Source organism: Drosophila subpulchrella, unplaced genomic scaffold, assembly GCF_014743375.2.
Source record: "Drosophila subpulchrella strain 33 F10 #4 breed RU33 unplaced genomic scaffold, RU_Dsub_v1.1 Primary Assembly Seq30, whole genome shotgun sequence".
NCBI classification, from domain to species: Eukaryota; Metazoa; Arthropoda; class Insecta; order Diptera; family Drosophilidae; genus Drosophila; species Drosophila subpulchrella.
Window position 1 is genome coordinate 639,736 of NW_023665566.1, and position 144,179 is coordinate 783,914.

General features: G+C 37.6%; 2 protein-coding genes across 8 annotated transcripts; one reads left to right on the forward strand and one right to left on the reverse strand.

Annotated features, from left to right (window-relative positions):
* Positions 1-4,957: 4,957 nt before the first annotated feature.
* LOC119559665 (E3 SUMO-protein ligase ZBED1-like) lies at positions 4,958-7,077 on the reverse strand. The gene is made up of 4 exons (XM_037872721.1): positions 6,921-7,077; positions 6,786-6,854; positions 5,191-6,722; positions 4,958-5,125 (listed from the first exon to the last, which is right to left on the reverse strand). Exons 1-3 carry the CDS (start codon positions 7,012-7,014, stop codon positions 6,076-6,078), a joined length of 810 nt encoding a protein of 269 aa, XP_037728649.1. The 5' UTR covers positions 7,015-7,077; the 3' UTR covers positions 4,958-5,125; positions 5,191-6,075.
* A 60-nt stretch (positions 7,078-7,137) lies between these two features.
* LOC119559664 (rap guanine nucleotide exchange factor 2) lies at positions 7,138-89,047 on the forward strand. Of its 7 annotated transcripts, none has more exons than XM_037872714.1 (9): positions 7,138-7,159; positions 7,232-7,475; positions 32,356-32,444; positions 32,501-32,746; positions 48,391-52,129; positions 52,223-52,372; positions 59,171-59,602; positions 59,781-59,891; positions 60,651-61,941. In XM_037872714.1, exons 3-8 carry the CDS (start codon positions 32,415-32,417, stop codon positions 59,846-59,848), a joined length of 4,665 nt encoding a protein of 1,554 aa, XP_037728642.1. In that variant the 5' UTR covers positions 7,138-7,159; positions 7,232-7,475; positions 32,356-32,414; the 3' UTR covers positions 59,849-59,891; positions 60,651-61,941. The 7 variants fall into 7 exon arrangements, with proteins under 7 accessions (XP_037728642.1, XP_037728643.1, XP_037728645.1 ...); XM_037872715.1 differs by adding an exon at positions 20,891-21,108 and having other exon boundaries at positions 7,151-7,475; XM_037872717.1 differs by lacking the exon at positions 60,651-61,941 and adding an exon at positions 88,861-89,047 and having other exon boundaries at positions 7,151-7,475.
* Positions 89,048-144,179: the final 55,132 nt, after the last annotated feature.

A 144,179-nucleotide genomic window follows, 5' to 3' on the forward strand; every position in this document is an offset into this window, starting at 1 on the left:
TGCCAAAAAAATGTCTGCAAGTGTCTGTTAGTGAAGTTTTGTGTGGTTAATGCTTATGTAATAAATCATTACTTTGCTAATATCCAGCGCACCCCCCCCCCCCCCCCCCCATCCCCTCTTACGGGTAGGTTAGGTCGCCAACAGAAAGAAAATAATTGTAAGCAACAAAAGGGGGACAATCTTTAACTACACTGGAAACTACAAATTTTATTAGAATATGCAAAAAAAAACAAGGAAGAACGCTATAGTCGAGTACCTCGACTATCAGATACCCGTTACTTAGCTAAAGGGACCAAAGGGAAATGGAGATATGCAAGCAGCAAAGCGAGATTGAACTGCGCCACCTACCGGCGGTAGACAGACTTAAGCGTTATGGGCGTTAGAGTGGGCGTGGCAAATTATTTTTTTGATCAATCGATAGGTATTGACGAGACTAATACATTTCAGTTCTAATTATACCCGTTACTCGTAGAGTAAAAGGGTATACTAGATTCGTCGGAAAGTATGTAACAGGCAGAAGGAAGCGTTTCCGACCCCATAAAGTATATATATTCTTGATCAGGATCACTAGCCGAGTCGATCTAGCCATGTCCGTCTGTCCGTCTGTCTGTCTGTCCGGATGAACGCTGAGATCTTGGAAACTATGAGAGCTAGGCTATTGAGATTTGGCGAGCAGATTCCTGAGCTTCTTACGTAGCGCAAGTTTGTTTCAGTAGAGTGCCACGCCCACTCTAACGCCCACAAACCGCCCAAAACTGTGGCTTCTACAGTTTTGATGCTAGAGTAAAAATTTTAACTGAAATGAATTGTTCTCATCAATACCTATCGGTTGACCCAAAAAAAAGTTTGCCACGCCCACTTTAACGCCCACAAACCGCCCACAAACGTCAAAAAATCGTATGTATGAACGCGGATATCTCGGAAACTATCAAAGATAGAGTATTGGGATTTCAGATTTAGATTCCGTAGCCTTGTACGCAGCGCAAGTTTGTTATGCGAATATGCCACGCCCACTCTATCGCCCACAAACCGCCCAAGCCTGTGGCGCCCACAATTTTTATGCTAGATTAAAAATTTTAACTGAAATGTATTGGTCTCGTCAATGCCTATCGATTGATCCAAAAATTTGCCACGCCTACCCTAACGCCCACAATGCTTAAATCTGTCTTCCGCCGGTAGGTGGCGCATTTAAATCTCGCTTTGCTGCTTGCATATCTCCATTTCCCTTTGGTCCCTTTAGCTGAGTAACGGGTATCTGATAGTCGAGGTATTCGACTATAGCGTTCTTCCTTGTTTTTTATCTAGCATGAAAATTGTTGGCGCCACAGGCTTGGGCGGCTTGTGGGCGTTAGAGTGGGCGTGGCATATTTGCGTAACAAACTTGCGCTGCGTACAGGGCTACGGAATCTATATCTGAGATCCCAATTCTCTATCTTTGATAGTTTCCGAGATATTCACGTTCATACTTACGATTTTTTGAAGTTTGTGGGCGGTTTGTGGGCGTTAAAGTGGGCGTGGTAAACTTTTTTTTGGTTCAATCGATAGGTATTGCCGAGAGCAATACATTTCAATTAAAATTTCTTCTCTAGCATCAAAACTGTAGGAGCCACAGTTTTAAGCGGTTTGTGGGCGTTAAAGTGGGCGTGACACTCTGCTGAAACAAACTTGCGCTGCGTAAGAAGCTCAGGAATCTGCACGCCAAATCTCAATAGCCTAGCTCTTATAGTTTCCGAGATCTCAGCGTTCATCCGGACAGACAGACAGACGGACAGACGGACATGACTAGATCGACTCGACTAGTAATCCTGATCAAGAATATATAAACTCTATGGGGTCGCAAACGCTTCCTTCTGCCTGATACATACTTTCCGACGAATCTAGTATACCCTTTTACTCTACGAGTAACGGGTATAACTACATATACGCAGGAATACAAACGCTTATATGAAACCAATTGTCAAATAAATTAAGTAGACAAGAATATGGAGTAGAGAATTTTTAAATGGGGGAAATGTGAACCGGATAATGTTAAAGTGAATTGTGTGTGGGTATTAGACAAGGGCAGCTACAAAAAAAGAGATGCGAGCAGGCTGCAAGGTCGAAGGGCAATGAATGGTCTCCAGGACATCGGAGAGACCAAAGCGGTTGAAGTCAAATGAGTATGTTGCGAGTGGTTTTGTTTTTTTTTTTTAATTTAAATTGGAATGTGAACGTGCTGTTTACTGTGTTGTGTAATGTTGGTTTTCTGTTGAGAAATCGACGTTATATTTATTGTTATGTGTGCGGTGGGCAGGGTTCGGGGACTCACGGCCCTGAGATGAGCTAGCCCGGCGAAAAGCTCAAATACCATACAGGTTCTTGGAAGGATCATAACAATATCCTACATTTAAAGAAACAATTTTAAGAGATGGATGCGCCCTCAAATGGCTTCATCTTTGGATAAATATTGTATGTTTTAGTGCAACAGGTGCCGGGTCTTGCCAAGAAGGACATAAGCTGGAGGTTGGACATTTCCTTAAAAAAGTATAGTATTATTTCTTTTCAAGGTGAGATCAATTTTTAAATTCCAAGCCGTTGAAATACTCCTTGGTTCTGCAACAACATTTTCCTTATAACGTCGGTATTGTAGTTCAAATGCATTTCCTTCTCATAAAAACACCGAAACGCAAAGTACAAAAATCACTTAAACTCGTAAAAAATACTGTATAATACTGAAATACTGAATCGACATGAGTGTTTGGTCCCATTCTCCGCTGAAGCGAATTGATGCCACTTTTTTCCGTCTCTTTCAAGCACTTGTATTTCTTATGGAAGAAAATGTCGCTGAAGCGGGATTTGGTCGCTGTGTGAATAGGGTATAATTCCTTATCTGCGTCGCTCTTACTCACTGTTTGGTCCCATTCTCCGCTGAAGCGAATTGACGCGGCTATTTTCCGTCTCTTTCAAGCACGTGTATTTCTTATGGAAAAAAATTTCGCTGAAGCGGGATTTGGTCGCTGTGTGAATAGGGTATAATTCCTGTTTTGGTCTTGTATTTGAACCGCACCACTATTGCTGTTGCTTCGCACATGTTTGGTGTGTTGTAGGGATGTCGAAAATACATAAAAATATCGATATATCGATGAAAATAATATTATCATAGCGATATTTCGTTAGGCCGAAATACGGAATATCGATATTATTTGTAAATGATATTTTGATCCTTTCTAGTGGTTTTCGGGTTTTTTTGCACCCCTACAAATTGAAGAAAAACCCGAAAACACAATTTTTTGATTCTTAATAGGATATTTTTTAAAAATCCTTTTCTAGAAGACCGATTTCCTGGCCGATATCGTGATTATTGCATCAAAATACATAAAGAACCTAATCTTTCAATATAGCATTCTTTTATTTAATAAAAAACGTGAAATTGATTTGATAACATATTTCAATTTCTTGAATTTCTTTATATCTACCAGCCTGTGATGTCCACTCCCATTAAAATTAAAATTTTGAAAAAATAAAAAAAAATATCATAGATATATCGATATTTTAAATTGATATTTTCAAATATCATTATGATATTTTTTCAAAAACCAAATATCATCGATATGTTTATAAAAAATTCGAAAATCCTAGAGAAAGTAAAAAAAAGACCCCTCATGTTCCATATTCCAGCATTCCGCTTTCGTTGCTAACAGGGCGACGCAAAATTGTCAAACATCTAAAATTATGGCCCTTCGAATGCGATACCGTGCAAGTTGGCACAACCTCTGTGAGAGTTGTATGAATTAATTGAAGTTTGCATAGAAAATATTTATATTTTGATGGTTGATGTCACGGGAGCATACGCAGTATAGCTGGCCTGGACAGTGTGACCGCGTGGAAAAGCCATTATTGAAAAGACTTGAATTTCTCGAAAACTGGGTTAGAATTGCATGTAATTTATTCAGAAATTAGCTAAAATTAAGCCCCTTCGAATGCGAGAGAGAGTTGTATGAATTAATTAAAGTTTGCATAGAAAATTTTTAAATATTGGTTGATGTCATGGGTGCGGGTAGTCTAGCTGGCGTGGACAGTGGAAAATGACAAATTTAAAATTATTGTATGTACATATATCAATTTTCTCAAAAACTGTGGGATTAATTTGTATGAAATTTTCACGAAACGTGCTTAAGACGACCCCCAATGTACCCATATACCGTGCAGGTTGGCACAACCTGAAAACAACAGCATGAAAATAATGGGCGCTACAGGCTTAGGTGGTTGGTGGCAGTTACAAAGGGCGTGGCAAACTTTTTTTTATCAACCGATAGTAATTGACGAGCCTAATACATTTCAGTTAACATTTTTTATCTAGCATGAAAATTGTGGGCGCCACAGACTTGGGCGGTTTGTGGGCGTTAGAGTGGGCGTGGCGCGCTGCTGAAAGAAACTCGCGCTGCGCAAGAAGATCAGGAATCTTCTCCTTATAGTTTGCGAGATTTCAGCGTTCATCCGGACGGACAGACGGACATGGCTAGATCGACTCGGCTGGTGGTCCTGATGAAGAATATATATACTTTATGGGGTCGTAAACGCTTCTGCTAGTTACATACTTCCCAACGAATCTAGTATACCCTTTTACTCTACGAGTAACGGATATAAGTATAGCTGGAAAATCATCGATGTTTACCTACATCGATGTATCGATACATCAAATTTTTTTGGGTGTAATTTTGAAAAATGTTTTTACTCCATATATTACAAACGAATACCACAAATAAATCCAATGTGTAAGTAAAAAATTATGCTTTATTTGAGATGCATTGTTTTCTGTTTTTGTTTCCTGCAAATTCAATTTGAAACTTAAACTACTCGTTCAACACAAAAGTTAAAATTAAATCACAATTCAATTAAAAATAAAATAAAAAACAGTATAAAGTTCTACTCAAAAAAATAAGAAAAAAGTAACAACTAAAACTAAATTATCCAATCATTTTTTTTTTAGAAATAAAATCATATTGACATTTTTTGGTTTTAGCTAGCTTTTCTTCTCGCTAACAACTAGTCCAGCTTTACTGAACATCCTCTCACTTTCAGTAGAGGTGGCCGATACGCAGAAGTATTTAAAAACGCATGTTTTGAATCCGACGTCATTTGATATCTGTTGAAAGAAGAAATTGGATTTTTAAGTTGGTTACTAATTAAATTGATATTTTTTGTACCTACCAATAATCCAAAGGGTTTTGGGCAGGGTCCAAATTACTCTCATTCAAGTATTGTCGTAAAGCCAATATGGAATCCACGCGACCGCTTTGAATTTTTTGAGTTTGATTAGTTTGTAAAAAACTGAATAATAGGTTGGACTCTGCTGTAGATTCTGGTGTTGGCGGGCTTGAAAGTGCAGAAGATTTTGTTGGAGCATTTATGAGCGACAGTTCATCCTCTAAAGATTTAACCTCTTGGGAGGAATTAAATGGGTTCCAAAATCCCTTATTTTTGAAGCGAGGGTCTAAAATTGTGGTGATTCGTGTTCCCGTACGATTTTCATAGGGGACCAATCTTTTATTGACTCCTTGAAGTATGTCATTACAGACATCTTGACCCACCTTAGTCTGGAGTTTAGTTTTAATGGCTGCCAGATTGTGTAAAATACCACAAACAACCGGAATCACTAAAGACACTGTCACAGAAGTACTCGAAGATGTGTGTACCGTTTCATGCTCAAAAGGTGAAAGTATTGCATTTAAATCCTCCAGAATGGATATTTCATCAGATGTTAGCGGCATTAACCCTTTGGGCGTGTTTAGTTGCACACTTGCGATGGCAACCTTTGTGATCAAAATTCTGTCCACCATATAATAGGCGCTGTTCCATCTTGTAGGACATTCTTGCTTTAAACTATAAGGACGTTCGCATTCCTGGGCCTCTTTAAACATGGCATACGCAATTGTGCTACTTTTAAAAAACGAAACAATGCGCTTACACTTTTAAAGAATGGGCTTAACTTTTTCCGTAGCCAAACAGTCCTGGACAGTCAAATTGATTGAATGAGCAAAGCATGGAATATGTCTTATTCGCAGTATCTCACATGCTTTAATCATATTTTTGGCGTTATCTGTATGCATTGCAGTGACCTTTCCTTAAACTCTCCATTCCTCGAGTACTGTGCGTAGTGGAAAAAACAGCGTTGCGCAATTCGAAATCCTCTGTTATAGAATGGTAGGTCACAGTAACGTAGCACTCGTTGGCCCTGGAGGTCCAGCAATGTGAAGTGATTGCACAGTGCTTTACGTTTTTTAAAAAGGCGCACAACTTGGCCTTCTTTTCATTTGCCATCGAAACATTTCTTAAGGTGGTCCGTGAAGGCAATTCATACCTTGGATCAAGGAGGCTTACAAAATTGCGGAAGCCTTTATTTTCCACCACTGAAAAAGGGCGCAAGTCTGAGGTAATGTAGTAGCATAAGGCACTGTCCAATTGTTGTTTGCGGTTCGACGACGTTTCGTATTTTTTGTCAATGAATGACAGAATTGAGGGCGTCTGTCTTTGTGGCAATTCGCTTATTGTTAAAGTCGGATGAATGGCTTTTAGGTGGCAAGACAAGTTTGTCGTATTGCCACTTGTTTGGTAGGATTTACCACATTTAAGGCATTTGGCTGTCTTGCCATTAGCCGATTTGTCAAAATAGTTCCTTACAGCAGATTGCTCATATTTCTTCCGCTTATTTGGGACCATACCTTCTTCCTCTTGACAGGCAACTATATTGGACAAAAAAAAACATTACAAATCAAACACATTCATATTCTAATTACTCTAATTACCATTGCTGTTCTGCCTTTTCAAAGCTTTCTCTATATCGAAGCGCCGCCAACAACAATATTTGTGGAAATCTATACCAATTTGAACGTATATTTTAGTTTATTTTACTTAATTAATCAAAAATGTACTTAGCTTACCAAGATTCTTTCCTGCCAAGTAGTGATGGGTAAAGAGGAAACATCGAACATCGTTGTTTGAAAACGTCGATGTTTCCCGAGTTTTGAAAAACATCGATATATCGATACATCGCCGATGTTATTTCCAGCTCCAGATATAAGAAGAGCCCCATGTTTTTAAATTCCACCATTCCATTTTCGTTGCTAACAGGCCGACGCTAGTTTGACGGACATAAAATATTTTCGTATCGAAGAACTCGGTATACTTGCGAGGTCACACTGTAAGACGCGTCGGATTTTAGTTTTAATCTTTTTTTTCTTTATTAAAATAGCGTCAAAATATCATACATTAACAGCAGAAATATTGTCTACAAAGCAGAAAGGAAAGTTTGGCAAAACTGGCCGAGCTCCAGGAACTTTTCCTTTCAAAGTTGAGTTAGTGAATGAAATTTCAGCAGTGCGCAGCACAGAAAGAGGACGCACACAGGCTGCCTGAATTTATTTATGCAAAAGTATGTAAGCTAAAAAGGACAGGTGGGAAATTGCTGCTGCTGCTGTGATGTGTGCGTATAATTAGTAAGTACACCATTGATCTGCACTAACAAGCCCATGTATGATGTCTGTGTGAGATGCTGATTGTTCGTATGTGTATGATGCAGTGTAAATTACTTTTCGACTGAGCTACGCTCTAGCGGGATAATCGCCTACAATTCGTTTAATTTGTTTCTTATTATATTTGCACACGCACACAGAGAACACACCAGCAATTGCTTGCTTCCACGTATCGTATCCCTGCAAGCAGTTTGTATCGCTGAATACACTATTTAATAACGATCGTTTTAACTTTTGATACATTAGTTGTATTGACTCCCACAAAATGTTGTTGCTACATCTGCCACTTCGTGCTTTGCCGACGCGTTGGCGGCCAGACACCATTCCATGAAATTCCATTTATTAGCACATTGTGTTAGTACAGGCAAAATAAGTACGGGCGGAAAACTGAGCAACAAACAAAATAAAAACAAAAATTTATAAAATCTGCATTTTTCTATTGTTTAAGCGAAACAGATTTCAAAATTTTGTATAAGATATTGCATGTTTTTCTACCCAAAACGTAATTCAATAGGCTAAACTGAAAAAAAGAAGTTTATATTGAGGGAATAGAAAATTTGCACGGTGTTACAACAAAAATTCAGACAACGCTTTAGCCTCCTTTAATACCCGTTACTAATGTAAGGGAAGTGCGAGGGAAATAAATTATGCAAGAGCAAAGTGACTGTTTCTGAGATTGCAAACAAATAAGAGATAGTGATACCCCGGTAAAACATAGGAAACTTGCGCTTGCGTGCATAGGGGTTGAAAAAATGTGGCTTTTTCTACTTGCGACAGCTGCAAATTCATGTGATATTTTTTTTACACAACTGATTTTGAAATGCGAAAAACTAAACACATCAGATCAAAATCAGAAATTTTAAGACTTTTCGAAAACTAACAAGGAAGAACGCTATAGTCGAGTACCTAGACTATCAGATACCCGTTACTTAGCTAAAGGGACCAAAGGGAAATGGAGATATGCAAGCAGCAAAGCGAGATTTAAATACGCCACCTACCGGCGGTAGACAGATTTAAGCGTTCTGGGCGTTAGAGTGGGCGTGGCAAATTTGTTTTTGGATCAATCGATAGGTATTGACGAGATCAATACATTTCAGTTAAAATTTTTCATCTAGCATAACAATTGTGGACGCCACAGGTTTGGGCGGTTTGTGGGCGTTATAGAGGGCGTGGCATATTCGCGTGACAAAATTGCGCTGCGTACAAAGCTACAGAATCTAAATCTGAGATCCCGATTCTCTATCTTTGATAGTTTCCGAGATATCCACGTTCATACTTACGATTTTTTGAAGTTTGTGGGCGGTTTGTGGACGTTAAAGTGGGCGTGGCAAACTTTTTTTTGAGTCAATCGATAGGTATTGATGAGAACAATACATTTCAGTTAAAATTTTTATTCTAGCATCAAAACTGTAAGTGCCACAGTTTTGGGCGGTTTGTGGGCGTTAGAGTGGGCGTGGCACTCTACTGAAACAAACTTGCGCTGCGTAAGAAGCTCAGGAATCTGCACGCCAAATCTCAATAGCCTAGCTCTCATAGTTTCCAAGATCTCAGCGTTCATCCGGACGGACAGACAGACGGACAGACGGACATGGCTAGATCGACTCGGCTAGTGATCCTGATCAAGAATATATATACTTTATGGGGTCGGAAACGCTTCCTTTTGCCTGTTACATACTTTTCGACGAATCTAGTATACCCTTTTACTCTACGAGTAACGGGTATAAAAAGAACTACAGTGGTGCTCATAGACTTAAGCCACTGCCACTACCATAAACTGTTTACTTAATAACTTTTTTGAACATATTTATTTTGGCCTGCAATTTTTTGCATTTTGCAACACTGCTATTTAAGCAGCTGATCACAGTAAGAAATGACAAGTAGGAATTCGTGGGTTCCCAAAAAATTGAATAAAAGTCAAAAAGGAGTATTGCGCTCTGCTCATATACTTAAGCCACCTTGAGCTAAAATCGTCAAACTTGTGTTTTTTTCCGGAAAGTTGTGCTAGTTATTTTCTAAACTAAAATATTGAATATAAAATACGTTAAGAACGATAAGAAGACGGCTAAATGACTTCGGGTTATATGGACGCATAGCCCAAAAAAAACCATTGCTGTCCATTAAAAATGTTAAAAAGCGCCTTCAATTCGCCAGAGAGCATATTCAAAAAGGTCCCAATTTTTGGAACATGATTGTTTGGAGCGACGAATCCAAGTTTAATGTCTTTGGAAGTGATGGTAAACCATATGTACGACGTCCTCCCAACAAACAATTGGACCCCAAGTACACGAAAAAGACCGTTAAACATGGTGGCGCTTCGATTATGGTCTGGGGCTGTTTCACCGCATCGGGCGTAGGTCCCCTAGTGAAGATAGAAGGCATTATGAACGGCGAAATGTACAGGGACATCCTTATTAACAATTTATCTGGAGAATATGCCGATAATTTGCCACTTGCCTGGATATTTCAACAGGATAACGACCCGAAACACACCAGCAAGATAGTCAAGTCGTGGCTTACCCAAGAGGCAATCAATGTTTTGCAATGGCCACCGCAGAGCCCCGACTTAAACCCTATAGAGAACTTGTGGGGAATTCTTAAACAAGTCGTTGGCCAAAAAAAACCAGCAAATAAAAACGATTTGTGGCGATTTTACAAGAGTGGAAGAAAATCACCCCTTAACAGTGCACACGTCTTGTGGATTCAATGCCAAAGCGTTGCTCCGCTGTTCTTAAGCAGAAAGGTCATCCCACTCAATATTAAATTAAATTAATTAAAAGTATAAGGAATATTGGGTAAATTTTAACTTTTTCAACCATTTTTTTTCCAGGTGGCTTAAGTATGTGAGCAGGACATTTTGGAGATGGTCTCAGATTTTTTAAGTTTTTCGTTGAATTTATATTTTTATAACTTGGTTATTCTTCTATTAGAACACTGATACGTAGAACTTATGCGACACAAAAAATTGGAGCTGTGAAATAAAAACTTTTCTTATTTTTCCTTAAAATTCTTGGTTGAAGTCTTGTGGCTTAAGTATATGAGCACCACTGTACATAAGAAAATAAATAGTTATTAAAAACACAAGTGTGCCAAGACTTGTGCTGCTAAATCTGCTCATATTTTGTTTTTTTAATTTTTAAAATTTAGTTTTAAGAGATAATTTGATGAAACAAAATTAATTTTATTGATAAATATTCCCATTATCCAAAATAATTTTGTTGAATTTTATAACACATTTATAAAGGTAGAAAAGCGCACTTAAAGTTCAAGATACTAAGTGTGCCAACACTTAAGTTCGGCACTGTATGCAACCAAGAAATATGTACATGAAACAGGATTCTAAATTCGTAAATTTTGTCTTATTTTAATATTAAACAACACTAAACATTTTTCATTCGGAATCACTCTCTTCCTCTACGGCTCCTGCTTCGGGGTTTGCTTTTTACATTTTATTATTTTTTCTCACAGAAGCTAGTTCAATTAGGTTTAGTTAATAATTAACTCGCTTAAGAGCACCCAAATATAGTAAATTTTTTGATTGAAATATTTAAATAAAAAGGTGTAATTAATAATAACATGGAATGAAAATTAGGAAAATTATCAACTTAAGTCCACCCTAATAAGAAACAAAAGAAAAATAGAAAAAAAAATGCAGAGAAAAGAAAAATTACCTATTAGCCAAACGGAAATTTAAAGAGTTCCAAGTAGGTGCCATTTTTTATTTATTTGGCACTCTTAGAGCAAATTTAAATTATCTTTATTGTCACAAATTTGTGATTTGTATTTCAAGCACAATGTTCATTGTTTTGATTCATTGCAATTTATTTTATTAAATCTACTAGTTTTCTAGTATGTTGTACTATGTAATTTGTATTCGCACTTACAACCATGGTCATATAAAAAAAGCACAAAAAGTACGCTTTCTCTATTTGTGTGTATTGCACAGAAAACATGTTATTTAATGGACAAACTTGTTTCTAATTGTGTTCGATTATCATTTTTTCTTAATAAAAAAACATTTTATATTCTAAAGAAAATCCAATTTTTTGGCCCATATTTGTAAAATGACGTGTGCACCTAAATAGCACACATTGAACTTAAACTAGAAAATGTTGCTTCAACAATCTTTTTTTTTAAATATTTAGATTCTTGTAAAGACACTTATTTATGAAAAGTTTGGGCAAATGTGACTTGCCACAAAGCTACGAGCCATGTCTCTGGGTAGTTCAAAGTCACCATCCCAGCTAAAATCAGTTTTAAAACTTTAAAAGTACAGTGACACAGTGGGCTTCAGATTCTTCAAAATTTCCTTGAAATTACTGGTGTTGATAAATATAGACTGTTTAGGAGAAATCAAGTCGTTGCAAGAGTCGAGAAAAACCGCGGTCTTTGAATGTTTCCTTTTGTCTTTTCATTTGTTTGTCAAGAGTACAGTACCGAAAAAAGATCCTAAAAGCCGGCAAACTTTGGGTATAATTTTTGTTGTTTACATTTCTAGTAAAATGGATGCATAAAAGTTAAACACATCTAGAAAGCACCGCAATGCAACGGTGCTACCACGCAAATTTGCCATTACATGCGTGTCGTGTTTTGTAAAATGCGTTCTAGAACATTTTTTTTGGAATGTGTTACCGAACTTCCGACTGTGTTTTCCCTCCTGTATTTGGTCAATGGTTGCTGCGACTAACAGTCCGATAAACCCCGCGATGATTTAGATAAAAGAATATGTTTTGGCCGTTTTTAAAAGCAATTACTGGCAAACGGATGCTTGGTTCAGTAGCTTATCAAGAACATTGGCAAGTCCAACTATTTATTTTGAACCCTTTTGAATACACATATTTAGCATTTATCACTGCAGTCCATGAGCGCACCAGGAGAGATGGCGAAGGCGACTACTATATGTATGTTTGTCCCAAAACGTTTTTGCGTCCTGCAAATTGTATATGGCGCTAGACAGCTGTATAAAAGAACCTTTAGTTTTACCACTTTTGTTGGTTAGCGGGAAAACAGCTATAAATAGCTAAAAGGCGTTTAGTAAAGTAGGTTTTACTCGTAGAGTAAAAGGGTATATTGTGTTCGAGGAAAAGTATGTAACAGGTTGAAGGTAGCGTTTTCATGCCCTCAGTTTTCAAGCTAGAAAAAAATTTTTTTTACCGATTGACCTTTAAAAAGTTTGCCATGCCCACTCTAAGGTTCACAAACGACTATAACGCCTAAAAATGTCTGCCGTCCAGAGCATTACAGTCCCGCCTTTTTATACCCGATACTCGTAGAGTAAAAGGGTATATTGTGTTCGAGGAAAAGTATGTAACAGGTTGAAGGTAGCGTTTTCATGCCCTCAGTTTTCAAGCTAGAAAAAAATTTTTTTACCGATTGACCTTAAAAAAGCTTGCCATGCCCACTCTAAGGTTCACGACGACTATTGTACTGATTGACCTTAAAAAAGTTTTCCATGCCCAATCTAACGTCCACAAACGACCATAGCGCGTATATATGTCTGCCGCCCACATTACCATATACAGTTGCGGCAACAATAATAGCACCAATGTGTAGGCAATTCTTCTTTGAGCTACTAAATGGTCATTTTTTGGAATATTTTTATTCTGTTTGTAAGGGTAAGTAGGGTTACATATCTACTAACTAAAACAAAAGTGGTTACGCCCACAATGCGGATGGTTTTTAAAACTTCGATACATTTATCATAAAAGTAGCAAAATTATGCGGCAACAAAAATAGCACTATAAACGGTTTTCGTCTTAAAACTTCATTTGCTCAGATTTTTTGGAGGTTTTTCGTTTTGTTATATTAAGAATAAGTACTACTAAGTGAATTGGTAAAATAATGAATAAAATAGTGTTCCCAATGGATGATTAAGCGCACTGTAATGGTACAAATAGAAGGACATTCAAAAAGCCAATTTATAAGGGCAATGCAAATGATAAGTTTAGTTGAATCTTCGAATTCTTTAAAATAATGATTTGTAGTTACCTAAAACAAGAACACAAAAGAATAGCACGCAGTGCGAAAGCCGCAATGACCCCATAACTGTAAAAAAGTCATGTGCATGAATGCAAGTAGGACCCGTTTAAGCCGCCTATGAAGTTGCATTTTTTTTTTTTATTATTTGTAAGTACATAAAAAGTTGGATATAATGTACATAAACAAAAATGATGCGCTTGACGTCCAAAAAAAAAATCTCCCTAGACTGCAGAGCATGGGTGAATTTGAAATACGAGTCTTAAATAAGGCCCACAATTAAAGGAAAACTCTTTTATGGTCTGCCGGCGGAAAATTGCTTATGTTTAGATGAAAAAGGCTTAAAATACACCTCAGATAACCTACAAATCAAAAATTGAGTTCCCAATTCACATTTGCAAAGAATAATAATGGTGAAGCAAATATCATGGTATGGGCATATACTCGTACTATAATAATGGTACCATGTCATAATGTAAGCCCATACAGGATCAACATGTAAACTTTGATAGCTCAGAAATTATGATGCAATTATATTCGTAATACAAAATTATTTTATTTTGGAAGCTTTACCACGATTATAAACCAAAAAAAATCTGATAGAGAGTCGTCTAAAGTATCAAAACCCTTAAGCTAAATGGTATAATGGGGACCTTTTAAGCCCCAGAACTAAAATAAATCGAAAATCTTTGCAGAAATGTTAAAAAACTATGTTTTTAATGCAAAACTAAAGAAAAAAAACTGCCCTGGAGCTATTTTGAAAGAGTCAAACAACAATTTTGCCAAGGAAAGGTTCTGGTGTCTAGTGACGTCAGGTCGGTCGTTGTTGTTGTTGTTGTTGAAGCCCAAGCTTTAGAACAATATTTTTTTTACCTTAAGATGTATAAAATCATACATTTCAATCAAAAAAAATTTTCAAATCGCGGTTATTTTTAAGTTTTTTAAGCCTTTTCTTTAAGTGGTGCTATTTTTGTTGCCGCATAATTTAGCTACTTTTATGATAAATGTATCGAAGTTTTAAAAACCGTCCGCATTGTGGGCGTAACCACTTTTGTTTTAGTTAGTAGATATGTAACCCTACTTACCCTTACAAACAGAATAAAAATATTGCAAAAAATGACCATTTAGTAGCACAAAGAAGAATTGCCTACACATTGGTGCTATTTTTGTTGCCGCAGCTGTATTAAGATAGGTGGAGCATTACAGTCCCGCTTTTCTGCTTGCAATCTGCATTATCTGATACTCGACGCACTGGACTCTAGCGTTATCCCTTGTTTTTTTTTATTTTAATACGTGTGCTTTATTGGACCTTCTCCTGGAGACTAACAAAAAGTGTATCGAATTTCGAATTTCGACTGGAACTGACTTAAATGTAGACCATAATAATTATTGCTGAGCTGCAACATCGTTTCGTCGAAAACGGGTTCGGTTGGAAACCCGAGTTAAAGCCCTTGCCAAATGATTTTGGGGAGGAGTAAGCTTTGTGTGGTAGGGCGCCTGTTGCTTATATATTCGGTTGTCGAAAAAGTCCCGTGCTATTTTTATTGAATTTTCAATTGTTCATAAAATAGGTTACAATAATGCAATTCAAGTCAAATATGCGCCGTTTTGTTCGATAACGCGTTCTTAACGAGATGCCAACTTCATAATGCCCCTCTTATAGAAGCTCGCTTCCCTAATGGCAAAAAGCTCGGAGTGCCAATTTTCACAGGACTCTCTTTCTTTCTCTTGTGGCCAACTTCAGACTACCAAGCGCATTTGCCATGGTCAGAAACAGGTGGTAATCACTTGGTGCGAGATCCGGACTATACGGTGGATGCAAAAGAACCTCCCATCCGAGCTCCCGGAGCTTCTGGCGCGTCACCAAATATGTGTGTGGCCTGGCGTTTGCGTGATGGAAGACAATTTGGCCTCTGTTGATCAAAGATGGCGTCTTATGCATGAGTGCTTCCTTCAAGCGGTCCAGTTTTTGGCAGGTCCGAATTGAGCGTTTGGCCATAGCGGAGCAACTCATAGTGGATGATTCCCTGCCAATCCCACCAAACTCAGAAGAACTGGCCACTAATCCAGGCTTGGCCACCGTCTTGGCCGCTTTACCGCTTTTCGACTACGCCTTACGTTGTCGGAAGTGACCCACTTTTCATCGCCAGTCACCATACGCTTCAAATGCGGGTTGATTTTGTCGCGATTCAGAAGCGATTCGCATGCGTCGATGCGGTCAAAGTTCCTTTTTTTGCGTCAATTCGTGTGGCACCCATACATCGAGCTTCTTAGTGACTCCAAGGTTCTTTAAATGGTTTATAACGGTTTGATGACTCATGCCCAGCTCTTGGCCGATGCTACGGCTGCTACTATGCCGGTCTCTTTCGACCAATTCAACGATTTGATCGCAATTTTCGACCACAGGCCTTCCGTAGCGTGGCGCATCATTGACCACCTCTACACCAGAACGAAAACGTTGAAACATCGTTGTGCGGTGGAAATTGAAACTGTATCGGGTCCATAAACTGCACAAATTTCATTGGCGTATTTTCTCTTTATTTTGCTCCATGTTTGCGAAGCTATAACTCAAGACTAAAAAGAAATAACAATCAATCAAACACGTGTGAGCGCGTGAAGAGCTTTCCAAAAAGGTATAGCATGATGCGACGAATACAACTAGAAGTACGGGCTTGCAGCGACAACTAGCGAAAATACCCCAAGATTTTTTTTCCAAACTAATATTTCATCTTTTACTAATAGGATGCCAAGATGATCCCTGTGGATGATTTCGTTCCAAACATACCAAGGTGCCCCAGTGATTTTTGGGCATCTCGAGCAACTTAGGATCGCGGTGTCGTCAGCGAATGTAGATGTAGATAGCCGCGCGTCAGATGTGTATAGGACAAAATTGGTGCTTTGAATGCGCTTCTTTGTGGAACTTCAGCTTTTATATTCTAAACGCCGGAAGTAGTTGTACTTCATCTTACAGCGATCGATCGATTAGAGAGAGAAGACTCAAGTAACTTATGAGTGTGTTACCATCAAGCCAGACACGGTAGAATGCTTGTAAAAAGTCGAGAAATATTGCCCTGCAGTATTCGCGGTGTTCGAATGCACTACGGATCTTACTGGGTTAACTTGCTCGATAGTTCCACGATTTTCCAGGAAGCCAAATTGATGTGCTGCTATTATATTTTGTGCTCTGGGAAATGTCTCTATTCGGGTGAAAAGACATTTTTCGAACAGATTTGACAGACAGACATTAGGCCTACTGGCCTGTACAATGCTGAACTTGTAAGCTCTTTCTCTGGCTTCTCGCTCATTATAATGATTCCCCATTTTCATTTTGTTGGAAAATAATACAGTTTTGTGATACCATTAAAGAGTTTACAACTGACTTCAATAGCACAGATAGCTAGTAAGATGATCATTTTGTGTGTTATTAAATCACCTCCTAGGGGCTTTTTCGGACTTTTGCAACATCTTCTGGTCGGAACAATATTGACTATATCAGTTAGACTTCTAGTTCCCACCAAACTCAGAAGAACTGGCCACTAATCCAGGCTTGGCCACCGTCTTGGCCGCTTTACCGCTTTTCGACCACGCCTTACGTTGTCGGAAGTGACCCACTTTTCATCGCCAGTCACCATACGCTTCAAATGCGGGTTGATTTTGTCGCGATTCAGAAGCGATTCGCATGCGTCGATGCGGTCAAAGTTCCTTTTTTTGCGTCAATTCGTGTGGCACCCATACATCGAGCTTCTTAGTGACTCCAAGGTTCTTTAAATGGTTTATAACGGTTTGATGACTCATGCCCAGCTCTTGGCCGATGCTACGGCTGCTACTATGCCGGTCTCTTTCGACCAATTCAACGATTTGATCGCAATTTTCGACCACAGGCCTTCCGTAGCGTGGCGCATCATTGACCACCTCTACACCAGAACGAAAACGTTGAAACATCGTTGTGCGGTGGAAATTGAAACTGTATCGGGTCCATAAACTGCACAAATTTTATTGGCGTATTTTCTCTTTATTTTGCTCCATGTTTGCGAAGCTATAACTCACGACTAAAAAGAAATAACAATCAATCAAACACGTGTGAGCGCGTGAAGAGCTTTCCAAACTAATATTTCATCTTTTACTAATAGGATGCCAAGATGATCCCTGTGGATGATTTCGTTCCAAACATACCAAGGTGCCCCAGTGATTTTTGGGCATCTCGAGCAACTTAGGATCGCGGTGTCGTCAGCGAATGTAGATGTAGATAGCCGCGCGTCAGATGTGTATAGGACAAAATTGTTGCTTTGAATGCGCTTCTTTGTGGAACTTCAGCTTTTATATTCTAAACGCCGGAAGTTTTGCAACATCTTCTGGTCGGAACAATATTGACTATATCAGTTAGACTTCTAGTTGACGGTACAACAATTGAATTTGTTGCAGGGTTAGGCTGAAATACATTTCTAAGATGGAGTGCGAATTTTTCGGCTCTGTCTTCATCGTTTCGAGCCCAGTTTCCAGAAGAGGTTCTGATGGAAGTGACTGTTTCTATCGGAGAGCTTAGGCTTGGAAGGACCCTCCAAAAGGGTTGCTTTTTTCCTGGTTGTCGATAGCTTCTCGATGTACTGCCGTTGTGCATTCTTTTCTTCTCGTTTAGGATTAGTTTTAAGAAAGCTGCTTTCAGGAGTTTTTTTTTTAGTGTGGCGGGCTTGCCTAGCTCGTCGCAGGCGTCTCTTATGTGGTAGGTCTTCCCCTCCGTTCCTTGTGGTGTTAAGATCTTGGCCGCTGCCACGAGCTTTGATTGCAGAGCAGTCGGTGTCCGCCTCCGTGTTAAGGTGTGGCGTAAGTTTAATATGGGAACTTACATACTTTTTGTATTTGAACCAGTTGGTTCTGTGCAAAGTCAGCCTGAGAGGGTGGTCAATTATTTCAGGGCTTTGGTTTAGATTCGTTAAGGCAGACGATAGGTCCGATAATAGATCCTAAAGCGATGGGGTACTTATGAGATTGCGCGAGATGTTTTTGTCACGGCAAAATCAAGCTTTCTATGTTGTGGTCCCTGGCAAACGTAGTCCAGTTTATTGCTCAACCTAATGATTGCGTTGTACAGTTGTTTTCCTTTGGCGATAAATAGGTTCCCAAGTAAATTGTACAGTCAATGAAATGTTCTACGGAGATTTTGCAGCGGGCAGGCAGTAGACAGCGGTAATAGTAAGGTAGTCGCTTTCTGTTTGTACTTTAATAGAGGTGACTTGCATATAGGTTGTAGCAAACTATTGGTGAAAGAGGTGCTTGATGTCATCCCTATTCAAAATTCCAGAACCGCCGTGGGCTTTCCCATCGGGATGATCAGTATCTTAAAATGTGTAACCGTTTAATTTACAATTTGTATTACTTTGTGAGGTGCGTTTCTGGCTTCGATAAGATTTATATAGAGAAATTGGGCTAACTAGAGCTGATGCCGTGAGGCGCCGTAAGCGTGCCTGGCACGCCATCGATTATTTGGACTGTTGAGATGCGAGCAACTATGAAATGCCCTTGTATGTGTTTAACGGCCAAAATGAGGACCTATATGCTTTAGCAAAGAAGATATCAGGAGTTGCTTGAAAATGTAGGAGGATGTTTTGTCTATCTGATTCTATTCTGTAGCTCCTTATAAATTGGGCAACCCCTGTAGTTCGCTAGGGTCTTGTTTATTGGGTGGGCAAGGCTTGCAGTTGTGGTAGTCTTCACGAACTACTCAGGCTGAGCATACTCCTGGCATTTGATGCATTGCACAAGTTCCTTTCTTGTGTGCGGCTCTTCTACCTTATCCTGCGATGTAAAAGGAACTACAGATTGTAAATCCAGTGATTTCATTTTTCTTCATAGCTCTGGTACAAGCTCGACCTTGAAGATTGGTTGCGTCTTTTTTCCTGTTTATAATATTAGAGACATTTTTCGTAGGCGTCACGTCGGACTCTATTTTTTTAGTACTACCCCAATCCTTTCCTGCTTTTTAATGGTAAGTCAGCCAAGTAGTTTGTCACTGTTCGAAAATGCTCTTCAAGTTTCGTTTGAAGCTTAGTTCCATAAGTTTTTCCCTTAGTGACATAAAAATGATTGTGCCCAACTAGCGCAACAATTTTATTAACTAGGGCACTCAAAGTTGTTCCCCTAATATATATTGACGTGGGACTTTTCTTTGAACCTTTTGTCCATGTCCGGGTTGATTATTCTCAGACTTGGCCATATATTTTGTTGGATTCAACAAGTATATCGTTGCCTATGTTAATGCGGTTTATTTTTGGCTCCATACCACTCATTTTATTTTGAGGGCTAAGTTTCCGTTCCATTTTAAAGTGGTGATCCATCCCAGTCTGGGTAGTCGCTCCCGCTAGTTGATTTTGCTAATATTATTGCTGCCGGTCATGCCACTGCAATTTACAATAGGTGTTTTTGTTTTATTGGTCGGTGATGTTAGTAGTGCTGAAGTCTTCGCGTTGTTGGTCGCAGCGGTCGTTACTGTAGCTGTGGATGCAGAAAGTGCTGTTCATCTTCATGAATGTATGCCTTTGTCTACGATCCTGAAAGATCGATCACTTTTCAATTGCCAAGAGTTAAACGGGATATTATTACACCACAAAAGATGTTGAACTATCTTGTATGTATCACCATCGAAAGGAGATATTCTAACTGTAGCAGGTCCAGTAAGCTTAAATCTTATATTGCATGCAGCAACCTTAAGTTGTTTGACATTAGTAACACCCTTTATCACAAAGGCGGGAGGTCGGGGGTCAGATTTGGGTGCTTTAGTCAAAGAAGGAGCAGTACTAGAAATTTCCCTAGAATTTTGGGAAATTCCACCTCCATGGTAGATGTTATTGTACGATTACTAGTCACAGGGGGCAGGGGGTAGACTGGGTGTCCATACGATCATTAGGGAGGTGGGTACAAATAGTTCCGAGTTAACCTTGCGATGAAGAATACGAAACCGTTTTACAATTCGACCAAACGTGGAATCAATCGAAGCACCCTTACCGTAGTCAAGCTCGCTTCTCTTTCTTATGCGTTTAGCAGACTGGTATCGCAACTGCTCAGCCACTTTTTGACTGATGAAGCCTGGGGTTGTAGCAGTGGAGTGACCAGGTGTGATTATACCATGTATTCCATCATTAAAATGATCAAATCCATTGGAGAACTTGAATTCTCACTGTGAAACCCCGAATTTAAGAAAACAATGACTTTATTGATTAATTTAAACAAAATTACAAAGTCACTTAGCAAGCTAAAAGTCTTAATCGTGTTGTTGTTGCTTGACTACAACGCTCTCTTAAATTGCCATTCAGCATTCCACCTTGACGATGCTGGAGAAGTCACTCATTTCTGTTTATTTTGCCTGTTTTTCATGGCAAAATATTATTTCTGAATTTTGAATTTTTTTTTAGGCAAACGAGATCTGGGTTCCAAATAGTTCGGGCCGACAATGTACCGCCCTCCGAACCTCGTACGTCGCTGAACACCCCAGCTCCGTCGCCGATCATTACCAACGCATATATTCATACAGAAAATCGGCTGCTTTCGAAGTTTAATTAGCGCCACCTAGGTTTCACTTTGTGTGTGTGTGAAATCTTGTCAAAAGCCGATAGGTGGCACTTTTTGTCAGGTGAGTAACGGGTATCTGACAGTCGATACGTTTTCTCTTGTTTTTAGTTTACCAGTCTCTTTGTCTTGCCTGCCTGTGGTAATCATAGTATGTTATGGAACGAGTCCCACATTATTCCTCTTCATAAAAGTGGGTAACGAGTGAAAATTAAAAATTACCTTGGCATTGCCAAACTGTCAGCAATTCCTAAACTTCTGGAACACCTTATTACACATCAACTGTAACAACTATGCAGTTTCTTAATATCTATATATATATATATATTTAGGCATCGATCAACGACGACCAATCTTTTCGAGTTCTCATATTTGATTATCCGAGGCTTTCAGTACCGTCTACAAACAGACGTTACATTTACTGATTTTAAGCAAAGCTTTTAATTCGGTAAGCCATTAACTTCTACTACATAAACTGTCTTATCTGGGATTCCCAAATAACCTTTTTAACGAGCTTATGTTTGTGAATGAGATATCTAATATTGATAATATTACTTATGGTGTTCCTCAAGGCAGCCACCTTAGACCTTTACTTTTCATACTTTTTATAAACGATCTACCTCAAGTTATATCTTACTTTCGTATTTTTATGTACGCCGACGACTTTAAAATCTGTTTTTTTAACGAGCTTATGTTTGTGAATGAGATATCTAATATTGATAATATTACTTATGGTGTTCCTCAAGGCAGCCACCTTAGACCTTTACTTTTCATACTTTTTATAAACGATCTACCTCAAGTTATATCTTACTTTCGTATTTTTATGTACGCCGACGACTTTAAAATCAACGATTTTCAGAAGTGGTGCGTCAATAATCCCAGTTAGTTCCCCATCCAAGTTTGACGTAATTTAACGGACGCTTTTATACCACAGTTAGGCGATGTTTTTCGGTGCAACTCTAAAATCTTCTTTTTACAAGTGCAAATTTAAAAATTCATTACGAAAACGTAAACAATAATGCCAGGAAACATTTGTAAATGGAAGGCGCCGAAGCAACATGTTTGGTTTGATTACATGGTGGATGTGCTCTGTGGAAATCAAAATTACAAAAATTACAACCGTTTCCAACGGTTGTACTCTATGCGAAGAGGGTATAAGTCCCAAAAAAACGAGAAAATGAAAATTTCACCGTTCCTTAATCGCTGCTAATAGTCTATTCACGCATAGGGGTTTCCGCTTCAGCGTTTTTTTCTTCCATACGATATAAACCTGCTAGAAAGAGACGGGAAAAGTCGCTACAACTCGCTTCATCGGAAAATAGGAACGCAAATCAATTATTTATCTCAGTATTTTATTCAGTATTTTTTACGGGCTTAGGTAAGAGTAAAAGGGTATACTAGATTCGTCGGAAAGTATGTAACAGGCAGAAGGAAGCGTTTCCGACCCCATAAAGTATATATATTCTTGATCAGGATCACTAGCCGAGTCGATCTAGCCATGTCCGTCTGTCCGTCTGTCCGTCTGTCTGTCTGTCCGGATGAACGCTGAGATCTTGGAAACTATGAGAGCTAGGCTATTGAGATTTGGCGAGCAGATTCCTGAGCTTCTTACGCAGCGCAAGTTTGTTTCAGTAGAGTGCCGCGCCCACTCTAACGTCCACAAACCGCCCAAGCCTGTGGCGCCCACAATTTTTATGCTTGATACAACATTTTAACTTAAATGAAATGTATTGGTCTCGTCAAAACCTATCGATTGATCAAAAACTCACTCTAACGCCCATAACGCTTAAATCCGTCTACCGCCGGTAGACATATCTCATTTTCCCTTTGGTCCCTTTAGCTGAGTAACGGGTATCTGATAGTCGTTGCCAAGTTGCTGGTGATGGTGGAGTCCAGCGATTCCCCAATGGGAATGAAACGACGGGGTATAACCAGCGGATTCCGATATGCTCGTGTTCACTGCTAGCCTAATCTCCGTCCACTTCTCGTCCCAGTTTCTCTGGTCCTACGAACGGCGCTATCATGGTCTGTTTCGTCCTGATTGCTCTCTCTGTTGGATTTTCTTGGGGCGTAGCTCACGGTTCCTCTGGCGCTTTGTTAAACATTTAGCCAGCCTCCTGAATTTGATTCGGCTTGAATCTCATGCAAGATTTACATTTCCCTACATGGTCGTGCATCTCTATGCATAACTGGCCAGTAGTATGTATTGGGCTGCCAACCGTGCTATTTTCCCTCGGCTTCCTACGTGCCCCGCTGATGGTGCATCGTGGTTTTCCTTTATCACCGTTTCCCGTAGCGATTTTCAAACGCACATCTTTCATGATGCGATATCTTCGCTCCCCGCTCCGTGTGGAATGTTTACATATATAGTCTCGCCTTCCATCACGTAGTCCGGGTACTTTTGCAGGTTGATCCTTATCTATTCGCGCACTTATTGAATCCAATTTCATCCTACCGAGGCTTCCGCCGCAGATGTCTCCCATATTCTCCCATATATTGTAACGTTTTCGGTAAAGGCTGCCTTGACAAAGCGTCCGCCACGTTTAGCTGACCTTTCCTGCCGCTATCTCATACTCGTCCGATGCAACTCCAGAACTCATCTGCGACCCTTGCTGAAGGGCTTTCTATGCTGTTAAGCCAGTTCAGATCCATATGGTCGGTTACAGGTTAAAGTGGAAACCTTCCAGATACTGCTTCAACTTCCGGATCGCCCAGATAATTGGCAAATGCGTGAGGTGACACTTCCGGGCCAATTACTTAGTCCAAAACCCGCAGACGCCAAGTGGAGCCCAAAAGTCATTATCCTCCACTGGAATGAACCTTTGCCTTACACTGCAAAATCGTGTACTGCCCGATGCTTTCTTCCAGTGGGATTTGCCAGTATCCATCCTTCAGATTCAAGCTGCTGATGTACAGCGTTTCCCTTAGTTGGCTCAGGATATAGTTTATCCGGGGGCGTTGGCATCCCTTACAGTCTCTCTCTCACAGTCTCCACTATCCTGTCTTCCTTTTCACCATCACGATGATGAGCTCTATGAAACCCATTTGGTGTAGCTTTTCCATTTTTGCATTGATCTCCCTCCCCTTGGATTATAAGGTTTTTGGGAAAGTATCTCTGCTTGTCATCATTTTGATCTGTGATCTGTGTTGAAGTGTTCTAGCTCTGTCTCCAGGAATTTCGTAGTATCGTTCTCTTCGCTTGTCCGTTGAACGACTGCTACCAATAGCTTTTCCTTGAGCTATCCATTGTGTCTGTTCCTGGCTGGTATTATAATATTATATTGTCTATGCTATCTTTTCAAGATCAGGAAGATTGTCCGCCAGCTCTTCGCTAACGAAGCTTGTCGTTGCCCCGGTGTCGATTGTGGTTTCGTAAGTGTTTCCACCGTCACCGCTACGGACAACTGCTCCTCCTCGATAAGCTTGCCAGTTAGTTTGGAGAGGTAGCACCCTGCGATACTTGCTCGCCTCTGCGGCTGAGAACGCTGACCATTTTCCGATAGTTCGCAGCACTCGACGTTCCTGATCCCACTTTACCGCACATCCAGCAGGACAACAAGCGTGGATGTGGGTTGTTTTTCGTGGGTCTGTGATGTGGGTTGTTTTTCGTGGTCTCTGAGTGGTGTTTCGTGGCCACCATACGGTCTCTGCTGGCTCTGGTGTGGTGACCACTGGCCATTATTTGGAGCGTTTAATGACTGAAGCCACTGGCCTTGGTCCTGTGTCCATTGGTCATTCCCTCGTGGTTCGTGGTCGCCGGAGTCTTCGCACCTTTTACACGAGACTTGCATTGGGGCTGACGATTTGGTCCTAGGGAACTTATTCTCCTGTACGAACGCTTTCCGCTCCTTTTCCAGTTCTTCATACTCGTCGGCTAAGATTATTAGCGTATCCAGGTTCGCTCGGCTCCTTGTTGTGCTTGCTGTGAAACGGGATGTAACGTAGTCTTCGGCTCTCGGGGTCTCGGACGGGTGCCGTTCCGGGACTTCACCGGTAAAACCACTGTGTTCTCCGGATCATCGCTTCTTGAAACCACAATCGGTCGACCGCTCGCCCTTCCTGGCTTGTAGCGTGTTCTCTGGCACTCGAGCTTTCGGTCAGTTTCCTGGGAATTTGCCGGTAAAGCCGCTGAGCTCTCAAGGACAACGCCTTTTGAAACAACAGATCGATCAACCGCTCGTCCTTTCTGCCTAGTTGCACCAGGACCTGCCCAGTTCCCACTCGACGAAACGGGCGCACGCCGGGAAACGCCAAGGTAGTGCCTGGGCAAGACAGCTTCTTCTAGACACTTTCCCACCGAGCATACGGTTCCTACGGACCCGCGATGTGCGATGGTTTAATCGTGACAAGAGTGGCTCTTGACTTGAAGTTGATCACTCGATGCTGGTTAAATAAAAGACTTTGACTTTTATAGACTCCCACATAGTACTCTCTATAGGGCCTGCTGGAACCGTTACTTTCCTTTTGCGCACGGCCCACTGGTTCTCTCCACTCCAGGTCCAAAGTCCTTGGTCCCTGTTTGACCCCTTTGTCCTCTCCTTACGGCTTCTAACTCGAGTCCTTAGTCTGGCCGCCGTCCCGCAAATTATCTTGCGGCAAGTGAGTCGCATGCGCGCCACTCCGCTGCTGAGATGTGGCACGTATTATTCGGGTCCAAAGCTCACGGCAGAGTCCAAAGTCCGGTGCAACTGCTCCCCACACCATGACACTCCCACTACCATGCTTAACGGTCGGAATTATCACGATGGTGAGAGTGGGATGGGAGTGTCATGGTGTGGGGAGCAGTTGTAGCCTCGAGAGTAGGATATTGGTCGAAGGTATTATAGATCGTTTTCAATAGAAGTGTTTACGTCAAAAAAACGTTTAATTTCAGGAGGCAGATGTCTACATCTCGCGCGCTCGCACTGCCGTCCGCTTTCCCTCTCCATCTCTCCCCTAAGTCTTCGCTCCGCACTGGAGCGCTTAAGTTAAGTTAGGCTTAACTAGTTCTTATTTCAAAGTGTACCAATAAATACCTATGCCTACCCCCGTGTTTTCTGCTTACCCTTCGTTCTTGGGACTTAAACTATTTCAGCGATCAAGCCACCCCGCCCCAACATTTTGGTCCAATCGACCAAAGATTTTAAAATCTTTGGATTTTCCTCCCTTGAAGTTTTCTTTGATTTTTCCCAGCAGGCTTGAACCGCTCCAGATAAGTTCCACTTACTATATTTTTCCGGTCATACAACCAGTTTTTCCTACCCTATTTCGACTAACTTTCTGTTTGATATATTGTCTAAATCCAAAAGTGATTTATCCGACGCAACGGCAATTCCGTTATTTGTGCCCGACATTATTCCAGTAGATATTTCAGTGCTACTATTTAACTAAAATATGTCTCAAATATATTTATACCCGTTACTCGTAGAGTAAAAGGGTATACTAGATTCGTCGGAAAGTATGTAACAGGCAGAAGGAAGCGTTTCCGACCCCATAAAGTATATATATTCTTGATCAGGATCACTAGCCGAGTCGATCTAGCCATGTCCGTCTGTTGAACGTCCGTCCGGTTGAACGCTGAGATCTAAACTATGAGAGCTAGGCTATTGAGATTTGGCGTGCAGATTCCTGACCTTCTTACGCAGCGCAAGTTTGTTTCAGCAGAGTGCCACGCCCACTCTAACGCCCACAAACCGCCCAAAACTGTGGCTCCTACAGTTTTTATGCTAGAATAAAAATTTTAACTGAAATGTGTTGTTCTCATTAATACCTATCGATTGGACCAAAAAAAAGTTTGCCACGCCCACTTTAACGCCCACAAACTTCAAAAAAACGTAAATATGAACGCGGATATCTCGGAAAATATCAACGATAGATAAATGGGATTTCAGATTTAGATTCCGTAGGCTTAAACGCATCGCATGTTTATTACGCGGATATGCCACGCCCACTCTAACGCCCACAAACCGCCCAAGCCTGTGGCGCCCACAATTTGCATGCTAGATACAAAATTTTAACTGAAGTGTATTGGTCTCGTCAATACCTATCGATTGATCCAAAAAAAACTTTGCCACGCCCACTCTAACGCCCACATCGCTTAAATCTGTCTACCGCCGGTAGGTGGCGCATTTCAATCTCGCTTTGCTGCTTGCATATCTCCATTTCCCTTTGGTCCCTTAAGCTGAGTAACGGGTATCTGATAGTCGAGGTACTCGACAAAAGCGTTCCTTCTTGTTTCAATTCCAATTGTGTGTAAAATATAACTCAGCCACAATAATTATTTATAAAATTAAAAACAAAGCTACAATATCCACAAATTTACTCCAGCAAATCGTCTGCAATTTAGATGTGCAGTTGACAAACAAACGCACCCACAAACAAACATAAGCGAAGTCTTTACAAGTCTCGCAACGTCTCGCAACGCACATATTTACATATGTACAGTGTACATACATACGTATATCGATATTTTTGCCAGTGCAGTGGGTCAAGGGCTCACAATAAATGTTTCTTTCAAACAAACAAAATTAAAGTCGGTAATTCTTTACATAAGTCCGACCATCCGATATAATAAATATTTATTATTTATAACAATCTTGATTGGTACCTAAATTCCAATTGGATTCTATCCCGTTTCCTTACTTCTGAATTCAAAATTTTAAATTATTTTACGTCATGGCAACATCAGTGAAATCCGCTTTAACCCGATTTATGGCCACAGCTGACTGTCTGATCCACTTTGAGGCCACTTTGTGCTCCTACCCCAAGGTTATCTGCCTATAAAATACGATGCGATTCCTTGTGGCAAACGGTAAAGGCAGCATACGACATATACTCCGACTGTATTATAACTGCAGGCGAGGGCGCCGCAGACACGAAATCCATACTAAAATCCAAGTAATACCAAACGTACTCCACCTATGAAATGTTTGCCGCGCAGCTCATGGAACAAATCCAAAAAGACTCCTCCCAAAAACCTCAAGCTCCAGTAACTTTGCCCCAAAATTCCACGTCATGGCTTTCGGCTCCCTCCTATCGACACGGCTCCCTCCTATTCTCTGGCGATTATCTTCGCTGGCCGACTTTCCGGGACCTTTTCACGGCAATATACATAGACAATAAAGTTTAACGCCCTTTGAAAAATTATTCCACTTAAATTCAAAAACAAGTGGCGAAGCTCATTCCATAGTTTCGAGATCCCCACTCACCAATGATGGCATTTGCTCAGCCTGGAGAAACCTAACTGAGCGTTTCGAAAATAAACGATAGCAGGTGAATAGACACCTGAAAACCCTTTTTTATGTGCAATCCATAGCACAGAAGTCGGGAGCAGCCTTAAAGGTACTTCAACGCACTTTTCAAGATTGCTTATCATCCTTAAAATTGTCTGGTGGTAATATTGAGAATTGGGACCCTATCCTGGTTTATATGTGCTCGACAAAACTACCAAAGCTCACTCACTCATTATGGGACCAATCCATCTAAAATAAAGCCGAAATTCCTACGTGGCTTGAGCTTGATTCCTATTTGGCGGAGCGCCGTTGATTTCTTAAGGCTGTCGATAGCTTCCGATCTGCAAATTTCCTTCACGTCCAGTCCAAAGACACAAATCGAGTGGCAGAATTTCCAAAAATAAATTCCTTCAACACAAGGTTAGTTCCGATACCCAAAGGCTGCGATCTGTGTTCGAAAAAGAAACATCCCGTGCGTATATGTCCACGCTTCCTACAAATGACGGTAGACGATCGCCCAGCCTATATCCAAAGGAAGCAGTTGTGCTCCAATTGCTTTGCAAGCAGCCATCAATTCCGGGATTGCACAAGCGGTCACAACTGTCCCACTTGCCAAGATCGGCATCACATTGCAAGGCCAGTATCCGCCTCAGTTCCACACACCATTTCGTCGTATTTTGCTTAAGTTTTCGTACAAAAAGTCCCTCCTAAGAACACTCCATCCGAATATTGGGTTCCATACCCCGCCTGGGATGGCAGACGTACGTAAATCGTAAGGATCCATCCTCTACGGAAGTGCCACCACTTTCTACGGCTAAGCCCCCAGAATCGGCTCCAGGAAGTACATATCTAGAAGTACTGCTCCAATTGCTTGGCTCACAATCATTCCAAGGACTCCTGCCGCAGTGGTCATCACTGCCACAAGTGTGGAAAGGGCCACCAAACACTCCTACATACGGACGACCGATCTTCACTTCCAACATATTCCTGAGCCTACTATCCTGAGGTTCTTGCTACGGGTGTCCTCGCAAGGGGGGGGAGGGGGGTAATGTTTACGTCAAATTAAATTTCAGGAGGCAGTGTCGAGCGGCAGTTTTATCCAGATGTCTACATCTCGCGCGCTCGCTCTGTCGTCCGCTCTCCCTCTCCATCTCTCCTCTAAGTCTCCGCTCCGCTCTGGAGCGCTTAAGTTAAGTTGGGCTTAACGAGTTCTTATTTCCAGGTGTACCAATACCCTTCGTTCTTGGGACATAACTGACGTTATGTCTTACAACTTGCACCAAATTCTTACGTTCCCCAACACTGAAAATTTAAAGTAATGTTTAACGGCCGTTGCACCCGAATACTGAACTTAGGTATATACCTTTAAAAATCTGTAAAAAATCGATTTACCAACGGATTGTCGTGATCAATGGCGCATATTCTGCGTTAAGGTTCAGCATTCAAGAAAACAATATAAAACTAATTTTTTAGGCGTGTATTTTTAAAGAAGCCATTTATGCCAGCGTTTTTTCATTTTTTGCAACTTTGACGAATTGTAGCTTCTAAACTAATGAATGGATCTCAATGATGTGTATAAGAAAGTTAAAGGGCATTCTATTACCTGTAAAAAATGAGTCTTTGATGACCGAATTCGGCTTATTAAAAATTCGGCTTATTAGAATAAAAAAGTACGAAAAACGTTTTTTACACTTAAAAAAATTGGTACAATAGAAAAAATTTGAAGTGCCCTTTTCCTAATCATGGAGATGTACCTTACCTGAAAACAAAGGTTTTCTTGAAGGCGTATTTCATCAATTTTTTTTTTGTAAGCTGGTTTTATGGAGAAAAAAGTTCGAAAGTGCTATGGGACAAATCGTATGTTCACTTGTGTCAGGCCCGCTTTAAAGTTTTTTGTTTAAACTGAATAATTTTAAGTTGAACAAAATTTAAATTTCGGTTGTCGTATAGTAATAACATTTGAAACAAGGAAGAACGCTATAGTCGAGTACCTCGACTATCAGATACCCGTTACTCAGCTAAAGGGACCAAAGGGAAATGGAAATATGCTAGCAGCAAAGCGAGATTAAAATGCGCCACCTATCGGCGGTAGACAGATTTAAGCGTTATAGGCGTTAGACGAAACAAACTTGCGCTGCGCAGGAATCTCTAGAATCTGCATGCCTTTTTTTGGATCAATCAATAGGTATTGACGAGACCCATACATTTCAGTTACAATTTTTTATCTAGCATGAAAATTGTGGGCGTCATAGGTTTGGGCGGTTTGTGGGCGTAAGAGTGGGCGTGGCATATTCGCGTAACAAACTTTCACTGCGTACAAGGCTACGGAATCTAAATCTGAAATCCCCATTCTCTATCTTTGATAGTTTCCGAGATATCCGCGTTCATATTTACGATTTTTTGAAGTTTGTGGGCGGTTTGTGAGCGTTAAAGTGGGCGTGGCAAACTTTGTAGGAACCACAGTTTTGGGCGGCTTGTGGGCGTTAGAGTGGGCGTGGCACTCTTTTGAAACAATCTTACAAACTTGAATAGCATAGCAAAGGTAACGATATACTGCAAAAGTCTAAAGCGTTAGTGATTCAGAAGCTTAAAAATTATTGAACCATTTCTTCTGAACCATTTTCTAATAATTGTTGAAATACCTTTCTATCGGTGTATTACTCGTTATGATCGGACCATCACAGCAGATTTTACATTCTGCGCATATATAGCAACGTTTTGAGGCTAGAATGAATTTTTTTACTGAAACGTATTTGTTTCGTCATTTCCTATCGATTGAAAAATTTTTGACCAGCGCCCACACTTAGATTTTGTGAAGTGGCTAAGTCAGGTTTGTGGGCGTGGCATATTCGTGTAATAAACTTGCGCTGCGTACAAGGCTACGGAATCTAAGTCTGAAATCCCAATTCTCTATCTTTGATAGTTTCCGAGGTATCCGCATTCATACTTACGATTTTTTTAAGTTTGTGGGCGTTAGAGTGGGCGTAGCACACTAACGAAACAAACTTGCGCTGCGCAGGAATCTCTAGAATCTGCATGCCTAATCCCAATATTGCAGCTTTTATAGTTTCCAAAATCACAGCGTTCATACGGACAGACGGGCATGGCTAGATCGACTCGGCTAGTGATCCTGATCACGAGTATATATACTTTATGGGCTCGGAAACGCATTCTTCTACCTGTTATATACCTTCCTACAAATCTAGTATTCCCTTTTACTCTACGGGTAACGGATATAAACATCAACACTGCCATCCAGTTAACTTACAAAATAAGGAAAAACTTACAAATACGCAAATTTAGCTCCACAAGTCGTGATACACTTAACAGTTAACGCTAACTTTTCTAATCTGTTTTGATGTTTGTAACGGAACTTTATATACTCGTTATATAAGGGTATCTAGAGTATAAGGGTATCTTAGATTCGTCGGAAAGTATGTAACAGGAAGAAATAAGCGTTTCTGACCCTATAAGTTCTTCATCAGGATCACTAGCCGAGTCGAACTAGCCAGGTCAGTCTGTCTGTCCGTCCATATGAACACTGAGATTTTTGAACTATAAAGGCTAGTAAGTTCAGATTGGGCATGTAAATTCTTGATGTTCTTGCGCAAGTTTGTGCCATGCCCACTTTAACGCCCCTTTGATTATCAATATCTATATATCAATATCATATCTGATAGTCAAGGTCGACGACTACAGCGTTATCTCTTGTTTTTAAAGGTAGATGGTAAAAACTTGACTTGTACTGGTACTCTACTAGTGCCTTATTTTCTCGGCAGAGTGCCACGACCACTCTAAAGCCCACAGATTGCAAAAGTTTTCGATGCCCAAGAATTTTTTTAGTGTAAACTTTATTTTCCTGAATTTGTCAATATCTATCGACTGGCCAAAATTGTTTAAATCGGGCTCTTAGTTTATAAGTTAAATTAGTTAGCTGAGTAACGAACAAATGATAATCGAGGTACTCGATTTTAGCTTTCCTTCTTTTTAACCCCTTGTTTTTTACATTGTCAAGAGGTGTATTTGTTTGATTGTAAGTTTCAAGGAAGACGAAACGTTTTGTATTATGGTGTTCTTATGACCTTTCTTAACCTTTTCAGGGGTTGAAGGGGTGAAGTTGGCATGTATTAGGCAGCATCAATAGCAAAAGCTACGCCTCATGGATCCGTATTACCATATCAGACATCATGTGAGAGCTTTAAGATTTGTATATTGTATTTGAAATTAAGTGTCTTTTTTTAACAGTATCCTACTACAAGCACAGCCAGTTCGGGAGCGGCGGTAGGCACTTCGTCGACAATTAACCTTCCAGAACTGCACCAAAAATGCAACCGAGGTTCGCACTCCAGTGACACTAGTTCGGCGTACAGCGGCAGCGATACAATGGCTTCGAACTATGCCTCGTCGCTGGAGGCCGAGGAGATTGACCTTTCTGGTTTGGTGGAGTCCGTCGTCGACTCTGACGAGGAGGATCTGGCGGAAAGCATGGATGTAAGTTATCAGTTAAAAGGTATCTTTTGTGGACCAACGATTTATTGATGTTTGAAAAATTAATGAAGTTCAGCGGAGGAGAGGGGGTCGAAAATCAAAGAATGACGGACGATATGGACAACCCTAAGATGTACATATGTATGTACTTTTTTAAGAGAAAGGACAAGCCTTTAAAGAGAGAATACTATAGTTTATGTTGAGGCAGAGCATTCTGTAAGCGAAAACATTCAACCACAGTCTCGATAAATGAAAAAGCTCCCATAGCTACTGCCCCCAGCTATGCTACAAGAACGTTCTACGATAGGGGAGAGTCGGATAAGGGGCAGGGAGTTCTGCATGTTAGTACAGCTAGTGGTCAAGGTCGCGGTAACGGTTGCGCTCATGGTCGCTTGTCAACAATAAATGCTCCAGTTTTATGGCAAAGTTCTTCAAATTTGTCTAGGTTTAATTACTCTCAAATTGCGCAATACCAATCTTTTGCGGAACCTTGATATAGAATTAAAGCCAAAACCTCCGCAGCGATAGATTGCGCATGTTTTATGGGTTTGCTTTACAACTTCTTAATGGTTTTGACCTTCGCTGGACTGAAGGTCAGTACTTATAGTAGGGAACCGAGATCAATGAGATCTCGCTTTCGAGCAGCTATGCTGTGGGATTCTTTTTCTGGCCTCTTGTGACTTTTAATGAAAATGTTGTATTTGGACTTTCAAATTGTTTCCTTTTCGACTCTACTTTTCTTTCCTTTTCAAATAAATCCAAGCGATCTTGTCTATCAATAGTGAACTTATCCATTTTTTAATTGCATTTTTGGCAAAATATCCAACAATTTACGGAGAACATTCGCGCTTTCTCCTTTAATTTTTGCGAGACTGGATTCCTCAAATTAGGAATAAATCACTCTACAAGATGGTCCAAGACACTCACTAAACATTTTAACATTTTTTGTAAACCCTATTCAAATTAGGAATTTCTTTCAAAATTTCCAAATTTTCCTAAATGTATAATTTTTTTTTTACATACACAAAAAATAAGTAATATTAATTTTAACATTTAGAACACATATGCAGAATAAATATCCATTTCAAATTTTAAGGACTTACGTTTTGTCGTTCAAGAGATATTCATTTCAGTTTTCACTAAAAAATTAGGCTCAAAATAAACACCTACTGTTCGCTTGCAGCAGCTGAGTTTAACATATGTTATTTTAACAGTGGCCTGTTAAGTTAACATTACCGGCTTGTAACATTACATTTTGATCTGTTCTTAATTTGATAACATCAACTTTTCGCAATTTTGAATACTTGTGAAAAAAAATGATGCAAAAAAAAGACAAGACTTCGCTATTTTTGAAAGGGCTGATTCATTATTAGGAAAAGAAAGAAAGATTTAAGCCTTTTCCGCAGATGAAGAGACTGCAGTTACAGAAGCTTTTTATGATGATCCCTCTGGTCCTGCTTCTCAAATTCTGCCTGTTCATTCAGAATAAGTTAAAGACCAAATTAAGCGACTAAAGTCGGGAAAGTGCCTAAAGCTCTGCAGGTGGCAGTTATTTCGTTCCTTACACGTGTCTTCAATGCTATGATTGTTCTTTCATATTATCCGGAGCAGGTCACTTTTGGAAATTTGACCAATACTTATGGCCAAAATTAATAATTTAAGAACGGAGCAAGATATTTAATTTATGTTTTTGCATCGGGTTAAATTGGTTAATATATATTAGAAATATGAAAAAAGAGAGCGTGGCACCGTCCCTTATTATTATAATAGTTTTTGGCTTGACACCCCTTTAGGAAGGTTTTAAGGATGAAAGTAATATACAGCGCGTTCATCTAATGCCTAATTTGAGGACAAAGCTTCGGACCTTTTGATCGGTGCCATAATTGCTTGGCGCATATAGTTAAGTATTTCGGAGCATATTGAACGAAGCTTGAGAATACTGGCAAGATCAGCTTGGTTTTATTTTTTTTTGCAGCAATGCTTGCTGCATAAATACCCAAACTTACATTTCGTGCTTTTGCTGGTTCTGCAGTGCGAGATCTGCTACCCTTCGCGTTATAAGGCAGTAACACTATAGATTAATCTATTGTGAATACATTGCTATAAGAATTGTTTTAATTTTTCGCCCATAAGCCCACTGCCAACCTTGTACCAGATTTTTAAGAGAATCTTACTAAAAAGGCTTTTAAGTGTTCAACTATTCCAGGACGCAAGTCCGAGTCATCAGTTTGGTTTTAGAAGTCAGCAAAACGCTACTGAGCAAATGCATCGGGTGGTCCCATAAAGTATTCTTGATCAGCATCACTAGACGGGTCGATCTAGCCATGTGCGTCTGTCCGTCCATTTCTACGCAAACTAGTCCCTCAGTTTTAAAGCTATCGGGCTAAAACTTTCCCAAAAGTCTTCTTTCTTTTGCAGGTAGTATATAAGATGGAACCAGCCGGATCGGACAATTATATCTTATAGCTCCCATAGGAATAATCGTCTAGTGATGCTGATCAAGAATATATATACTTTATGGGGTCGGAAACGTCTCCTTCACTGCCTTGCAAACTTCTGACTGAAATCAATATACCCTCTGCAAGGGTATAAAAGAATGTAAACAAACTATATCTTTGGTGTTTTAAACATATAACCTCCTACGCTTGGAAATAACATTTTTTAATTAGTAATGAAATTTCGAATTAAATTTTATCAAAATCGGACGACTATATCATATAGCTGCCATAGGAACGATCGTAAAATCGGTGGGAAAATAATATGAAACAAATTATAACTTCGGTGTTTTTTAACATATAACCTCCTATGCTTGGAAATAACATTTTTTAATTAGTTCTGAATTTCGAATTTAATTTTATCAAAGTCGGACGACTATATCATATAGCTGCCATAGGAACGATCGGAAAAGTGGTAAGAAAATAATATGAAACAAATTATAGCTTCGGTGTTTTTTAACATGAAACCTCCTACGCTTGGAAATAACATTTTTTAATTCGTTCTGAATTTTAAATTTTTATTTTATCAAAATCGGACGACTATATCATATAGCTGCCATAGGACCGATCGGAAAAATGGTGGGAAAATAATATAAAACAAATTATAGCTTCGGCGTTTTTTAAAATATTATCTTATACTGTTAGAAATATCTTTTTTTGTATTTTGAAGAATTTGGAATTAAATTTAATAATTATAACTGCAAGGGTATACAACCTTCGCCTTGCCGAAGCTAACTTCCTTTCTTGCTGTGGGTGTTATTTTGATACCAATTCAAATTGTTATTTTCTTAACGAAACATATCTTTCACTTATAGAGAAAGAGGATATATTAGATTCGACGGATAGTATTTAGCAGGTAAAAGAATGCTTTTTTGACCCCATAAAGTACATCTATTTTTGTTCAGGATCACTGTCCGCATGACCGTTGTGATCTCGGAAACTATACGAGGGCTGCTATTTGAGTTTCTGTAATAGGTCACTTCTCGCCTTGGACCAATTGGCCTTTTCCCAAAATGGTTTTGATTTTTATCGAGAAAAGCTTCTACAACTTTTTCATCTGGGATTACGTTTAATGAATCGTAGCCGAAGCTCGCTCGAAGTCGAAGGTCGTTCAAAAATAGTCTTTGTACCAGAGAACATTGCGTAAACTGATAATGCAAGATCGTATGTGACATGCCGTGAGATAGAGGCATTCTCGCGCATTTCTGCCACCAGCATTCATTCGATATTGCATGAACACGTGGCCGTTGGAACCCGCACAATTTTACAATCGTTCAAACAAGTCTCGTGTGGATTGGTGCATAGAAAATTAAGAAAAATACAATCGCAGTGTTTCAATTGACGTTTAGGAGCCAGAAACAAAAAAGGAATCAACCGCATGAGTCCTCGAAAACGAGCCAAATCCAACGAAAGTTGTTCGTAGAAGAAGCTTTCAAAACAAATGTTGCCAAGTGTGTATAAATCTTGCTAGATTATTATCTTTGAAAAATAATAAAACCATTTTAAATGATAAAATTCGCATTTTCAATATTAGCCCAGAAATATATATTGCAACCCTTGTAAAAGCTACAAAGTTAGCAGCGCGGCGCAATTTTGTGCCCAAAACGGCGCCTGCAGTTTTAATTCTAGAACAAACGTTTTAACTGAAATGTATTGTTCTGTTCATACCTTTCAATTGACTCAAAAAATAAATGTGGCTACGCCCGCAATGTAAACCAATCTCCGTATGAAATCTGATATATCGGAAACTATAAAAGCTAGATAGTTGGGATTAAGCATGTAGATTCTAGAGATTATTGCGCATCGCATGTATAATACAACAAGGTGCCACGCTCACAAACTGCCTAAAACGATGGCCCAAACATTTTTAAAAATATTGCAATTTAAAATACATTTTATTTTATTCCGCTTTTCAATACCTACCGGCACGCCGAAAATGGTTAAAATCGGACCATTAGTTAATAGTTATTATTTTACGCCCGTAACTAGCAAGAACATCGTCAGACAGTAGATATAAGTAACAATAAAGGAAATTAACTTCGACAAACCGAGAATTAATATACCCTTGCAGGCCCTTTCTATAGGAGCAATGTAGTTATATACAGGACTTTCCGATTTTTAGAAATTCATTCATTCATTTTGAGATTCATCCTATGGCAGCTATTTGATATAGTAGTTTGATTCCTATCTTATTTTATTCGTAGTTCTGAAATAATAAAAAAAGTGAAATCTCGGAGTAGAAGATAATATAATCAAACATAACGAAAATATAATAATTTTCCCATTAACTATCCAATTGTTCCTATGGCCGATATACGATATAGATGTCCGATTTTTTTTTTTTAATTTTGCTCGAAATACTGAAATTTTAAAAGAATGATGTTCTTAACGGTATAAATTGATAAGTCAAAAAACAAAAAAGTTATAATATTTTTTAAATATTATATTAATTATTCCTATGGGAGCTATAGGATATAGTAGTTCGATCCTGCTCGTTTTGACTTATGTATATGTAATATAAATATGGCTTTTCAAACGGACTGGCAGAGAGACGAACATGGCTAGATTTACTCGGTTAGTAATCCTTATCAAGAAAATATATATATATACATGTTAAATACTTACCAACGAATATATTGGTTTCGTAAATACCTGTCAATTGACCAAAAACATATACGCGCCCACTATATAGCCCATAAACCCCCCAATACGCCTACGGTTTTGATGCTAGAATAAAAACTTCAACATAAATATCTTGGTTTCGTCAAAACCTATCGAACCAACCTAACGCCCATAACATCTGGCGCCCACATATTCAAAGATTTTGTAAAAGTGAAATTGAAATTTCTTTTTATCAATATCTATCTTCAAGTTTTGTAATAGCCGCTAGTTGGTGCCCTGCAGTCTAGGAAAAGCAGCATTGCTCCTTGTATATCGCCATCTCTCTTGTGCCCCCCTTAGCAGAGTAACGGGATTGTCGAGACACTCGACTAAAGCGTTCTCCCTTGTTTTTTGATCCCGTTCTTTGTAGAGTAAAAGCGTATAGTCAGCGTTTCCGCCCTTTTAGGATCACTAGCCATGTCGAACTAAGCCATGTTCATCCGTCCATATGATCGATGATATCGCGGAAACTATAAAAGCTAGAAACTTGGGATTAGGCATGTGACTCTAAAGATTTTATCAGAGAGCCACCACCACTCTAACGCCCATAACGCGTAAACCTGTCTAGCGCCCACATTTCTAAACATTTTGTAAAAGTGTATATGGGAATTTGTTTTGATTATCAATATCCATATACATGACATTAAACAATTATGGACAGTCACTTTTCTTCTTCCATATACCCATTTTCCTCGACCTCCCCTTAGCTAAGAAACGGGTACCTGATAGTTGAGATCTTCCACTTAGCGCTTCTGCTTGTTCTGTAATGTTTTAGTGACAAAACGTGTAGTAAAAGAATTATAAACCAAGTCAATTCAGACTTAAATTATGACAACTATACAAGTTTATTCACTGGTTTTAAATTCTATAAAACTCAGAGCTCCCAAAACGTGTCTTAATTTTACTAGGTGTCAGAAAAAGATCAGTTACCTCACAACCCTAAGAAAAATGGAATCCTAAGACTAAGACACTCTCAATGTGTTATTTGTTTCAAAGTGTCTCGCTCAGACACTGGGCATTTCTGTTTGCTCTATTTGAGATCCTATTTTTCTGTGACACTTCGCTTTATAGAATCTGGCAAGAGTGTATTTTCATATTAACTGTATCACCAGTTTACAAAAAAAAATTGATGAAATACGCACTTCAGGAAACCTTTGTTTTCCGGTAAGATACATCTCCCTGATTAAGAAAAGGGCATTTAAAATTTTTTCTATGGTACCAATTTTTTTTAAAGTGTAAAAAACGTTTTTCGCACTTTTTTATTTTCTAGCTCGAGTTGTGATAAACCGAATTCGGTCATTAAAGACTCATTTTACAGGTAATAGAATGCCCTTTAACTTTCTTATACACATCATTGAGTTCCATTCATTAGTTTAAAAGCTACACTTCGTCAAAGTTGAAAAAGTTGGAAAAAATGCAAAAACGCTGGCATAAATTGCTTCTTTAAAAATACACGCCTAAAAACCGAAATTAGTTTTATGTTGTTTTCTTAAAGGCTGAACTTTAACGGAGAATATAAGCCATTGATCACGACAATCCGTTGGTAAATCGATTTTTTACAGATTTTTAAACGTATATACTCAAGTTCAGTGTTCGGGAGCAGCGGCCGTTAAACATTATTTTAAATTTTCAGTGTTGGGGAACGTAAGATTTTGGTGCAAGTAGTTATGCATAACGTCAGTTTCTTTGCTATTAGTGCTGGGCAAGCTAAAAAGTATGCGATTGCAGTTACAAGGATATCATTTTCATATATTTTTAGCAAGGAAACTGACGTTATGCACTAGAACTTGCACCAAATTCTTACGTTCCCCAACACTGAAAATTTAAAATAATGTTTAACGGCCGCTGCTCCCGAACACTGAACTTGAGTATATACGTTTAAAAATCTGTAAAAAATCGATTTACCAACGGATTGTCTTGATCAATGGCTTATATTCTCCGTTAAAGTTCAGCCTTTAAGAAAACAACATAAAACTAATTTCGGTTTTTAGGCGTGTATTTTTAAAGAAGCAATTTATGCCAGCGTTCTTGCATTTTTTCCAACTTTTTCAACTTTGACGAAGTGTAGCTTCTAAACTAATGAATGGAACTCAATGATGTGTATAAGAAAGTTAAAGGGCATTCCATTACCTGTAAAATGAGTCTTTAATGACCGAATTCGGTTTATCACAACTCGAGCTAGAAAATAAAAAAGTGCGAAAAACGTTTTTTACACTTTAAAAAAAATTGGTACCATAGAAAAAATTTTAAATGCCCTTTTCTTAATCAGGGAGATGTATCTTACCGGAAAACAAAGGTTTCCTGAAGTGCGTATTTCATCAATTTTTTTTTGTAAACTGGTGTATTTGGACTCTACTTTTTCATACAAAGTGAACAAGTTTTTACAACTATATCTTACTTATGGTTTGTTTTACATGCCGATGAAACGTCTGAATCCCTATATACTCCCTATACTGTTTTCGTAATTCAGAGTTGTCAGTGAGAGTTCCTGTTTGTACCCTTCGGTATAACAAACTCACCAGCAGTGTTTTCCAGGTTTATCATGGCAGTTTTGCGTGATTCGATTAAAAACGAGGATGCGGTTGTATACATGGACGATGCTATCATTGCGAGTAAGAGTATTGATGAGGGCGTGCAGAAATTGAAGCGAGTTTTGGAAGTTTTACAAGGAAATGGATTGCCCATAAATTGGAGTAAATGTCAGGTGTTGAAGCGCAAAGTAAACTTCTTCGGCTGTGTCGTAGAAAATGATGGTGATGAAAAAATTCGAGCAGTTGCTGATTTTACGATCCCGCGCGACATGAAAGAAGTCTAAATATTCTTAGGATTGATGTCGCACTTTCGTAGGCTTTTAGAAGGATATGCCGTAATTTCCAAACCGGTGTCTGACATGTTGCGCAAAGAGGTAAGTTCGAGTCTCAAGACCAGCATGTAGCAGAATTTAAAGAGCTAAAAGAAGCATTGATAATTATAAAGCTTCAGAACTGGTCAACTGAGTTCTGAAGCTTTATAATTATTCGTTTAAAACGGAAGTTTCATACCGATGCATCCAAGTTAGAATTTGGAGCCGTTTTGCTTTAACGATATTCCGGTAATAACATGTGGCATCCAATTTTCTACATGAAAAATATCATTCCTAGGAACCTCAAGTACTTGCGGTTATAAGGGCCTTCTAGGTTCTAGGGAAGAAGTTTAAGATTGTTACGGACTATAACGCTTTTACCATAACCATAAAGAAGAAGGAGAGTGTCTAGATGGGCGATGTATTTACAAGATTTTGACTTCGAAATTGAACACAGGCCATGCGTTGAGTAGGGTGTCATGTTATACGTTAAACAAAAGTTAGCTTTGTCCAAGAGTTTCTAGTGTTTCCTTTACTCATGGAAACCAAAATTATCCGAAACAGTTACAGACAAGGACATTTCTCATCCAAGCAAACTCAGGATTTGATCGAAAGTCAAATTATATTCCGAAGATAAAAAATAAAGTAGCGTGGGTGTTAGCTGCGTCCTTTTTAATGCGTAGGCAAGAAGGCTTCCATACACTGCTCGTCGCATACCATGTTAATCATGTTGACTCGATGGAGTTGAAAAAAAAGCGCAACCAAATCATGGAAGATACGAAGTTGAAAGGCTAGGACAAGGTGAAAGGCAGTGTAAAACATCAACCGTCGCAGAGTACATGACGGATCCTTCTTCCCCTATTCGTTTTTCGAATTTCTCCGAAGACTTCAGGCAAACAAATTGTGGTGTACCACTCAGATTTGACCATTCTACGTTGCTCAAGCGGAACAGTCGCCACATGACCAGTTTTACCGAAGAAACAGGCGACCATTTGCTTTGAAGAGCTTCTTCCACGAACAACTTTGAATTTGGCTCGTCTTTGAAGACTCACGGTCGATTCCTGTTTTTTTTTTGGCTCCTAAGCGTATATTCACCAATCCAATCTTTTTTGAGCGATTGACAACTTGTGCGGGATTCAACGAGAACATACCTTTTTTACGGGTGTTCATGCAATATCGAATGGATGCTGGTGGAAGAATTGCTCGAGAATGCCTCTATCTCACGCCATGTCACAGACGATCTCGCATTATCAGTTTGCGCACGGCATCAATGTTCTCTGGCACAACAACTGTTTTTGGACGACTTTCGTCTTCGAGCGAGCGTCGGCCACGATTGAATTCAGTTATTCATTAAAGAAATCCCTTTATATTCTTATGTATACAAATTTATGTATTACCCAATGTTAACGCTATTGATGTCTGTACTTATTAGGATTTTCCGAATTTAAAAACGTGCTGCTCCGATCAGCTTAAGATGTTGGTAAAAGTTTTAGCTTGCAAATATATCCAAAATTAAAAAAAAATTTTTTTTTTCATTTTTATGTTTTACTATGTCGAAATCTTTGAATTTTTGACAAGCTGCTGATTTATAAAACAAAAAACCTTAATTTTTTCTCTGCATGGCATGTGTTATATGTATGAACTCAGTATATTCATTATAATACTGAGCCTACCGTTTCAAAAACAGAAATTCACATTTCTTTCAAAGGGCTAAACTAATTTAAAACAAGGAAGAACGCTATAGTCGAGTACCTCGACTATCAGATACCCGTTACTCAGCTAATAGGACCAAAGGGAAATGGAGATGTGCAAGCAGTAAAGCGAGAATGAAGTGCGCCACCTACCCGCGATATCAATAAATGGTTATGTGGGCGGTAGACAGACGGTAGTGCGTTATGGGCGTTAGAGTGGGCCTGGCAAACTTTTTTTTAGATCAATCGATAGGTTTTGACGAGACCAATACATTTCAGTTAAAATTTTCTATCTAGCATGAAAATTGTGGGCGCCACAGGTTTGGTCGGTATGTGGGCGTTAGAGTGGGCGTGGCACTCTGCTGAAACAAACTTGCGCTGTTCAGGAATCTCAGGAATCTGCATGCATGTATTGTAGCTCTTATAGTTTCAGAGATCTCAGCATTCATACGGACAGACGGACATGGCTAGATCGACTCGGCTGGTGATCCTGGTCAAGAATATATATACTTTATGGGGTCGGAAACGCTTCCTTCTGCCTGTTACATACTTTCCGACGAATCTAGTATACCCTTTTACTCAACGAGTAACGGGTATAATTACAAGCTAATTTTGTTATTCACCATCATAAACACTTAAGAAACTTACAAAATTAAAAATAAATTTATTGAAACAAAGTTTGTGATCATTTTAGTCCAGGTGGAAAATTAACGTTATCTAAAATACTGAAGACAAGATATCAATGCTAAAATGCGATTAAATAGAAATTTAATTTTCTTAATGTCTTCTTTTAAATTAGGCAAAAATCCAAAGCATTTCCTTCTAAACTCCCCCTTAGCCAAATTGATAAGTGCATAAAGTTACCTTTGCTTAAAAAGAATAACCCGGTATAAATGGTTTTAAAATTGCAACTTTGTTGTAATTTAATTTACAGAATTAAGTTTATACAAGATAATCAATTGGGAATGCTTATATGCGATTACATTTTGAAACGATTTCTTTAATGAAATTGAAATCACAATGTTGAACCTTTAAGCTAACTGGACTAAATTTTTTGCATTAATACTCAGGTTTATGAAGCCTGTTCAAGAGTTAGCTCCTCTGACTCTTTTGTTATTCTTGCATCAGAGGGAAACTCCAATAAATTGTTTATAGGGAGGTCTTACAGAGATTGTTAAATAAAATATGATTATTTTAAAGCCACAAGTAACATCAAAAAGCAAAGAAGCTCACTGAGGTGTTTTCCTTTTTTGTGTATGTCGGTCCTGTGCTTGACTTTTGATTATAAAAAACAATCGTGCTCTCTAGTCCTTAACAAAGTCCCTAATAGTTACCTGCCCAAAAAAGTTAAAGAACATATAATCTTGTCAAAAAAGCAAGTCAGTTTTCTCGACTTACTTTATCTAAACGAGAAGCAGTGACAAAGTGCTATTGATCACAAAATTGAGCTGTAAAGCTCCAACACAGGGCTTTCTTTGTTTATTGCATCCGCTGTTAGGTTATGCTTATGTTTATTAAAAATTTTTACCTAAGTAGGCTTTGTAAAATCTGGAGTCATTTTATAGTCACAAATTATTTAGAAGGGGGTCTGAGAGCCTGTTAAAGTTAGTTCTCACATTGACGACCGAGAAAACTAAATATCGTTATCTGGGACTGAATCTGTCCAAGAAATGTTAGTCGGCACTGGTAAAATTGATCCTTACTTATTTTTAAACCCGTTACTCGCAGAGAAAACTATGTAACAGATAGGAGGCGTTTGCGACCTGAATAAGTATACATATTCTTGATCAGCAAAAAAAAAACTTTGCCATCGCCCAAAAACTTCAAAAAATCGTCCATATGAACGCTGATATCTCCGAACATATACCAGCTAGAGAGTTGTGATTTGGATTAAATTTCTTAGCTTCTAACGCAACGCAAGTTTACTACGCTAATGTGTTACGCTCACTCTAACGCCACAACCAGCCCGAAACCGGCTCCTACAGTTTTAGTGCTAGGAACAAAAATTGTTACTGATATATATATTGATTTTGTCAATACCTATCGATTGACCTAAAAAAAATGTTGCCTCGCCCACAAACCGCCCAAAATTGGCGCTCACAGTATTGATGCTATAATAAAAATTTAACTGAAATATATTGGACTCGTCAATGCCTATCGGGATGAAACCTTCCCAAAAGTCATTTCTATTGCAGGTCTTTTTCCTCTCACTCTCATTTTTTCTACGTCTTCCCCTCACGTCTTTCGTCAAAAACCGCCAAACTGAGATTGATTTTAGTTCGGAATACTAAAACCGACATCGCTTCCGTCATGAAACCGAGAAGAAAAATGTGAGAAGACAATACTAAAACCGAGAAGAACCGATCTCGGTTTTTTCCGTTCTCAATTTTTCTGGGTGTAGGTACAGCTGTACAGTTCAAAACTTTTACATAACGCAGAGCGTTACACAATTTCGGTTGCCAAGCCGAGCTTATTGCCCTTTGCTTTCGGTTACGTTCTACCCTCAAATTCTATCCCCACTTTTCACTGGCTTTAATCAAGTGCATCGAAATTCGTGTAGTCACTACACGTATACTCTACCGAAAAATAATTCGAAATGGGGGAAAATAATAAAATATCAACCGAGCTTGTGCAACATGCACCAGATAACGAAGATTTGTATCGGGCAAAGGCAAGCTCCGTGGTACGCCAGCTGGCCAATTTCGACGAAAGTGAGTTGCAGGTGCGGTTGGATTTAATCGAGCGAATGAATTCCGTCTTCGACTGCCCTCAACTTATCCTCGACCTGCTGGTGATCAAGGAGATGAAATGCGATGCGCGTATTACATTTACGACAGCATATTGTACCCAATAACTACGGCGGCAAAAATATATACAGCTGCCAAAAAAAAAACACCACCTACTCGAGCAATGTTTGGATAGCCACCCTACCTATATTTTTAGCTCTGTCAAAACATGCAATACCTTTTTGGAATCGATTTGCAACATAGAATCAGAAAGTGAAAATAATGTAATTTTTTTTTTAGTTTTTAAATTATTTAAGAAACTTTATAAAAACTCGACAAACTTAACGAAAAAAACAAGGGAGAACGCTATAGTCAAGTACCTCGACTATCAGATACCCGTTACTCAGCTTAAGGGACCAAAGGGAAATGGAGATATGCAAGCAGCAAAGCGATATTTAAATGCGCCATCTATCGGCGGAAGGCAGATTTAAGCGTTATGGGCGTTAGAGTGGGCGTGGGTCCATCGATAGGTATTGACGAGACCAATACAGTTCAGTTAAAATTTTGTATCTAGCATGAAAATTGTGGGCGTCACAGGCTTGGGCGGTTTGTGGGCGTGGCATATTTGCGTGACAAACTTGCGCTGCGTACAAGGCTACGGAATCTAAATATTAGATCCCAATTCTCTATCCTTGATAGTTTCCGAGATATCCACGTTCATATTTACGATTTTTTGAATTTTGTGGGTGGTTTGTGGGCGTAAAAGTGGGCGTGGCAAACTTGTTTTTTTATCAATCGATAGGTATTGATGAGAACAATACATTTCAGTTAAAATTTTTATTCTAGCATCAAAACTGTAGGAGCCACAGTTTTGGGCGGTTTGTGGGCGTTAGAGTGGGCGTGGCACTCTACTGAAATAAACTTGCGCTGCGTAAGAAGCTCAGGAATCTGCACGCCAAATCTCAATAGCCTTGCTCTTATAGTTTCCGAGATCTCAGCGTTCATCCGGACAGACAGACGGACAGACGGACAGACGGACATGGCTAGATCGACTCGGCTAGTGATCCTGATCAAGAATATATATACTTTATGGGGTCGGAAACGCTTCCTTCTGCCTGTTACATACTTTCCGACGAATCTAGTATACCCTTTTACTCTACGAGTAACGGGTATAATAATAGCACCACTTTTTAAAAAGGGGTTTAAAATTATAGGAATTACCAATATTCATGAGATAACAATATTGAACTATTATATCGGTGTTTATATTCTTCATTTAATATTTTGTGGAGTATCCTTCATTGGAAATAACAGCTGCGCAGCGTCTTGAGATGGAGTCAACTAGGTTCTGGCATCGCTTTATGGAAATTTGAGTCCAGGACTCCTTAATTACTCCCCGATCCGATGGATGTTGGCTTTGATGCAGCGACTGCCTTCTTGACGTCCGACCACAGATTCTCTATTGGATTAAGGTCTGGAGACTGCGGAGGCCACTCCATAACCATTTCTTTGCCTTCTTGCTGGTATTTGGTCATTATCTTGTTCGAAGACCCACACGAGCGGCATTTCATACTCTGCGAAAGGTAGCATAATGGTATCCATGATATCCACGTATATGTGCTGATCCATGATGGCCTTGATCCACTGTATCGGGCCTACTCCGTAATAGGAAAAGCAGGCCCTTACCATCACACTTCGCCCTACATGCTTTATGGTCTTTGTGGTGTACTGGGGCTTAAACTCCGAGTTCTTTGGACGTCTGACATACGATCTGGATCCTTTTCCACCAAACATAATCACCTTGCTCTGACCTGACCATAAAATATTCGTCCACTGTTTGGGTGACCAATTTGCATGACTCTTGGCAAACTTCATTCGCCTAGAAATATGTCTGGCATTTAAAAGTGGTACCTTTCTCGGGCTGCAGGCTTTTAGGTTATGTTCCCTGAGATATGTACGCACAGTTTGCACCGTCGCATTTATTTTAAACTCCTTTTTAAGCTCAGTAGCAGACTTAAAAGGATCCTTCTTGTGCTGACCAATCAATCGATTGACGTGAAGGGAGGTCATAGATTGTTTTTGTCCTCGTATTTCAGGTTTTTCTTTAAAGTATAGAGCGTTCTTAATCATTTTATTTAAACATCCGACCAATCGACCAACTTATCTGTACGATTTTCCATCCCATTTCAATGGTATTATCAAACTTTTTATGTTCAAAATATTGAAATTATAGATATATCTAATTGCACGGGTATTAAGGCTATTCGGCAAAATATGGGGATTTTGCTAATAAATGTGGTAGTGGTGCTATTTTATTTTTCTCAATTTTTTGGGCTTTTTTTATTAAAGCACTTAACAATAAATTTATAGGAAGGATTTAAAAACAGGGTAACACATTTTTTGGTTAGAAAAAATTACAAAAAATTGTGTGTTGGAAAAAAACAATCACTGAAAACAATTTTATGTTACCCAGAAGAAAATGTATTGAAGTGGTGCTATTATTTTTTTCGCCACTGTAAGTCGGAACGAGACGACTCGGACAACTGTAAAAATAATATTTATTCAAAAAATTTAAAAAAAATATATAACTTTGGTGGTTTTTTAGTCTTGCGAATATCAATCTTTTATTATTTCAGAATTTCAAATACAATTTTTAAAAATTCGTACAACTTTATCATATAGTTGCCATAAAAACGATCGGATAATTAATGTCAAAATAACATAAAGAGCGATAAATTTCATTTTTGGTAGTAAAGTAAAATGGGACATTATCTTAACGTTTCTGTAATTAGTATTTAGTTTTCTAAAAATCGGAAAGCTCTGAACATAAAACGCTCCCACGGGGACGACATAAAGGGTATAAAAACTTCAACATGCCGAGGTTAGCTTTCTTTCTTGTTTGATCTAGTATCCTCATAATTTCCTTGTTAAAGGTAGATCTAGACACACACAAGTTAACTTAGTAAAATCCGCGTTAACTCGAATGGTTTAGTTGTTATTAGGCCGTAAAATTGCGTAAAACCCGAAAATTTGGTACTTTGACCAATTTTCTGGAAACTGTGACGTGATGAAAAGTTTCTAAGTTGGGTAACGTAGTCCAAAGGTAAAACCTTTTTAGATCGTATAGCGTTCAGTCTGGGGCGATTTTGTTGTCGACCTGTATAATTAGGACCCACTCATGGCAATCTTTCCATTTTAATCGATATCCCCATTATCTTTTACATCGATGTAGAGTCTAACTGTTCGCGATGCAGTGCGTGATTGTCTGGAAAAGGACCCGGCGGAGCGTAGCGAGGAGGACGTGGAAGTGCTGCTTGAGTTTACGCAGGGCTTGAAGGCGTTTACAAATATCACTTTGGCGGTACGACGAGCGCTCTGTTCCGTGATGGTATTTGCCGTTGTGGACAAGGCAGGAACCGTAGTCATGTCAGATGGTGAAGAACTAGACTCATGGTCGGTGCTAATTAACGGGGCGGTGGAAATCGAACATGCGAATGGCAGCCATGAAGAACTGCAGATGGGAGACTCCTTTGGCATCCTTCCCACGATGGACAAGCTGTACCACCGAGGTGTGATGAGAACCAAGTGCGACGACTGTCAGTTTGTGTGCATCACGCAAACGGATTACTACCGTATTCAGCATCAAGGTGAGGAGAATACACGCCGGCATGAAGACGAGCATGGGCTCGTGGTTATGGTCACGGAGCTCCGAACCATCGGAGTCGGCTGTGACTCTGCTGGCGGTGGCGAATCGGCAACAGAAATTTCGGCTTCGTTACACATGAAACGCGGTCACGTGGTTATTCGTGGAACTCCGGATCGACTGCTACAGCAGCTGGTCGAAGAAAACTCAATGACCGACCCCACGTACGTGGAGGACTTTTTGCTCACACACCGCATTTTTATTCGTAACCCGCAAGAGGTGACCAGCAAGTTATTGCACTGGTTTGACCTAGATGAGGTGGACGCGCACAAGACGCAAGAACTGCGGGATCGCGTAACTCGCGTGGTGCTTCTCTGGGTGAACAACCACTTTACCGACTTTGAGGCGGACTATGAGATGATGGAGTTTTTAGAAGTCTTTGAAACTCTTCTCGAGCGAAAGAAGTTGTTAAGTCAACTACGCCTTTTGCACATAGCCTGCGCCGCGAAGGCCCGAATGCGCAACTGTACCCTTACTCGATCTTCACGTGAAGAGCCGCTTAACTTCTGCATTGTAGGCGGCTATGAGCTTCGAGGCGTAGCCGTAGCTACCGGAAGCGCAACAGTGGGCATATACATTTCACACGTTGAATCGGGTTCCAAGGCCCAAGATGTTGGACTTAAGCGTGGCGATCAGATTCACGAAGTAAATGGACAGTCGCTGGACCATGTGACTAGCAAGCGAGCCCTCGATATCCTCACGAGCACCACCCACTTGAGTATCAGCGTGAAAAGCAATCTGCTTGGTTTCAAGGAGATAATGCAGGCTTTGGAACATGGTGTATCCGCTGGATCTGGAAGTATTTCCGCAAGCAGCGGCAGCTTCAAGTCTTTGCGAAGCCCACGCCGGATCTGTGTCAATGATATTGCTAGGCTGCACGGTCGCTCGGAAAGCACCAGCGACGAATTTTCCAGCGCTAGCGCGTCAAGTCGAGCGCACATGGTACGCTTAAGTTCGGTGGATATGCTACTTGACCAGCCAGACTGCGCTCCACCGCAAACACCGCCTGTGAGTTGGAGCGGAAATATGGCCTCCAACTTCATGCAGCAGCTCCTGCAAACCGTTAACAACAGCTCTTCTAAAAAGTCGTCGGGATCCTGTACCCCCTCAAATTCGGATCAGCAGGACACAAAGGGGGGTTTTATGACTTTGGCGCCCAAACGGCGTTTGCAGAAGGCCCTGGCAAAAATAAATATGCTGAATAAACAACATCACGAAAACAGCCTAAATGATTCCCCGGATACGCTGCAAAACAATCGCAAGTCAAAACTCTCTGCAATCACCTCATCGACTAATGGCTGCACTATCAATGGGAGTGGCCGACTCTACCAATCGCAATCAAATCCGGATTTAACTAGCCTCGATTATGAAGGAGGCAGTGAAGCGCTAGGAAGTGGGCGCGGAAAGGGACAGGTAGTAAACAACTTGGGTGCCTACAATAATCGGCCGTCTGTATGCAGTACTTTAACCACAAACTCGACACAGTCTCACCACCTTCCCGACTACCCGGAACACGTGCTAAAGGTTTATAAGGCAGACCAGACATGCAAGTACGTGCTCATCTACAAGGAAACAACGGCCCACGAGGTTGTAATGCTGACACTGCAGGAGTTTGGAATACACGACCCCAGTTCAAATTTTTCGCTATGCGAAGTCAGTGTAGGCGATGGAGGGATGGTAAAGCAGCGCCGGCTCCCCGATCAGCTGCAGAATTTGGCGGAAAGAATCAGCTTTTCGGCACGTTACTACCTCAAACTAAACGATAGTACCGAGCCGTTGGTTCTGGACGAACTGGCGTTAGAGCTAGTTCGCGAGTCTAGTGTGCACCTCCTGCAGCTTAACGCGTATGAACTAGCCATTCAACTGACTCTACAGGACTTCGCTAACTTTCGCCAGATCGAGTCCACTGAATATGTGGACGAATTGTTCGAGTTAAGGTCTCGCTACGGAGTGCCCATGCTTAGCAAATTTGCTGAACTAGTCAATCGTGAAATGTTTTGGGTGGTGAGTGAGATTTGCGCCGAGCACAACATTGTTCGCCGCATGAAGATAGTCAAGCAATTCATCAAGATTGCGCGCCACTGCAAGGAATGCCGAAACTTCAACTCTATGTTTGCAATTATTTCCGGCTTGGGACACGGCGCTGTGTCACGGCTGCGTCAAACGTGGGAAAAGTTGCCTTCCAAGTACCAGAGGTTGTTTAACGACCTGCAAGACCTGATGGATCCTTCGCGTAACATGAGCAAGTATCGGCAACTAGTGTCCGCCGAATTGTTGGCTCAGCACCCCATCATCCCGTTCTATCCAATAGTCAAAAAGGATCTTACCTTTATCCACCTGGGAAATGATACAACAGTGGAAGGTCTAATCAACTTCGAGAAGCTGCGAATGCTGGCCAAGGAGGTACGTCTGCTTACCCACATGTGCAGTTCACCGTACGATCTACTGTCCATCCTTGAGCTAAAAGGACAATCTCCATCTAACGCCCTATTCTCGTTGAACCAAATGACTGCCTCGCAGAGCAACGCTGCCTCCGGCACAGTTATCTCGTCCAATGCCGGCCAGGCAACTATAAGGCGGCGCAAGAAGTCTGCGGCGGCGCCCAACCCCAAGAAGATGTTTGAGGAAGCACAGATGGTGCGTCGGGTAAAGGCATACCTCAACAGTCTCAAAATACTTAGTGACGAGGACTTTTTGCACAAATGTTCTTTAGAATGCGAACCGGCGCACGGATCCAATTACTCGGGCAGTATCTCGCAAGGCAACACCTCACACCGAAGCGGAGGTGGAGGCAGCATCAGCGCCAGTGGAGGTGGCGGAGGCAGCTTCAACCTCAATGCCGGCGATCAACTGAGCATTTACTCGCATACCAGCTCCAGTTCGGCACCAAATTCCTCACTCTCGTTGCGCAAGAGGCATCCAAGTTCGCCTACTCTTTCGACTACAAGTTCGGCGAGTTCCACTAGCGACCATCAAAGGTTACAGACTAACAACAACGGTCCAAAGTTCGGCACAGCATCGCCGCAGGCAGTCAAGAAGATGCTATCCTTGTCAGAATCCTCAAAAATCCGCCCACACCAGCCGTTTGTGCCGCGATACGGATCCGCTATGGGTGCAGTTATTCCGCCTCTACATCATATGCATCCCGCGCATGGTTTCAGTGCACTGTCGGCTGGGGGAGTGATTTCGCCAGCGTCAAGTGTCGTGACAAGTTCGCAGTGCACTTCGAGTCCTAGTCCCTGTTCCCATAGACGTCTAGCATCGGGAGGTAGGTGGATAAACAAATATTTTCCATAGATTTTATTCTTTAGACTGGCTTATCATTGTCTTATAATTTTTTGGTTATTTATCCCGGTCGCAGGCAACATATTACCCGCTCGCGCAGTCCATGAGCGCTCGCACTCGGATACTCCGGTCCCGCCGCCGCCACTACCCTCGGTTGATCTCTCTCTCGAGAGCAGTAGTGTAACTACATTTCGCGATATACCGTTGCGCAAATCTAGAACTTCCGGTAAGTGTCCTGCATTAAAACAGTAGTTAAATAGCAACTAAATTTATGGTATTACCAGCTACTAAACCCGTATACTAAATATGCTTAAAGAGTACGTTATTTTTTACTGAATACTTAGCCATTTTTAAACCGCAATTTCAGGCGAACGGATTTTTGGTTTGTTACTTAGTAAAAACACACACTAAGTGTAACTCTTTGTCTTTCGAACCCGAAACTCCAAATAATTCTGGGATTGTTTTTCAACAGAGTCTTGGCCTAACGAAGACATCGTAATAGACAGCTGCGGTCAAAATAAAAATAGTGCCACCGCCTCTACAGGGTGGCCCGTCTAGCTGTGGCTTTTTTAACCACCTATTATTTCGACTTTTACAGCTCGAATGTCATTGCCAATGTGCAATGATTTGGGGCTTACGAAATGGTTAAGTTTTCCCTCGAAAAAATTTGGAGGTACTGAAAATGAACTTCCAAAGTGGTGAATCTTCAACCCAAAGTGCAAATCAAATGTGCACAACATTAGGAAGATATGTGATTTATATGGATGCATTATTCTTTGTGGGGTCGTCAAGAATAAGTGTTACCCAACTATCCAGAGACATTTGACAACTTAAAGCACTGGATTAAAGTCGCAGCTGAGGATCATATCGAAAATGCAAGGCCTCCCTGGGCCTGTCATTATTTCGCCTCCATTGAAAAATTCTTAGTTTTTGGAGTTTGGGTTTCCAAAAATAAAGAGTTTTGACTAACTAATCCAATAATTTCATTTTGATACGGTGCAGGAAACCAATAAGTTGTAATACTTTGATAAGAAATGCATTATATTTTAATCTGGCTTAAGCTACAGTCAGACGATCTAATTTTTTAAACAAATCTTATTTGATTGCCCCTGCGAAGGGCAATACTTTAGTTTATGTTCATCAACCCCCGAATTTCTAGAAAAAATTATTCTTATCGGACCGCTAGTACTTAAATCAACCATGATTCTCTTGTAATCGATTTTCAAAGTTGGGGGTTGTGCTACGACTGGTAACAAAAATAGAAATTGGCACTTGAAATCAAAACAAAAAGCCATTATATAGTCTTATTAATTTGAGGAATACAGCGACAAAATATGCAACGTGCAACGAGACTTTAGGGAGCTTCCCAAATGTGGAAGCTCTTTTCCGTTTTGTACAAATTTTCGATGACAAGGACCTGTCCTTACTTAAAACCTACACCACGTTAAGTTACAACATCTTCACTAGGTTTTCCGAATTATATAATCTAAAGAAAAACACAGAAGAACGCTATAGTCGAGTACCTCGACTATCAGATACCCGTTACTCAGCTAAAGGGACCAAAGGGAAATGAAGATATGCAAGCAGCAAAGCGAGATTGAAATGCGCCACCTACCGGCGGTAGATAGATTTAAGCGTTATGGGCGTTAGAGTGGGCGTGGCAATTTTATTTTGGATCAATCGGTAGGCATTGACGAGACCAATACATTTCAGTTACAATTTTTTTATCTAGCATGAAAATTGTGGGCGCCACAGGCTTGGGCGGTTTGTGGGCGTGGCATATTCGCGTAAAAAAATTTGCGGTGTGCGGTTTGTGACCGTTAGCGGGGGCGTGTCACGCTGCTAAAACAAACTTGCGCTGTGTAAGAAGCTCAGGAATCTACACGCCAAATCCCAATAGCCTAGCTCTTATAGTTTCCGAGATCTCAGCGTTCATCCGGACATGGCTAGATCGACTCGGCTAGTGATCCTGGTCAAGAATATATATATCTTATGGGGTCGGAAACGCTTCCTTCTGCCTGTTACATACTTTCCGACGAATCTAGTATACCCTAGGTATAACAAGGAAGAACGCTAAAGTCGAGTACCTCGACTATCAGATACCCGTTACTCAGCTGAAGGGACCAAAGAAAAATGGAGATATGCAAGCAGCAAAGCGAGATTGAAATGCGCCACCTACCGGTGGTATGTTTAAAAAGGAAACTAAAAAACTAAACTAAAAAATCATTAAAATCATTTAATGAAGAAACAGAATATGACTGACATAAACATAAATATAAATGTAATAAATAAATTTTGGATGTTTAGACAGCTGTTTTATGACAGTATTGTTTAATTATCACAACTACGACTGCAAAGTTCTAAAGAAAAACTGGTTGTTGAAGTCGAATCTTACCGTCGTAAAACAAACACAACGGAGTTTGTTGTGAATTCTGCGTAACATTTCAGATTCCGAAAGGAATTCTCAACGGAGGCGGCGGATATAGAAAAAATGTTGATAATTTAAAATCTAAATAAAAAATTGATTTAATTATACATTTAATGTAAAGTTAAGTCCAAGTTACAACTATAAGAAAACACTTTCATATATCCCCTAAATTTATAGTAATATATTTTGCCGAAAGCGGTTTATCCAAAAGCGGTATGTAAAACGAGTAAAATAAGTTTGTTTCTGATCGTCAAATTTGAAAATATACTTTTGATAATGTAAAGGAATGAATAAACCGTAATCCTTAATTATAATTAATTTAATTAAGCGAATACGACCACAGGCCAAACCGCAAGAGCAAGAGCAGCCAAATGTTTACTAAACATTTCAAGGGGGCCTAGGTGCCCGCTAAGATTCGATTCCTTAAATGTTTATATTATCGCGGTTTTTTTTTAAAGAAATTTAGTTTATAAAAATAAAAAATTATAAACCAAAAAAAATGTTAAAACCCTCATAAATTGGCAAAAAAAAAACTTAAAACAAAATTTGTAATTAAAACATTTACACCGTTTGTCCGATCAAGATAATTTTTTGATCTCTGCTATATCTATAGCCCACATCTATGAGTTAAAGAGAGCGGAAACAAAGAGAGCGAGAGGAATTACAACAACTTACAAGATGGGTTTGCCTTCGTATTTCGCCGAAGTGATGACAAGAGGGGTTGCAAGGAAAGAGGAGGGGCAGTTAAAGCTAAAAACATTTGTTTGTTTTGTTTTTAAGATGAAGAAGACAAAAAAGGAAGCTACCTTCGACAAGCAGAAATTTCAATACCCTTGAAGGTCGGAAACGTCGTCTTCACAGAAGAAGGGAAACTATTAAGAACCATTTAAGGGATGGCGAAATATTTTAAAGTTATTTATAAACTATAATTTTTTACCAAGTCCAGGAATTTAAATTGATAAAGCAAACAAAACCAAAATCATTACAAAAACACATGTGTTTAAAAATCTTTTTTATTTGTATTTTGCTTTTATGGTGTGTGTGTATGTTTGTATTAATATAGGAATACGGTTAGAATATTAGTAAAAAAAAATTCAACAAAATTACTAAAAAGTTGCATAAATTGAATGCGTAAAAAAAGACACTGCCGAATTCATTCGTTTATTATACCCGTTACTCGTAGAGTAAAAGGGTATACTAGATTCGTCGGAAAGTCTGTAACAGGAAGAAGTTATTTCGGACCCTTTAAATTATATATATTCTTGATCAGCCGAGTCGATCTAGCTACGTCCGTCTGTCAGAACGCTGAGATTTTGGAAACTATAAAAGCTAGAGTGTTGGGACTTGGCATGCAGATTCAAACGACTACAACACTAAAACCCGTCTAGCGCCCACATTTTTAAATATCTACCTACATGACAAAAATTATTGAAATCGGACCACTTCTTAAAAAGTTATATCCAAAGAATAATCCATATTTTGCAATTCAATCGAGCATATCTCCAACCCTCTCGCCATCCCTTAAGCTGAGTAAAGGGTATCTAACAGTCGAGGCCATCAACTATAGCGATTTCTCTTGTTTTTTCTTCAGCTGATAGAGATGTCAGATAGCAAAAAACAGGTGTATGTCTTCTTTGCTTTGAGCACTTTTTTAATCTCAATCGTTAAAATAAAATACGAAAACTAAACTGGATTGCCGCTAAGTGGAAAGCACCTGTTAAATAAGTTGTGAAATGTCTGGCTTCATTGCTTACAGCATTTCATTTCATAAAATGAATTACGAAAACTAATTTTGATTGCTGGCTAGTAAAACAAGAAAGGAAGTTAACTTCGGCAAGCCGAAGTTTGTATACCCTTGCAGTTGTAGTTATTAAATGTAATTCGAAATTCTTAAAAATACAAATAATGATATTCCCAATAGTATAAGATAATATGTCAAAAAGCACCGAAGCTATAATTCGTTTCATATTATTTTAGCACCAGTTTTCCGATCGTTCCCATAGCAGCTATATGATATTGTCGTCCGATTTTGATAAAATTAAATTCGAAATTCAGAACTAATTAAAAAAGGTTATTTCCAAGCGTAGGAGGTTATATGTTAAAAAAAACCGAAGCTATAATTTGTTTCATATTATTTTCCCACCAATTTTCCGATTGTTCCTATGGCAGCTATATGATATAGTCGTCCAATTTTGATAAAATTTAATTCGAATTTCAAAACTAATTCAAAAATGTAATTTCCAAGCTTAGAAGGTTATATGTTAAAAAAAACCAAAGATATAATTTTTTTATATTTTTTTTTCCGATTATTCCTATGGGAGCTATAAGATAAGATATAGTAGTCCGATCCGGCTGGTTCCAACTTATATACTACCTGCAAAAGATATTAGACTTTTGGGAAAGTTTCAGCCCGATAGCTTCAAAACTGAGAGACTAGTTTGAGTAGAAACGGACGGACAGACGGACAACGCTAGATCGACTCGTCTAGTCGTGCTGATCAAGAATATACATACTTTATGGGGTCGGAACGCGTTGCAAACTTCTGACTGAAATAAATATACCCTCTGCAAGGGTATAAAAAAAGGGCAAGGCGAATTCGTTTACTTTTTGCGATTGGCGTTGCTACCTTATTTGCGAGTGTGTATTTGTGGGTATTTTTTTTAAAACGGAAAACGGTTTGATTCCAATTCCAAATTTACTTGGCTGCAAAGTGCATTTAAAATGCTTAAATCAATTGAAAAGAAATGTATACCTAACTCACTGGTTTTCCTCAGACATGTCCATAAATAATTATAATTTAAATCGTTTTAAAAAGGACGATAATAACGACTGGGAACAGGGACAATGGTGTAATATTGCAAAGGAGGTGAAATGGAATAAACGAAATGGGGTAACGGGATTACGGTGAAAAGGGGTAAGTGATAATGTGGGAAAAGAGGCAAATAAATATTATTGGTTAATTTAGTGTTAAATCCGCGGAATTAAAAATTGTACATTTTTTTTAATTATTTAAATTTTTTATATTAATTTTATGAAAACAAAATGGTGTTAAAATCTTTCCTACCACTTTTAAGAACAGTTTCTTAAGCGCGGACAAAGTCGCGGCGGGAAAGCTATTAATTTCATAAAGTTACCGACTATCATAAAGGGATCAAAAATCGTAGTCGAGTGTTTCTTTTTCTGTTTAAATCGAGACAGCTTAATGAAGATGAGCCGAGTAATATGAAATTTTATAGATTGGAATCATTTGACCCCCCATTAAGCCACGTTTGCCAACATTTTAGTTTTCCTTTGACCACGTCCAGTTTCAATAAGAAAGGAAGCAAACTTCGGCAAGCCGATGTTTATACCCTTCAGGTCGTTCCTATGGAAGCAATTCCGATTTTTAGAAAAATAAAATATAATAATAGAACTATTAGAATAATACTCCATTTCAATTTATTTGCGCATATATTGTCATATATTGTCAAATTTGTATACCCGTTACACGTAGAGTAAAATATTCGTCGGAAAGTGCGTAACAGGTAAAAGAAATCGTTTCCGACCCTATAACATATATAAGTTCAGAGATGGATTAAATCTTTGTTTACTTAGGTTTACCAATTGTTATTTATAACTGCGCGTCGCTCCATCGCTGTCTCTGTCCCTGGCGATGTTGTCGATTCCATATAAATGAGGTCATTACCATTTAAAATAGACCCGTTACTCAGCTAAAGGGACTAAAGGGAGATAAAGATATGGAAGCAGGAAAGCGAGATTATAATGTGTATTTAATCGTTATGGGCGTTTGAGTGGGCGTTGCAAACTTGGTGTTGACGAGAGTAATACATTTCAGCTAAAAATTGTTTACTAGCATCAAAATTGTGGGCGCCACATACTAGGCTACGGAATCTAAATCTAAAATTCAATTCTCTATCTATGATAGTTTCCGAGATACCAGCGTTCAAATTTGCGATAGATAGTATTAGTAGTAGTATTTATTTATTTATTTATATAAAGCTAGCTTAAAGTTAAAACTATAGGCTAACTAGAATTAGGAGCTCTAGCAGCTAAGGCCTTCAGCTCATCTGAGATGTGGAATTAACAACATTTTTATATACATTTAAATTTTAAACTTAATTTGGGCTTTTTCAAGAAATGATATGATTTGTATGATGTTGTCGGGGGTTGGGTTTGAGATGGTGTTGATGAGGTTAAGTGATAGGAAGGATTCTGATCTGGGTTGGGATAAGGAAGTGCAGTGTATAATGATATGTTGATTAGTAGTAGTATAGTTATAAGCGGTATTTTCAATGAAGTGCAACTACATTTAATGGCAAGTCTTATCGGGGTCTCATATATATTCTGTGTCCTTACTTTCGTCGACAAACATTTATACATCGATAATTGCACTAAAGACTCCGTTCCCTGCTTGCATTTGAAAAAATATAGTTTTGGTGGTTGGATTTGGTTTGGTTGGTTGTCGGCTGTATAAACGCGCACGCTTAAACACAGGCACACTCGCGCCTCGTGGAGCCATGAAATTAATCCTGAAAAACGGTCACCATTTCACGGCCGTCTGAGACATATTGTTTACCGTAATTTCACACCCAACAGGTTCCATCTCGTCTTGTGACAGCGGTTACGTGCATCAGCAGCATCATTATCACTTGCAGTACCAGCAGCCACAGTTCAGCTCGCAACACGAGCCATCCCCACCGGTCTATACTGCAGCCGACTGCCGGTTGCTGCAGCAAATATCAAAAAACGCGGTCACCCTCAACATGAGCAGTCCCTGTCAGGGCATAAGTACTCCTCCCAGCACACTCACACCCCCACCGACCCAGCCCATAGCTACCATTCAGTTTTCTAGACCGCCGACGGCAACAGCATGCATGCACGTACGCAGCCAATATCAGCAGCTCCAGCAACAACAGTTATTGGCCATGCCACCTCCGCCTCCACCGCTATACAATTTGCCTCCCCTGGCTTATCTCTACAGCCACCACCACGACAATACTGGCAGTAGACACCTAAACCACATGCATGGTAAGCTGAACTGAAACCAATACCAGATCGGTATCCAGTAAAAAAGCAAATGCAAAGCGGGAGTCGAGTCAGGTCTTTCTAAAATGGGCGATGCTGGGACTTGGGATATTTTTCACAAATTGACCTCGAAAAGGCTAATGATCAACACCACCATTTTATTCTCTTATTTGTTTTACAGATAGCCCGCCAAATTTTATGGATAGCACCAAGTGTACCACATGCCCCATGCCACCCATGAATCAATAATAAATGAACATGATTGAACTACGTCATGCTTATTTAATTAAATGTAAGTACGCTGATTTCATTTCACAGGGTTTTATAACACTGCATTATGTTTTGAGTAACAGTAAAAAGAGTTCTATGTTTTATTGAATACTATTTTGTGTGCATCTAAAAACTTGAAAAACCTGATTTTAGGAATAAATATAATTTCAGAGTCGAACGATTTTTTACCAGATACTCGTAGATTAAAAGGGTGTAAGCATACACATTCTAGGGAATCCAGGAAGTTTGTTTGTTTGTTCCATGTAATCTGGTATAATCTGGCTGGCGTCCACATTTTAAAAGATTTTTTCAGTGTACATTTGAAACATTATTCATCATATCATCGAAACATTACTCAATAAATTATATTGATAAGAAACCGGTTTATGTACCTATGATATTTGATATTTGTCATATACATAATTTGTGTTTCTAAATAAATAGACACTAAAATAATTTTTTTTTTAAGTTTCGTTAAATTTTTACTCATTATAGAGGATCAAAGTATTATCTCTGCGAAAAGATAGCCCCCGCATTTATGATCCCCTTTAAGGACTTACCGTTAATTTTTCCAAATATAGTATATTTATTTTATTTATTTTTCGGCTATTTGTATTGTTTCACAATCATTAGGCTCCATCGATTTGTTCCGTTTTCAATGGCCCAACTTAACCTGGATTTTTTTTAATAAAAAATCGATTACTCCAGGTTTAGGGGATTTTAAACCTTTAGAAAAAGCTAGCAAATGTGACTTTAATTAAATTTATTTATTTACTTTCAGCATATAGAGTGATCAAAACTTGTTAATCGTTCTGGTTTTCAATTTAACCAGCAATAAAACACGGCCAGTCCAATCACGATTTACCATTCAGTGGAGCAGCAAAAAAAAACACTTTGATTTGCGTATATGACTAAACTTAATTGAGGGTGTAGCAAAAATGTCATCGGACGAAATTCGGGGCAAATGTATATAAGCATCAATACAAGTAATCACCCGAATTTCCCCCAATGAGATTTTTGTGACATTACAATTCAGAGATTTATATTTTAATTTAGCTGAATTATTTTTACACATTTTCCCCCAGCGTAGGAGTGGCTTTTTCTCTTAAAAGAAAACGTCTGCAGGCAGACTTCCTATGCAATTAAAGAATTTTCGTCGGTATTTACAAAAGTAAGATCAGAACAAAATAATTGTAGTGCCCAGCACAACAACGAGACGAGCCATTGATAATTAAACACAAAAAGAATCAACTCAAAGCTTTCTTTAATTCCATATAGGTAAACCTCTCTTTATCCTTGTATACAAGTAAGTTCTACTATTTTCATAATACTTTACTCTCTACATAAAACGAGAAACCTTCGCTCTAATTCCAAATATATATTTTTAAAGCGCAAAATAAAGAAAGACAAAGAATGTATTTGAAAACATTTTTTTTAACATTTGTACTCAGCAAAAAAAAAAAAAACAAGAGTTTCAAACCAATCCAAACAATTATACAAAACCTAGTAATATCTAGATTAGCCTAAAAAAATGAATATAAATCATCAAAGTACAATTTTACGAAAGACAAATAAGTTTGTAAAAGACAAACCTGAGACATGCGAAAATTATAAATAATCACTTATTAATCTCATTTTGATCAAACTAAGAGAAACTCAGACATAAATATTTATGTGTATAATTACAGCTTAAACATACAAACTATATACAAAAAATCTATGTATATACATACAAATCCAAACAAAAATTTCAATACGGAAATCAATTTATGTTTTACGAAATGCAAGAAAAATACACTTTAGATCAAACGATTTGCAAAATATATGTACACTGTGTTTTTTTTATTTCTAAGTTAGTCTAAACACCAAATTGTTTTTTAGGCTTTGATGTAAAATATATAAATTTAAATTGTAAACTGTTAAACAATAAAAACAGTGTATTTTGTTTGATTATTTTGTTAATTTATTGAAGCGAAAATAAGCTTTGTTTCTCGGAAAACTTCAAAAAAGTTCATAAGTATCGATACTTCATAACCTTCGCCAAAAAATAAAAATTCATTATACTTTTGATACGTAATGGTGTACCATGAATACCGATTGTAAAATTAAATTTTAAATTTTTATTAAGCCTAAGCCTGTGCATTTGTTACTGTAATTTTTTGCTGTTCGTGCAGTTTGTTGTTGTTTCCCATAGCTCTATGTGGTCTCTCTCCCGTTTTCTTTCGTTAAAACTGTTGTCGTGTGTATTTTGTTTGTGTTTCGCAAGCCACGCTCAGTCGATAGCTACCGTACCGCGCTCTCTTGCTTTTGCAATCTCTATCCGCTCTTATACTTTTGTACATTCTTATTTTTTGATCCCAGTGTCAAATTGAGTGAGGTATTTACAATTCTTTCGATTTTTTATTTTATAAATAACTTTTGACATTTTAAATATATAAATTTAAAAACTTAAAAAAAATGGGTCTTTTGTTCAAGAAAAGATTGTCAGCTTGCATCGTAACTTAATGACGTTTTTATTTACTGTCGTCTTTGCAACTCAGTCATACATTCTAAGTGCACTGGACTTGTTAGCATTGTTGTTATATTGATCCGCGCGTTGGTTTTTCGTGGACTTGTGCCTCTTGCGTTGTAATACAAGGTGAGTTCCAAAGTAAACAGGACTTTTTATACCCGTTACTCGTAGAGTAAAAGGGTATACTAGATTCGTCGGAAAGTATGTAACAGGTAGAAGGAAGCGTTTCCGACCCCATAAAGTATATATATTCTTGGTCAGGATCACTAGCCGAGTAGATCTAGCCATGTCCGTCTGTCTGTCCGTCCGGATGAACGCTGAGATCTTGGAACCTATAAGAGCTAGGCTATTGAGATATGGCGTGCAGATTCCTGAGCTTCTTACGCAGCGCAAGTTTATTTCAGCAGAGTGCCACGCCCACAAACCGCCCACAAACTTCAAAAAATCGCAAATATGAACGTGGATATCTCGGAAAATATCAAAGGTAGAGAAATGGTATTTCAGATTTAGATTCCGTAGGCTTGAGCGAAGCGCAAGTTTGTCACGCGAATATGCCACGCCCACTCTAACGCCCACTAACCGCCCAAGCCTGTGGCGCCCACAATATTCATGCTAGATACAAAATTTAAACTGAAATGTATTGGTCTAGTCAATACCTATCGATTGATCCAAAAAAAACTTTGCCACGCCCACTCTAACGCCCACAACGCTTAAATCTGTCTACCGCCGGTAGGTGGCGCATTTCAACCTCGCTTTGCTGCATATCTCCATTTTCCTTTGGTCCTTTTAGCTGAGTAACGGGTATCTGATAGTCGAGGTACTCGACTATAGCGTTCTTCCTTGTTGAATCTAGCTCCCTCTAGTGGCGCCATCTATATATCAACTGGTGCGTTAGAATCTGCTATCGTTTATCGACTTTCAGTAAAAATTTCATGACATTCATCTATTGGAAGTGAGGTTATTGCGTTTTAAATGTCAGTATGTTTTTGTCATCGGTGCGAAAATGAGCTTCAAACAAAGAGCCAACATTAAATTTTGTTTTAAAATTGGTAAAACTTTTACCGAAACTTTTCAATTGATGAAACAAGTTTATGGCGATGATTGCCTATCCCGTAGCAGAGTGCACGAGTGGTTTCAACGTTTTCAAAGTGGTCGTGAGGAAATAAATGACGGACGAGCCGAAAACCAAATAATCGCGCCTGGAGAAGTCAAAAGTGAAGACAATGCTGATTTGTTTTTATGATTCCAAGGGTATTGTCCACAAAGAAGTTGTTCCACCCGGCCAAAACGTTAATGCGGTATTCTACCTTGGAGTTTTGAAGCGTTTGGTGCGCCGTATTCGACGTGTTCGGCCCGAATATCGCGAAGATGGAAGTTGGCGTTTTTGTTGCACGATAATGCGCCGTCTCATCGATCGACGCTTGTGTCCGACTATTTGACCAAAAATCACATTTTTACCATCAACCACTCCCCGTATTCACGTGATATGGCACCGTGCGACTTCTACATTTTCGGAAAAATGCATTTGCCGATGAAAGGAAAGCGTTATGCAGACGTAGAGGCCATTCAAAAGGCTTGCACCGGCATACTGGCGGCCATACCGGGCAACGGACTAAAACACTCGTTCGACATGCTTTTGGACCGTGCAAAACGCTGTATTAAAGCAGAAAGAGACTATTTTGAATAAAATAAATTGATTTTGCCGAAAAAACTATTTGTTCTGTCTTTTTTTAAAAGTGCTGTTTACTTTGGAACTCACCTTGTAGACCGTAATTTGGATGTCTACGTGGCGCTGACCAATGATCGTTTTAAGAAACTTTTGGATAAGCTTAAACGTAATTGCTGATTTCAAAGAGTTTAAGGCCGACCTTGATAATAAAAAATGTCAGTTGGGTAACCTAAACGCAAAAAGACAGCTCCTTTAAAATCTGTGGGAGTAAAGGCATCAGTCCCGAATCCCAATTTAGTTTCAAGTATTTTTAACCAATCGTTCACGGCAGCTATGTCGGCATCCACCGGCGTTGGGGGGCCTAGTTCTTTGCTGCCGGCAGTACCCATAGGTACCGAAAGCTCTGGTGAAGTCCCTGTTCCCGCTAGTCAGCCTAAGTTAGCTCTATAGGAGTCAATGGTCTCGAACGATGTTCAGATTGTTGGTGGCGGATGAAAGATACTCTCGGTTGTTCCATATAAGAATCAATTTTTGGTGTATCGTTTAACCCCTGAAACCACATCTGCAGATGTTTTGTAATTTATACATCAGGAATTTCCATCTCAAAGCATTACAGTGGAAGAGTTTAAATTTCCTTATGTTCGTAGGATATCTTTATTTAAAATATCTGCTCTTCCTGAAGTATTTAATGTACTAAATTCTAAAAAATTTTGGCTTAATGATGAATTGGTCATTAAAGAATTTGTTCACAACAGACAGAGAACTAATAATATGCCTTCTACGGTAGTACCTGCGCCAAAAAACTGAGCAGTTTGTTTTTGGCCTATCAAAATGTTAGGGGATTTCATATGAAGCTACCTCAGCTTTATGCTGACTCCTCTGCTTTTTCTGAAGACATTCTGGCCTTTACCCTGCAGTTCTGTGCAACAATTTTAATATGTATAGAACTGATCGCTCTCCTAATTTCCGTTACCTTTACTTCAACATTGGGGAGAATATACTTTCTTATTCGTTGGTGTTAAACAGAGCTCGCAAATAACAGTTGACCGTTTCTTGCAGTCACCAAAAAACTTTTTTGCGCACCACTTGCTCAAAAAGTCAGACAAGAACCGTTCACCAGTGTCTCTTGAACGATCCAAAAACCAATTTCGTGTTTCCTTTATGCTCTGCTTATTCGCTGTCCGTTTTGCAACGAGCGAAGAAAATAAAAGTCTTGCATTTGTATGAGTGTATATGCGAATTGTCAGTCTGCTTGTAAACCTACTAGTTGTAAAGCTTAATACACAATACACACAACATTTTTTTCTCGGACGTTGATGCACTATGGTCAGTACAAACAAGTGGCCCTACGACATCAAGCAATGCTTGTTGCGCGCGGAGCCCTTCACCGATTTGGGTGAGTAAACAAAATCGCGGACATAGAAAAAGACAATATAAAAATAAACAATTTAAAATACTGGTCAAAATACGAATAGACAAGATACATAAAGTAAAACTATTTAGTTACAAGGTAGTATAGTATTATTGATTTAAAGAAAAGATTTAAAGATTGATAAGTGAGTCGGTAGAAGATATTTGGTGATATAGTCTATTATAATCATTGCAAAGTACTCCAAAAGCTTCATGCATTGCATTATTAGAGATACAGTGATTTAATACTAAAGGAATATAGTTTCTAGTGAATCTATTTGGCACATTAAAATGCAGGCGACCCATTAACTCGGGACTCTCCACATCACCATGAATAAGATTTCTAATAAACGTAATACCAAGCATAGTTCTACGGATGGCAGTATTAGGCTTGTATCCCAGTTAAGTCTCCGTAAGGCAAATATTAAGAAGTTTTTTTCCACAGACTCAAACACCCCATATTGGGGACTCCAAGCAGGAGCGCAGTACTCAAGAATTGGACAGACTAATGAAATAAACAAGGTCTTTGTGACAGAGGGGTCATCGAATTCCTTCGACCACCTTGTGATAAATGCAAGCACGCCACTGGCTTTATTTACCATAGTAGTAATGTGATCAGAAAATTTAAGTTTAGGATCCATATAGACTCCTAGGTCGTCAGCATGAGTTACCCTATCTAACACACCACCACTCAAAGTATAAGTTGAATAGTGAGGGCTGACAAGAAAAAAGGTCATTAGTTTACACTTAGAACCATTTAAATTTAATTCATTATCCATGCACCATGTTTGAAATGCATTGAGATCAGATTGTAAAGCAAAACTTTGTGCGGGGTCATTATATTGCAGGCACAACTTAACGTCATCTGCGTACATAAGTACACGTGACTTCGTTAAGACTAATGGAAGGTCATTTATAAATAATGTAAACAGGAGCGGGCCAAGATGACGTCCTTGTGGTACACCGGGCGTAACTCGGATTAGGGATGAAAAAGAGTTTTTAAAAATGACCCTTTGAGTCCTGTCATTCAAATGACTTAAGATCCACCTGAGGAGATCACCTGGAAACCCTAAAAGGTCCAATTTCTGGACTAGAATCGGGTGATTTACAGAATCAAACGCCTTACTGAAATCAGTGTAAACCACATAAGTCTGACGATTTTTTCTAAAGCCACTTATCACAAATGAAGTAAACTCCAAAAGGTTGGTTGTCGCTGGCCTACGTTTTATAAATCCTTGTTGACAAGAGGAAATAAGGGACCCACAACCCTTCAGTTCTGCAGTAGGGACGCGGTGACATGGCTCAAGGCAAAAAGCTTTTTTTGTTTTTTTTTTGTGCCTAAACGCTGTGCCGCTGTTGACGTCAGCAGAGCAGTCGGCGCAGCGTAGAAGACTGCCCACGAAAACGATCGTGCAACAAAGAGAGGCAGATACTCGAATATTTCCCTCTCTTTCTTGTCTTATAATCTGCCTGCACTCCGTGCTCGCAGATACAAATTTTGGCCGGTCCGTTATATTTTTTTGCGTCTCTCCGTTATGTTCGGCTCGCGACTAATATTTCGGCGGAAAAATTTTCGTGGAGCAGCGACATGTGAATGCCCTAATATTTTAGGAGCATTATTGTGTATCGAAAATATACAACTTATATTGTTTTATAAAAGTAAATTATTTGATTATAGTAAAATTAAGTAATTTGGATTTACTTATAATGTTATGTTTACTTATTATACATTTTTATTACAATATATTTTTTTAGTGTAATTATAGAAAATTAGTCCGTTAACATTGATTTCAATATTTAAAACATTAGTAGTATTAGTATTAACATTTTTAAAAAATTCGTATTGTATTTTTTACTTAAGAAGTACAAATTATATAGTCGGATATATTTCGCCTTAGAAAGGGTATAAGTGAGTGGCACGCGCCAACAGCGAAGAGAAAACAAAAGAAATCTAGTAAAGGGATGAAGGACTTCTGCATTCTGTTTGAGTGATTGAAAGGGAAGCATCCATTTTAATTGTGCGCAGCAGAATTACTTTAATCGTCTCTTTAAGTTAATATAATAAAGTCAGGTAAACGCTAAGTTAAGTTTAAGATGTTGTGCATTGATCTTAGTTTAAAGTACGTAAGTTTTGAAGGTATTTAATGGGTTCCGTTAGCCGAAAGTGGATGACGAAATGTTTTGTGCCAATAAAAATCCTGCAAAGGGTTAAACACAGCTATAAAAGGTAAATATACAATTAAACAAATAAAACGCATTTTTTAAACATATGTTTTTTCAGGAGCGTTGGCCAAGGATTCAGAGGACCCGGACAAAGGTTTAAGAACGGCGATGACTAACGTTTAAAATAAGCTTACGAAGCAAAAAAACAGAAACAATAATTGTACAATTTTTGAAAATCTAAATAATACCATATAATTAAAATGAATTAAAATGAAATTAAATATGTATGTATTTTAAATTCTATATTTTTATAATTGAAAACTCAAGGAAAAATTCTGATTTTCCCAAGTGATTCACTTGGGACGTGTCCCTTGCAAGTGATTTCACAAGTGAAAACTCAAGGAAAAATTCTGATTTTCCCAAGGGATTCACTTGGGACGAGTCACCGGCACGTGACAGGCCATACGAAAAATGAGTATAAGGAACAAGTGAAATCCCGTAGGACTTCGAAAAATTTTCATTTGAATTTTCACTTGTGAAAATGCGGACATCCCATACAATTTTCTATATGGAGCGTCACTTGTTCTTCACTTGTGCACGAGGACATGTCCCAGGTGATTCCCAAGGTGATTCACAAGTGAAACTTTTTTTTTTGGAACTGAAGGGAACTCTGTTGTAAATGGGGATTAATAATGTTCTTAAAGAGCTTCGGTATAGCTAATAGCTTTGAAATACCTCTGTAATTATATGCGTTCAATTTACTGCTTTTTTTATGAAGCGGGATAACAAACGACTCCTTCCATCTGTGTGGGAAATCAGACGTTTCTAAAGACAAATTAAAAAGTTTGTGCAATGCTCTACACAAAGTCTCAGCGCAATACCTAAGCACACATCCAGGGACTCCGTCGGGACCCGGAGAGTAGACTGGTTTGACCCTTTGCAAATCTAAAAGAAGTGAGCTTTCACTTATAACAGGACAAAAAATAAAATTTGATTTAGGCATGTCATATGGGTAAGACTGATCTGGAGGACTTGATGTTGAATAGGTGGTTTGAAAAACTGTGCAAAAAGATCGGCTATGGCCTGATCAGTGTTTGCGGACGAATTTTCAAATTTAAAGGATGATGGGTAACTTGAAGATTTACGCTTTGTGTTAAAAAAATTATAAAACTGTTTTGAATCCAGTGTAAACTGGGTCTTGCCACGAGCTAAATAGTTTTTATAACATTGGGCGTTAAGCACGGTAAAATCAGACCGAGCACTTAAGTATAGGGAAAAGGCAGCGTGTGAACCGGAAGCTCTAAACTTTTTGTAGAGTTTAGACTTTACATTTTTAAGTCGAGCGAGCTCTTTGTTAAGCCCCAAAGGTTGGTTTGAAATTTTAGGATAATACGTTGGAACGCATGTATCAAAAACTGCGTTTAATACATTATAAAATATATTAACAGCTTCAGTTATATTAGTACATAAGTACAGATTAGACCAATCCGAGCAAGCTATAAGGTTATTAATGAGTGCAAAGTTTGCTCTACGAAAGTATGCTCAGATAGTTCATGCACTTTTGTACTCGTGTCAATAGTCTTCTGGTAAGGTAATTGCAGAGGTTCTAGCTATGCAAACACAATCTGGACTGGAAACAAAGCATAGATCGAGTAATCGTCCTAATAAATTTAATACGTGATTTACTTGAGACAATGAATTATCAAGCAAACCGTCAAAAAAATTCTGCTGCTTTAAAGGTAACAATATATTTGATGTTTTGACGGTGGACCATGTCGCCCTAGGTATATTAAAGTCACTTAAAACTATTAACTGATCCCTATCTGATAGTTTATTTGAAATAAACTGGATAGCGGACAGATGATTCGCATATATTGGGAATTCAGATGACGGCGGAATATATGAACATGTTATGTTTATAGAAATACCCGTAAGGGATAGTTTTATACACAGAAATTCAATGTCATATATTTCGTCGGACGTTATTACTTCAGACGTTAATTCTGAGTCAACTGCAATTAAAACTCCACCTCCACTTCGGGACGGACGATCAAGCCTGTAAGTTGTGTACTTACTTTGGAACTAAAAATTTCCGGTTTTAACCAGGTTTCTGTAAACACAATAACATGGGAAGACAAGAGATCAGTATACAATTTGGTCAACTTACTTTGTAAACCTCTTGTATTCTGATAGGAAAGCAGAAGAAAAGAATCTAGTTTTTTGAGATAGATGAGGATGTAGATGTGGATGTCTCTTTAAGGGGATTTCCAACTTCCTTTGAACGATTTTTTTTTTTTAGCTTCGTGCTCTTTAACATATATCCCTACAGGCCTAAAATTGGCTGAGCACATAGTTACAAAATGAGCACAGGGAACACCGATCTTAAATGAAGTTACTTCCCTACACCCAAAAAAAAATCTTCGAGTGTCAATTTGATAAGTCTGGGTGAAAATGACACTACATCTAGGATCAAATTATTGGGATCAATTTGATCCTAAATAAGTATCAAAAGTATACTACGTTGTATGAAAAATCATATTTGACCCTAAATAGTGTTTTGACAACAACCGTGGATACTTCGATACCGATAAAAGCTTTTTTTGATTGTTCGAGTTTCAATTATCGGTTATCATGGAATTTGAACTAAACATAGACCAATGGGTAAGGTGTCTGTCTCTGGTCCGAAAGGTCCCCGGTTCAAGTGCGCGCCGATGCTGTATGATTTTTAAGAATAATATTTAACATTTCTCTATCAATTGTAATAAAAAAGTTATATTTAAAACGTTTCCAGATTTCAAATAAAAAAGTTTGTCATGAGCGGGACTCGAACCACTAACCCTCAGACCCGTGCATCAAAAACAATGCGCTAGCAGTCTGAGCCACGCCTATATTTTTTTATCAAGCGGCAAAATGCTATTTTGTGACAAAAAAGCTTTTTTTTTTTAGGGTCAATTTGATGTTCTTTGTATCAAAGATTTTTTGACACTCAATAGTATCACATTGACACCTAAATTATGGCATATTGATTACGATTTTTTTTTGGGTGTAGCATATGGAAAGTTTAATTGTTCAACCTTTAGATCATCAATCTGAACTTTGTTACGGATATAGGCCGTAATGTCCAGGGATGAAAGGTCAGGATTCTGCCGAGAAACAAAAATTTGTTTCCGCTGCGGTACACAGGTGACTGTTTTGGGTACCACGCATGTGACAGATTTTGGTACTACGGCATTTATGGCTGCACTACCAGTTTCAGTCGGTACTCCGGACGTTAACTCAACATGCGGCGTTGGAACTATTATTGTATTATTAACAAGGTGAGTTCCATAGTAAACAGGACTTTTTGAATCTAGCGCCCTCTAGTGGCGCCATCTATATGCCAACTGGTGCGTTAGAATCTGCTATCGTTTATCGACTTCCAGTAAAAATTTCATGACATTTCATTTATTGGAAGTGAGGTTATTGCGTTTTAAGTGTCAGTATGTTTTTGTCATCGGTGCGAAAATGAGCTTCGAACAAAGAGCCAAGATTAAATTTTGTTTTAAAATTGGTAAAACTTTTACCGAAACGTTTCAGTTGATGAAACAAGTTTATGGCGATTATTGCCTATCCCGTAGCAGAGTGCACGAGTGGTTTCAACGTTTTCAAAGTGGTCGTAAGGACATAAATGACGGACGAGCCGAAAACCAAAAAATCGCGCCTGGAGAAGTCAAAAGTTAAGACAATGCTGATTTGTTTTTATGATTCCAAGGGTATTGTCCACAAAGAAGTTGTTCCACCCGGCCAAAACGTTAATGCGGTATTCTACCTTGGAGTTTTGAAGCGTTTGGTGCGCCGTATTCGACGTGTTCGGCCCGAATATCGCGAAGATGGAAGTTGGCGTTTTTGTTGCACGATAATGCGCCGTCTCATCGATCGACGCTTGTGTCCGACTATTTGACCAAAAATCACATTTTTACCATCAACCACTCCCCGTATTCACGTGATATGGCACCGTGCGACTTCTACATTTTCGGAAAAATGCATTTGCCGATGAAAGGAAAGCGTTATGCAGACGTAGAGGCCATTCAAAAGGCTTGCACCGGCATACTGGCGGCCATACCGGGCAACGGACTAAAACACTCGTTCGACATGCTTTTGGACCGTGCAAAACGCTGTATTAAAGCAGAAAGAGACTATTTTGAATAAAATAAATTGATTTTGCCGAAAAAACTATTTGTTCTGTCTTTTTTTAAAAGTGCTGTTTACTTTGGAACTCACCTTGTAGACCGTAATTTGGATGTCTACGTGGCGCTGACCAATGATCGTTTTAAGAAACTTTTGGATAAGCTTAAACGTAATTGCTGATTTCAAAGAGTTTAAGGCCGACCTTGATAATAAAAAATGTCAGTTGGGTAACCTAAACCCAAAAAGACAGCTCCTTTAAAATCTGTGGGAGTAAAGGCATCAGTCCCGAATCCCAATTTAGTTTCAAGTATTTTTAACCAATCGTTCACGGCAGCTATGTCGGCATCCACCGGCGTTGGGGGGCCTAGTTCTTTGCTGCCGGCAGTACCCATAGGTACCGAAAGCTCTGGTGAAGTCCCTGTTCCCGCTAGTCAGCCTAAGTTAGCTCTATAGGAGTCAATGGTCTCGAACGATGTTCAGATTGTTGGTGGCGGATGAAAGATACTCTCGGTTGTTCCATATAAGAATCAATTTTTGGTGTATCGTTTAACCCCTGAAACCACATCTGCAGATGTTTTGTAATTTATACATCAGGAATTTCCATCTCAAAGCATTACAGTGGAAGAGTTTAAATTTCCTTATGTTCGTAGGATATCTTTATTTAAAATATCTGCTCTTCCTGAAGTATTTAATGTACTAAATTCTAAAAAATTTTGGCTTAATGATGAATTGGTCATTAAAGAATTTGTTCACAACAGACAGAGAACTAATAATATGCCTTCTACGGTAGTACCTGCGCCAAAAAACTGAGCAGTTTGTTTTTGGCCTATCAAAATGTTAGGGGATTTCATATGAAGCTACCTCAGCTTTATGCTGACTCCTCTGCTTTTTCTGAAGACATTCTGGTCTTTACCCTGCAGTTCTGTGCAACAATTTTAATATGTATAGAACTGATCGCTCTCCTAATTTCCGTTACCTTTACTTCAACATTGGGGAGAATATACTTTCTTATTCGTTGGTGTTAAACAGAGCTCGCAAATAACAGTTGACCGTTTCTTGCAGTCACCAAAAAACTTTTTTGCGCACCACTTGCTCAAAAAGTCAGACAAGAACCGTTCACCAGTGTCTCTTGAACGATCCAAAAACCAATTTCGTGTTTCCTTTATGCTCTGCTTATTCGCTGTCCGTTTTGCAACGAGCGAAGAAAATAAAAGTCTTGCATTTGTATGAGTGTATATGCGAATTGTCAGTCTGCTTGTAAACCTACTAGTTGTAAAGCTTAATACACAATACACACAACATTTTTTTCTCGGACGTTGATGCACTATGGTCAGTACAAACAAGTGGCCCTACGACATCAAGCAATGCTTGTTGCGCGCGGAGCCCTTCACCGATTTGGGTGAGTAAACAAAATCGCGGACATAGAAAAAGACAATATAAAAATAAACAATTTAAAATACTGGTCAAAATACGAATAGACAAGATACATAAAGTAAAACTATTTAGTTACAAGGTAGTATAGTATTATTGATTTAAAGAAAAGATTTAAAGATTGATAAGTGAGTCGGTAGAAGATATTTGGTGATATAGTCTATTATAATCATTGCAAAGTACTCCAAAAGCTTCATGCATTGCATTATTAGAGATACAGTGATTTAATACTAAAGGAATATAGTTTCTAGTGAATCTATTTGGCACATTAAAATGCAGGCGACCCATTAACTCGGGACTCTCCACATCACCATGAATAAGATTTCTAATAAACGTAATACCAAGCATAGTTCTACGGATGGCAGTATTAGGCTTGTATCCCAGTTAAGTCTCCGTAAGGCAAATATTAAGAAGTTTTTTTCCACAGACTCAAACACCCCATATTGGGGACTCCAAGCAGGAGCGCAGTACTCAAGAATTGGACAGACTAATGAAATAAACAAGGTCTTTGTGACAGAGGGGTCATCGAATTCCTTCGACCACCTTGTGATAAATGCAAGCACGCCACTGGCTTTATTTACCATAGTAGTAATGTGATCAGAAAATTTAAGTTTAGGATCCATATAGACTCCTAGGTCGTCAGCATGAGTTACCCTATCTAACAAACCACCACTCAAAGTATAAGTTGAATAGTGAGGGCTGACAAGAAAAAAGGTCATTAGTTTACACTTAGAACCATTTAAATTTAATTCATTATCCATGCACCATGTTTGAAATGCATTGAGATCAGATTGTAAAGCAAAACTTTGTGCGGGGTCATTATATTGCAGGCACAACTTAACGTCATCTGCGTACATAAGTACACGTGACTTCGTTAAGACTAATGGAAGGTCATTTATAAATAATGTAAACAGGAGCGGGCCAAGATGACGTCCTTGTGGTACACCGGGCGTAACTCGGATTAGGGATGAAAAAGAGTTTTTAAAAATGACCCTTTGAGTCCTGTCATTCAAATGACTTAAGATCCACCTGAGGAGATCACCTGGAAACCCTAAAAGGTCCAATTTCTGGACTAGAATCGGGTGATTTACAGAATCAAACGCCTTACTGAAATCAGTGTAAACCACATAAGTCTGACGATTTTTTCTAAAGCCACTTATCACAAATGAAGTAAACTCCAAAAGGTTGGTTGTCGCTGGCCTACGTTTTATAAATCCTTGTTGACAAGAGGAAATAAGGGACCCACAACCCTTCAGTTCTGCAGTAGGGACGCGGTGACATGGCTCAAGGCAAAAAGCTTTTTTTGTTTTTTTTTTGTGCCTAAACGCTGTGCCGCTGTTGACGTCAGCAGAGCAGTCGGCGCAGCGTAGAAGACTGCCCACGAAAACGATCGTGCAACAAAGAGAGGCAGATACTCGAATATTTCCCTCTCTTTCTTGTCTTATAATCTGCCTGCACTCCGTGCTCGCAGATACAAATTTTGGCCGGTCCGTTATATTTTTTTGCGTCTCTCCGTTATGTTCGGCTCGCGACTAATATTTCGGCGGAAAAATTTTCGTGGAGCAGCGACATGTGAATGCCCTAATATCTTAGGAGCTTTATTGTGTATCGAAAATATACAACTTATATTGTTTTATAAAAGTAAATTATTTGATTACAGTAAAATTAAGTAATTTGGATTTACTTATAATGTTATGTTTACTTATTATACATTTTTATTACAATATATTTTTTTAGTGTAATTATAGAAAATTAGTCCGTTAAAATTGATTTCAATATTTAAAACATAAGTAGTATTAGTATTAACATTTTTACAAAATTGCATATTGTATTTGTTACTTAAGAAGTAAAAACTATATAGTCGGATATATTTAACTTTAGAAAGGGTATAGGTGCAGTGGCACGCGCCAACAGCGAAGAGAAAACAAAAGAAATCTAGTAAAGGGGTGAGAAGACTTGGTGCATTCTGTTTGAGTGATTGAAAGGGAAGCATCCATTTTAATGGTGCGCAGCAGAGTTACTTTAATCGTTTAGTTAATATAATAAAGTCAGGTAAGTGCTACATTAAGTTTAAGATGTTGTGCATTGATCTTAGTTTAAAGTACGTAAATTTTGAAGGTATTCAATGGGTTCCGTTAGCCGAAAGTGGATGACGAAATGTTTTGTGCCAATAAAAATCCTGCAAAGGGTTAAACACAGCTATAAAAGGTAAATATACAATTAAACAAATAAAACGCATTTTTTAAACATATGTTTTTTCAGGAGCGTTGGCCAAGGATTCAGAGGACCCGGACAAAGGTTTAAGAACGGCGATGACTAACGTTTAAAATAAGCTTACGAAGCAAAAAAACAGAAACAATAATTGTACAATTTTTGAAAATCTAAATAATACCATATAATTAAAATGAATTAAAATGAAATTAAATATGTATGTATTTTAAATTCTATATTTTTATAATTGAAAACTCAAGGAAAAATTCTGATTTTCCCAAGTGATTCACTTGGGACGTGTCCCTTGCAAGTGATTTCACAAGTGAAAACTCAAGGAAAAATTCTGATTTTCCCAAGGGATTCACTTGGGACGAGTCACCGGCACGTGACAGGCCATACGAAAAATGAGTATAAGGAACAAGTGAAATCCCGTAGGACTTCGAAAAATTTTCATTTGAATTTTCACTTGTGAAAATGCGGACATCCCATACAATTTTCTATATGGAGCGTCACTTGTTCTTCACTTGTGCACGAGGACATGTCCCAGGTGATTCCCAAGGTGATTCACAAGTGAAACTTTTTTTTTGGAACTGAAGGGAACTCTGTTGTAAATGGGGATTAATAATGTTCTTAAAGAGCTTCGGTATAGCTAATAGCTTTGAAATACCTTTGTAATTATATGCGTTCAATTTACTGCTTTTTTTATGAAGCGGGATAACAAACGACTCCTTCCATCTGTGTGGGAAATCAGACGTTTCTAAAGACAAATTAAAAAGTTTGTGCAATGCTCTACACAAAGTCTCAGCGCAATACCTAAGCACACATCCAGGGACTCCGTCGGGACCCGGAGAGTAGACTGGTTTGACCCTTTGCAAATCTAAAAGAAGTGAGCTTTCACTTATAACAGGACAAAAAATAAAATTTGATTTAGGCATGTCATATGGGTAAGACTGATCTGGAGGACTTGATGTTGAATAGGTGGTTTGAAAAACTGTGCAAAAAGATCGGCTATGGCCTGATCAGTGTTTGCGGACGAATTTTCAAATTTAAAGGATGATGGGTAACTTGAAGATTTACGCTTTGTGTTAAAAAAATTATAAAACTGTTTTGAATCCAGTGTAAACTGGGTCTTGCCACGAGCTAAATAGTTTTTATAACATTGGGCGTTAAGCACGGTAAAATCAGACCGAGCACTTAAGTATAGGGAAAAGGCAGCGTGTGAACCGGAAGCTCTAAACTTTTTGTAGAGTTTAGACTTTACATTTTTAAGTCGAGCGAGCTCTTTGTTAAGCCCCAAAGGTTGGTTTGAAATTTTAGGATAATACGTTGGAACGCATGTATCAAAAACTGCGTTTAATACATTATAAAATATATTAACAGCTTCAGTTATATTAGTACATAAGTACAGATTAGACCAATCCGAGCAAGCTATAAGGTTATTAATGAGTGCAAAGTTTGCTCTACGAAAGTATGCTCAGATAGTTCATGCACTTTTGTACTCGTGTCAATAGTCTTCTGGTAAGGTAATTGCAGAGGTTCTAGCTATGCAAACACAATCTGGACTGGAAACAAAGCATAGATCGAGTAATCGTCCTAATAAATTTAATACGTGATTTACTTGAGACAATGAATTATCAAGCAAACCGTCAAAAAAATTCTGCTGCTTTAAAGGTAACAATATATTTGATGTTTTGACGGTGGACCATGTCGCCCTAGGTATATTAAAGTCACTTAAAACTATTAACTGATCCCTATCTGATAGTTTATTTGAAATAAACTGGATAGCGGACAGATGATTCGCATATATTGGGAATTCAGATGACGGCGGAATATATGAACATGTTATGTTTATAGAAATACCCGTAAGGGATAGTTTTATACACAGAAATTCAATGTCATATATTTCGTCGGACGTTATTACTTCAGACGTTAATTCTGAGTCAACTGCAATTAAAACTCCACCTCCACTTCGGGACGGACGATCAAGCCTGTAAGTTGTGTACTTACTTTGGAACTAAAAATTTCCGGTTTTAACCAGGTTTCTGTAAACACAATAACATGGGAAGACAAGAGATCAGTATACAATTTGGTCAACTTACTTTGTAAACCTCTTGTATTCTGATAGGAAAGCAGAAGAAAAGAATCTAGTTTTTTGAGATAGATGAGGATGTAGATGTGGATGTCTCTTTAAGGGGATTTCCAACTTCCTTTGAACGATTTTTTTTTTTAGCTTCGTGCTCTTTAACATATATCCCTACAGGCCTAAAATTGGCTGAGCACATAGTTACAAAATGAGCACAGGGAACACCGATCTTAAATGAAGTTACTTCCCTACACCCAAAAAAAAATCTTCGAGTGTCAATTTGATAAGTCTGGGTGAAAATGACACTACATCTAGGATCAAATTATTGGGATCAATTTGATCCTAAATAAGTATCAAAAGTATACTACGTTGTATGAAAAATCATATTTGACCCTAAATAGTGTTTTGACAACAACCGTGGATACTTCGATACCGATAAAAGCTTTTTTTGATTGTTCGAGTTTCAATTATCGGTTATCATGGAATTTGAACTAAACATAGACCAATGGGTAAGGTGTCTGTCTCTGGTCCGAAAGGTCCCCGGTTCAAGTGCGCGCCGATGCTGTATGATTTTTAAGAATAATATTTAACATTTCTCTATCAATTGTAATAAAAAAGTTATATTTAAAACGTTTCCAGATTTCAAATAAAAAAGTTTGTCATGAGCGGGACTCGAACCACTAACCCTCAGACCCGTGCATCAAAAACAATGCGCTAGCAGTCTGAGCCACGCCTATATTTTTTTATCAAGCGGCAAAATGCTATTTTGTGACAAAAAAGCTTTTTTTTTTTAGGGTCAATTTGATGTTCTTTGTATCAAAGATTTTTTGACACTCAATAGTATCACATTGACACCTAAATTATGGCATATTGATTACGATTTTTTTTTGGGTGTAGCATATGGAAAGTTTAATTGTTCAACCTTTAGATCATCAATCTGAACTTTGTTACGGATATAGGCCGTAATGTCCAGGGATGAAAGGTCAGGATTCTGCCGAGAAACAAAAATTTGTTTCCGCTGCGGTACACAGGTGACTGTTTTGGGTACCACGCATGTGACAGATTTTGGTACTACGGCATTTATGGCTGCACTACCAGTTTCAGTCGGTACTCCGGACGTTAACTCAACATGCGGCGTTGGAACTATTATTGTATTATTAACAAGGTGAGTTCCATAGTAAACAGGACTTTTTGAATCTAGCGCCCTCTAGTGGCGCCATCTATATGCCAACTGGTGCGTTAGAATCTGCTATCGTTTATCGACTTCCAGTAAAAATTTCATGACATTTCATTTATTGGAAGTGAGGTTATTGCGTTTTAAGTGTCAGTATGTTTTTGTCATCGGTGCGAAAATGAGCTTCGAACAAAGAGCCAAGATTAAATTTTGTTTTAAAATTGGTAAAACTTTTACCGAAACGTTTCAGTTGATGAAACAAGTTTATGGCGATTATTGCCTATCCCGTAGCAGAGTGCACGAGTGGTTTCAACGTTTTCAAAGTGGTCGTAAGGACATAAATGACGGACGAGCCGAAAACCAAAAAATCGCGCCTGGAGAAGTCAAAAGTTAAGACAATGCTGATTTGTTTTTATGATTCCAAGGGTATTGTCCACAAAGAAGTTGTTCCACCCGGCCAAAACGTTAATGCGGTATTCTACCTTGGAGTTTTGAAGCGTTTGGTGCGCCGTATTCGACGTGTTCGGCCCGAATATCGCGAAGATGGAAGTTGGCGTTTTTGTTGCACGATAATGCGCCGTCTCATCGATCGACGCTTGTGTCCGACTATTTGACCAAAAATCACATTTTTACCATCAACCACTCCCCGTATTCACGTGATATGGCACCGTGCGACTTCTACATTTTCGGAAAAATGCATTTGCCGATGAAAGGAAAGCGTTATGCAGACGTAGAGGCCATTCAAAAGGCTTGCACCGGCATACTGGCGGCCATACCGGGCAACGGACTAAAACACTCGTTCGACATGCTTTTGGACCGTGCAAAACGCTGTATTAAAGCAGAAAGAGACTATTTTGAATAAAATAAATTGATTTTGCCGAAAAAACTATTTGTTCTGTCTTTTTTTAAAAGTGCTGTTTACTTTGGAACTCACCTTGTAGACCGTAATTTGGATGTCTACGTGGCGCTGACCAATGATCGTTTTAAGAAACTTTTGGATAAGCTTAATCGTAATTGCTGATTTCAAAGAGTTTAAGGCCGACCTTGATAATAAAAAATGTCAGTTGGGTAACCTAAACGCAAAAAGACAGCTCCTTTAAAATCTGTGGGAGTAAAGGCATCAGTCCCGAATCCCAATTTAGTTTCAAGTATTTTTAACCAATCGTTCACGGCAGCTATGTCGGCATCCACCGGCGTTGGGGGGCCTAGTTCTTTGCTGCCGGCAGTACCCATAGGTACCGAAAGCTCTGGTGAAGTCCCTGTTCCCGCTAGTCAGCCTAAGTTAGCTCTATAGGAGTCAATGGTCTCGAACGATGTTCAGATTGTTGGTGGCGGATGAAAGATACTCTCGGTTGTTCCATATAAGAATCAATTTTTGGTGTATCGTTTAACCCCTGAAACCACATCTGCAGATGTTTTGTAATTTATACATCAGGAATTTCCATCTCAAAGCATTACAGTGGAAGAGTTTAAATTTCCTTATGTTCGTAGGATATCTTTATTTAAAATATCTGCTCTTCCTGAAGTATTTAATGTACTAAATTCTAAAAAATTTTGGCTTAATGATGAATTGGTCATTAAAGAATTTGTTCACAACAGACAGAGAACTAATAATATGCCTTCTACGGTAGTACCTGCGCCAAAAAACTGAGCAGTTTGTTTTTGGCCTATCAAAATGTTAGGGGATTTCATATGAAGCTACCTCAGCTTTATGCTGACTCCTCTGCTTTTTCTGAAGACATTCTGGCCTTTACCCTGCAGTTCTGTGCAACAATTTTAATATGTATAGAACTGATCGCTCTCCTAATTTCCGTTACCTTTACTTCAACATTGGGGAGAATATACTTTCTTATTCGTTGGTGTTAAACAGAGCTCGCAAATAACAGTTGACCGTTTCTTGCAGTCACCAAAAAACTTTTTTGCGCACCACTTGCTCAAAAAGTCAGACAAGATCCGTTCACCAGTGTCTCTTGAACGATCCAAAAACCAATTTCGTGTTTCCTTTATGCTCTGCTTATTCGCTGTCCGTTTTGCAACGAGCGAAGAAAATAAAAGTCTTGCATTTGTATGAGTGTATATGCGAATTGTCAGTCTGCTTGTAAACCTACTAGTTGTAAAGCTTAATACACAATACACACAACATTTTTTTCTCGGACGTTGATGCACTATGGTCAGTACAAACAAGTGGCCCTACGACATCAAGCAATGCTTGTTGCGCGCGGAGCCCTTCACCGATTTGGGTGAGTAAACAAAATCGCGGACATAGAAAAAGACAATATAAAAATAAACAATTTAAAATACTGGTCAAAATACGAATAGACAAGATACATAAAGTAAAACTATTTAGTTACAAGGTAGTATAGTATTATTGATTTAAAGAAAAGATTTAAAGATTGATAAGTGAGTCGGTAGAAGATATTTGGTGATATAGTCTATTATAATCATTGCAAAGTACTCCAAAAGCTTCATGCATTGCATTATTAGAGATACAGTGATTTAATACTAAAGGAATATAGTTTCTAGTGAATCTATTTGGCACATTAAAATGCAGGCGACCCATTAACTCGGGACTCTCCACATCACCATGAATAAGATTTCTAATAAACGTAATACCAAGCATAGTTCTACGGATGGCAGTATTAGGCTTGTATCCCAGTTAAGTCTCCGTAAGGCAAATATTAAGAAGTTTTTTTCCACAGACTCAAACACCCCATATTGGGGACTCCAAGCAGGAGCGCAGTACTCAAGAATTGGACAGACTAATGAAATAAACAAGGTCTTTGTGACAGAGGGGTCATCGAATTCCTTCGACCACCTTGTGATAAATGCAAGCACGCCACTGGCTTTATTTACCATAGTAGTAATGTGATCAGAAAATTTAAGTTTAGGATCCATATAGACTCCTAGGTCGTCAGCATGAGTTACCCTATCTAACAAACCACCACTCAAAGTATAAGTTGAATAGTGAGGGCTGACAAGAAAAAAGGTCATTAGTTTACACTTAGAACCATTTAAATTTAATTCATTATCCATGCACCATGTTTGAAATGCATTGAGATCAGATTGTAAAGCAAAACTTTGTGCGGGGTCATTATATTGCAGGCACAACTTAACGTCATCTGCGTACATAAGTACACGTGACTTCGTTAAGACTAATGGAAGGTCATTTATAAATAATGTAAACAGGAGCGGGCCAAGATGACGTCCTTGTGGTACACCGGGCGTAACTCGGATTAGGGATGAAAAAGAGTTTTTAAAAATGACCCTTTGAGTCCTGTCATTCAAATGACTTAAGATCCACCTGAGGAGATCACCTGGAAACCCTAAAAGGTCCAATTTCTGGACTAGAATCGGGTGATTTACAGAATCAAACGCCTTACTGAAATCAGTGTAAACCACATAAGTCTGACGATTTTTTCTAAAGCCACTTATCACAAATGAAGTAAACTCCAAAAGGTTGGTTGTCGCTGGCCTACGTTTTATAAATCCTTGTTGACAAGAGGAAATAAGGGACCCACAACCCTTCAGTTCTGCAGTAGGGACGCGGTGACATGGCTCAAGGCAAAAAGCTTTTTTTGTTTTTTTTTTGTGCCTAAACGCTGTGCCGCTGTTGACGTCAGCAGAGCAGTCGGCGCAGCGTAGAAGACTGCCCACGAAAACGATCGTGCAACAAAGAGAGGCAGATACTCGAATATTTCCCTCTCTTTCTTGTCTTATAATCTGCCTGCACTCCGTGCTCGCAGATACAAATTTTGGCCGGTCCGTTATATTTTTTTGCGTCTCTCCGTTATGTTCGGCTCGCGACTAATATTTCGGCGGAAAAATTTTCGTGGAGCAGCGACATGTGAATGCCCTAATATCTTAGGAGCTTTATTGTGTATCGAAAATATACAACTTATATTGTTTTATAAAAGTAAATTATTTGATTACAGTAAAATTAAGTAATTTGGATTTACTTATAATGTTATGTTTACTTATTATACATTTTTATTACAATATATTTTTTTAGTGTAATTATAGAAAATTAGTCCGTTAAAATTGATTTCAATATTTAAAACATAAGTAGTATTAGTATTAACATTTTTACAAAATTGCATATTGTATTTGTTACTTAAGAAGTAAAAACTATATAGTCGGATATATTTAACTTTAGAAAGGGTATAGGTGCAGTGGCATGCGCCAACAGCGAAGAGAAAACAAAAGAAATCTAGTAAAGGGGTGAGAAGACTTGGTGCATTCTGTTTGAGTGATTGAAAGGGAAGCATCCATTTTAATGGTGCGCAGCAGAGTTACTTTAATCGTTTAGTTAATATAATAAAGTCAGGTAAGTGCTACATTAAGTTTAAGATGTTGTGCATTGATCTTAGTTTAAAGTACGTAAATTTTGAAGGTATTCAATGGGTTCCGTTAGCCGAAAGTGGATGACGAAATGTTTTGTGCCAATAAAAATCCTGCAAAGGGTTAAACACAGCTATAAAAGGTAAATATACAATTAAACAAATAAAACGCATTTTTTAAACATATGTTTTTTCAGGAGCGTTGGCCAAGGATTCAGAGGACCCGGACAAAGGTTTAAGAACGGCGATGACTAACGTTTAAAATAAGCTTACGAAGCAAAAAAACAGAAACAATAATTGTACAATTTTTGAAAATCTAAATAATACCATATAATTAAAATGAATTAAAATGAAATTAAATATGTATGTATTTTAAATTCTATATTTTTATAATTGAAAACTCAAGGAAAAATTCTGATTTTCCCAAGTGATTCACTTGGGACGTGTCCCTTGCAAGTGATTTCACAAGTGAAAACTCAAGGAAAAATTCTGATTTTCCCAAGGGATTCACTTGGGACGAGTCACCGGCACGTGACAGGCCATACGAAAAATTAGTATAAGGAACAAGTGAAATCCCGTAGGACTTCGAAAAATTTTCATTTGAATTTTCACTTGTGAAAATGCGGACATCCCATACAATTTTCTATATGGAGCGTCACTTGTTCTTCACTTGTGCACGAGGACATGTCCCAGGTGATTCCCAAGGTGATTCACAAGTGAAACTTTTTTTTTTGGAACTGAAGGGAACTCTGTTGTAAATGGGGATTAATAATGTTCTTAAAGAGCTTCGGTATAGCTAATAGCTTTGAAATACCTCTGTAATTATATGCGTTCAATTTACTGCTTTTTTTATGAAGCGGGATAACAAACGACTCCTTCCATCTGTGTGGGAAATCAGACGTTTCTAAAGACAAATTAAAAAGTTTGTGCAATGCTCTACACAAAGTCTCAGCGCAATACCTAAGCACACATCCAGGGACTCCGTCGGGACCCGGAGAGTAGACTGGTTTGACCCTTTGCAAATCTAAAAGAAGTGAGCTTTCACTTATAACAGGACAAAAAATAAAATTTGATTTAGGCATGTCATATGGGTAAGACTGATCTGGAGGACTTGATGTTGAATAGGTGGTTTGAAAAACTGTGCAAAAAGATCGGCTATGGCCTGATCAGTGTTTGCGGACGAATTTTCAAATTTAAAGGATGATGGGTAACTTGAAGATTTACGCTTTGTGTTAAAAAAATTATAAAACTGTTTTGAATCCAGTGTAAACTGGGTCTTGCCACGAGCTAAATAGTTTTTATAACATTGGGCGTTAAGCACGGTAAAATCAGACCGAGCACTTAAGTATAGGGAAAAGGCAGCGTGTGAACCGGAAGCTCTAAACTTTTTGTAGAGTTTAGACTTTACATTTTTAAGTCGAGCGAGCTCTTTGTTAAGCCCCAAAGGTTGGTTTGAAATTTTAGGATAATACGTTGGAACGCATGTATCAAAAACTGCGTTTAATACATTATAAAATATATTAACAGCTTCAGTTATATTAGTACATAAGTACAGATTAGACCAATCCGAGCAAGCTATAAGGTTATTAATGAATGCAAAGTTTGCTCTACGAAAGTATGCTCAGATAGTTCATGCACTTTTGTACTCGTGTCAATAGTCTTCTGGTAAGGTAATTGCAGAGGTTCTAGCTATGCAAACACAATCTGGACTGGAAACAAAGCATAGATCGAGTAATCGTCCTAATAAATTTAATACGTGATTTACTTGAGACAATGAATTATCAAGCAAACCGTCAAAAAAATTCTGCTGCTTTAAAGGTAACAATATATTTGATGTTTTGACGGTGGACCATGTCGCCCTAGGTATATTAAAGTCACTTAAAACTATTAACTGATCCCTATCTGATAGTTTATTTGAAATAAACTGGATAGCGGACAGATGATTCGCATATATTGGGAATTCAGATGACGGCGGAATATATGAACATGTTATGTTTATAGAAATACCCGTAAGGGATAGTTTTATACACAGAAATTCAATGTCATATATTTCGTCGGACGTTATTACTTCAGACGTTAATTCTGAGTCAACTGCAATTAAAACTCCACCTCCACTTCGGGACGGACAATCAAGCCTGTAAGTTGTGTACTTACTTTGGAACTAAAAATTTCCGGTTTTAACCAGGTTTCTGTAAACACAATAACATGGGAAGACAAGAGATCAGTATACAATTTGGTCAACTTACTTTGTAAACCTCTTGTATTCTGATAGGAAAGCAGAAGAAAAGAATCTAGTTTTTTGAGATAGATGAGGATGTAGATGTGGATGTCTCTTTAAGGGGATTTCCAACTTCCTTTGAACGATTTTTTTTTTTTAGCTTCGTGCTCTTTAACATATATCCCTACAGGCCTAAAATTGGCTGAGCACATAGTTACAAAATGAGCACAGGGAACACCGATCTTAAATGAAGTTACTTCCCTACACCCAAAAAAAAAATCTTCGAGTGTCAATTTGATAAGTCTGGGTGAAAATGACACTACATCTAGGATCAAATTATTGGGATCAATTTGATCCTAAATAAGTATCAAAAGTATACTACGTTGTATGAAAAATCATATTTGACCCTAAATAGTGTTTTGACAACAACCGTGGATACTTCGATACCGATAAAAGCTTTTTTTGATTGTTCGAGTTTCAATTATCGGTTATCATGGAATTTGAACTAAACATAGACCAATGGGTAAGGTGTCTGTCTCTGGTCCGAAAGGTCCCCGGTTCAAGTGCGCGCCGATGCTGTATGATTTTTAAGAATAATATTTAACATTTCTCTATCAATTGTAATAAAAAAGTTATATTTAAAACGTTTCCAGATTTCAAATAAAAAAGTTTGTCATGAGCGGGACTCGAACCACTAACCCTCAGACCCGTGCATCAAAAACAATGCGCTAGCAGTCTGAGCCACGCCTATATTTTTTTATCAAGCGGCAAAATGCTATTTTGTGACAAAAAAGCTTTTTTTTTTAGGGTCAATTTGATGTTCTTTGTATCAAAGATTTTTTGACACTCAATAGTATCACATTGACACCTAAATTATGGCATATTGATTACGATTTTTTTTTGGGTGTAGCATATGGAAAGTTTAATTGTTCAACCTTTAGATCATCAATCTGAACTTTGTTACGGATATAGGCCGTAATGTCCAGGGATGAAAGGTCAGGATTCTGCCGAGAAACAAAAATTTGTTTCCGCTGCGGTACACAGGTGACTGTTTTGGGTACCACGCATGTGACAGATTTTGGTACTACGGCATTTATGGCTGCACTACCAGTTTCAGTCGGTACTCCGGACGTTAACTCAACATGCGGCGTTGGAACTATTATTGTATTATTAACAAGGTGAGTTCCATAGTAAACAGGACTTTTTGAATCTAGCGCCCTCTAGTGGCGCCATCTATATGCCAACTGGTGCGTTAGAATATGCTATCGTTTATCGACTTCCAGTAAAAATTTCATGACATTTCATTTATTGGAAGTGAGGTTATTGCGTTTTAAGTGTCAGTATGTTTTTGTCATCGGTGCGAAAATGAGCTTCGAACAAAGAGCCAAGATTAAATTTTGTTTTAAAATTGGTAAAACTTTTACCGAAACGTTTCAGTTAATGAAACAAGTTTATGGCGATTATTGCCTATCCCGTAGCAGAGTGCACGAGTGGTTTCAACGTTTTCAAAGTGGTCGTAAGGACATAAATGACGGACGAGCCGAAAACCAAAAAATCGCGCCTGGAGAAGTCAAAAGTTAAGACAATGCTGATTTGTTTTTATGATTCCAAGGGTATTGTCCACAAAGAAGTTGTTCCACCCGGCCAAAACGTTAATGCGGTATTCTACCTTGGAGTTTTGAAGCGTTTGGTGCGCCGTATTCGACGTGTTCGGCCCGAATATCGCGAAGACGGAAGTTGGCGTTTGTTGCACGATAATGCGCCGTCTCATCGATCGACGCTTGTGTCCGACTATTTGACCAAAAATCACATTTTAACATCAACCACTCCCCGTATTCACCTGATATGGCACCGTGCGACTTCTACATTTTCAGAAAAATGCATTTGCGATGAAAGGAAAGCGTTATGCAGACGTAGAGGCCATTCAAAAGGCTTGCACCGGCATACTGGCAGCCATACCGGGCAACGAGCTAAAACACTCGTTCGACATGCTTTTGGACTGTGCAAAACGCTGTATTAAAGCGGAAGGAGATTATTTTGACTAAAATAAATTGATTTTGCCGAAAAAACTATTTGTTTTGTCTTTTTTTTTAAAGTCCTGTTTAATTTGGAACTCACCTTGTATAAAAGATTTTTCGGGCGTCTCATGCGGCAAAATCTCGCGTCCTTTGCATTCGGAAACCGAATCTTTTTTAGCTTTCGACCTCAGTACAATTTGTGCGGCAGCTGAGATCGACTGCTGTGCTGCAGACCCCGGACCGACAGAGAGAGTTACACTAGCGACAACCGTGGGTTGTCTATCGACCGCGATGTTTTTACGCTTAGGAGAATCGGGCTCAGATAGCATACGGCTAGTGAGCTACGACTCAAGCGCCACAAGCAGATCCGTATTTCTACGTCTGTTCCGAATTAATTCCGTAACAGTGCTTTTTGCATCGCTTACCAGGCCCGAATAGCCAAGGCATTTTGCATAAAAAATATTCTCGCACAAATGGCACGGAATGCTGTGTTGTTCTGCCGAAATCAACGACTTGCATTTTTTTAAATTGCAGACAGCCATTATCGCGATATTCCGAGCCACAGCGCAAAGGGAATAAAGCTACGCAAGTAAAAGAGAGTTAGAGAGCGGGAGAGAGTGAGTAAGCTGGGGGAGCGTAAGTTTTTGATGTTCCAACAACAACGTTGTATTCGGGAGTGCGGGAGAGCGGGTAACTACCGTTTAGACTCTTACCGCTCCAAACAGCGTTTAGCAGAAGAAGGCAATTAGAAAAAACAATAACAACAAACACTGAACAGAGATTGGACGTGCAAACTAATTTTGTTAATTTAAACACAAAACAATTACTATGCACTCGCGAAGCGAACGGATGTTGTTAGGGACATAAAAAGTTATATAAATGTAGGAAAATATGAAATAAACCCCGATGGTTTATGGAGAAAAGGAAGAAAAATTCGGAACGCAAGACAAAAACATGATCGTTCACTGAAAGAGCGAATGTTTTTTCACGATAAATCTAATGTTTAGATAAATGTGTTGAAGTTGTTGCAAAGCGTTGTTAAAAAGGCACTGAAGACAAAAGACCGTTTACGATGAGTCTTTAATTTTTTCGCTCTTCTGCTGACCCTCAATGAGAAAGCGTTCAGTTGATTCGCTCTCTCTAAGTTGTTGTTGAGTGAGCATAACAAGAACCACGAGACTGAGAACAGTTAACCGAAAACCAAAACAAAGAGAAAAGAAAAGTTCTGTTCAGAGCGAGAGCACACGCTCATCGTCTTTTTGGTTGTGTTAGAGTGCAGACCGGAAAACAAAAGACGGTTGAGAGTTATTTGCATTCTTTTTCTATTTTTGTATCATGTTCTAATATTCCACCTGGATCCGACTTCAAATTTATGAGCAATAAAAACTGTTCTTTCACATCTTTTCAAAAGGGATCTCTGGATTGTTTTGGGTGATTTCAATCTCCCTGTCATTTCTTGGTCACCTTCCATTGACTCACTTGTCTGTACACCTTTATCTGTCCATGACTTTGTTGACGGTCTGTTAGAATTATCATTGCAGCAATTAAGTTTATACGTAATTCACTAAACAGACGATTATATCTTCTATTTGTTTTAGATCCGTCTGAAGTCACGGTATCTAGAATTGACGCACTTGTGCCAGAAGACCGATATCATCCCACACTGGAACTGACAAATTGTCTCCCCTGCGTTGATACCCTCTCTCCATTACTTTCTCCAACTAAAAGTAGATGCTTTCGTAAATGTGACTATAATAAACTTAACGATATGATTTCTTAATATAATTGGACAAATTTATATAATTGCTTGGATATTGTAAGTGCTACGGATATTTTACAGTGTTCTATACTTTTTTTTCAGAGAATGTGTTCCTGATAGTCGTCCTCCTAAGTTAGACAGGGCTCCTTGGTTTACCAATGAGCTGCAAAGACGTAAAAACCTTAAAAGAAACTTCTATAAAACATGGTGACTCGTACTAGTTTTATTGTACTTGACAGTCATTGCTATTCCATGTATTTGAACCGATGTATATTTGAATTTTCAAAGGTTCCGAGGCAGTTTTATAACTTTGTTAATGCCAAGCGAAAGTCTTCAGTATTGCCATCATCGGTAAGATTAAACTCTATTGACGCATCTACGGATCTCGAAATTGCAGATTTATTTGCTGAATTCTTCCAATCTACTTATAGTTCTGTTTCTTAGTCTAATTCTAGCTACCCTAATCACTTAAAGAGGGAATCTTGTATTTTTATACCCGTTACTCGTAGAGTAAACAAATATACTAGAATCGTCGAAAAGTATGTAGCAGGCAGAAGGAAGCGTTTCCGACACCATAAAGTATATTTATTCTTAATCAGGATCACTAGCCGAGTCGATCTAGCCATGTCCGTCTGTCCGTATGAACGCTGAGATCTCGGAAACTATAGAAGCTACAATACTGGGATTAGGCATGCAGATTCCTGAGATTCCTGCGCAGCGAAAGTTTGATTCAGCAGGGTGCCACGCCCACTCCAACGCCCACAAACCGCCCAAAACTGTGGCTCCTACAGTTTTGATGCTAGAATAAAATAATAATAATAATTTTAACTGAAATGTATTGTTCTCATCAATACCTATCGATTGATCCAAAAAAAGTTTGTCACGCCTACAAACCGCCCACAAACTTCAGAAAATCGTACATATGAACGCGGATATCTCGGAAACTATCAAAGATAGAGAATTGGGATTTCAGATTTAGTTTCCGTAGCCTTGTACGCAGCGCAAGTTTGTAACGGGAATATGCCACGCCCACTCTAACGCCTGTGGCGCCCATGCTAGATAAAAAATTGTAACTGAAATATATTGGTCTCGTCAATACCTATTGACTGATCCAAAAAAAAAGTTTGCCGCGCACACTCTAACGCGCATAACGCTTAAATCTGTCTACCGCCCACATAACCAGCATTTCAATCTCGCTGTGCTGTTTGCATATTTCTATTTCCCTTTGGTCCCTTTAGCTGAGTAATGGGTATCTGATAGTCGAGGTACTTGACTATAGCGTTTTTCCTTTGTTCTCCTGTAATTGCCGAAAGTTCTCTCTTAAGTGATTTAGAAACTATAACGCCAACCTATTCTCCTGGGTTAGATGGACTCCCTGGGTGTGTGTCTAAGTTTTGTGCCCGAACCATATGTAAGCCCATTCTTAAACTTCTTCATTTGTCTATCTCGTCATCTGTTTTTCCTACTATCTGGAAAGATTCTTCTATTATTCCACTCCACAAAAAGGGTGCGAAGGTGACTGTTCAGAACTATAGAGGAATCTCCAAATTGTCTGCAATTTCTAAAACATTATTACCTCTCATTTGCAGCATTTGTGCTCCTCTTCGATATCACCGTGTCAACATGGCTTTGTTAAGCGAAGATCGACCACCACTATCCTGCTCGAATTGACATCTTTTGTAATAGATGGAACTAACAAAAAATTGCAGACAGATGTTATATACAGGGGTGGTCAAAAGTATTTTCACAAAACAAAAGCTAAATATACTTATAATTTGAACTTACTTCTTGTTAACTTTGGCATCAATGGAAAGGTAATTTAAATGCCGTTTGAATGATACAATACATTTCTTAACCCATTCAGTACTTATTGAAAAGGACGAATTTGTGTAAACATCTACTTTTTAAACTTTTTTTCTCGACTTGAAAACCTAAATTTTTTGATGAAAAAAGTTTCTTCAAACAAAAATAATAGTAACTGAAAAAAGAATTTTTCAAAAATCATTTTGCTTATATTTTTTATGTTTTTTTGAAGGTGACAATGTCGGAAAAAATTTGTATAAAAAAAAGGAAAATTTGGCTCAAATTCATGTTTCTAAACAATACATTTCAGTTAAAATTTTTATTCTAGCATAAAAACTGTAGGAGCCACAGTTTTGGGCGGCTTGTGGGCGTTAGAGTGGGCGTGGCACTCTGCTGAAACAAACTTGCGCTGCGCAGGAATCTCAGGAATCTGCATGCCTAAGCCCAGTATTGTAGCTCTTATAGTTTCCGAGATCTCAGCGTTCATACGGTCAGACGGACAGACGGACATGGCTAGATCGACTCGGCTAGTGATCCTGATCAAGAATATATTTACTTTATGGGGTCGGAAACGCTTCCTTCTGCCTGTTACATACTTTTCGACGAATCTAGTATACCCTTTAACTCAACGAGTAACGGGTATAATAAGGGTGGCATATACAAGTATGTTGTCTTCCCCACAAACATTTGGTAACCCCGACGTGATAGCAGTTTTTATCGGATTCTGCAACTCGGTCTCGCGATTGTTTAATATAGTTTAAACAAACGCTTTGTTTCGCTGTCGTTACCGTGCATTCGGTCACAAACATACGAGCATACATATCTGCGTATAAAAGTGAACAGCCGGTCGTTTGATTTTTTGTACATTTTGCGCTGTGAAAAAACACAAGAACTGTGTAGTGCAAATAATTCTTAACAAAGTGAATCGCATTTAATCTTTGTTAATAGCGCATGTTACATATATAATTTAATGTCTGCACCATAAGTGTATTATAAAAAAAAACTTTATTTAATTTAATTTTACACTGGTTACAATATTTTGGAAGAACACAGACTTGCTGTTGACAAATCTCAAACTGAACTCATTCTCTAACTCCTACTTCATTTACGATCATACCTCGGTTTTAAGTTTTGGAGCATTTTGTGGGTGGGACTTATTGCTATTGAGTGATTCTCTAAATTTGGACTTTGGACTCCAGACTTGGGTCCCGAAATCTGAGCATCCTGAATTGTGGGAACGTGCCGATAGTCTGAACAGCGGCTCGTTCTAATTGTTTAGTCTACAAACTGTGTTTTTTTGTTACATGGAAATTTCCTTTGGCTTATAGTTCGGTAATTTTCCATTGGCTTGTTGACAATTAAATTTGGGTTCTTATTTCTTAGAGGGTGTCTTGAGGGTGACTGCATAATGTGTACATGTATGTGTGGGTGTGTGGACATGTACATAGGAGTATGTGGTGCTATGGATTTGTCACTCCCCCATCCGTTGAATTTGGCCTGTCCTCAGGTCGATAATCTTGGGTATAACATTACACTTTCTTCTATGTTAATTTGATTGGGTAGATCGATTACAATTTCTGTACTTTTTGATGTTTCTTCCTTTGGTTTTATATATTTTACAATAATACCATAATACCATAAATACAATAAAATGCTTATAATAATAATTACAAAGGTTGTTAAAGTAATTGTTTGAAATACATTATAATATTTTGTATGTGATTCTATTATCTCTTTTGTTTGAATATAAGACAATGGTTCTAATTTTGTTACATTATTATTTATGTAAACACTCTGTGTGTAATCTAACATTGAATTTGAAAGAGTGAATTCATCTAATTGTATCGAACAATTAAGGATTTTAATGAGGTTACTTCCGACTATAGAAATTTCTTTATTAATACAATTTTGATTCAGCAATGTTTTAGGGATATTCCATGTCAATAAAATATAGGGTTCAACAAAATTAATTTGGAAAGTTTTGTAAGTTTTCGTATATTTGCATTCAGTGTTCTCTTGTCTAATTATTCCATTTATACAATATATATATATATAAATATTTTATCTTCATACATGAAATATTTATTAAGTATATTTTCTGTTAAAATATTATTATTTTCATCGGGATAAGGAATAATTTCATAAACGGGAGATTTCACTATTTCTGAAGGAATATGGAAAATAATTAAAATTTCATTTATATCTGTTTTAAGCCAAGTTGATGTTTTAATTCTCAACAATTTCTCAGGGTTCATATTTTTTAAATGATCGTGTTTTAGTAATTTTGGATTAAATAATCCCAATCTTGTCATTTGCATTCCTAATTCGATATCTTCAACATATTCTGTAAAGTGTTGTAAGTTAAATATTAAAACGCTAACTTGCTGATCTCTTTCTCCTTTTTCTTTTAATTTGTTAATTATTTCGATTCCGTTATTTATGACATCGATAATCATGTTTAAATCTGTGTTTTGAACGCTGGTGTCTACCAAGTTGTTAATTTTCTGTTCCATCTCATCCTTATCATCTTGATCTAATGTTCCGAATAAATATTTGTAAACTGTTCCTACGATATTAAATAGACCTCTCTTACTACGTTTTGCTATTGTAATTCCATTGATTTCTCTTTTAAGTTTTTCTACTAAATATCTGATTTGAATAACATCATTAAATTCATCGGCTTCTTTTAAAAGATCTTCAAATGTTTGTTCGGTTTTTGTTATATTTACGCTTAAGTAATGGTATTCATAATTAGTTGGGATTTCGATTGATCCTGTTTTAAATACAAGATATCCATTTTGTGCCTTTATGGGGTTTATTTCAATACTTTGTCCAATTGTCAGTTGGATTACAGTTGCTAATATAATAGAGAAAATTATCGTTTTCACCGAGTTGTTCCTGAGTCCGTTCATTTCCTTCTGTTTGCCTGGAATTATCATATTTACTTTTATTAATTTTCTTCTTCTTTTTGAACTTTGATTTATAATGAACAATCTTTCTTCCTCTATTCGTTTCTTCAAAATGTTTTTCATCTACTTTCTTCAAGGTTCCTGTCTTTTTAAATGGATTTGTAGTCTTGGATTTCACTAGAGGGGCTTGTTTGTATTTTGGATCTATTTCGTAGTCCTGACGTTTCTCGTTTAATTTTTCAATTCTATTTATTTTCCTTTCTTGTGTGTCATAATCAGGAGTTCCTGCATACATAAATATGTCAGCTGGTATTTGATTTGTAGTATTATGTTTTGTTTTGTGATTGTAGATATAGAGAATTAATTCGAACTTAGTATATCTGTTTTCAATGTCTGATTCGCTTCCTATAGTTCTTAGTTTTACATTTACTGTTTTATGAAATCTTTCTATGTCCGAAATACCGTTTTTACTTGTTGTTACTTGAATTTGTACTCCTTCTGAATTTAACCAATTGTGTAAGGCTACACATATAAATGCTGAGTCTTCATCTGCTTTGATTTCTTGTGGTTTTCCCATTTCATTGAATACTTTCATGATAGCTCTTTTGGCTTCTAACCAGTCTCTACCTGTGACTTCCACTAGGGTAGCAAATTTTGAATATATGTACATCGATACATGATAAAAATTGTTGGTTACCAACCATGTAAAAATCCATGACAAATTTTTCTCTTATATTTTGAATTTCTGGGGTAAGTTCAAATGTCAGTTTAGTATTTCTATGTTCTGTTTTAGCGATGTTACAAATTTCACATTCATTTATTATGTTTTGAATTAACTTTTGATGATCAGGGAAATAATATTTTTCTCTGAACCATTTAATAGTTTTTTCGATTCCTGGCTGTAAAAGCTCTTTATGTCTGTTCACGTCAAAAGGGCGTTTAATTTCAGGAGGCAGTGTCGAGCGGCAGTTTTATCCAGATGTCTACATCTCGCGCGCTCGCACTGCCGTCCGCTCTCCCTCTCCATCTCTCCCCTAAGTCTCCGCTCTGCTCTGGAGCGCTTAAGTTAAGTTAGGCTTAGGCAGTTCATGTTTCAAAGTGTACTAATAAACACCTACGCTCGTCGCGAAAAAACCCCAAAAGTACTCCCGTGTTTTTTGGGTACCATTCAGTCTTGGGGCTTCAACTATTTCCATCGATCAAGCCGCACCGCCCCAACATTTTGGTCCAGTCGAAGCCGGATTTCAAAATCTTTGGATTTTCCTCTCCTGGAGTTTTCTTTGATTTTCCACTTACTATAATTGCCGGTCATACGCCAGTTTTTCGAACCCTATTTCGACTAACTTTCTGTATGATATATTGTCTAAATCCAAAAGTGATTAATCCGACGCAACGGCATTTAATATATGTATTTCGATTCCGTTACTTGTGCCCGACAATATTCCAGTTTCCTTTGCCCACAATTGTACACTTGAAACAATTCCAGAAGATATTTCAGTGCTACTATTCAACAAAAATATTTCTCAAATATATTTTCAATTCCAATTGTGTGTAAAATATAACTCAGCCACAGTAAAAAATTCCCGATCATAAAGATTGCCCTTAAGATTTGCACTCTTTATTATACCCGTTACTCGTAGAGTAAAAGGGTATACTAGATTCGTCGGAAAGTATGTAACAGGCAGAAGGAAGCGTTTCCGACCCCATAAAGTATATATATTCTTGATCAGGATCACTAGCCGAGTCGATCTAGCCATGTCCGTCTGTCCGTCTGTCCGTATGAACGCTGAGATCTCGGAAACTAAAAGAGCTACAATACTAGGATTAGGCATGCAGATTCCTGAGATTCCTGCGCAGCGCAAGTTTGTTTCAGAAGAGTGCCACGCCCACTCTAACGCCCACAAACCGCCCAAAACTGTGGCTCCTACAGTTTTGATGCTAGAACAAAAAATTTAACTGAAATGTATTCTTCTAATCAATACCTACCGATTGACCTAAAAAAAAGTTTGCCACGCCCACTTTAACGCCCACAAACCGCCCACAAACTTCAAAAAATCGTAAATATGAACGCGGATATCTCGGAAAATATTAAAGATAGAGAAACGGGATTTCAGATTAAGATTCGGTAGGCTTGAGCGCAGCGCAAGTTTGTTACGCGAATATGCCACGCCCACTCTAACGCCCACAAGCCGCCCAAATCTGTGGCGCCCACAATTTTTATGCTAGTTAAAAAATTTTAACTGAAATGTATTGGTCTCTTGAATACCTATCGATTGGTCTAAAAAAAAGTTTGCCACGCCCACTCTAACGCCCACAAACCGCCCAAGCCTGTGACGCCCACAATTTTCGTGCTAGATAAAAAATTTTAACTGAAATGTATTGGTCTCGTCAATACCTATCGAGTGATTAAAAAAAATTTTTCCCACGCCCACTCTAACGCCCACAACACTTAAATCTGTCTACCGCCGGTAGGTGGCGCATTTGCTGCTTGCATATCTCCATTTTCCTTTGGTCCCTTTAGCTGAGTAACGGGTATCTGATAGTCGAGGTACTCGACTATAGCGTTCTTCCTTGTTTTTTACTGTGTTCCAGCTGCATGTGTATATTTACAAAAACAATCTAATACAGTCCACTCGAACTACTTTTTATACCCGTTACTCGTAGAGTAAAAGGGTATACTAGATTCGTCGGAAAGTATGTAACAGGCAGAAGGAAGCGTTTCCGACCCCATAAAGTATATATATTCTTGATCAGGATCACTAGCCGAGTCGATCTAGCCATGTCCGTCTGTCCGTCTGTCCGTCTGTCCGTCTGTCCGTCTGTCTGTCCGGATGAACGCTGAGATCTTGGAAACTATGAGAGCTAGGCTATGGAGATTTGGCGTGCAGATTCCTGAGCTTCTTACGCAGCGCAAGTTTGTTTCAGTAGAGTGCCACGCCCACTTTTACGCCCACAAACCGCCCAAAACTGTGGCTCCTACAGTTTTGATGCTAGAATAAAAATTTTAACTGAAATGTATTGTTCTCATCAATACCTATCGATTGACTTAAAAAAAAGTTTGCCACGCCCACTTTATCGCCCACAAACCGCCCCCAAACTTAAAAAAATCGTAAATATGAACGTGGATATCTCGGAAACTATCAAAGATATAGAATCAGGATTTCAGATTTAGATTCCGTAGCTTTGTACGCAGCGCAATTTTGATACGCGAATATGCCACGCCCACTCTAACGCCCACAAACCGCCCAAGCCTGTGGCGCCCACAATTTTCATGCTAGATACAAAATTTTAACTGAACTGTATCGGTCTCGTCAATACCTATCGATTGACCAAAAAAAAAATTTGCCACGCCCACCCTAACGCCCATAACGCTTAAATCTGTCTACCGCCGGTAGGTGGCGCATTTCAGTCTTGCTTTGCTGCTTGCTTATTTCCATTTCCCTTTGGTCCCTTTAGCTGAGTAACGGGTATCTGATAGTCGAGGCACTCGACTATAGCGTTCTTTCTTGTTTCTAATACAGTCCACTCCAACTACTTTTCTCGACCTACAAATACGGCTAAACTATTTCTAAAATTAAAAACAAAGTGACAATATCCACAAATTTACTCCAGCAAATCGTTTGCAATTTAGTTGTGCAGGTGACAAACAAACGCACCGACATACAAACATAAGCGAAGTCTTTCCAATTCCCGCAACGTTATTCCGCTATTAAAACCCCACATATGTACATATGTACAGTGTGCATACATACGTATATCGAAAGTGCACAGTGGGTCAAGAGCTCACAAAAAGTGTTCCTTTCAAACAAACAATATTAAAGTCCGTAATTCCTTACATAAGTCCGACCATCCGATATAATAAATATTTATTGCCTATCCGACAGTGTGACCGTATATATTTACAATCTTAATTGGTTCCTAAATTCAAATTTGATTCCAATCCGTTTCCTTGCATCTGAATTAAAATTCTAAATTATTTCACGTCATGGCAACATCAGTAAAATCCGCATTAACCCGATTTATGGCCACAGCTGACTGTCTGATCCACTTTGAGGCCACTGTGAACGCTCCAGGTGGTCCTACACCAACGTTATCCGCCTGTAACATCCGTCGCGATCACCTCAATTCCTTGTGGCAAACGGTAAAGGCAGCATACGACATATGCTCCGACAGCATTATATCTGCAGGCGAGAGCGCAGCAGACACAAAATCCATACTAAAGTCCACGTATTACCAAACGTTCTCCACTTACGAAATATTTGCCGCGCAGCTGATGGAACAAATCCAAAAAGGCTCCTCCCAAATACCTCAAGCTCCAGTAACTCCGTCCCGAAATTCCACGTCTTATGGCTGTCGGCTCCCTCCTATTGACACAGAGGTTTTCTCTGGCGACTATCTTCGCTGGCCGACTTTCCGGGACCTTTTCACGGCAATATACATAGACAATCCGAGTCTAACGCCCGTTGAAAAATTATTCCACTTAAATTCAAAAGCAAGTGGCGAAGCTCATTCCATAGTTTCAAGATCCCCACTCACCAATGATGGCTTTCGCTCAGCCTGGAATAACCTAACTGAGCGTTTCGAAAATAAGCGATTGCAGGTGAACAGTCACCTGAAAACACTTTTCAATGTGCAATCCATAGCACAGGAGTCGGGAGCAGCCTTAAAGGAACTTCAACGCACTTTTCAAGGTTGCTTAACTTCCTTAAAATTTTCCGGTGTTAATATTGAGAATTGGGACCCTATCCTGGTTTATATGTGCTCGACAAAACTACCAAAGCTCACTCTCTCATTATGGGAGCAATCCATCCAAAATAAAGCCGAGATTCCTACGTGGCTTGAGCTTGATTCATATTTGACAGAGCGCAATCGAACTCTTGAGGCCGTCGATAGCTTCCGATCTGCCAATTTCCACCACGTCCAGTCCAAAGACACAAATCGAGTGGCAGAATTTCCAAAAATAAATTCCTTCAACACAAGGTTAGTTCCGATACCCAAGGGCTGCGATCTGTGTTCCAAGAAGAACCACCCCTTGCGTATATGTCCACGCTTCCTACAGATGACGGTAGACGATCGCCTAGCCTATATTCAAAGGAAGCAGTTGTGCTCCAATTGCTTTGCAAGTAGCCATCAATTCCAGAATTGCACAAGCGCTCACAACTGTCTCACTTGCCAAGATCGGCATCACACATTGCTGCATCGAAACAGCGGCCCTACTACTCCGACGATTCCATCCGACCCTCCAAGGCCAGTAACCGCCTCAGTTTCACACATCATTTCGTCCTATTCAGCGCAAGTTTCCGTACAAAAAGTCCCTCCTAAGAATACTCCATCCGAGTATTGGATTCCATACCCATCCTTGGATGGCAGACGTACTCGAGGTATTAAATCCTACCAATGCCGAGTCTGCCAAAAGATCCATCCTCTACGGAAGTGCCACCACTTTCTACGGCTAAGCCCCCAGAATCGGCTCCAGGAAGTACATATCCAGAAGTACTGCTCCAATTGCTTGGCTCACAATCATACCAAGGACTCCTGCCGTAGTGGTCATCACTGCCACAAGTGTGGAAAGGACCACCACACTCTCCTACATACGGACGACCGATCTACACTTCCAACGTATTCCTGAGCCTACTATCCTGAGGTTATTGCTACGGGTGTCCTCGCAAGGGGAGGGAGAATGTTCACGGCGTTTAATTTCAGGAGGCAGAGTCGAGCGGCAGTTTTATCCAGATGTCTACATCTCGCGCGCTCGCACTGCCGTCCGCTCTCCCTCTCCATCTCTCCCCTAAGTCTCCGCTCTGCTCTGGAGCGCTTAAGTTAAGTTAGGCTTAGGCAGTTCATGTTTCAAAGTGTACTAATAAACACCTACGCTCGTCGCGAAAAAACCCCAAAAGTACTCCCGTGTTTTTTGGGTACCATTCAGTCTTGGGGCTTCAACTATTTCCATCGATCAAGCCGCACCGCCCCAACAATGTCTTTTCAAAATTGTTTCTTTAAAGTCTGTATATGTCAATATGTCTTCGAGTCTGGCTGTACATCTTACTAATATTGTTAAATGGTTAGCACTTATAATTTCTAGATAGGCTTTTTGGAATGTGAGGAAATCTGAGTCATTGCGCTCTTTTTAGTGCATAAATATTCTTTAATTATTTCTTTTGCTGAAGTTTCTGTCATTTCTTTATAAATAATTTTAATTTTTAATTTGTGAAAGTAGTGTGTTATTTCAGTTGTATCTTCGTTTCCTTTAATTAATTCGATTTGTCGGGAAAAGTAGTTAAATGGTCTCTCAGTTATAGAAATGTAGTTTTGGTTGTCTTCTTGGGCACTGTGCACTGTTGCATCTGCGTTACTAGCAGTTTCTTCTGGTATGTTTTCTTCAAAATTTTCTGTATACATAGTTTCTTCTATTTTGGTTCTAGATAATGCGTCGGCTACATAATTCTCTTTTCCTGGCAAATATTTAATTTGATAGTCGTATTCGTTTAGTTTTATCTTCCATCTTTGTAATTTCATATTCGGTTCCTTAATATTGTTTAACCAAACTAAAGGTTTGTGATCGCTTAGTATTTCAAAAGGTCTGCCGAATAAATATGACCGGAAATATTTGGTGGCCCATACAATTGCTAAGAGTTCTTTTTCTATGGTGGAATAATTTATTTCGAGTTCGTTAAGGGTTCTGCTGGCATAACAAATGGGTTTATGATTTTGAGATAGTACTGCTCCTATCGCCATGTTGCTTGCGTCTGTTGTCAAAGAGAATTACTTACTAAAGTCGGGGTAAATTAAAATGGGGTCGGATGCAATCAAGATTTTCATTTTTTCGAATGCTTCTACGTACGGTTTGTCTTTAGTGTTAATTGTTGCACCTTTCTTCAGTTTTATTGTCATTGGTTTTACGATATTTGCAAAGTTTGGTATGAATTTCCGATAAAATCCACATAATCCTAAAAATGATTTTATTTCCTTTGGGGTTTTCGGTATCGGGAAATTTATAATGGCACTTATTTTTTTTGGATTCGGTTTTATGCCTGTAGTTGTTACTATATGCTTGTATCGAATGTGTGATAGTACTTGTAAAAGTCAAATTTTCACCTTTCTTGTACTGGATGTCATTATGTTCGAAAAAAATCACTTTTTAAATTTTCCTTCTCTTCCTCATTTAAATGTTCTAATCTGTATTCGTTGCATTCTTTTAGCTCATTATTAATAGCAAAATTAAATGATTGGTCCTCTGATAAGGGCGGATTAAGGCATTCTGATGCGGTCTTATCCTCTTCAATCATTTTTTTAACCGATGGTGGACTAAGGCATTTTACTGCGGTCTTGTCATCTACTATATCGTTTTCGCCATACTTTATATAAAGTAGCGTGTCTCCTTACATCACTGTTTGTTCTTCGTAATTTAGTTTTGCCTTACTATCTTTTAAATAATCTCTGCCTATTAAGATATCGTAATTGTAAGAAAATGTATGTAAATAAAATTTTTGTTTAGTCGGACAGATTTTGCAAGGATTTAATGTTATGCTTTTCTTTAATTCCACTGATCCGTTTATTGTAAATACTTTTAATTTTTCTTTCTTTTTGTTCTTTATCGTTTCCAAAATTTTCTGTCATTAAATTGAGATATGACCCGGTATCTATCATTGCTCTAAGGAGTTTTCCCTTAATCGCTACTCTGACATATGGGCAACATTTTCTATATCCGAGGCAGCTTGCTGAAAATGTACAAATTAAATTTATTTTCCTTCGGTTATCATGACGTTTGGGTTTGTAATTGTCAAAAGGGTCTGAATCCCAATGACCTAAAATCATTGCTGATTCTTTTAAGTTAGCAAGCGTTAAAATATCCTTTTTGGATAGGGAATTATATAATCTGTCGGAAAGTTTTTTATCAATACAATCTTTAAATGTTTTATTTAAAAAATTTGTATAAATTGATCTTTCCATTTGGTCCGATTCTAACTCTAACTTATTATTTACTTTTGAAGACCTAATTTGTAGTTCATTAACGAACTTACTTATGCTTCCTTGATATTGTGTGTCCCGAACATGTTGTATAATATATGGCCTATGATCCTTGAAGGCCTTGATTAGAGCTGCTTTAGTTGTTATCCATGTATTAGATTTTTCCTCCTCGATGACTCTCTGGTCTGAGTTGACAATGGTCCTCTCTATAGCTCCGTATATGATGTGAATTTGTCGGACATCTTGAGTGGGGTATAGTTGTAGAAGGTACTCCACTCTGGCTATATACCGGCTTAATTCCGATGGGTTTCCATCGAAATATGGCAATTCCTTAATTTGGCCGATTAATTTATTCAGATTAATCTCGGACAGTTGTAGTAGATTTGGGGGGTTTGCCATTTTTTATTGTTCTTTTCAATATATGCACTTTAAATTTTTCTTTAGCGTGTATTGACCGATTTGGATTTTAACTTAGTCTATTGGTTATAGAGAATACACATACACTTTTTGTTTCTCAATATTGGCACTTTTGTTTTAGGTTTTTTAAGCGCACATTGACCGAATTAGATTTTATTGTTATAAGTTCTTCATGCGATTTTTACACATAGATTCTTATGCGGATCTCGATGATTGTCTTTTGTTTGTTTACGGATGTTTAAGCTGATCAGGAAAAACTAGTCGTTTAGTATTATCCTTCTAGTTGATCAGTACCGGTGACTTTTTAAAAGGACTTTTGAGATCCTACCGACTGCGCCAATTATATTTCTGCACCATAAGTGTATTTAAAAAAGAAAACTTTATTTAATTTAATTTACACTGGTTACAATATTTTGGAAGAACACCGACTTGCTGTTGACAAATCTCAAACTGAACTCATTCTCTAACTCCTACTTCATTTACATTCATACCTCGGTTTTAAGCTTTAGAGCTTTTTGTGAGTGGGACTTATTGCTATTGAGTGATTCTCTAAATTTGGACTTTGGACTCCAGACTTGGGTCCCGAAATCTGAGCATCCTGAATTGTGGGAACGTGCCGATAGTCTGAACAGCGGCTTGTTCTAATTGTGTAGTCTACAAACTGTGGTTTTTGTTACATGGAAATTTCCTTTGTCTTATAGTTCGGTAATTTTCCATTAGCTTGTTGACAATTAAATTTGGGTTCTTATTTCTTAGAGGGTGTCTTGAGGGTGACTGCATAATGTGTGCATGTATGTGTGGGTGTGTGGACATGTACATAGGAGTATGTGGTGCTATGGATATGTCACTCCCCCATCCGTTGAATTTGGCCTGTCCTCAGATCGATAATCTTGGGTATAACATTATCGTTTACAATTTCTGTACTTTTTGATGTTTCTTCCTTTGGTTTTATATATTTTACAATAAGTTTTCTTGGTATGCTCTTAAATTTATACCATAAATACAATAAAATGCTTATAATAATAATTACAAAGGTTGTTAAAGTAATTGTTTGAAATACATTATAATATTTTGTATGTGATTCTATTATCTCTTTTGTTTGAATATAAGACAATGGTTCTAATTTTGTTACATTATTATTTATGTAAACACTCTGTGTGTAATCTAACATTGAATTTGAAAGAGTGAATTCATCTAATGGTATCGAACAATTTAGGATTTTAATGAGGTTACTTTCGACTATAGAAATTTCTTTAAATTTACCTACCCTTGCAAATCGTAGAACAATGCTTGGTACTATTTTTATGCAAAATCTTATAAGAGGTGATATTGATTCTGTAGAACTTGTAAACCGCCTAACTTTCAATGTTCCTGTTAGACTTACACGAAATTATTATCCCCTAAATTTGCCACGATGTACATCTAATTTTTGTCTGCACGAGCCCTTTCGCGTTCTATGTAATAATTATAATAACCTTTATCATTTACTTTGCACTTCAACTTCTATCCCGGTATTAAAAACTAATATTTTAACTCATTTGCTTCTTTCTTAGATGCTTCTTTTATTTTCATTTGTGTTCCGTCTCTATTTGTTTATTGTATCTTCCTCGCGAACTCGTATTTTTGCCCAAATTGATAAAAGGGCCCCGCGCGTAACAAGCACGTGCTTGGTGTCGTTGGGCCACTTGTTTGTACTGCTCGTAGTGCATCAACGTCCATGAATAAAATAAAAAAAAAAGCAATTTTGATTCATCAATGTTTTAGGGATATTCCATGTCAATAAAATATTGGGTTCAACAAAATTAATTTGGAAATTTTTGTAAGTTTTCGTATATTTGCATTCAGTGTTCTCTTGTCTAATTATTCCATTTATACAATCATCAATTACAATTTTTCCTGTTTCATTATTAAATATTTTATCTTCATACATGAAATATTTACCAAGTATATTTTCTGTTAAAATATTATTATTTTCATCGGGATAAGGAATAATTTCATAAACGGGTTGATTTTCTGTTCCATCTTATCTGTATCATCTTGATCTAAAGTTCCGAATAGATATTTGTAAACTGTTCCTACGATATTAAATAGAACTCTCTTACTACGTTTTGCTATTGTAATTCCATTTCTTGATTTCTCTTTTAAGTTTTTCTACTAAATATCTGATTTGAATAACATCATTAAATTCATCGGCTTCTTTTAAAAGATCTTCAAATGTTTGTTCGGTTTTTGTTATATTTACGCTTAAATAATGATATTCATAATTAGTTGGAATTTCGATTGATCCTGTTTTAAATACAAAATATCCATTTTGTGCCTTTATGGGATTTATTTCAATAATTTGTCCAATTGTCAGTTGAATTACAGTTGCTAATATAATAGAGAAAATTATTGTTTTCACCGAGTTGTTCCTGAGTCCGTTCATTTCCTTCTGTTTGCCTGGAATTATCATATTTACTTTTATTAATTTTCTTCTTCTTTTTGAACTTTGATTTATGATGAACAATCTTTCTTCCTCTATTCGTTTCTTCAAAATGTTTTTCATCTACTTTCTTCAAGGTTTCTGTCTTTTTAAATGGATTTGTAGTCTTGGATTTCACTAGAGGGGCTTGTTTGTATTTTGGATCTATTTCGTAGTCCTGACGTTTCTCGTTTAATTTTTCAATTCTATTTATTTTCCTTTCTTGTGTGTCATAATCAGGAGTTCCTGCATACATAAATATGTCAGCTGGTATTTGATTTGTAGCATTATGTTTTGTTTTGTGATTGTAGATATAGAGAATTAATTCGAACTTAGTATATCTGTTTTCAATGTCTGATTCGCTTCCTATAATTCTTAGTTTTACATTTACTGTTTAATGAAATCTTTCTATGTCCGAAATACCGTTTTTACTTGTTGTTACCTGAATTTGGACTCCTTTTGAATTTAACCAATTGTGTAAGGCTACACATATAAATGCTGAGTCTTCATCTGCTTTGATTTATTGTGATTTTCCCATTTCATTGAATACTTTCATGATAGCTCTTTTGGCTTCTAACCAGTCTCTACCTGTGACTTCCACTAGGGTAGCAAATTTTGAATATATGTATATCGATACATGATAAAAATTGTTGATTACCAACCATGTAAAAATCCATGACAAATTTTTCTCTTATATTTTGAATTTCTGGGGTAAGTTCAAATGCCAGTTTAGTATTTCTATGTTCTGTTTTAGCGATGTTACAAATTTCACAGTCATTTATTATGTTTTGAATTAACTTTTGATAATCAGGGAAAAATTATTTTTCTCTGAACCATTTAATAGTTTTTTCGATTCCTGGGTGTAAAAGTTCTTTATGTCTTTTCAAAATTGTTTCTTTAAAGTCTGTATATGTCAATATGTCTTCGAGTCTGGCTGTACATCTTACTAATATTGTTAAATGGCTAGCACTTATAATTTCTACATAGGCTTTTTGGAATGTGAGGAAATCTGAGTCATTGCGCTCTTTTTAGTGCATAAATATTCTTTATTTATTTCTTTTGCTGAAGTTTCTGTCATTTCTTTATAAATAATTTTAATTTTTAATTTGTGAAAGTAGTGTGTTATTTCAGTTGTATCTTCGTTTCCTTTAATTAATTCGATTTGTCGGAAAAAGTAGTTAAATGGTCTCTCAGTTATAGAAATGTAGTTTTGGTTGTCTTCTTGGGCACTGTGCACTGTTGCATCTGCGTTACTAGCAGTTTCTTCTGGTATGTTTTCCTCAGAATTTTCTGTATACATAGTTTCTTCTATTTTAGTTCTAGATAATGCGTCGGCTACATAATTCTCTTTTCCTGCAAATATTTAATTTGATAATCGTATTCGTTTAGTTTTATCTTCCATCTTTTTAATTTCATATTCGGTTCCTTAATATTGTTTAGCCAAACTAAATAGCCGAATAAATATGAACGGAAATATTTGGTGGCCTATACAACTGCTAAGAGTTCTTTTTCTATGGTGGAATAATTTATTTCGTGTTCGTTAAGGGTTCTGCTGGCATATCAAATGGGTTTATGATTTTGAGATAGTACTGCTCCTATCGCCATGTTGCTTGCGTCTGTTGTCAAAGAGAATGACTTACTAAAGTCGGGGTAAATTAAAATGGGGTCGGATGTAATCAAGATTTTCATTTTTTCGAATGCTTCTACGAACGGTTTGTCTTTAGTGTTAATTGTTGCACCTTTCTTCAGTTTTATTGTCATTGGTTTTACGATATTTGCAAAGTTTGGTATGAATTTCCGATAAAATCCACATAATCCTAAAAATGATTTTATTTCCTTTGGGGTTTTCGGTATCGGGAAATTTATAATGGCACTTATTTTTTTTGAATTCGGTTTTATGCCTGTAGTTGTTACTATTTGACCTAGGAACTCTGTTTCTCTTTTCATAAATTCGCATTTATAAAATTGTAATTTTAAATTCGCATCTCGTAGTTTTTGGAATACCTTTTTCAATGATAAAATGTGTTCCTCCAATGAAGTGGAAAAAATTATTATATCATCTAGATATACTAAACAATCTTTATAGATTAAATCCTCTTATAAATTGTTTATGCATCTTTGAAAATTTGCGTGGGCGTTTTTAAGGCCAAATGGCATTCGAGTGTATTCGTAATAACCATGTTTTGTTGAGAATGCTGTTTTCGCTATTGATTCTGATTCCATTTGAATTTGATGGAAGCCTTTGGCTAAATCAATAGTAGTGAAATACTGACATCTTCCTAATTTGTCCAATATCTCATCCATTCTGGGTATTGGGAATTTATCGTTGATAGTGATTTCATTTAAATTTCTGTAATCTAAAACTAGTCTGAATTTCGGTTTTCCTGAGGCATCACTTTTCTTTGGATCTATCCAAATTGGTGAGCAATAGGGAAATTTTATTTTGGGAATTATTCCCTGTTCAATCATTTCGTTTATTTGTTTGTTAACCTCCTCATCGAAAGTTTGAGGGTATTTGTATGGCTTTCTGTATACTGGGTCCTCGTGTTTTGTTTGTATCGAATGCCTGATAGTACTTGTAAAAGTCAAATTTTCACCTTTCTTGTACTGGATGTCATTATATTTGAATAAAACCCTTTTTAAATTTTCCTTCTCTTCCTCATTTAAATGTTCTAATCTGTATTCGTTGCATTCCTTTACCTCATTACTGATAGCAAAATTAAATGATTGGTCCTCTGATAAGGGCGGATTAAGGCATTCTGATGCGGTCTTATCCTCTTCAATCATTTTTTCAACAAATGGTGGACTAAGGCATTTTACTGCGGTCTTGTCATCTACTATATCGTTTTCACAATACTTTATATAAAGTAGCGTATCTCCTAACATCACTGTTTCTTCTTCGTAATTTATTTTTGCCTTGCTGTCTTTTAGATAATCTCTGCCTATTAAGATATCGTAATTGTTGAAAAATTTATGTAAATAAAATTTTTGTTTAGTCGGACAGATTTTGCAAGGATTTAATGTTATGCTTTTCTTTAATTCCATTGATCCGTTTATTGTAAATACTTTTAATTTTTCTTCTTGTTCTTTATCGTTTCAAAAATTTTCTGTCATTAAATTGATAGATGACCCGGTATCTATCATTGCTCTAAGGAGTTTTCCCTTAATCGCTACTCTGACATATGGGCAACATTTTCTATATCCGAGGCAGCTTGCTGAAAATTTACATCCATTTTATTCTGTGTACTTTCGTTTTCTCTCTGTCTTTTGACTGGTGCGTTTGGGGAATTACTTGCCTGGAAATTTAGAGGGTTTTGTGCCCTGCCTTGGTCTAAGTTTCTCCTAAATTCCTGATAGTTTCCCTGATTTCTAGGGGGAATTTGATTTCTGTTCGTTGAACCTTGGGGATTTGTTGAGTTGTTTAAATTGTTATTGTAATTATATCTTGGATAACAATGTGTCTGAGAATTATATTTTTGATAGTAATGATTTTGATGTGAAAGGTTACCTCCCGAATTCCTTCGGTTATCATGACGTTTGGGTTTGTAATTGTCAAAAGGGTCTGAATCCCAATGACCTAAAATCATTGCTGATTCTTTTAAGTTAGCAAGTGTTGAGATTTCCTTTTTGGATAATTATACAATCTGTCGGGAAGTTTTTTCTCAATACAATCTTTAATTGTTTTGTTTAAAAAATTTGTATAAATTAATCTTTCCATTTGGTCCGATTCTAACTCTAACTTATTATTTACTTTTGAGGACCTAATTTGTAGTTCATTAACGAACTTACTTATGCTTCCTTGATATTGTGTGTCCCGAAGATGTTGTATAATATCCTCGAATGGCCTATGATCCTTGAAGGCCTTGATTAGAGCTGCGTTAGTTGTTATCCATGTATTAGATTTTTCCTCCTCGATGACTCTCTGGGCTGAGTTGACAATGGTCCTCTCTATAGCTCCGTATATGATGTGAATTTGTCGGACATCTTGAGTGGGGTATAGTTGTAGAAGGTACTCCACTCTGGCTATATACCGGCTTAATTCCGATTGGTTTCCATCGAAATATGGCAATTCCTTAATTTGGCCGATTAATTGATTCAGATGAATCTCGGACAGTTGTGGTAGATTTGGGGGGCTTGCCATTTTTATACCCTTGCAGAGGGTATATTGATTTCAGTCAGAAGTTTGCAACGCAGTGAAGGAGACGTTTCCGACCCCATAAAGTATATATATTCTTGATCAGCATGACTAGACGAGTCGATCTAGCTATGTCCGTCTGTCCCTCTGTCCGTCCGTTTCTACGCAAACTAGTCTCTCAGTTTTAAAGCTATCGGGCTGAAACTTTCCCAAAAGTCTTATATCTTTTGCAGGTAGTATATAAGTCGGAACCAGCCGGATCGGACAACTATATCTTATAGCTCCCATAGGAATAATCGGACAAAAAAATGAAAAAAAATTATATCTTTGGTGTTTTTTAACATATAAACTCCTAAGCTTGGAAATAACAATTTTTAAATAATTTTGAATTTTGAATTAAATTTTATCGAAATCGGACGACTTTTTCATATAGCTGCCATAGGAACGATCGGAAAATTTGTGGAAAAATAATATGAAAAAAATTATAGCTTCGGTGTTTTTCAACATATAACCTCCAACGCTTGGAAATAACATTTTTTAATTAGTTCTGAATTTCGAATTAAATTTTATCAAAATCGGACGACTATGTCATATAGCTGCCATAGGAACGATCGGAAAATTGGTAGGAAAATAATATTAAACAAATTATAGCTTCGGTGTTTTTTAACATATAACCTCCTACGCTAGGAAATAACATTTTTTAATTAGTTCTGAATTTCGAATTTAATTTTATCAAAATCGGACGACTATATCATATAGCTGCCACAGGAACGATCGGAAAATTGGTAGGAAAATAATATGAAACAAATTATAGCTTCGGTGTTTTTTGACATATTATCTTATAGTATTGGGAATATCATTTTTTGTGTTTTTAAATTTAATAAATATAGCTGCAAGGGTATATAAGCTTCGGCTTGCCGAAGCTAACTTCCTTTCTTGTTTTTAATTAGTTTTGAATTTCGAATTAAGTTTTATCAAAATCGGACGACTACATCATCATATAGCTGCTATAGGAACGATCGGAAAATTGGTGGAATAATAATAGGAAACATATTATAGATTCGGTGTTTTTCAACATATAACCTCCAACGCTTGGAAATAACATTTTTTAGTTAGTTCTGAATTTCGAATTTAGTTTTATCAAAATCGGACGACTATATCATATAGCTGCCATAGGAACGATCGGAAAATTGGTAGGAAAATAATATGAAACAAATTATAGCTTCGGTGTTTTTTGACATATTATCTTATACCATTGGGAATATTATTTTTGTGTTTTTAAATTTAATAAATATAGCTGCAAGGGTATATAAGCTTCGGCTTGCCGAAGCTAACTTCCTTTCTTGTTTATTGTTCTTTTCAATATATGCACTTTAAATTTTTTTTTAGCGCGTATTGACCGATTTGGATTTTAATTTAGTCTATTGGTTATAGAGATTACACATAGACTTTTTGTTTCTTAATATTGGCACTTTTGTTTTAGGTTTTTTAAGCGCACATTGACATAATTGGATTTTATTGTTATAAGTTCTTCATGCGATTTTTACACATAGATTCTTATGCGGATCTCGATGATTGTCTTTTGTTTGTTCACGGATGTTTACGCTGATCAGGATAAACTAGTCGTTAAGTATTATCCTTCTAGTTGATCAGTACCGGTGACTTTTTAAAAGGACTTTTGAGATCCTACCGACTGCGCCAATTATATTTCTGCACCATTAGTGTATTTAAAAAAGAAAACTTTATTTAATTTAATTTACACTGGTTACAATATTTTGGAAGAACACCGACTTGCTGTTGACAAATCTCAAACTGAACTCATTATCTTACTCCTACTTCATTTACATTCATACCTCGGTTTTAAGCTTTAGAGCTTTTTGTGAGTGGGACTTATTGCTATTGAGTGATTCTCTAAATTTGGACTTTGGACTCCAGACTTGGGTCCCGAAATCTGAGCATCCTGAATTGTGGGAACGTGCCGATAGTCTGAACAGCGGCTTGTTCTAATTTTGTAGTCTACAAACTGTGGTTTTTGTTACATGGAAATTTCCTTTGTCTTATAGTTCGGTAATTTTCCATTAGCTTGTTGACAATTAAATTTGGGTTCTTATTTCTTAGAGGGTGTCTTGAGGGTGACTGCATAATGTGTGCATGTATGTGTGGGTGTGTGGACATGTACATAGGAGTATGTGGTGCTATGGATATGTCACTCCCCCATCCGTTGAATTTGGCCTGTCCTCAGATCGATAATCTTGGGTATAACATTATCGTTTACAATTTCTGTACTTTTTGATGTTTCTTCCTTTGGTTTTATATATTTTACAATAAGTTTTCTTGGTATGCTCTTAAATTTATACCATAAATACAAAAAAATGTTTATAATAATAATTACAAAGGTTGTTAAAGTAATTGTTTGAAATACATTATAATATTTTGTATGTGATTCTATTATCTCTTTTGTTTGAATATAAGACAATGGTTCTAATTTTGTTACATTATTATTTATGTAAACACTCTGTGTGTAATCTAACATTGAATTTGAAAGAGTGAATTCATCTAATTGTATCGAACAATTAAGGATTTTAATGAGGTTACTTACGACTATAGAAATTTTTTTATTAATACAATTTTGTTTCAGCAATGTTTTAGGGATATTCCATGTCAATAAAATATAGTGTTCAACAAAATTAATTTGTTCTCTTGTCTAATTATTCCATTTATACAATATATATATATATATAAATATTTTATCTTCATACATGAAATATTTATCAAGTATATTTTCTGTTAAAATATTATTATTTTATATATTGATGGACGTTGATGCACTACGAGCAGTACAAACAAGTGGCCCAACGACACCAAGCACGTGCTTGTTACGCTCGGGGCCCTTCTATAAATTTGGGCAAAAATGCGAGTTCGCGAGGAAGATACAAAAAACAAATAGAGACGGGACACAAATGAAAATAAAAGAAGCAACTAAGAATGAAGCAAATGAGTTACAATATTAGTTTTTAATACCGGGATAGAAGATGATGTGCAAATTAAATGATAAAGATTGTTATAATTATTACATAGAACGCGAAAGGGCTCGTGCAGACAAAAATTTGATGTACATCGTGGCAAATTTAGGGGATAATAATTTCGTGTTAGTCTAGCAGGAACATTGAAAGTTAGGCGGTTTACAAGCTCTACAGAATCAATATCACCTCTAATAAGATTTTGCATAAAAATAATACCAAGCATTGTTCTACGATTTACAAGTGTAGGTAAATTAAGCAATAGTAATCTACTCTGATAGGAAGGTAGCCTTACGTTTTGATCCCAGTTCAAACTACGAAGGGCAAAAAGAAGAAATTTTTTTTGTACCGACTCAATACGGTCAATGTGCACTTGATATTGTGGACTCCAAACCGAAGAACAATATTCCAAAATAGGACGGACAAGGGAGGTAAATAATAATTTGGTTGTATAAGGGTCATCAAATTCTTTTGACCAACGCTTTATAAACCCAAGAACACTCATGGCCTTGCTGACAGTGGACATTATGTGGCAGCCAAACTTAAGTTTTGGGTCCAGAAGAACGCCTAAGTCATTAACTGAATATGTACGGTCGAGTGGCGTATTTTGAAGAGAGTAACTAACAAAAGTAGGAGTACCCCTATGAAAAGTCATTTTCATCGGGATAAGGAATAATTTCATAAACGGGAGATTTCACTATTTCTGAAGGAATATGGAAAATAATTAAAATTTCATTTGTATCTGTTTTAAGCCATGTTGATGTTTTAATTCTCAACAATTTCTCAGGGTTCATATTTTTCAAATAATCGTGTTTTAGTAATTTTGGATTAAATAGTCCCCATCTTGTCATTTGCATTCCTAATTCGATATCTTCTACATATTCTGTAAAGTGTTGTAAGTTAAATATTAAAACGCTAACTTGTTGATCTCTTTCTCCTTCTTCTTTTAATTTGTTAATTATTTCGATTCCGTTATTTATGACATCGATAATCATGTTTAAATCTGTGTTTTGAACGCTAGTGTCTACCAGGTTGTTGATTTTCTATTCCATCTTATCTGTATCATCTTGATCTAAAGTTCCGAATATATATTTGTAAACTGTTCCTACGATATTAAATAGACCTCTCTTACTACGTTTTGCTATTGTAATTCCATTTCTTGATTTCTCTTTTAAGTTTTTCTACTAAATATCTGATTTGAATAACATCATTAAATTCATCGGCTTCTTTTAAAAGATCTTCAAATGTTTGTTCGGTTTTTGTTATATTTACGCTTAAATAATGATATTCATAATTAGTTGGGATTTCGATTGACCCTGTTTTAAATACAAGATATCCATTTTGTGCCTTTATGGGATTTATTTCAATACTTTGTCCAATTGTCAGTTGAATTACAGTTGCTAATATAATAGAGAAAATTATTGTTTTCACCGAGTTGTTCCTGAGTCCGTTCATTTCCTTCTGTTTGCCTGGAATTATCATATTTACTTTTATTAATTTTCTTCTTCTTTTTGAACTTTGATTTATGATGAACAATCTTTCTTCCTCTATTCGTTTCTTCAAAATGTTTTTCATCTACTTTCTTCAAGGTTCCTGTCTTTTTAAATGGATTTGTAGTCTTGGATTTCACTAGAGGGGCTTGTTTGTATTTTGGATCTATTTCGTAGTCCTGACGTTTCTCGTTTAATTTTTCAATTCTATTTATTTTCCTTTCTTGTGTGTCATAATCAGGAGTTCCTGCATACATAAATATGTCAGCTGGTATTTGATTTGTAGCATTATGTTTTGTTTTGTGATTGTAGATATAGAGAATTAATTCGAACTTAGTATATCTGTTTTCAATGTCTGATTCGCTTCCTATAATTCTTAGTTTTACATTTACTGTTTAATGAAATCTTTTTATGTCCGAAATACCGTTTTTACTTGTTGTTACTTGAATTTGTACTCCTTCTGAATTTAACCAATTGTGTAAGGCTACACACATAAATGCTGAGTCTTTATCTGCCTTAATTTCTTGTGGTTTTCCCATTTCATTGAATACTTTCATGATAGCTCTTTTGGCTTCTAACCAGTCTCTACCTGTGACTTCCACTAGGGTAGCAAATTTTGAATATACATCGATAAATGATAAAAATTGTTGATTACCAACCATGTAAAAATCCATGACAAATTTTTCTCTTATATTTTGAATTTCTGGGGTAAGTTCAAATGTCAGTTTAGTATTTCTGTGTTCTGTTTTTTAGCGATGTTACAAATTTCGCATTCATTTATTATGTTTTGAATTTACTTTTGATAATCAGGGTGTCGCCGCCGAAATCTGTTACAATAGACAGATATAATGAGCCCGCTATAATGTTCCAATCAGCAGATGAGTGGCTGGAATTGTACCGTTCAACACAAGCTTTAAGCGCACTTGTCTGGTACGCGAGCACTTACTTCGCCCGCGCTTATTCAGTACAGCACTAGCCACCGTCTGCTACGATTATTTTTAAAGCGGTTTCCTTACTTCTTTGTCTCACGGCTATATGTAACGCCATACAGCCAGCAGTTATATATTGAATAATAAATTGGATATATGTTAACCTGCGAGTTTTATTAGAACCGGGACGTGCTACGTAAAGTCGAGGACAGGGTGGCGCTGGCCTCAACAATCTTTAAAAATAATCGTAGCAGATTCCAGCCAACGTGCGACCAACTATAATCGTTGGAGCGGATAACTGGAATCTAGCCGTACCTCTTAGAATCCGGGAGGGAGCGTGGCGCCAGCCAATTGCTTCCAAAACTCGACTGGGATGGACGTTGCAAATCCCTCCGAGCAAAAGATCTAACGCAGAGGGACACGTTAACATTCATGAGTGTAGATGCTACGAAGCCGACACCGCCTTACACGAGGCCATTAAGCAAACCTTCGCAGTAGAGACTCCTCGACGTGCCCACCTATATTCTGAAGCTGACTCCCGTGCCCTAGCCATCATGAACTCGACAGCCAAATTTGAGGACGGCAGATTTGAAATTGGACTGCTGTGGAAGAGCGAGAACGCAGCTCTACCAGAAAGTTACCCAAACGCCCTTAGACGACTGAAGTGCCTACAACGGAAATTCATCAAGGAACCAGCACTAAAGATTCAAACCCAAAAGGAGATCGACAATCTCGTGCAAAAGAAGTATGCCCGTAAGCTAAGTGCAACCGAAATATTGGAAGAACACGCGAGGGTATGGTATCTACCAACCTTTATAATTACAAACCCGAACAAACCTAATAGGGTTCGTCTAGTTTGGGATGCAGCGGCGCAGTCAGGGGGACAATCCCTGAACGACTTCATACACGCCGGTCCCGACCTCTTGAAACCATTGGTGGATCTGCTGATCTCATTTCGCGCCGGAAAGGTGGCGATCATCGGTGACATCGCGGAGATGTTTCACCGAATTCGAGTCAAGCCGGAAGATGCCCATGTTCAGCGCTTCCTTTGGTACGACCAAGATGACGAACTACACCATCCAAGCGTCTACACGATGGAAGCGCTCACATTCGGCATAAACTGCGCACCATGTATCGCACACTTCATACGGGACAGAAACGCTGACAGGTTCCAACAGCAATATCCCGCCGCCGCACAAGCCGTGAAAAATTACGGCTTTATCTACAGCGGCAACGACAATAAGGAGGTGATAGAAATCGCCACACAAGTTCGCCATATTCACGCCGCAGGAGGATTCTATATTCGCAACTGGGCATCGAACTCGAAGACTGTGCTTGGCGAACTAGGCGGAGAATCATCGTCAACCGAGGTCGAAATCACCACCGCCGAGAAAGTCCTCGGCCTATACTGGATCCCGGAAACGGACGACCTAACGTTGATCTTCAAATTCTCCCGTCTGAAACGCGACATATGGACTGAAAACGATGCACCCTCGAAGCGGGATCTCCTCCAAGTACTTATGTCAATGTACGACCCCCTTGGCCTCATCGCCTGCTACACTATAAAGCTGAAAATATTATTACAAGAAGTGTGGCGGACCCCCACCGACTGGGACGACTGCATTCCAGAAAGCCTGCTCCCAAGATGGAATCGATGGAAGCAGGCATTAACCCTAATCGCCACGGTTAAGATTCCGCGATGCTTCTTCTGAACCAACGAGGACATCCATGACGTGCAGCTCCATACCTTCGTAGACGCAAGTGAACTTGCATATGCAGCAGTCTCGTATCTTCGCATCCAACAAGGCAACTCCGTTTATCTTAGCCTGCTAGCAGCCAAAACTAAAGTTGCCCCGCTAAGCCCGCTGTCCATCCCCCGTATGGAATTACAGGCAGCAGTCACTGGTGCCAAGCTTAGCCAGTCAATTCAAACAAATTCTCGGCTATCAGTTAACTCCCATCACTACTGGACGGACTCCAAAACAGTCCTCAAATGGCTGCGAATGGACCCACGCAAGTTCCAGCAGTACGTAATGCATCGCGTAGGAGAAGTGTTGGAGCTCACCAATGTCGACCAATGGCACTGGGTGCCATCAGACTTAAACCCTGCTGACATCGCCACTAAGACTTCAAGTTTCACTTCCATGCATAAATGGTTTGATGGCCCGGAGTATCTTCTCCAGGAACGCTCTCGTTGGCCCACCTGTACCGACCTAGGAGCCCCAACCAACATCGAAGTGAAGCAGGTGTTTTTCGTCGCTACTACACCACTGGACCCCATCGTGAACGTAGAACACTTTTCCGACTGGCGGAGGCTATATCGGCGGTAGCAACGTTCATATTATACATCGAAAAGCTGAAAGCAACAGCGCGGAAAACGCCTCCGATTACGAGCATTAACGCCGAGATGATACGCCGCGCTCAAACAACACTGATACGCTACGCGCAAGTATCAGAGTTCCGAAAATAAATATGTTTACTCTCCAAAGGTAAAGCTCTAAACGCAAATTCAAAACTAATTTGTCTTAATGTGTTTCTAGACGATGACCAGTTGCTACGGATCCGAGGGAGAGCTGAAAATTTGTGCCCCCAACAGCAAATAGTACTCCCTTACGGGCATTACGTAACACGCCTAATTGTTAACTGCTATCACCGTCAGATGCACCACACCATTCGTGGCATTTATTATATACCACGCTTAAGAGTTTTATATAAGTCAGCCCGACGAGCATGTCAGCGCTGCAGAAACGATAATGCCTCCCCGAAACCGCCGCTAATGGCCCAACTTCCCATTGCTAGAGTCGCCGCTTATCAACGCCCATTTACCTACGTTGGAATCGATTACTTTGGACCAATTCTCGTGACCGTTGGCAGGAGGAAGGAGAAACGATGGGGAGTAATCTTTACCTGTCTCACGGTCAGGGCAGTGCATCTAGAAATAGCTCACTCCCTCGACGCCTCGTCATGCATTATGTGTATCCGCCACTTCTTCAATCGCCGCGGGACACCTAGAGAAATATTCACGGACAACGGCACTAATTTTAAAGCTTCCGAGAAGGTGATCTGCGAGGAGCTTCCAAGGGTTGACTTCGACGAAGTGTACAGATCGTTCGACACAATTAAGTGGAGCTTTAACCCACCAGCAGCGCCTCATATGGGGGGAGCATGGGAGCGCCTTATAGGCTCCATAAAAAGGGTCCTGTCCGCCATCTGCCCAGCGCTGAAGTTCACTAGCGAGAGTCTACAAAGCGCACTTTGGGAGATCGAATTTATAATAAGCTCAAGGCCGCTCACATTCGTATCGCTGGAAACCAATAAAAATTGTTGATTACCAACCATATAAAAATCCATGACAAATTTTTCTCATATATTTTGAATTTCTGGGGTAAGTTCAAATGTCAGTTTAGTATTTCTATGTTCTGTTTTAGCGATGTTACAAATTTCACATTCATTTATTATGTTTTGAATTAACTTTTGATAATCAGGGAAATAATATTTTTCTCTGAACCATTTAATAGTTTTTTCGATTCCTGGGTGTAAAAGTTCTTTATGTCTTTTCAAAATTGTTTCTTTAAAGTCTGTATATGTCAATATATCTTCGAGTCTGGCTGTACATCTTACTAATTTGGTTAAATGGTTAGAACGTATAATTTCTACATAGGCTTTTTGGAATGTGAGGAAATCTGAGTCATTATGGAAATAAACTGCGCTCTTTTTAGTGCATAAATATTCTTTAATTATTTCTTTTGCTGAAGTTTCTGTCATTTCTTTATAAATAATTTTAATTTTTAATTTGGGAAAGTAGTGCGTTATTTCAGTTGTATCTTCATTTCCTTTAATTAGTTCGATTTGTCGGGAAAAGTAGTTAAATGGTCTCTCAGTTATGGAAATGTAGTTTTGGTTGTCTTCTTGGGCACTGTGCACTGTTGCATCTGCGTTACTAGCAGTTTCTTCTGGTATGTTTTCCTCAGAATTTTCTGTATACATAGTTTCTTCTATTTTAGTTCTAGATAATGCGTCGGCTACATAATTCTCTTTTCCTGGCAAATATTTAATTTGATAATCGTGTTCGTTTAGTTTTATCTTCCATCTTTGTAATTTCCTATTCGGTTCCTTAATATTGTTTAACCAAACTAAAGGTTTGTGATCGCTTAGTATTTCAAAAGGTCTGCCGAATAAAAATGACCGGAAATATTTGGTGGCCTATACAACTGCTAAGAGTTCTTTTTCTTCCCTTCTCATATACGGCACTTCAAAGAAATCTATTCTAAAACCAATCAACAAACAACCTCTACCTTGAAACAAACATTCAACCAATAGAAAATAGAACCGAATACCTAAAAGCAAAATCAATCCACACTATTCTTCAGGCCAAAGACACCCCGCTCAACCAAATCATACAGCGGATCTCCAAAAACAAAAATAAAAAATACAGAAACTCTACCATTAACCAATGCATTAATAGCTGTCAACACCACGATATCCCAACCCAAGCTCCTTACAAGCCCAAATCAATAAAACCATCCTGGCTTATGGGCACAAGCTTAATAGATATCCAACTAAGCAGTGCCAAAAAATCAACTACCAACAAAGATATTTACCTGAAACAGTTCTTGGACATTAAACACAACCTTATAAAGAAGAAATTTTCCTTCTTATATACCGATGGGTCCAAAAATAAAGAAATAATAGGTCCAGCAGTTACCACAGAAGAGGAAATTATCAAGCAAGCTGTCCTACCAACTTACTCCTCAGTATACACAGCAGAGGCAATCGCGATTCTGGAAGCTGTTAAAATAGCCGAGAAGAAAAGAGGTAAAACCTGCATTTGTTCCGATTCACTGTCAACCTTGGAAGCTGTCCTTAATTGTAACAACGTGTCATTTTACACTACATCGATCCGGGACTTAATCATAAAACTCGCCCCAAAAATCATGTTACTATGGGTCCCTAGTCACATTGGGATCAAAGGTAACGAATGCGCCGACACAGCAGCGAAAGATGCAACAAGATCACCCCTAATTTCCATCCCAAATCTAAACCGCACGGACATTAACAAACTCCTCAAAACGAATATACTTCAAAACAAGGAAGAACGCTATAGTCGAGTACCTCGACTATCAGATACCCGTTACTCAGCTAAAGGGACCAAAGGAAAATGGAGATATGCAAGCAGCAAATGCGCCACCTACCGGCGGTAGACAGATTTAAGTGTTGTGGGCGTTAGAGTGGGCGTGGGAAAAATTTTTTTTAATCACTCGATAGGTATTGACGAGACCAATACATTTCAGTTAAAATTTTTTATCTAGCACGAAAATTGTGGGCGCCACAGGCTTGGGCGGTTTGTGGGCGTTAGAGTGGGCGTGGCAAACTTTTTTTTAGACCAATCGATAGGTATTCAAGAGACCAATACATTTCAGTTAAAATTTTTTAACTAGCATAAAAATTGTGGGCGCCACAGATTTGGGCGGCTTGTGGGCGTTAGAGTGGGCGTGGCATATTCGCGTAACAAACTTGCGCTGCGCTCAAGCCTACCGAATCTAAATCTGAAATCCCGTTTCTCTATCTTTAATATTTTCCGAGATATCCGCGTTCATATTTACGATTTTTTGAAGTTTGTGGGCGGTTTGTGGGCGTTAAAGTGGGCGTGGCAAACTTTTTTTTAGGTCAATCGGTAGGTATTGATTAGAAGAATACATTTCAGTTAAATTTTTTGTTCTAGCATCAAAACTGTAGGAGCCACAGTTTTAGGCGGTTTGTGGGCGTTAGAGTGGGCGTGGCATTCTTCTGAAACAAACTTGCGCTGCGCAGGAATCTCAGGAATCTGCATGCCTAATCCTAGTATTGTAGCTCTTTTAGTTTCCGAGATCTCAGCGTTCATACGGACAGACGGACAGACGGACAGACGGACATGGCTAGATCGACTCGGCTAGTGATCCTGATCAAGAATATATATACTTTATGGGGTCGGAAACGCTTCCTTCTGCCTGTTACATACTTTCCGACGAATCTAGTATACCCTTTTACTCTACGAGTAACGGGTATAAAAATACAAACCTACAACAGAAAGCATCCCCTTGGTACCAAGCCATTAACCCAGAGATGATAAGCATCAACAACTACGCCAAAAACACAGTAGTAGATTAATACGGGAGCTGGCTCACTAGGTAATAAATCATGTCAAAAAAGGGGGTGGGGGTGACCCTAATTAGTCACGCATGGTTGCACACAGGTGTTTTAATGACCTAATTAGCATAATTAAGTAATAAATCATGTCACAAAAGGGGGTGGGGGTGACCTAATTAGTCACGCATGGTTGCACACAGGTGTTCTAATGACCTAATTAGCATAATTAAGTCAAAAAGGGGGGTCTTGCTGACCCTAGTTAGATGAGAATGGTTGCACACAGGTCACTTAATGAGGTTAGTAAGTGGTGTGTAGGAGTGTGAGAGAGGGGTGTTTTGAAATGTCTTGTTTTGTCTTGTCTTTTTCTCACGCTAAAGGTGCGTGTGTGATAGGAGGTGTTTTGTCATGCGTAGGATTTTGTGGAGTGCAATGGTTGCACACAGGTCACTATGTTGCTTCTAACTTGCGTTAGAACGCGTTATGGGTGGGCGTTTTGTTGATTCAATTAGGGTTGTAGGTGACACCTGTCTACAGTCTTATGGTCAAAAGGTGTTGGTTTGAGGGATATTAGACCGCATACTTTTGTGGTGTTGGTTTGAGGGATATTAGACCGCATACTTTTGTGGTGTGAAACAAGCGTGAGTTCGGTAACCTCCCCCTCTTTAGCGAGCATTAGATGGGAAAGTGAGCGTAGGAGTGTAAGAGGGGTGTTGGTGGTGGTGGTACCTAACAAAAACGTTGTTTTGTTATGCGTGGGCGTTTTGTTGATTCAATTAGGGATAGTTTTAATAGGGTAGATTCAATTAGGGTTCTAGTTGACATCTGTTAGTGTAACCTGTCTACGGTCTTGTGGTCAAAATGGTGATTGTGGTGGTGGTTCCTAACAGAACAAAAACAAATGAGATCGTTTATTTAGTCAAATACGTTTTTCTTTAATCATATTTGAAAATTTTTTCTCACGCGCTTAGAGAAAGAGAAAACGGTTACCTTCTAAGTTTTCAAAAAATGTATGTGTTAAGGAGAAATGTGGAAAGTAGTTCAGTTTTAGAAAACTATTCGTTTTACAAGGGGTGTTTTGTCATGCGTATGAATTTGTAAAACTATATTTAGGCGGAGGAGGAGGAGGAAGGGAAGTTGTTTTGTTATGCGTGGGCGTTTTGTTGATTCAATTAGGGTTGTAGGTGACACCTGTCTACGGTCTTGTGGTCAAAAGGTGTTGGCTTGAGGGATATTAGACCGCATACTTTTGTGGTGTGAAACAAGCGTGAGTTCGATAACCTCCCCCTCTTTAGCGAGCATTAGATGGGAAAGTGAGCGTAGGAGTGTAAGAGGGGTGTTGGTGGTGGTGGTGGTTCCTAACAGAATATACACAAAAACGTTGTTTTGTTATGCGTGGGCGTTTTTTTGTTTCAATTAGGGTTTTAGATGAAATCTATTAGTGTAACCTGTCTACGGTCTTGTGGTCAAAATGGTGGTGGTGGTTGTGGTTCCTAACAGAATAGACATAAAAACAAATGAGATCGTTTATTTAGTCAAATACGTTTTTATTTAATCATATTTGAGAATTTCTCACGCGCTTATAGAAAGAGAAAACGGTTACCTTTTAAGTTTTCAAAAAAATGTATGTGTTAAGGAGAAATGTGGTTCTACGTTCTGACTTTTCCTGGTTGATGAGTTTACAAAACCTAAAACAGTACAAAATTTAAATCGAAAGACAAAAGATGACTGAAATCAACAGCCAAATCAACCACTCTGACTTTAAAATAAATGAAGATTTGTTGATTGAAATAAGAATCTTTAAGGAAATTTTAAAGGTTTCCAAGGAGTTGCGACGGGAATTCGGTAGTATCTATTACGATACTATAGAAGAGTTGGAAATCCTGAAATGGCGCTTGGTGGATTTGCAGAGCGAAAACAATATCGATTCCCATCTCTTTGATATTGAAAACGTGGAAAATCGAATCACCGAGCTGTTGATGGAGACAACCAAGTTACAACACCAAATTGATCTTCACGATGCGGAAATCGAAAATAATCCGCTGTCACGACTTCTACGTGAAGTTTGGGAGTTGATTTTTCGTATAAGGGATTCAATATCAGACTTAGAATGTCTTAAACTTAATGGTGAGGCAGACCAATGTGAGTTGGTCAGCGCTATGTCTCGCGAGGACGACCCTATCTTAATATTTAATCTTAAAAATAGATATGATGCAATATCATGTAATATTAATAATTGGGAAACTCTATTAATAAATCTAAAAAATTTTAAGATATATTATGAATATTATTTGAATGCGATTAATGAATAATTTTCTGAAATAAATAATTTTGAAAATATACAAATAAGAATTATGTATTATTCATGGGATATTATCACAAAAACATTATTATCTCTGTTGGCTTAATAATTTTAAAAAATTTAATTCTAATGAATGAAAGAACTCCAAAACCAGTTTTTGAAATTTTTTAATATTGATTAGAAGAAGAGAGACGGAAATATATTGTGCATTACAAATACCTTGAGAGTCAGTTCTATGAGGTTGTAAACCAGTGTCTGAATGGTATGGAGTTGGCAGTCAGTTGTTAAAAATTGGTACTCACCAGCGGGAATCTGTGAAATCAATAAATTAGAAAATTAAACTGCAAATACTAAACTCTTCTCCAGGGATTGTAGATGGTAAATTAAATTGTGGGTAAATCTTGTCTTTTAAGAGTCCGATATCTTTGACTATATTCTGCTAGTTACATGTTATGAGTTAATATCTGGGATTTCGAGTGCTCAATAAACCCATAAAATGATAAAAGTTTAACAACCTACTGTTAGGAAAAGATCAGAAATATAACGAAAATAAAGTAGAGGATGCCATAAAAGAGGGAGCTCAGAACCAGTTTAAAAATTGTGTACATTGCTTAGAAAGAAAAAGGGAAAATCAAAAGAAATGTACAGTTTAGGTAGCTGGGGCAGCCATTGGAAAAGTCAAATCTGTTAAAGTGGTGGGTGTGGCTAGGGGTTGAAGCATGCAATACAATTCTAAACCTGTTTACATGATGGATAAAAGGATGTTATTTAGAGAAGGATGGAAATATCTTAAATATGAATTACAAGTACCCATCTATGTTGCGGAGGTTGGTCGGGGTTGACAAACCATCATTATTAAATATGAGGAACATATATTTCACCTGTGGGGAATTAGAGGGATCCAAAAGATCAATTTTATGAGAGAAGACTAATACTGTTTTTGGTAAATTAAATAGACACATGAAAACGTATTACTCAATTAGTTAGTTAGAGAATAGTTAGAGAGTTAGTAAGTTAGAGAATATCAAACAACTAGATTTATCAAGCATTTTGATTGAAAAATCAAAGCATTGAATTAATATATATTTTTTTATTATCCAAATAGAAGAAATTTTCGTTTTTGTCAAGGGATAATATTCCATGAATTTTTCCATTACCTTGACCTTTGCGCCTGCATCAAGGCATTTTAGCAATCCTTTGTAACAACTATTTGTGTTGTTGGTAACAGTTATAATTTGTTCGCAAATAAAAAATACTTCCCTAATTATATATTTTATGACCTCTTTTATGAAGGGATATTATTCCATGAATTTTATCCAATACCTTGACCATTGCGCCTGCGTCGAGGCATTTAAACAAATACTTTGTAACAACTATTAGTGTTGTTGGTAACAGTTATAAAATGTTCGCAAATAAAAAATACTTTCCTAATTATATATTTTATGACCTTTTTTTTATGACCTTTGCGCCTGCGTAGAGGCATGGGTGGTTTGCTTAATGGGATTTAAATTATCGGTGACAAATTTATAAGTGAAAGTCACAGACATTTTTGGAGAAAGGATACAATTGGTCATTTAGGTGTGGGTATACACATTTGTTATGGTGATAGAAAATGGGATAATCACAGTGTTTTTTGTTTTTTACTGTATTACGTCGGAGTGATTTCAATTACTTTCACAATTATAGTTAGTTTTAAATCGTTTCTGACATTCATATATTTTGTTCTTTCTAGACATTTTATTGTAGCTAATAACTATAGTTATGGGATGTAAGGCTAGCTATCGTAGTTCAGATTTAATTTATTATACCTACATAAGATGAAAGAACATGAAAAATGGAAATGTTTTATTTTAACAATATACTAGTTAAAGTGGATGATATTAATATATATTCTTAGTATCTGTCATTATGAATCAAAATTGTTTATCAAAACAGCTTCTAAACAGCTTTTAGATAGCTTGTAAACAATTTATTTCTTAATTAGTTTTACAATCACAGGATACATCTTCCCCCAACATAATCGGATATGTTCCTCTAAGATTTTTATATAAATCTTGAGATATTTTGGCTTTGCGTTCTTTCTCACGTACATAGCAAACACATTGAAAATCAGAGTGTAAGTTTTTACTTCACATCGAAAGTCGTCTGGTGATCAGGAATTTTTTATCATTCTTATCAAAAGACTATAAAAGCTCGTAGACGTTAATAACAACTAGTAACCAGCTAATAATAATAAGTAAACATCAAGTAAACAGATACTAAACATATAGAAACCAGATACTAAACAGCTTTACTAGCTTGTATACATCTACTAAACAGCTTGTATACATCTACTAAACATATAGAAACCAGATACTAAATAGCTAGTAAGCAACTTGTATACATTTGGTAAACAACTTGTATACATCTACTTAACATATAGAAACCAGATACTAAACATCTTGTATACATCTACTAAACATATAGTAACCAGCTAATAAAAACTAGTAAGCAACTAATAGACATCTACCAAGCAGATAGTAACCATCTAATAATAGCTCATAAAAGTTAATTACAGCTGGTAATCAAAGTCCAAGCAGCTCATCATGAATCACGAAAACCAGATGAGTATTGTAATTAAAGAGTTTATTAAACTTATTCAGAATCTTAGACAATGATGCCTTACTCATACAAATAGTATACAAATAGAATAAAACTAGAAAACTAGAACTAGAAAAATAGTTGACAACAAAAACCGATATTACCAGGTCCCAACACTTCTATCATAAATTTGAATCAGAAATTAAATTGAAAGACGCTCCTATGCTAGTTAATGATGCTTTCGAAATATGTTATAATATTATTATGGGTTAGAACAAATGAATGCTTTAAAAATAATCCAACATCTGAGAAAGATTACATTGTGAGAACTATTTTACATCTACCTATGGGAACCAAGCGAAAATCTGCGTTTGGAACGAAGATTAATAACCGACATGTTTCTTACAGAGGGATGGAGTAAGAAAATTAATTATATACAAATATATATAAAATATAATTAATTATGAATTTAATGAAATATGTTTACAAAAATAAAATATATAAAAAATATTGAATGATCCTAAAAATTTTGTTTCTAACTGTAATTAAAACTACAGGTACAAATGAAGGGGAAGTATTTTATTCAATGTCCTTGGGTCTTGGGCATGTGACTTTGATGACGGTAAGGTTCACTGCAAGTGTGATTGGCTAACACATCTTAGAAACTTTAACTTGTGTACTTTGATAATTCTTAATAAGAGACTATAGCAACTATAATACTTGTTAACATTTAGTTACCATCTAAAACCAAGTACTTTACAGATACTGTACAGATAGTAACCACCCAAAACCAAGTACTGTTCAGGTACTATTCAAAAGTAACCATCCAAAAACAAGACTAAAGAGAAAGTTACCATCAAAATACTGCTAGGTAACAACTAAATACAACGTGTTCAACGTGTCAAGTCCATGTCAATATGAGTACTACCCTAAAAAATTATATATCTCTGGATAATCTTCAAAGTCAAAATCTATTAAATTCCGGATGGAGCAGTGGAGATGAAATTTCTACGGGACCCACCTTTAACTTTTCTGTACCATTAAAAAATGTGTTGGGATTTGCTGAGGATTATAAAAAAGTTTTGTTAAATTGTAAACACGAACTAGTGTTGATGCTAACTAAGAATCTCAGTGAATCTTGAACAAACCAGAAATGAACAAACTTTTAAACTGGAAATTACGAATAAAACCTGGAAAGTTCCCCATGTAACTCTGAGCGATTTTACAAAAATGAAGATGTACGATATTATTAAAAGTGGTCTAAACCTACCAATCGCATTCCAGAGTTGGGACTTACATGTTAACCCCAAATTGGGGTATGGGAGTCAACAGAGCTGGAATGTGAAATTGTCGGCTAACCGCGAAAAACCAAGATTTTCCATACTTGGATTTACACTAAATGGAGAACTTATCACAAATAACTTGTCAAACTTGAAAGTTCACTTGAATTCTGAGTCATATCCATATGATAATCTGAATGTTGATTTTAGTAAGAATCAGTATGCTCAGCTGTATGAAATGTATACAAGATTTTAATCTAGTTACTATAATCGTGAATCACAACCATTTTTGAACCCAAATGAATTTAAATTGAAGAACCCTATTATTGTGGTTGATCTTTCATATCAAAACGAATCAGTAAAAATTGGTCTCATTGATGTGAGAATTTCAATAGAACTAAAGACACCAAGTCATGAAAATACCCAAATAGTACAACGAGTTGTTTAACATTAGAAAAATGTTGAAAGATACTGTTTCGATTGATGTTCAAGGTTTCTTTGATAATAATAATAATTTTATTCTAAAGGAAATTGGAATTGTATTCAAAAAGATCCAAGCTTGAATAATAGTTTTTTAATAGAACCACCATATGATTTTACTTTGCTAAAGACAAAATCTCGAAAGACTGCAATTTGGTTAACCAATACACATCACAAAATTTTTTGGAACGATGGAGAAAATAGTTTTCCACAAACTAGAAAGTATCTAAGGACAATTACAAGCGGAAAACAAATTATTTGTAAAGGTGTGGAAAAGAAACGATTTCTACAGACGTTTTTTAGGAGTCGTCAGCTCATTTATATCGAAGAAATGGGCTGTCCGTCATTAAATAGGTTTAAAGGAAACCGGTTTCCCTATTGTGAAACACACCTTAAAGGCGCGGTTTGTGCTCTTAGCAATGCATACATTATTTTGACATTTCTTAAAAGTAGCCCCAAAACAATAAAATAATTTTTTCATACATCATTTTGAAGTGGAGACTAGATGTGTAAGGCCCTGTAAGAAAATAAAGTTAATTTAATGAAATTTCATGAGGAAATTGACCAATTTATTAAACAATTTAAAGGGCAGATAATTGGTCAGCACTTTCAATACCTTCTAAACACAAAAACTATGTTCATGAATCGAGGTGACATGATTTCAAGACTACGAATTATGGTGAACACTACGTTATGTAATCTGAAATTGATTTCGGAAACGTGAGACTATATCATATAGCTGCGATCGGAAAATTTGTGGGAAAGTAATATGAAACAAATTATAGCTTCAGTATTTTTTGACATACTTGGGGAATATCATTTTTTGTATTTTTCAGAATTTCGAATTAAATTTAATAATTAGAACTGCAAGGGTATACAAACTTCGGCTAGCCGAAGTTAACTTTCGTTCTTGTTTTATAGTATTATTGATCACCCCAAATCCTAGATACTAACTCATAACATGTAGTTAGCAGAATATAATCAAAGATATCAGACAATTAAAGAGAAGAACCGTTTAATATTTGCAGTTTTATTTTCTAATTTATTGATTTCACAGATTCCCACCGATGAATACCAATTTATATCAAGGATGGTTGCCAACTCCATCCCATTTAGACACATTTACTCCTAAATTGAATCATGATTTACAACGTCATAGAACAAAATATTTCCGTCTCTTTTCTATCAATGTTAAAAAATTTATAAAATTGGTTTTGGAGATAATTTCATTCTTATAATTAAATTAGGAAAAATCATTAAGCCAATAGAGAGAGAGAAATATATTATCATTTTGTTTTGTGTTAATATCCTAAGTGTTCAAAATAAAGGGTGTTTAATTTCTGGGGGCAGTGACGAGCGGCAGATTTATCCAGATGTCTACAACTCGCGTGCTCGCACTGCCCTCTGCTCTCCGTCACCATCTCTCCCCTAAGCTACGCTCCGCTCTGGATCGCTTTAATTATGTAAGGCTTTACTAGTTCAATTTTCAAAGTGACAATAAGAACCCCAACGTACTCCCGTGTGTTTCGTACCTGCGTTCATGGGACTCCGTTGTTCTAATTTAAGCAATCAAGCCACCCCGCCCCAACACCAAGAATAATACATAATTCATATTTTCAAAATTATTTATTTCAGAAAATTATTCAATTATCGCATTCAAATAATTACCAGATTAAAAGGAACTACTATTTCGATAGTAGTGAATTGTTGTTATACTAATATGCATTTATTTATTTATATTTTATATGATATTTGTTGAAAATGGTGATTATATATAATGATGATTATAAATATTATGAAATATGAATATCAACTCAAACCGAAAACTGATTCATAACTACCTGTAAAACCTTAGACTATCTACATAACAACCCTTTTTTCTTTTTTACTTTTAGGTACTCTTATTTTAATATCATGTGTATCATTAATATATTTTTATTAAATTTTTTATTTTCAGTGAGTAATTCATGTAAAGGTTCTGTAATAGGTTTAAAAGTTTCCTCCAAATTTGATACGTTCTAATTTTCTATTTTTTTCAATTCATCAAATTTTCTTTTTAATGAATTTCTACTTTTCGTCAACTGTTCTAAAAGTTTACTCTTCATTGTTGTCGTTTTCTCTGATACTCATGTGCTACTGGGAAAAATGTAGTATAATTTAAATATTTATAACAAAGGGTTTGAGTTTGAGTTTTATGAAATATTATTTTTTTTAAATTTTTTTATTTACCAAAATAGATACATTAATAATATTAAAAATGAATACATTTTAAGCTTTATTTACTTTTATCATGAGTATATGAGTACTTTTATCATTCCCGGTTTGACCATTTGTAGTTGTTTCTTCTTTTAGATGTTTTTGTTGCTTTTACCTGTTTTAGTAGTTGTAGCTGTTTTTGTTGTTGATTTTACTTATTTTTTTAAGCAGATGTAGTTGTTTTTGTTGTTGATTTTACTTGTTTTTTTAGCAGATGTAGCTGTTTTATTGTTGTTTTCAGCTGTTTTTAGCAGTTGTAGCTGGTTTTGTTGTTGCTTTTACCTGTTTTTTTAGTAGTTGTAGCTGTTTTTGTTGTTGATTTTACTTGTTTTTTTTTTAGCAGATGTAGCTGTTTTGTTGTTGTTTTCAGCTGTTTTTATCAGTTGTATCTGTTTTAATTGTTGTTGTTGTTTTACTGTTTTAACTGTTTTTGATGTTGTTCTTGTTGTTGTTGATTTTGAAGATTGCAAGATTTTTTAGGTTGCAACTTTAGGTTGAGAACGTTTTAGCTTGAAACTTTTAGGTTGAGACTGTTTGCAGGTGGTTTTTAAATGTGAGTTAGAATAACTTTTGATCGGGTTTTTCTACCTTGAGGTAAACTAATCCTCCCTTTTCTATCTCATTCTTGATTTAGAATCGACCAATCATAGCAGCGAAGAGCATGTAAATAGGGTGGGTTTCAAGAATCATAGAAAAATTACTAGACCATAAAGAAAAAGTTAAGGTGGGATAGAGAGTAAGAATTGGAGGGACATGTGTCCACAGTTGGTACTATTAAAGGCTTGTTTTCTCTCATAGTTATAGTTAATGTTATTCTCCAAGTATGTCAAAAAATACCGAAACTATAATTTGTTTCATATTACTTTCCCACAAATTTTCCGATCGCAGCTATATGATATAGTCTCACGTTTCCGAAATCAATTTTAGATTACATAACGTAGTGTTCACCATAATTCGTAGTCTTGAAATCATGTCACCTCGATTCATGAACATAGTTTTTGTGTTTAGAAGGTATTGAAAGTGCTGACCAATTATCTGCCCTTTAAATTGTATAATAAATTGGTCAATTTCCTCATGAAATTTCATTAAATTAACTTTATTTTCTTACAGGGCCTTACACATCTAGTCTCCACTTCAAAATGATGTATGAAAAAATTATTTTATTGTTTTGGGGCTACTTTTAAGAAATGTCAAAATAATGTATGCATTGCTAAGAGCACAAACCCCGCCCTTAAGGTGTGTTTCACAATAGGGAAACCGGTTTCCTTTAAACCTGTTTAATGACGGACAGCCCATTTCTTCGATATTAATGAGCTGACGACTCCTAAAGAACGTCTGTAGAAATCGTTTCTTTTCCACACCTTTACAAATAATTTGTTTTCCGCTTGTAATTGTCCTTAGATACTTTCTAGTTTGTGGAAAACTATTTTCTCCATCGTTCCAAAAAATTTTGTGATGTGTATTGGTTAACCAAATTGCAGTCTTTCGAGATTTTGTCTTTAGCAAAGTAAAATCATATGGTGGTTCTATTAAAAAACTATTATTCAAGCTTGGATCTTTTTGAATACAATTCCAATTTCCTTTAGAATAAAATTATTATTATTATCAAAGAAGCCTTGAACATCAATCGAAACAGTATCTTTCAACATTTTTCTAATGTTAAACAACTCGTTGTACTATTTGGGTATTTTCATGACTTGGTGTCTTTAGATCTATTGAAATTCTCACATCAATGAGACCAATTTTTACTGATTCGTTTTGATATGATAGATCAACCACAATAATAGGGTTCTTCAATTTAAATTCATTTGGGGTCAAAAATGGTTGTGATTCACGATTATAGTAACTAGATTAAAATCTTGTATACATTTCATACAGCTGAGCATACTGATTCTTACTAAAATCAACATTCAGATTATCATATGGATATGACTCAGAATTCAAGTGAACTTTCAAGTTTGATAAGTTATTTGTGATAAGTTCTCCAATTAGTGTAAATCCAAGTATGGAAAATCTTGGTTTTTCGCGGTTAGCCGACAATTTCACATTCCAGCTCTGTTGACTCCCATACCCCAATTTGGGGTTAACATGTAAGTCCCAACTCTGGAATGCGATTGGTAGGTTTAGACCACTTTTAATAATATCGTACATCTTCATTTTTGTAAAATCGCTCAGAGTTACATGGGGAACTTTCCAGGTTTTATTCGTAATTTCCAGTTTAAAAGTTTGTTCATTTCTGGTTTGTTCAAGATTCACTGAGATTCTTAGTTAGCATCAACACTAGTTCGTGTTTACAATTTAACAAAACTTTTTTATAATCCTCAGCAAATCCCAACACATTTTTTAATGGTACAGAAAAGTTAAAGGTGAGTCCCGTAGAAATTTCATCTCCACTGCTCCATCCGGAATTTAATAGATTTTGACTTTGAAGATTATCCAGAGATATATAATTTTTTAGGGTAGTACTCATATTGACATGGACTTGACACGTTGAACACGTTGTATTTAGTTGTTACCTAGCAGTATTTTGATGGTAACTTTCTCTTTAGTCTTGTTTTTGGATGGTTACTTTTGAATAGTACCTGAACAGTACTTGGTTTTGGGTGGTTACTATCTGTACAGTATCTGTAAAGTACTTGGTTTTAGATGGTAACTAAATGTTAACAAGTATTATAGTTGCTATAGTCTCTTATTAAGAATTATCAAAGTACACAAGTTAAAGTTTCTAAGATGTGTTAGCCAATCACACTTGCAGTGAACTATCATTACCTTACCGTCATCAAAGTCACATGCCCAAGACCCAAGGACATTGAATAAAATACTTCCCCTTCATTTGTACCTGTAGTTTTAATTACAGTCAGAAACAAAATTTTTAGGATCATTCAATATTTTTTATATATTTTATTTTTGTAAACATATTTCATTAAATTCATAATTAATTATATTTTATATATATTTGTATATAATTAATTTTCTTACTCCATCCCTCTGTAAGAAACATGTCGGTTATTAATCTTCGTTCCAAACGCAGATTTTCGCTTGGTTCCCATAGATAGATGTAAAATAGTTCTGACAATGTAATCTTTCTCAGATGTTGGATTATTTTTAAAGCATTCATTTGTTCTAACCCATAATAATATTATAACATATTTCGAAAGCATCATTAGCTAGCATAGGAGCGTCTTTCAATTTAATTTCTGATTCAAATTTATGATAGAAGTGTTGGGACCTGGTAATATCGGTTTTTGTTGTCAACTATTTTTCTAGTTCTAGTTTTCTAGTTTTATTCTATTTGTATACTATTTGTATGAGTAAGGCATCATTGTCTAAGATTCTGAATAAGTTTAATAAACTCTTTAATTACAATACTCATCTGGTTTTCGTGATTCATGATGAGCTGCTTGGACTTTGATTACTAGCTGTAATTAACTGTTATGAGCTATTATTAGATGGTTACTATCTGCTTGGTAGATGTCTATTAGTTGCTTACTAGTTTTTATTAGCTGGTTACTATATGTTTAGTAGATGTATACAAGATGTTTAGTATCTGGTTTCTATATGTTAAGTAGATGTATACAAGTTGTTTATTAAATGTATACAAGTTGCTTACTAGCTATTTAGTATCTGGTTTCTATATGTTTTGTAGATGTATACAAGCTGTTTAGTAGATGTATACAAGCTAGTAAAGCTGTTTAGTATCTGGTTTCTATATGTTTAGTATCTGTTTACTTGATGTTTACTTATTATTATTAGCTGGTTACTAGTTGTTATTAACGTCTACGAGCTTTTATAGTCTTTTGTTAAGAATGATAAAAAATTCCTGATCACTAGAAGACTTTCGATGTGAAGTAAAAACTTACACTCTGATTTTCAATGTGTTTGCTATGTACGTGAGAAAGAACGCAAAGCCAAAATATCTCAAGATTTATATATAAATCTTAGAGGAACATATCCGATTGTGTTGGGGGAAGATGTATCCTGTGATTGTAAAACTAATTAAGAAATAAATTGTTCACAAGCTGTCTAAAAGCTGTTTAGAAGCGGTTTTGATAAACAATTTTGATTCATAATGACAGATACTAAGAATATATATTAATATCATCCACTTTAACTAGTATATTGTTAAAATAAAACATTTCCATTTTTCATGTTCTTTCATCTTATGTAGGTATAATAAATTAAATCTTTACTACGATAGCTAGCCTTACATCCCATAACTATAGTTATTAGCTACAATAAAATGTCTAGAAAGAACAAAATATATGAATGTCAAAAACGATTTAAAACTAACTATAATTGTGAAAGTAATTGAAATCGCTCCGACGTAATACAGTAAAAAACAAAAAACACTGTGATTATCCCATTTTCTATCACCATAACAAATGTGTATACCCACACCTAAATGACCAATTGTATCCTTTCTCCAAAAATGTCTGTGACTTTCACTTATAAATTTGTCACCGATAATTTAAATCCCATTAAGCAAACCACCCATGCCTCTACGCAGGCGCAAAGGTCATAAAAAAGAGGTCATAAAATTTATAATTAGGAAAGTATTTTTTATTTGCGAACAATTTATAACTGTTACCAACAACACTAATAGTTGTTACAAAGGATTTGTTTAAATGCCTCAACGCAGGCGCAATGGTCAAGGTATTGGATAAAATTCATGGAATATTATCCCTTCATAAAAGAAGTCATAAAATATATAATTAGGAAAGTATTTTTTATTTGCGAACAAATTATAACTGTTACCAACAACACAAATAGTTGTTACAAAGGATTGCTAAAATGCCTTGATGCAGGCGCAAAGGTCAAGGTAATGGAAAAATTCATGGAATATTATCCCTTGACAAAAACGAAAATTTCTTCTATTTGGATAATAAAAAAATATATATTAATTCAATGCTTTGATTTTTCAATCAAAATGCTTGATAAATCTAGTTGTTTGATATTCTCTAACTTACTAACTCTCTAACTATTCTCTAACTAACTAATTGAGTAATACGTTTTCATGTGTCTATTTAATTTACCAAAAACAGTATTACTCTTCTCTCATAAAATTGATCTTTTGGATCCCTCTAATTCCCCACCGGTGAAATATATGTTCCTCATATTTAATAATGATGGTTTGTCAACCCCGACCAACCTCCGCAACATAGATGGGTACTTGTAATTCATATTTAAGATATTTCCATCCTTCTCTAAATAACATCCTTTTATCCATCATGTAAACAGGTTTAGAATTGTATTGCATGCTTCAACCCCTAGCCACACCCACCACTTTAACAGATTTGACTTTTCCAATGGCTGACCCATCTACCTAAACTGTACATTTCTTTTGATTTTCCCTTTTTCTTTCTTAGCAATGTACACAATTTTTAAACTGGTTCTGAGCTCCCTCTTTTATGGCATCCTCTACTTTATTTTCGTTATATTTCTGATCTTTTCCTAACAGTAGGTTGTTAAACTTTTATCATTTTATGGGTTTATTGAGCACTCGAAATCCCAGATATTAACTCATAACATGTAACTAGCAGAATATAGTCAAAGATATCGGACTCTTAAAAGACAAGATTTACCCACAATTTAATTTACCATCTACAATCCCTGGAGAAGAGTTTAGTATTTGCAGTTTAATTTTCTAATTTATTGATTTCACAGATTCCCGCTGGTGAGTACCAATTTTTAACAACTGACTGCCAACTCCATACCATTCAGACACTGGTTTACAACCTCATAGAACTGACTCTCAAGGTATTTGTAATGCACAATATATTTCCGTCTCTCTTCTTCTAATCAATATTAAAAAATTTCAAAAACTGGTTTTGGAGTTCTTTCATTCATTAGAATTAAATTTTTTAAAATTATTAAGCCAACAGAGATAATAATGTTTTTGTGATAATATCCCATGAATAATACATAATTCTTATTTGTATATTTTCAAAATTATTTATTTCAGAAAATTATTCATTAATCGCATTCAAATAATATTCATAATATATCTTACAATTTTTTAGATTTATCAATAGAGTTTCCCAATTATTAATATTACATGATATTGCATCATATCTATTTTTAAGATTAAATATTAAGATAGGGTCGTCCTCGCGAGACATAGCGCTGACCAACTCACATTGGTCTGCCTCACCATTAAGTTTAAGACATTCTAAGTCTGATATTGAATCCCTTATACGAAAAATCAACTCCCAAACTTCACGTAGAAGTCGTGACAGCGGATTATTTTCGATTTCCGCATCGTGAAGATCAATTTGGTGTTGTAACTTGGTTGTCTCCATCATCAGCTCGGTGATTCGATTTTTCACGTTTTCAATATCAAAGAGATGGGAATCGATATTGCTTTCGCTCTGCAAATCCACCAAGCGCCATTTCAGGATTTCCAACTCTTCTATAGTATCGTAATAGATACTACCGAATTCCCGTCGCAACTCCTTGGAAACCTTTAAAATTTCCTTAAAGATTCTTATTTCAATCAACAAATCTTCATTTATTTTAAAGTCAGAGTGGTTGATTTGGCTGTTGATTTCAGTCATCTTTTGTCTTTCGATTTAAATTTTGTACTGTTTTAGGTTTTGTAAACTCATCAACCAGGAAAAGTCAGAACGTAGAACCACATTTCTCCTTAACACATACATTTTTTTGAAAACTTAAAAGGTAACCGTTTTCTCTTTCTATAAGCGCGTGAGAAAAAATTTTCAAATATGATTAAAGAAAAACGTATTTGACTAAATAAACGATCTCATTTGTTTTTGTTCTGTTAGGAACCACCACCACAATCACCATTTTGACCACAAGACCGTAGACAGGTTACACTAACAGATGTCAACTAGAACCCTAATTGAATCTACCCTATTAAAACTATCCCTAATTGAATCAACAAAACGCCCACGCATAACAAAACAACGTTTTTGTTAGGAACCACCACCACCAACACCCCTCTTACACTCCTACGCTCACTTTCCCATCTAATGCTCGCTAAAGAGGGGGAGGTTACCGAACTCACGCTTGTTTCACACCACAAAAGTATGCGGTCTAATATCCCTCAAACCAACACCACAAAAGTATGCGGTCTAATATCCCTCAAACCAACACCTTTTGACCACAAGACTGTAGACAGGTGTCACCTACAACCCTAATTGAATCAACAAAACGCCCACCCATAACGCGTTCTAACGCAAGTTAGAAGCAACATAGTGACCTGTGTGCAACCATTGCACTCCACAAAATCCTACGCATGACAAAACACCTCCTATCACACACGCACCTTTAGCGTGAGAAAAAGACAAGACAAAACAAGACATTTCAAAACACCCCTCTCTCACACTCCTACACACCACTTACTAACCTCATTAAGTGACCTGTGTGCAACCATTCTCATCTAACTAGGGTCAGCAAGACCCCCCTTTTTGACTTAATTATGCTAATTAGGTCATTAGAACACCTGTGTGCAACCATGCGTGACTAATTAGGTCACCCCCACCCCCTTTTGTGACATGATTTATTACTTAATTATGCTAATTAGGTCATTAAAACACCTGTGTGCAACCATGCGTGACTAATTAGGGTCACCCCCACCCCCTTTTTTGACATGATTTATTACCTAGTGAGCCAGCTCCCGTATTAATCTACTACTGTGTTTTTGGCGTAGCTGTTGATGCTTATCATCTCTGGGTTAATGGCTTGGTACCAAGGGGATGCTTTCTGTTGTAGGTTTGTATTTTTATACCCGTTACTCGTACAGTAAAAGGGTATACTAGATTCGTCGGAAAGTATGTAACAGGCAGAAGGAAGCGTTTCCGACCCCATAAAGTATATATATTCTTGATCAGGATCACTAGCCGAGTCGATCTAGCCATGTCCGTCTGTCCGTCTGTCCGTCTGTCCGTATGAACGCTGAGATCTCGGAAACTAAAAGAGCTACAATACTAGGATTAGGCATGCAGATTCCTGAGATTCCTGCGCAGCGCAAGTTTGTTTCAGAAGAGTGCCACGCCCACTCTAACGCCCACAAACCGCCCAAAACTGTGGCTCCTACAGTTTTGATGCTAGAACAAAAAATTTAACTGAAATGTATTTTTCTAATCAATACCTACCGATTGACCTAAAAAAAAGTTTGCCACGCCCACTTTAACGCCCACAAACCGCCCACAAACTTCAAAAAATCGTAAATATGAACGCGGATATCTCGGAAAATATTAAAGATAGAGAAACGGGATTTCAGATTTAGATTCGGTAGGCTTGAGCGCAGCGCAAGTTTGTTACGCGAATATGCCACGCCCACTCTAACGCCCACAAGCCGCCCAAATCTGTGGCGCCCACAATTTTTATGCTAGTTAAAAAATTTTAACTGAAATGTATTGGTCTCTTGAATACCTATCGATTGGTCTAAAAAAAAGTTTGCCACGCCCACTCTAACGCCCACAAACCGCCCAAGCCTGTGGCGCCCACAATTTTCGTGCTAGATAAAAAATTTTAACTGAAATGTATTGGTCTCGTCAATACCTATCGAGTGATTAAAAAAAATTTTTCCCACGCCCACTCTAACGCCCACAACACTTAAATCTGTCTACCGCCGGTAGGTGGCGCATTTGCTGCTTGCATACCTCCATTTTCCTTTGGTCCCTTTAGCTGAGTAACGGGTATCTGATAGTCGAGGTACTCGACTATAGCGTTCTTCCTTGTTTTTTACTGTGTTCCAGCTGCATGTGTATATAAAACAAAAACAAAAAAACTCGAACTACTTTTTTCTAATACAGTCCACTCCAACTACTTTTCTCGACCTACAAATACGGCTAAACTATTTCTAAAATTAAAAACAAAGTGACAATATCCACAAATTTACTCCAGCAAATCGTTTGCAATTTAGTTGTGCAGGTGACAAACAAACGCACCGACATACAAACATAAGCGAAGTCTTTCCAATTCCCGCAACGTTATTCCGCTATTAAAACCCCACATATGTACATATGTACAGTGTGCATACATACGTATATCGAAAGTGCACAGTGGGTCAAGAGCTCACAAAAAGTGTTCCTTTCAAACAAACAATATTAAAGTCCGTAATTCCTTACATAAGTCCGACCATCCGATATAATAAATATTTATTGCCTATCCGACAGTGTGACCGTATATATTTACAATCTTAATTGGTTCCTAAATTCAAATTTGATTCCAATCCGTTTCCTTGCATCTGAATTAAAATTCTAAATTATTTCACGTCATGGCAACATCAGTAAAATCCGCTTTAACCCGATTTATGGCCACAGCTGACTGTCTGATCCACTTTGAGGCCACTGTGAACGCTCCAGGTGGTCCTACACCAACGTTATCCGCCTGTAACATCCGTCGCGGTCACCTCAATTCCTTGTGGCAAACGGTAAAGGCAGCATACGACATATGCTCCGACAGCATTATATCTGCAGGCGAGAGCGCAGCAGACACAAAATCCATACTAAAGTCCACGTATTACCAAACGTTCTCCACTTACGAAATATTTGCCGCGCAGCTGATGGAACAAATCCAAAAAGGCTCCTCCCAAATACCTCAAGCTCCAGTAACTCCGTCCCGAAATTCCACGTCTTATGGCTGTCGGCTCCCTCCTATTGACACAGAGGTTTTCTCTGGCGACTATCTTCGCTGGCCGACTTTCCGGGACCTTTTCACGGCAATATACATAGACAATCCGAGTCTAACGCCCGTTGAAAAATTATTCCACTTAAATTCAAAAGCAAGTGGCGAAGCTCATTCCATAGTTTCAAGATCCCCACTCACCAATGATGGCTTTCGCTCAGCCTGGAATAACCTAACTGAGCGTTTCGAAAATAAGCGATTGCAGGTGAACAGTCACCTGAAAACACTTTTCAATGTGCAATCCATAGCACAGGAGTCGGGAGCAGCCTTAAAGGAACTTCAACGCACTTTTCAAGGTTGCTTAACTTCCTTAAAATTTTCCGGTGTTAATATTGAGAATTGGGACCCTATCCTGGTTTATATGTGCTCGACAAAACTACCAAAGCTCACTCTCTCATTATGGGAGCAATCCATCCAAAATAAAGCCGAGATTCCTACGTGGCTTGAGCTTGATTCATATTTGACAGAGCGCAATCGAACTCTTGAGGCCGTCGATAGCTTCCGATCTGCCAATTTCCACCACGTCCAGTCCAAAGACACAAATCGAGTGGCAGAATTTCCAAAAATAAATTCCTTCAACACAAGGTTAGTTCCGATACCCAAGGGCTGCGATCTGTGTTCCAAGAAGAACCACCCCTTGCGTATATGTCCACGCTTCCTACAGATGACGGTAGACGATCGCCTAGCCTATATTCAAAGGAAGCAGTTGTGCTCCAATTGCTTTGCAAGTAGCCATCAATTCCAGAATTGCACAAGCGCTCACAACTGTCTCACTTGCCAAGATCGGCATCACACATTGCTGCATCGAAACAGCGGCCCTACTACTCCGACGATTCCATCCGACCCTCCAAGGCCAGTAACCGCCTCAGTTTCACACATCATTTCGTCCTATTCAGCGCAAGTTTCCGTACAAAAAGTTCCTCCTAAGAATACTCCATCCGAGTATTGGGTTCCATACCCATCCTTGGATGGCAGACGTACTCGAGGTATTAAATCCTACCAATGCCGAGTCTGCCAAAAGATCCATCCTCTACGGAAGTGCCACCACTTTCTACGGCTAAGCCCCCAGAATCGGCTCCAGGAAGTACATATCCAGAAGTACTGCTCCAATTGCTTGGCTCACAATCATACCAAGGACTCCTGCCGTAGTGGTCATCACTGCCACAAGTGTGGAAAGGACCACCACACTCTCCTACATACGGACGACCGATCTACACTTCCAACGTATTCCTGAGCCTACTATCCTGAGGTTATTGCTACGGGTGTCCTCGCAAGGGGAGGGAGAATGTTCACGTCAAAAGGGCGTTTAATTTCAGGAGGCAGAGTCGAGCGGCAGTTTTATCCAGATGTCTACATCTCGCGCGCTCGCACTGCCGTCCGCTCTCCCTCTCCATCTCTCCCCTAAGTCTCCGCTCTGCTCTGGAGCGCTTAAGTTAAGTTAGGCTTAGGCAGTTCATGTTTCAAAGTGTACTAATAAACACCTACGCTCGTCGCGAAAAAACCCCAAAAGTACTCCCGTGTTTTTTGGGTACCATTCAGTCTTGGGGCTTCAACTATTTCCATCGATCAAGCCGCACCGCCCCAACAATGTCTTTTCAAAATTGTTTCTTTAAAGTCTGTATATGTCAATATGTCTTCGAGTCTGGCTGTACATCTTACTAATATTGTTAAATGGTTAGCACTTATAATTTCTAGATAGGCTTTTTGGAATGTGAGGAAATCTGAGTCATTGCGCTCTTTTTAGTGCATAAATATTCTTTAATTATTTCTTTTGCTGAAGTTTCTGTCATTTCTTTATAAATAATTTTAATTTTTAATTTGTGAAAGTAGTGTGTTATTTCAGTTGTATCTTCGTTTCCTTTAATTAATTCGATTTGTCGGGAAAAGTAGTTAAATGGTCTCTCAGTTATAGAAATGTAGTTTTGGTTGTCTTCTTGGGCACTGTGCACTGTTGCATCTGCGTTACTAGCAGTTTCTTCTGGTATGTTTTCTTCAAAATTTTCTGTATACATAGTTTCTTCTATTTTAGTTCTATATAATGCGTCGGCTACATAATTCTCTTTTCCTGGCAAATATTTAATTTGATAATCGTATTCGTTTAGTTTTATCTTCCATCTTTGTAATTTCATATTCGGTTCCTTAATATTGTTTAACCAAACTAAAGGTTTGTGATCGCTTAGTATTTCAAAAGGTCTGCCGAATAAATATGACCGGAAATATTTGGTGGCCCATACAATTGCTAAGAGTTCTTTTTCTATGGTGGAATAATTTATTTCGAGTTCGTTAAGGGTTCTGCTGGCATAACAAATGGGTTTATGATTTTGAGATAGTACTGCTCCTATCGCCATGTTGCTTGCGTCTGTTGTCAAAGAGAATTACTTACTAAAGTCGGGGTAAATTAAAATGGGGTCGGATGCAATCAAGATTTTCATTTTTTCGAATGCTTCTACGTACGGTTTGTCTTTAGTGTTAATTGTTGCACCTTTCTTCAGTTTTATTGTCATTGGTTTTACGATATTTGCAAAGTTTGGTATGAATTTCCGATAAAATCCACATAATCCTAAAAATGATTTTATTTCCTTTGGGGTTTTCGGTATCGGGAAATTTATAATGGCACTTATTTTTTTTGGATTCGGTTTTATGCCTGTAGTTGTTACTATATGCTTGTATCGAATGTGTGATAGTACTTGTAAAAGTCAAATTTTCACCTTTCTTGTACTGGATGTCATTATGTTCGAAAAAAATCACTTTTTAAATTTTCCTTCTCTTCCTCATTTAAATGTTCTAATCTGTATTCGTTGCATTCTTTTAGCTCATTATTGATAGCAAAATTAAATGATTGGTCCTCTGATAAGGGCGGATTAAGGCATTCTGATGCGGTCTTATCCTCTTCAATCATTTTTTTAACCGATGGTGGACTAAGGCATTTTACTGCGGTCTTGTCATCTACTATATCGTTTTCGCCATACTTTATATAAAGTAGCGTGTCTCCTTACATCACTGTTTGTTCTTCGTAATTTAGTTTTGCCTTACTATCTTTTAAATAATCTCTGCCTATTAAGATATCGTAATTGTAAGAAAATGTATGTAAATAAAATTTTTGTTTAGTCGGACAGATTTTGCAAGGATTTAATGTTATGCTTTTCTTTAATTCCACTGATCCGTTTATTGTAAATACTTTTAATTTTTCTTTCTTTTTGTTCTTTATCGTTTCCAAAATTTTCTGTCATTAAATTGAGATATGACCCGGTATCTATCATTGCTCTAAGGAGTTTTCCCTTAATCGCTACTCTGACATATGGGCAACATTTTCTATATCCGAGGCAGCTTGCTGAAAATGTACAAATTAAATTTATTTTCCTTCGGTTATCATGACGTTTGGGTTTGTAATTGTCAAAAGGGTCTGAATCCCAATGACCTAAAATCATTGCTGATTCTTTTAAGTTAGCAAGCGTTAAAATATCCTTTTTGGATAGGGAATTATATAATCTGTCGGAAAGTTTTTTATCAATACAATCTTTAAATGTTTTATTTAAAAAATTTGTATAAATTGATCTTTCCATTTGGTCCGATTCTAACTCTAACTTATTATTTACTTTTGAAGACCTAATTTGTAGTTCATTAACGAACTTACTTATGCTTCCTTGATATTGTGTGTCCCGAACATGTTGTATAATATATGGCCTATGATCCTTGAAGGCCTTGATTAGAGCTGCTTTAGTTGTTATCCATGTATTAGATTTTTCCTCCTCGATGACTCTCTGGGCTGAGTTGACAATGGTCCTCTCTATAGCTCCGTATATGATGTGAATTTGTCGGACATCTTGAGTGGGGTATAGTTGTAGAAGGTACTCCACTCTGGCTATATACCGGCTTAATTCCGATGGGTTTCCATCGAAATATGGCAATTCCTTAATTTGGCCGATTAATTGATTCAGATTAATCTCGGACAGTTGTAGTAGATTTGGGGGGTTTGCCATTTTTTATTGTTCTTTTCAATATATGCACTTTAAATTTTTCTTTAGCGTGTATTGACCGATTTGGATTTTAACTTAGTCTATTGGTTATAGAGAATACACATACACTTTTTGTTTCTCAATATTGGCACTTTTGTTTTAGGTTTTTTAAGCGCACATTGACCGAATTAGATTTTATTGTTATAAGTTCTTCATGCGATTTTTACACATAGATTCTTATGCGGATCTCGATGATTGTCTTTTGTTTGTTCACGGATGTTTAAGCTGATCAGGAAAAACTAGTCGTTTAGTATTATCCTTCTAGTTGATCAGTACCGGTGACTTTTTAAAAGGACTTTTGAGATCCTACCGACTGCGCCAATTATATTTCTGCACCATAAGTGTATTTAAAAAAGAAAACTTTATTTAATTTAATTTACACTGGTTACAATATTTTGGAAGAACACCGACTTGCTGTTGACAAATCTCAAACTGAACTCATTCTCTAACTCCTACTTCATTTACATTCATACCTCGGTTTTAAGCTTTAGAGCTTTTTGTGAGTGGGACTTATTGCTATTGAGTGATTCTCTAAATTTGGACTTTGGACTCCAGACTTGGGTCCCGAAATCTGAGCATCCTGAATTGTGGGAACGTGCCGATAGTCTGAACAGCGGCTTGTTCTAATTGTGTAGTCTACAAACTGTGGTTTTTGTTACATGGAAATTTCCTTTGTCTTATAGTTCGGTAATTTTCCATTAGCTTGTTGACAATTAAATTTGGGTTCTTATTTCTTAGAGGGTGTCTTGAGGGTGACTGCATAATGTGTGCATGTATGTGTGGGTGTGTGGACATGTACATAGGAGTATGTGGTGCTATGGATATGTCACTCCCCCATCCATTGAATTTGGCCTGTCCTCAGATCGATAATCTTGGGTATAACATTATCGTTTACAATTTCTGTACTTTTTGATGTTTCTTCCTTTGGTTTTATATATTTTACAATAAGTTTTCTTGGTATGCTCTTAAATTTATACCATAAATACAATAAAATGCTTATAATAATAATTACAAAGGTTGTTAAAGTAATTGTTTGAAATACATTATAATATTTTGTATGTGATTCTATTATCTCTTTTGTTTGAATATAAGACAATGGTTCTAATTTTGTTACATTATTATTTATGTAAACACTCTGTGTGTAATCTAACATTGAATTTGAAAGAGTGAATTCATCTAATGGTATCGAACAATTTAGGATTTTAATGAGGTTACTTTCGACTATAGAAATTTCTTTATTAAAGCAATTTTGATTCATCAATGTTTTAGGGATATTCCATGTCAATAAAATATTGGGTTCAACAAAATTAATTTGGAAATTTTTGTAAGTTTTCGTAT

Bases quoted from the DNA above. Each gene is read 5' to 3' on its own strand.
- LOC119559665 (XM_037872721.1), bottom strand. From the start codon at position 7,014: ATGTTTTTCAAAACTCGGGAAACATCGACGTTTTCAAACAACGATGTT. The intron at 6,855-6,920 runs GTAAGCTAAGTA...AAATTGGTATAG, and splicing joins CTTGGCAGGAAAGAATCTTG to ATTTCCACAAATATTGTTGT. The intron at 6,723-6,785 runs GTAATTAGAGTA...TGTCCAATATAG, and splicing joins GAAAAGGCAGAACAGCAATG to TTGCCTGTCAAGAGGAAGAA.
- LOC119559664 (XM_037872714.1), top strand. From the start codon at position 32,415: ATGGATCCGTATTACCATATCAGACATCAT. The intron at 52,373-59,170 runs GTAAGTGTCCTG...CACACCCAACAG, and splicing joins GCGCAAATCTAGAACTTCCG to GTTCCATCTCGTCTTGTGAC. The intron at 59,603-59,780 runs GTAAGCTGAACT...TTTGTTTTACAG, and splicing joins ACACCTAAACCACATGCATG to ATAGCCCGCCAAATTTTATG.